The sequence below is a fragment of the Acomys russatus genome, chromosome 5 (genome assembly GCF_903995435.1).
Source record: "Acomys russatus chromosome 5, mAcoRus1.1, whole genome shotgun sequence".
NCBI classification, from domain to species: domain Eukaryota; kingdom Metazoa; phylum Chordata; class Mammalia; order Rodentia; family Muridae; genus Acomys; species Acomys russatus.
In genome coordinates, this window is record NC_067141.1 from 19340318 (window position 1) to 19482098 (window position 141781).

The window sequence follows — 141781 nt, forward strand, 5'->3', positions numbered from 1 at the left end:
ACACACACACACACACACACACACACACACACAAATAGAATTTGGGACCCATATGTAAGTCCATGCAATCTCAGTTACATGATTTTTTTTATGACGATGCCTAAAGAAACACTCTGCAATTGTTTTAACAGGCTCAAGGGACTGAGCAGCAGACAGCTAGTGCAGGAAGCAGAATTTATCCCAAATATAACAGGAAGAGAAAAGAGGCTAAGGTTTCACAGGCAATGCTGCCCATGTGGTGAGTATGCGCAAATTCAAGGGGTATGGAGCAATGAATACACGGATGCATTCACCAAGACCACAGGCAAGGGAATGAATGCCAGCTGGTGTGTGTGTGTGTGTGTGTGTGCAAGTGCCACCCCGTAGCTCAGAGACCCGTGGAGGCAGTTCACGTGCTTCCTTACCCAGTTTTCACAGTGAGCAAGAGGGGCCTTCCCCCTAACTGGAGGAGACCAACGAGGAGATAGCTCCAAGCAGAAAGATCCTCTGGCAGAACAGCTGAGGATCTGCAATCTCCTAGGGACCCCCAGCCTGCCCTTCTGCAGCTCTGCCCTTGGGAGTTTCCCATAAGGAGGAGCCATCAAGGCTGGATTTGCCACTCTCTCTGCTTGGCTGATGACCCCGGGGTCAGCATACAGATTGTTCCGCCCCATCAATTTCCAACAGGAGATCCAAGCCAAACATCTAAGGCCTTACCTTTCCAGAAGCTTGAATTATATATGATTTGGGAGCGGCCAGATCATACATATAGTATTGATGCAATTATTTTAAAACAAACAAAATGCAGGCCAAGTGGTACCTGGGAAAGGTTACCAGTTGTGCAGACAGAGCCCTGAGGATATAGTTCTGCCTTGACTACAATTAAAAATGACCAGTGTAGGGTGGGGAATTGCTCAGTGGGTAAGAACACTTGCTATGTAAGCAAAATGGCCTGAATTCAAATCTCTATCACCAGCGAAGGACAATGTACCTGTAATCCCAGCAATATAGGATAAACATAGGGATCCAAGAAGCCCACTGTTCAGCCAGACCGTGGTGGCTCATGCCTTTAATCCCAGCACTTGAGACACAGATGCAGGTGGATCTTGGAGTTTGAGGCCAGCCTGGTCTACAGAACAAGTTCCAGGACAGGACAGGGCTACGCAGAAAAACCTAGTCTTAAAAAAAAAAAAAAAAAAAAAAAAAAAAAAAAAAAAACCTCACAGAAGATGGAAATGTCCTGCAGCTCGCTAACCTGCCAGATCTATACAAAGTCTTCGAGAGGTGCTAAGTATAATCATAGTCACCTTAGAGACTGGCCGCCGTCTGGGTGAAGCCTGGGGAACTGATGAGGAAGCCACAGCGTGCTCAAGGGCTTCCAGTGCTCACTGTTCTTGCTGTGTGTCCCAGCATTGTTGTACAACTCAGTGCACTTCACCTGTGGACCAGCTGCAAATTCACGTGTCTGGATGTGAATTTTATATAATGCCACATAAAGAAGTGCTGTCAAATACCAAACAAAAACAAAAACCAAGAGGAGGAAGAGAAGAAAGAGAAGGAGGAGGAGGAGAAAGAGGAAGAGGAGGAGGAGGAAGTTGACTGTTCAGCCAGCCTAGCTGAAATGGTGGGCTTCCTGTCTTAAATAAGGTAAAGGGACAGCTCAGTAGTTAAGATTACTTGCTACTCTTGCAAAGTACCAGTGTTTGGCTCCCACCAACCACACCAACCACATGGCAGCTTACCATTGTCCACTCCAGTTCTAGAGGATCTCCCACCGTCCTGTGACCACTGTGGCCACCAACCACACACATGCTGCATATACATACATGCAAGCAAAACACTCATGCACATAAAATAAAAACTTAAAAATATTTTTAAAGTAAATTGAAAGTAACAAAGGAAGACACCTGATATCCTCCTTTGGCCTCCAATTACTTCCTAAAGAGCACACAGAGATATGTGAATATACTACACACACACACACACACACACACACACACACACACACACACACTTGTGTGCATAGATTTTATTTACAAAACCACATTGACTTACATCGGCTTTGCATCCTCAAAGCAGTAGAAGAACCCATGACCACATTCTTTCCCAGCTTGGCTCCACCTACTGAGCAGCTAACCCTCTATGGTGCGCTAGTCAGAGGCAGTGGGGGAGGGGAGGGCTTCTCAGGCCACACAGGAGAACAGCACCAGGAGGCTCAGCCCACTAAGGCTCCTCTCAGATACAAGAACTGGGATGGTCATCTCTGTCCCAAGGCTCAGGCCATAGAGGTCATCACAGCATGTGTGTCTGTGACCTTACGGTCCCCAGCCCTGACTGGTGAATCCCTACTACACAAAAAGTCCAAACAGTGCCATGTGGACCACGGCTGCTAAGCATTAATTAGCAAGCCTAGCTTGCACTGTGTTCTCTCAACAGGATTCAGGTGAATCTCTTCACTCATAGCTCCAGGCAAGTTCTATTTAAGCCTCTCTTAAGCATGCTGCAGCTCTGAGCTGGACTGTCCCCTGTTCCACACAGAGGGGTCACATTGTTTGCTTTTTGCAGGGGGGCCCTTCGGCAGCATTGGGGCCTCAGCCGACCCATAGGCCATCCGGGGCTCCCTGAAGAGGCAGGACATGTTGCATTGCTTACTGGCAGAAAGGCCACTTCAGAAGGGATGATCGCCCACTCTGGAACCCCTTCCAGTTTCCAAGAACGATGAAGATGCAATGTATCCTTTCAGAGCTCGCAGCCCAAGGAAGGGTATCAGTGCCAGACAGAAACCCAGGCTTGACCTTGGAGACTGGGGCTTTTCCTTGCGGCTCTGAGAACCTGCCTTCTTTTTTCCTGGCTGTTGTACCCTCCATGGATAGAAGGAAGATCCTAGAACTCTATAGGGAACACAGCACCAGGGCCAGGTGGGCCTCAGGCTCATGTCCAGAGGCTGTCCAAATCCTGCTGCTGGCCACTCGGGACCTGTTGAAATCCAGGGAGTTCAAGCTGTTCAGTGCACTGTTCTGTCAGGTGTCCCGTGTCCAACAACACAACAAGACATGGGCTAACTCCACAATACCCCAAGCCTTACTTTTGATGGACCTTTCATCTGACCTACTGGGCCACTCTCACCTGTTCCCTAGAGTTCAGCCTTTTCTGCAGAATAGTGGAGTCAGCCAGTGTACAGTCTCAAGTCTACCCTGCCTCTGAGCTATTCACTCCACCACACACAACAGGGATTCTCTCCTCTAGTGCAGAGGCAGGGAGAGATAGCTAAGGTCAAGCCTGGGTCACTTGTCCTGGATGCTTTGAGATGTCTTTCAGGTGTTCCTTCCTCTCAGTGGCTGTTGGGGCTGTTCCAATGTGGGTGGGGTGGTTTGAATGAGAGTGGCCCCCAGAGGCTCGTATGTTTCAATGCTTGGTCCCCAGCTAGTGGAACTATTTTGAAACTGTTTGGGAAGGGGTACCCTTGTTGCGTCACTGGAGGTGGGCTTTAAGGTTTCAAAAGCCCATGCCAGGCCCAACGCCTCACCCTTTGCCTGCTGACGGCTGATCAGGATATAAAGCTCTCAGCCTCTGCTCCAGCACCATGCCTATCAGCTCCCTGTCCTGAGATCATCATGAACAAACTCTCTGAACTGTAAGACAGGCCCCCAGTTAGATGCCTTGGTCATTGTATCTCTTCACAGCAACAGGACAGTGACTAAGACAGTGGGAAATTACCAAAAAGGCTGCTGTAAGCATCTACACAATACATCCCTTTTGGTAGGTGCCAAGGGTGAGCATGTTCAGCTGAGAAGGGGCCTCCTTATGATTCCCAAAACAGCCCAAGGCTCTGTTTTACATCCCCGCCTTTCCCAGCCATAAGGCAGATGCTCCAATTGCCCTGCATTCTTGTCAGGAATTGGCACTGGCACTGTCCAGTGTTAATGAGTTGAATGTAAAATGTCCCCCACAGTTTCACGTGTTTGAGTACTCAGCCCCCATCTGGTGGTGCTGTTCTGGGAGGCTGTGGCTGCTTACGGAGGGGGGCTGGAAGAAGTGGATCACCAGAAAGAGGGACTTTGGGCTATAGCCCTGCTCACTCCAAGGATTGCTCTACTCCTGGTTGCTGATGGGACATGAAGCTGGCTGGTCCCAGTATCATGCTTTCCCCACCATGACAGACAGACAACCCCCCCAAAAAGTGGACAGTGACCCTTAAGCTGACTACTGTTGGGTATTTATTTGGTCACACAGATGAGAGAAGTAACTCACATCTCATCTTCAGTTTTAATAATTTGAGCAAGTATGATGTGACATTGACTATAGCTTGTGTGGTTTTCCTAACACATGTTTTGTCTTATTTGACTTGTACACATTATTTGGTGGTGGTGGTGGTGGTGGTGGTGGTGGTGGTGGTGTGTGTGTGTGTGTGTGTGTGTGTGTGTGTGTTTTCAAAATTCTCATCAATTTGGTTTCACCTCGACTTTGGTTTTGTTTGCCTTATAAAGGAAAATGATGTGTTTAGCTCACAATTTTGAAAGCTAGAAGTCTACATGGTGCCCTCCCTCCCTCCCCTCTTCCTCCTTCCCCCTCCCTCTTCCCTCTTCCCTCCCCTCCCCTCCCCTTCCCTCTCCCTCTTCTCCCCCTCCTCTCCACCATGATTTTGCACTGAGTCTTTGTTTCTTACTTATGTTTTACTGTGCTTTATAAGCTATGGTTACAAGCCCTTTGTGATAGTCGATCTTGAGTGTCAATTTGATGGGATCTAAATGCCACTTAGAGACATGCCTCCAGGTGCATCTCTGAGGGCACTTCCAGCAATGGCTAACTAAAGGGGAAAGACATCCCCCAGACTGAGCCACCTTCCGAAGGCAGCCCAGATATAAAGAGGTCTGAGGAAAGAGCCAGTGCTGTCTGCCTTTGTTTCTTGCTGGTAAGTACATATGTCCTGTTTCTACTGCTGCTGCTGCTGCTGCTAATAATGATGATGATGATGTCCTTTAATGGTGTCAGAATCCAGCTTCTTGAGCTTCTCCCTGCAGTATATGGGAATTAACACAGAGATTCACAACTGGATAATGTGCAGAGACGGAGAGAGACTTTGAAGTACTCGGTGCTAAATGTGATGTCTCCATCAAAGCCCTCCCCCTCCCCCACAAGTCTCAGGGTATAAGAAGAGGAAGCAGAAAGAGTGTTAAGATCCAGAGGTGATAGACAACTCCAAGGAAACAGTGTCTTACAGACACAGCGAGACCGACGCACACATGAACTCACAGAGTCTGCGGCAGCACGCACATGACCTGCACAGGACTGATGCACACATGAACTCACAGAGACTGCGGCAACATGCACATGACCTGCACAGGTTCAAGCCAGACAGTGTCCCAGTGCTGAGAAGATATCTGCAATTGATACCCACTGGAGAAGAGAAAAGTCACGGGGTGTATCAGCCACATTTCAGGACAGGCTCATTCTCAGGAGTAGTTGGCCAACACAAAACTCTGTGTGTGTGTGTGTGTGTGTGTGTGTGTGTGTGTGTGTGTGTGTGTGTGTTCGGTCTTTTGCTTGTTCATTCTGCATTCTGATTTTCATTTTTGTGTTTTTGTGGACGGGGTTGAAAGAGAGGAGAGAGGATAAAGTTGGGTAGGTAGGACAGTAGAGAGCGTCTGAGAGGAGTTGGGGGAATGGAAAAACATGATTAAAATTTTTTAATTTGTTTTTCAAAAATCCATCTTCCTGGCCTTATAACATGGGCTGAAGTCTCACCAGGAATCTTCCAGGATGTCTGCACCAGGTTGGGACTGCAGAGACACCAGTCTCATGAAATGACCAGCTGTCAGGTTCTCAGACTCTCCCATGTACAGCCAGCCAGTGTTGGACTACCCAGCTTCTACTGGCTGTAAGTCCGTCTAGTAAATCCCCCTTTCTAATAATATACATTCTATCCATTCTAGCCTCCAAAGAACCATGACTAATACACCCTGCAACAGAGAGATGATTGAAATTTATCATTTCATGCTCTTAAGCAATGGATTTTGATGAACAAAGTTTATAATTCTAATGAAATTCTATTTATTAACTTTTATAGATCTGTATGCATTTTACAGTGTTGCAGCTAGAAACTTAGCTATCTCAAGTCTACAGAATTTCTTTCCTAGGTTCTTCCAGAAGTTTTATAGTGTCAGGTTATGCATTTAGATTTATGATGTGCCATGCAAGGTCTGAGTTGTGTGTGTTTTTTTTCCCCCTCACATATAGATAGCCAATTACTCAGCACATTTGTACAAGGGCATTCCTCTTAATGTTAACACTGAGTAGTTTTGCAGCTAAAGAGATTGTGACAGCTAGACTATATATTGTGTGTGAGTAGGACTCTCAAAATTGTCTATAAATAGCTTTAAAATCACACATTCCCAGAGGAGATGGCTCACTTGGTAAAGTGCCCACCACTAAAGCATAAAAGACAGGCCCAGCACACACGTCTGTAACCCCAGTGCTTGGGGGCATGCAGAGACAGGCAGATCCCTGAAACTCATCTGCCAGTCTAGCTGATTCAGTGAGTTTTCGGCTTGGTGAGAGACTGCCTCAAAAGATAAATGTGATGAGCACTTAAGAAAAGAGACTTGATATCCACCTCTGATCTCAATTTGCATATGCACCCTTAGACACTCACCCACATACACATGTGCACACATCCACACTAACAAGTAACACACACACACACACACACACACACACACACACACACACACACAGTAAAATAAAACCCACATCCCACCCCCCAGAAGTTTGGGAGCCCAGAAGAGCAGAACTCACCCTAGGCATGCTCTGATGGCCTCGTGGGATGAATCGCCGAACATGAGCAGAAGGTGCCCTTCCCCCTGTTCTCAATGGTGTCCAAGAGAAACTCAGAGAAGCTCAGAGACATGAGTCACCTCTACAGCTGTGGCATTTGATATAGACACAACTGTGAAAGCCCCTAGGTTGTGACTGAGAGTCTGGTACTAGGTACCACCCAAAGTCTTCAGATGAACTCAAGGCCCTATTGTGGGCACACAGGAGTCATCCTCTTTGCTCAGAGGTATTTATTCATAATTGATAGGGTGATTATCCTGCATTTTGTCCATACAGGCATTGTTTGCCTTGTGTAGAATATAGCTGGTCTTGTAAACAGGGTTCACTTAAACATAGTGTAACAGTGGTGCTTTTTAGTCTTCTTGGAATCACCATGGAAACACATCTCTGGGTGTGTCTTTGAGGTCATTTCTAGAAAGATTTAACTAGGCAGGACATGGGAAGGTGAATGTCCACTCTGAATGTGAGACTAAGTGAGAAGATTCAGGCTAAGTACCGGTATTCCTCCCCCCACCCCCCACCTACCTACAGGTCACTGAGCCAAGACTTGGAGAAGGCAAGACCTGACATCAAATGCTCAGAAGTGCTACACCACCTTCCCTTCATCCTCAGAGCCTGTTGACCACACCCTCAGGCACCAGGCCCCAAGAAGGGTCATTCCCACTGCACAATGGGAATCTTGTAGAGGGCCCTTCTCACCAAACTGCCTCTAGCTATTCATTTATCCATAGTGGCTGCTGCTATAGCAGCAACTTTCACCCAGCACCCCCTCATCTCCTCTAGGGGGTCCAGGCTGTATCATCTCCTGCCTGGGCACCTGCTCCCACAGCCAAGCCACCTCATGGTCCACTGACTCCACTCATGGTGGGTCTCACCTAAAGTTCCCTTTGCAACATCACCCCCCCCCCCAGTACCACACTGCATTGATTCCTCTAGTTCTGAGAGCATCGAAGGACCTTCCTACACCCAAGGCCTAGTCCTTGGGCATCTCAAATATCTCTTCCAGAAGTCTTCCCACCTCCTGTTCCATGGAAGAAGACACATTCCTCTGGCCCCATCTCTAGCTTATCTCATCCCTTATCAAGTTCAGGAATTTGCCTGCTATATCTTCTACTTATTGCCTATATGCCCATGAGGGCAGGAACCTGGTAAGTCATCACATTGTGGGCATTCCAAGCTAGCATTCAGTGAATAAGTGGGGTGGATGGATGCCGTCTCTCATTGGGAGTCTGAGCAGGGATGGTGATATGTGTTGGTTCCTCTTAGAACCCATGTCAGATTCTGTCGCTCACTGACCTTTTATTACTAGTGACCTCCTCCTCATCTCCTGCAAAGGGCAGCAAAGCCCTAAGTATAACCTTGCAACAAAGACATATTTTGCAGTGGGCCCTGTGGTAACCCTTGGCACGCTCTATGAGGCCAATAGCTAACCCTGAGGCCAAGATCTATGTTCCTAAAAGATTAAGAAAACACACATGGCTCTGCCAGAGGAGAGAGCTGTAGCTGGGGAGAGTAATGGCTTGATGGCTCACTCCTAGATTTTTTTTCTGGAAAGTACATCAAGACATTGCAGGTCAAAGGTGACTGGTTGGTCACTGAAGCACACTAAGCCAGTGTGAGCAACATTAAGATGCAGGTGATAGGAAGAACTCACGCCCAGGATGTACACCAAATCTCCCAAGGCTCCATCAGACACTCGGGTAAACAGTGAGCTAAAGCTGTGCTTGGCTAGTTGGCATCTGCTCCATCTTCAAACACTCTGGGCCAACAAGCTTCACAATGCATTCTTTGAAGAAGCAAAGCTGTCATCCACGTCATCAGTATCCACATAAAGGCAACCACATCTCCATGGTGACCCAGGCCCCTGGTCCCTCCATCTGGTAGCTAGAGGAGCTGGTATCCACTGTAGGGGTCATAGGGAAGATGGACAAATTTGCAAAGGTCAGGCATCTATGACTGTGAGCCCCATTCCTGACACCTGGGACAGTGGACATTGCCGGACCTCTTGCCCTTCAGACACTTTCATGGCCATCCATCTGCCTAGTGGCCTCCACAACCCCAGGGGTTTAGTGAAGTGATTGACACTTCTGGCAGAAATGTGTTTGAAGTAAACAGGTGTGGGAACTCTCATCAGCCCTTTTAAGAAATTTAAATTAGATTCAGGAAGAAACAATGATGAGTTTGACCCAAATATGAAGAAAATGAAACTGTCTCATCACAACCAGAACATCTCTTCATTATCTTAATTACTAATTCATGTTCAGTGTACAAATTAACGGGTTTCACAGTGACATTTCTACACACCCACATATTGTGTTTTGATTGTTCTCACCCACCTTCCAGTTCTCGTTCCCTCCGTCTTCCCCCCATCCCCTTCCTTAATAAGCCATCTCTTATTTTCCAATCATTTGTTTTTGCTTGTTTCTTTCTCTGTATGACCAAACAAACAGACAAAACAAAAACCACGTGATCCTTAGTCTTTCTGAGTCTGCCTTAGTTCACTTAACATAAATGCTCTTCACTTCTGTTTTCCCCGAAAACATGATTCCGCTGTTCATGGCTGAATAGTACTCCATACCGTATACGTACCACATTTTCTCTCTCCGCTCACTGTGATGTGAAGCTGGGGCAGTTCCGTAGCATGTCTCTTGTTAATAGAATTTTGGTAAACATGTGAGTGCAGGTTATCTGTTTGGCACGCTGACTCCACTTCCTTCACATAAATATCCAGGAGCAGAACTGGATTACATGGCAGTTCTGTTTCCAGTGTTTTGAGGAACTTCGCACTAATTTCCATGGTGGCTGAATTGATTACATTACATTACAACAGTGTATAAGAGTTGCTTTTCCCCCCAACATCCTCATCAGCATTTGGTGTGATTTGCTTTCTTGGGGGTAGCCATTCTGAGTAAAGTGAGATGGATTCTTAATATAATTTTGATTTGCTTTCACCTGATAGCTAAGAATGTTAAGTATTTTTCATATACTCATTGGCCATTTGTACTTCTTTTTTAAATCCTCGTGAGTGTGTGTGTGTGTGTGTGTGTGTGTGTATACAAGTTATGTGCACATTTGTGCATAAGAGCACAGGTGTGGGAGTTGAAGGACTACTTCAGTGTTCTGCCCTCCTTTCCACCTTTTGTAAAAACAGAGCTTATTTTATTTATTTATTTATTTATTTATTTACTTATTTATTTATTGTCCCTGCTGCATATATCAGGCTAACAACAAAAACCCTCTCTCTGTCTCCTACCTCCATGAAGGATCACTGGCAATAGAAGTACATGCTCTACTGCATCCAGCATAATGTGAGTTCTGAATGTTTGAACTCAGGACTCATGTCTGCACACCAAGTGCTTTTTGAGCTGTCTCTGAGCCATCTCCGCTGTCTTGCTTGAATTTCTTCCTTTGACTGGTGTCTGTTTAGATCATTTGCTCATTTGTTGATTAGAGTTATTATTTTTAGTCATTATTTTTCTGGGTTCTTGGTCTGTTTTGGATATTAATCCCCTGTCAGATAGCAGACGACTGTTTGCCTCAATATCTAAGATGTTTCTTCACTCTGTTGGCTTTTTCCTTTTATGTTCAGAAGCTTTTAAATTTCATGGAATTCTGTTTGACAGTTCTTTAGCTGGAATCCATGGGCCTTGAACTTTCAGCAGTCCTCCTATTTTTTGCCTCTGGGACATTAGAATTGCAACTTTGTTCCACCTTGTCATTCATTAACTTCTTACCAATCTCCAATATCTTACCCAGCAATTTTTTATATCTCACCATCTAATGTATGACTCAGCAATTTGGTTCTAACTGACCTACCAAACAGAAAGTCAAATATGCACACACACACACACACACACACACGCGCACACACAACGCCTTGTGTGCAAAAGGTTACAGCAGTTTTATCTATAAGAGCTCAAGCTCTGACACCATCAAAACACCTATCAAGTAGTAATCAATAGTAGCTGCAGTTCTCTGAATGGAGGACTGGTTAGGATGTAAAGCAATGAGCTGCAGGCAAATCAGCAGCAGAAAGAAATCTCCCAGCTGTGCAGATAAAAATGCCATATGCAAAGGAGCAGCACAGACACCAGGCTGCAGGCTCCATGGTGGCTAGTGGCGTAGGAAAAGCAAGAGTACAGTAACAAAACGAAGACTGTGCTCACCAAGAGTCAGGGATCATAAGTTGAGAAAACCCAGTGAGGCAACAGAGATCGTGCGACAGGTGGAAGGCTCACAGAGCTGGGCATCTGTTAGATAATGAATTCGAAGGGGATTATCGCCCTGCTAAGTCACTAGAGGTAACTTTGTAATGATCAAAATAGTCTGGGCATGGTAACACGCACCTTTAATCTCAGCGTTCCAGAGGCAGGGGCAGGCTGATTGTTGTGAATTCAAAGGCAGCGTGGCTTCCATAGTGAGTTCCAGGACAGGCAGGGTCACATAGAGAGACCCTGTCTCAAAAAACTGATGACGGTGGTGGTGGTGGTGGTGGTGGTGACGACATTAATTTAGGGAGGTAGGCAGAGAAATGGTTCAGTAGGTAAAAGCACTTGGCACAGAGGACTACAAATTGAGTTCAGTCTACCAAACCCATGTAAAAAGCTAGATGTGATCGCCTGCATCTGTAATTCCGGCCCTGCTACTTCGAGACAGCGGGTGGAGACTGAAAGACCAGCTGGAGGCTCCATGCCAGCTAGCCTGGAATATCTGCTCAGTGGAAGAAACAAGAGAAACCAAGCGTCAGCAAGGTGGGAGGCAAGGATTGACCCTTGACGTTTGTCCTCTGACCTCTGTGTGCACCATGGCATGCATGTAACTGTACTCATGCACACACACACCAAATGTAACTAATTTGATTGACAGATTAATTTTTTAAGTGTTTAACAATATGAAATCAGTCTGGGGAGCTGCCTCTGTAGGTAGAGCACCTATTGCGCAAGCTTGAAGACCTGGGTTCAAATTTCCATAACCTAAGTAAAATACCCAGGTGTGGTGGCATGTGCTTGAGATCCCAGCACCACCAGAGGAATAACACTCAAAGTTGACTCTGGTCTGCATACATAGGTACATAACACACACGTGCACCTATACACACAGAACATGGGTGCCTACAAATAAATACACATACACACATAAAAAAATAATGGAAAATAAATTACTTTAAAAGTGATTGGGGTCCCGGGCATGTTTTAGCTTACATGGCTTAGGTCCATCAATAAATGTTAGGTCATAAGTTAAAGCTAGAACGTTCCAGCTATTTATTGGTTCACTTATTGATTCACTTAAAAATATAATTTAAAGGCCGGGCGTGGTGGCGCACGCCTTTAATCCCAGCACTCGGGAGGCAGAGGCAGGCGGATCGCTGTGAGTTCGAGGCCAGCCTGGTCTACAAAGTGAGTCCAGGACAGTCAAGGCTACACAGAGAAACCTGTCTCGAAAAACCAAAAAAAAAAAAAAAAAAAAAAAAAAACATATATATATATATATATATATATATATATATATATATATATATATATATATATATATTTTAAAACTCCCCAAAAATAATAATTTAAAACCCATTTTAAGGTAGTATTTTTGTGACAAATAATTTTCCAAGTTAAAAATACTATGAACAACATCTCTTTTTGCAAACACACATATGCAAGTCTCTTCCACTGGGACTAAAGGCCTGGACCACCATGCCCAGTTTGACTGGATTTCTTTTATAAGATGACTTCCACCAAGCATTATAGGCAGAGAACATGCACCCTTGTCCAGTGTTATTACCCATGTCTCTTTGCCTCCAGCTTCCTCTGAACTTGCAGTCAGATGCAGTGGGCTTAGCAGTTAAGAGCACTGACTGCTCTTCCAGAGGACCCAAGTTCAATTCCCAGCGCATACATGGCAGCTCGCAACTGTCTATAACTCCAGTTCCAGGGGATCAGACACTCTCACACAGACATACAGACATACAAGCAAAGCACCAGTGTAAATAAAATAAAAATAAAATCCTGATTTTAAAATAATGAAACTGAATGTGTGCCTAGGAACTAGACAGTAAACTGCATTCCGTGCTCCTGTCACAGCTTCTCCCATTTTTTAAGCATGGCAGCACTATGAAAACACATGCTTAGGGAAGGAAGGGTGTTAGAGAGCCCTAGGACAGCTGTGGGTGTTCTCTGATGCAGCCTACACTTCCCTGCAGGCTAACTTATGAGAATTCATTGTAGACTGCACCATAGTACTAATGGACTGTGCCTGCCCTGTCTGATTTGCACTTGCCTTAGGCCCTTTGCAGTGAGGACTGGGGCTTTGTGTTGACACTCCATGTTAGTTTTGAACTTGCTTTATTTTGCTTAATGTTTGTCAGCTCACCACCGATTTGGCCAGGAGAGTCACTGAGCACTGAGCAGACACCAGTTATCCACGAGTCAAATTTCTTCCTGAAAGCCCGAAATTCATCATTGGCAACAAAAGCTGTTGGCTCTTTTCCTCAAAGTAACAAGTCCTGTTGCTCATTTGAAGAAAACATCTGACCAACAGAAAGCCTGAATTACGGCTTTCTCTGCCAATCCCTCATTCAGATACAGATCATTAAAAAGAAAAACAGGGGACTAGAGAGATGGCTCAGCTAGTAAGGGCACTGGCTATGCTTACAAAGCACCTGGTTTCAATTCCCAGCACCCACATGACAGCTCACAAACAATTGTAACTCCAGTCCCAGGGGATCTGACACCCTCTTCTGGCCTCCACTGGCACCAGGACACATGTGGTATACAGACATACATTCAGGCAAAACATTCACGCGTAAAATAATGGTCAAAAAAGTCTGTGCAGCCCAACATGCAAGGATTGCTGCTACCATCTTTGTTTTGTTTGGTTTGGTGTTTGGGGACAGGGTTTCTCTGTGTAGCTTTGGCTGTCCAGAACTTGCTTTGTAGACCAAACTGGCCTCGAACTCAAAGATCCGCCTGCCTCTGCCTTCCAAGTGCTGGATTAAAGGTGTGCGCCACCACACCCAGCACCTGCTACCATCTTTCCAGCACTGCTCCATCCACTGCAGTGCTGGTTTATGGCTAGCCGTTCTCAAAGCAGCCATTTTGTCCGCTTGTACCAAACTGGGCTCCTGGCTCTGCCTCTCTTGCTTTCGGTGGAGCTCCGAGTGAGCCTTCATTGACTCAAAGAAGCAACCACCCACTAGCCCAGGCCTGGCCTTCATTACTGCCTCCATCAGATTTCGGAGCCCTGAGCTCCTTTGGCCCTGTGCTTCACCATTTTCCACCCCCAAAGATTGCACTTCCAGTTGGTGCTTGATGAGGTCAAGTTTCCCGGCAGAGTACCCAACAAAGCTCAGGCTCCCACTGGGCGCTGAACAATATCCCAGGACAAGAGATTGGAAATATCTATTCCAATGACACCATATAAAGCTACCAGCTTTAAAACTACACTGCCACACCCATCGGATGTCCCTCTAGTAGGAACCTGGGTGGCCACAGGAGCCAACTTCTCTAACACAGCACTGGGGGGAGAAGGCGTGCCACCCCATCTGCTCACAAGACAGACGCTGCGCACGCGCTCCTTAAGCTCCGCCCTCTCTTCCATGGTCCCTAGCCCCATGAATGCCTTGGCACCAATGTCAGGGTGGGGAACAGAATTTGTGGACCAGAGTGGACCTTATCTTTACCCTCCTGCTGGAGCAAGTGGAAACCTCTGAGTCCAGGGAACGCTGCCTTCCAAATTTAAATGGCCCATAAGCTACTAGAAGTGTTCCTTTGACCAGCCCCAAAGTAGTACTATTGTTTTGCCTGCCAATCAAGGCTGCAGAGGATGATCAGATGCCTTGGCCACCTGGCCTGCTCCCATTCTGAGCATCTCCCTGACTGCCCAGGCTGGGCATCTTCCATACAAAGAAGGTATTCTTGAGGCAGACATTGTAGGCAGCTAGCAATCTAACTAGAATCCAGAGTCTGTGATCATTCTGTGCCTCAGTTACCCCTTCCGTTAAAGGGGACAACAGTGGGACCCTCATCAGAGGATGTATTTGGCATTTTCCCACAACTCTAGCAGCCATGTCCAGTGAACTTCCACATCAGAGGAGTTCTTTCTCCTGAGTAGGGAGATGTTTGCGAGCTTCCTGTCCAAAGATATGTTCTCATTCTGGGACAGCAGCAGCTCCCGAGTCCCAAAGCCTCCTGTCTTTTCTTCAAGCCGCAGTAGGAAAATCATGAGAAGCCAGAGAAATAAGAAAGAAAAAAGAAAGCCGGATGTGCTTTAATCCCAGGGCTGAGGGGCCAGCAGCAGGTATAGAGTCTCTGTGAGTTTGAGGCCACCAGGGTCACATAGTCCGTTCCAGGACACAGCCATGGCGGCTACATAGTGAGATCCTATCTCGTGAAAAAACAAAAAAAGAAAGACAGACAGCGAAGAGTCTATAATGGAGAAAGGAACTGAGCCAGCCGAGATTTGGGATTCAAAGCCAAGCTGCCAGGCTGCTCTACAAAGGCAGCTCTGATACTGGTTGCCCATCCCCCCAACCCCCTCCCCCCACCCACCAGGCGCACACCAAAGCAGAGAGAGCTATGTGGGGACTGCAGTGCAAGGCCATGTGCAAGTGCCCAGAGGTCTGTAGATGCACCCGAAGCCCTGACTAGAGGAAGATCCTCGGCCCAACCAACCTCCCCCCCCCCCCCCACCCACCTCCGCCTAAAGCCAAGGCCCTAAAGTTCCAGGAACTTAGCTATTTGTACAGCTCCTGGGGGTTGTAGAAGAAAAAGCAACTGACCCTGCCCCCAGACAGCCTAGAGTTACAAAAACAAACACACAACCAAAGCAGACAACAGACCAATTAGCTAACACACACTTGCGCACACACATACACACATGCATGCACGCATGGTGTGTGTGTGTTTGTGTGTTGTGTGTGTGTGTGTTTTGCACTCTCTCACACTCTGGGTCTTGCATCCAGTCATAGTGTAGCCAGACTACAGGAAGCCCCTGTCTGGAAAAGTAAATTCTGTTCTTGCTGTAGAGGTCGGTCTGAACTTTCATTTCTTAGTCCCTCCTATAAACTTAATTCCTTACACCCACAATCCCGAGACACAATCCCTTCAAGACCCAGGTTCAAGTTCAGTTCAGCCAACTACTGGGAACACAGAGGGAATCTAGAGACCATGGCCTCAGAGGACAGCAGTGGAGATGTTTCCTGCAGAAGAGAGCAGAGGCTGGCCTGAGTCCCCGCCCCCTTCATTCCACATGCCACCTGCTGCCTCCTAACTGTCATTCCTCAGTGACACCCAGACTTTCATTCCAAACAGAGCCTCAGGAGCGTGCTCCTCAGTCCACAGTGATGTACAGACCTCAACATATATAGCCTCTCATGAGATGACTCCCCAGCAGGAGGCCAGGAAAAATGACCCCAAAGTCCACAGAGCACCTACTAGCGGGCTGATCCTAGACACCCAGGATCCCCAATCCTTCTGGGCCCGGGACAGTGTCACGCTTGGACAGACAGATGGAGCATCCTTCTGAGAAGATGCGGATGAGGGGAGAAGGTAAAGGACAAGTGGAAAGTGAAGGGAGCAAATCCCAGGAGGATACTGGGGGATAGTAGAGCAGGGAGTAGGGAGACAGTCTCCATCTGCGGTGCTCCCAACTGAAAACCAAGTCACAATCAGCACAGCTCACTGTCTACAAACCTCCAGCTCAGAGACCAAGACAAGAGGGCAAGCACCCATGAACCATCTGAGTTCAGAGAGCCGGAGTCACCAGCAGGGTGAGGAATGAGATCAAAGACAGAAATGCCACATAAAACACACTCCACCCTGGTCCCATGGGAAGATGTTTAAACTATCGATGTGCTTTGCGGAGTGATCTCAGTACGGCTGCCTACTAACTTACCGTTAATTTTGTTATGGAGAGTAACAGCATTCAGATTCCCTGGAAGACGTTTGTCATTTTCAGGAGAAACAGACAAAGGTGTATCTAGGAGGGAATCGTGCTGTGAGCCACTTTCAAGCAACTGGACAGCAAGAAAAAGCATATACTCGGACAAAGAAAGCCAAGTTGGCAAAAGATAGCTTAGATGGGATCTCCAGTCTGTGTCTGCCTTGCTTGGGAGTCTGGTGTTCCTCCTAAAGAAGAGCTGGCATTTGTTTTTATTAATTTGTTTATTCACTTTACATCCTAATTGTAGCCCCTCCCTCCTCTCCCCCCAGTCCACCCTTCCTCCCTCTTCCTCATCTCCCCTCCCCTATTCCTCAGAAAAGGAAAGCCTCCCCCAACCCCAGCTCATCAAGTCACATCAGAACTGAGCATGCCCTCTTCTCCTGTAACCTGGTGAGGCAGCCCCTCCAACAGGGAGTGATCAAAAAGCAGGCAACAAAGTCCGTGTCTGAGACAAGCCCCCCCTCCCCACTCCCCTTATTGGGGATCCCCATTGTGTGTAGAGAAGCTAGGTCCAGTGCATGCATGGTCCTTGGTTGGTACTTCAGTCTCCACAAGCCCTTCTGGGCCCAGGACAGTTAGCTCTGTTGGTCTTCTTGTGGAGCTCCTGTCCCCTCCAGGTCCTTCTATCCCTTCCTCCCCCCCCCCCCCCCCCCCCCCCCGCCCACTTTCCCACAAGACACCCTTACCCTTCACCCAATGTTTGGCTATGAGTCTCCACATCTGTTTTGAGCTGGCTTCTTAAACTTTGATTCTCCTCCTGAAACCACAGGCCAGGCCAAAGGTCCATGCCCGTCTCAACAGCGAAGAGTGGGATTCAAACTACGCCATGAAATAATTACAGGGCAGGCCTCCAGAGTATCTCATCATAGCAGGAGACTTCTGAGAAATCTGAACTCCCAGCAGCTACTCTGAGACACTTGCTGCCCAGCCTCCTCTCAGCCAGCAGTGACACACAGCAGGGTCACCATTCCCAGAGGACATCTCAGGACAGCCTGAGTGCTCACCAAAGGCAGGAAGCTGGAAGCACTCCATACTTCAGGCCAGGGATGGAGACCAGCCTCCTTCCACCTAAGATGATGAGGGATAGGCACACGGGGCTATAGAGCATAGGCAAAGAAAGGAGGTCAAAGGTCAGAGACACGCCTCTAAATGGCGGGAGAGGAGAGGACAGTCATCCAGGGAAGGGTGTGAGAGAGCTCTGCCTTCATTGGAGCCCTGCTGCGTTACAACAAGAGGAGCCAGGACAGATCTGTATGCCAGTGCTCCCCACATGTCTCAGTCATTGTTCTATTGTTGTGACCAGACAGCATGGCCAAAGCAACTCTTATAGAAGAAAGCCTCTAACTGGGGCCTTCCATACAGATGTTAGTCCATCAGCATTATGGTGGAGGCATCCTGGCAGGAGCATGGTGGCATTCATAGCCCTGCAGCAATACCTAGCAGTTTCATCCTGTTCTGGGCGGGGGGGGGGGGGGGGGGGGGGGGAGAGACAGAAACAGAGAGGGAGAATAGGCCAGGTGTGAGCTTTTGAAACCTCAAAGTGCCCCTCCCCCAGTGACATACTTCCTCCAATAAGGTCACACCTCCTGATCTTTCACAAGTAGTGCCACTCCCTAATATTTAAGCATTCAAATGTGTGAGCCTCTGGAGGCCATTCTTATTCAAACCACCCCACCACAGATGGCTCTGATTGTGACTCCTGTCTTTTCAAACCTGGACCAACTGCCTAGGCTGTCTGTGACATTCTCTCAGAGGAATGCAGTATTCCCCAGATCAAAGCTGCGTCTTCAGTGTCTTAGCTGGAACCTGGTCCTCAGCAGGCAGTCAGAAATTACTCAAGGGGCAAGGACAGAATTCAGATGATGGCAGTGTAAGTACCTGATAAGCATTCACTGCGTTCTGGGGTCTTGACTGATGGCTCCAGAGTTCCCCCAGCCCAGATCCAGGATGCAAGGCCCTAAGGAGCCTCCTGGATCCTGCTGCTGGTTCTAAGGCACATCCTCCAAGGCTGAGGGAGGAGAAGAAAAAGACTGAAGGACACAGACATACCCACTTCAGATGTTATGCCGAGATGACCCAGATTGCGAGACCCCCAAAAGAAGACCACCAGGACTCGACACCGATGCAACAAACACAGGGTCCAAGAGTATCGGCTCAGAGCTTCGGATCACAATCCTTCCTGAGGCAGCAGGATAGGAGAGTGATACCAGAGTTTCAGAGTAATGGGTTTATAAGGAAAAAACTATAATTAGGGGTTGGGGTCACAGGGAAGTAAGGAAAAAACCATAAGCGGGGGTCGTGAGTCTCAGGAATGCAGTTCTTCGGGCAGGTTGGGTGGAGGCTGGGTCTCCAGGGAAGGTTGTGGGTCTCAGGAATGCAGACCTTCCAGCAGGTTCTGTCCAGGAGGCTGAATCTCCAAGCAAGTTGTTTTATCTCAGAGGACCATTGGGCGTTAATTCTATCTAACTGTTCCGTGCAGTTTCTGGAGAGTGTTGGCAGGTGTCATTCCCAGAACACAGGAAGAAGAGCACCTTTAGGACAAGTTCTCAGACAGACCATCATTAATTGCAGAATATAAATTACATATAAGATACGGCATTAATTTTGCCCCTACACAGCTACTTCATGAGGTCTTCCACAAGACTCGGAAGCTGGGCAGCATCAGCTGGATGGCCTGTAGGCTCTGCCCTCCATCAGCTAGTCTCTGGAGAGCCCCTTTACCAGCCTTTCCCACCACTCTGAGGGACTCCCAAGGCAGCCCCACCCAGTGTTCAGATTCTCCTAATGAAAGCTGTTCCATTTCCAGGCATTGATGGCACTGCTGAGAGAGAATAGGAAATGACACTTGGTAATTGAGTCTCTTGGGGCCTTGGTTCTGAATTCTTTTCTTCACAGGCTCATTCTGCTCCTATTAGAAGTTGAAGAAGCATCCTCTGCCATTCACAAGGCCAACACCCTCATCTCTTCAGGTCCACACCTCAGTTCAGAAGAAGCCATTAGCACAACAACCCTAGCCTTTCAATTCGCATTGTTAGAAAAGAAACATGAAAGGGAGAAAGAAGTTCAAGAACAAGGTGTGTTGAAACCATGGTGACAGACAAGTCAGAGGCTGGAAAAGCAACAAGCTTGGACTGCAGAGCATCACACAGGTATCCTGTCTCATAGCCATGCATCTCTAGTGCAGGAGCATCCTGGACCACAAACCTGCTGAGCCCATGGGGGGCTGGGCTGTGGATGCTCCTGGGCTGTGGATCCTCCTGGGCTATGGATGCTCCTGGGCTGTGGATGCTCCTGGGCTATGGATGCTCCTGGGCTGTGGATCCTCCTGGGCTGTGGATGCTCCTGGGCTATGGATGCTCCTGGGCTGTGGATGCTCCTGGGCTGTGGATGCTCCTGGGCTATGGATGCTCCTGGGCTGTGGATCCTCCTGGGCTGTGGATGCTCCTGGGCTATGGATGCTCCTGGGATGTGGATGTTCCAGGAAAAGGCCACTGCATCTGACTGCAAGTTCAGAGGAAGCTGGAGGCAAAGAGACATGGGTAATGATGCTGGTCAGGGATGCATGTTCTCTGCCTATAACGCTTGGTGGAAATCATCTTATAAAAGGAATTCAGTCAAGCTTAGTATGGTGGTCCAGGCCTTCAGTTCTTAGGAGATAGAAATGGAAAGGTCATGAGTTTGAGGTTAACCTGGGCTACATAACAAGATCTGACTCAAAAATACACAAAGGGAGCAAGGCATGGTGGCTCACACCTTTAATCCCAGCATTTGGGAGGCAGAGGCAGGAGGATCACTGTGAGTTCAAGGGCAGCCTGGTCTACAAAATGAATCTAGGACAGCCAGGGCTACACAGAGAACCCCTGTCTTGAAAAACAAAACAGAACAACAACCAAAAACTGCACAAAGGAAAGGTGATAGTTAGCAGCCAATTCGGCCATAAACCTGACAGTTCTTTACAGTGATGAAGCTTCCACTTCCTGTCAGGGAGGAGCCAAGGACACCATTTGTCCCAGTGACCACAGCTAAACCCTCAGTACAGCTGGCAGAACAGCAGCCCAAACGCCAGTGAACACAGGAACCCTGGAGTTGACGACAGAGATGAAATATGAAGCAGGCCACACGGCAGTGACCGTCCCACCATATTTCCTCCTCTCTCCCAAGTTAGCCTGACAGTAGCCCAAATCCCCAGCTACACAGCAAGTTCAGCCCATAGAGACTCACAGCCAGAGGCCAGATGGCCAAGGCTGCCATCCCTCTGCCATCACAGAAATGCCAATCCCACGGGATGGCATAGGTCAGAGTTCCCACACTGTCTGAGGCACACTTAGAGCGTATTCAATTTCTCAACGAGGTGGAAATGCTGATTTTCTGGCCAGAGACCAGGTGGAAGGGCCGGAGAGAAAGTACTATATCTCAAGAAAATGAAATAGGTCAGCATAAATCTAGCAAAATAAATAAAAGATCTATACGCCAAGAACTATAAAATTCTTGTGAAAGAAATCAGAAAAGACCAAAATAAATGGAATAGTATGCCAGAGCCCTGGCTTGGAACACCAAATTTACTTAAGATGCCAACTCTCCCCAAAGTGACCTGTAAATTTAACACATCCCCAGATAAATTCCCAGCACTGCTTCTTATAGACTTACAGATCTTACAGGCATACTGAATGATGCTTTACAAAAATATGTATTATGGTAACGTCGGCAGACATGTGTTACCAGACTCTGACTTGCCACAAAGCCATACTGATTAAAATGATGTCATGTCATGAAAGACACAGATCACTCCAGAAACAGACCAGCATAGAAATGTTCAATTAATCTATGACAAAGGTTCAAAGGTGATATAGTGGGAAAAGATAATCTTTTCAGCAGATGTTTCTGGAAGAATTAGATCATCAACATACACACACACACACACACACACACACACACACACACACACACAAGAAAAAATGTAGGACCCAACCTACTTTACTTTACATTTTATACAAAACCAAGGGCAGAAAAGGTGGTTCAGAAGATTAAGGTGCCTATTATCAAGACTGGGGACTGGAGCTCAACCCTCAACCTTCATAGATGCTCACATAAGCATGCATTTACAGACACATAATATCTCTCTCTCTCTCTCTCTCTCTCTCTCTCTCTCTCTCTCTCTCTCTCTATCTATCTATCTATCTCTATTTCTATCTCTATCTCTATCTCTCTCTCTAAATTAAATGTAAAAAATAAATAAGTAAACCAACTGAAAATTAGACCATAGGCTTAAATTAGAAACTATGAAAATTTTTAGCCAGGCATAGTGGCACCTGCCTTTAACCCCAGCACTCTGGAGGCAAAAGCAGGTGGACATCTGTGAGTTTGAGGCCAGACTGATCTACAAAGCAAGTTCCAGGACATCCAGAACTACACAGAGAAACCCTGTCTTGAAAAACAAAGATAAAACAATCAAAAAAAAAAAATGTTCAAAAGAACACAAGGGAAAAAGACACTCTTTAAGTTAGCAAACAGTTCTTAAATGCAACCCCAAACTCCTAATCCCAAAGAAGTTGATGGACAGTACAAAATAAAATTAGGAGTCTCTAATTTTTAAAGGGCACATAAAAGAGACTGCAGAGATGGTTGCTCTTCCAGAGGACCCAGGAACAAGTCTCAGTCCCCACATGGCAGCAAATGAGGTTACAACCATTTGTAGCTCCAGCTCCATGGGATCCAATGCCCACTTCTGGCCTTTGTGGGCACCAGGTACACATATGACACACATATATGTATAAACATGCAGCAAAACAGTCATACACATAAAATACTAAAACAGTAATTTAAAGGCAATAAGAGGAGAAAAAGACAAGGCATAGACTGCAAGGAAATGATCACACATAGCACATCTAACAAAGGAACTGTATCCAGAATATATTCATAACTAACTTAATATAATAAAAATCTACCCACCCATGGGGCCTCACAGAGCCCACTAACCAAATAGCATGCACAGGCTGGACCTAGACCCCTAACATATATGTAGCAGATATGCAGCTTGGTCATCTTGTGGGTCCCCTAACAATGGGAATAAAGGCTGTCTGTGACTCTGTTGCCTGCCTTTGGATCCCTTTGCCCCATCTGGGCTGCCTTGATTGACCTTAGTGGGAGAGGATGCACTTAGTCCTGCTGTAACTTGAGGTGCCAGGGTGGGTTGGCATCCCTTGGGGGCATCCCCTTCTCTGAGAAGAAGGAGAGGGTGGAACTGGGCGGGGGGGGGGGGGGCGCTGGGAGGAAAGGTGAGAGTGGCCTGGAATCAGGCTGTAACATGATTAAATAAATAAATAAATGGGAAAAAAATTAAAAATTTTAAAAATCCACCCAGCTTCTTTTCTCTGGTGTGTGTGTGTGTGTGTGTGTGTGTTTGTGTTTGCTAGTGTAGATGTGTTCATATGTAGGTGTGTGTAGAGGTCAGACATAGATATATGTCTTTTCTCGATCCCTTTCCACCTTTATGTTTTGAGTCAGAGTCTCTCACTGAACCTCTCTCACTGAGACCCATTAACTTGGCAAGGCTGTCTGGCCATTGACTTTCAGGAAATCTGCCTGTCTTCTCCCCTATCAAGTATTGGGGCTACAGGCACACAGCAACATGCCTAATTTTTTACATAGGTTCTAGGGATCCGAACTCAGGCCCTCATGCTTAGGCAGCTCCAACTGAGCCATCTCCCTAGAGCACCACCTACCTTTTCTTTAATGACAGAAGAATCCCATAGGCGCTTTCCCAAAGAAGATGCACAGATGACACACAAAGGCATGGCAGACCCTGCTCTTTCCCTGGAACCTGCTTGAGCCATACAGGCAGCACCCGCCATGGGGTGGCTGCTTTGTCCCAGTGTTTCCCAGATCTGACCCTGCTGGGAAACTCTTACCAGCTGTCATGAGGGTCAGAGTCACAGTGAGTCAGGATCATGGTAGTAAGCTGAGCACGACTTAGCAAGCTCTCCGGTGCCTATGGCAGCATTTTCCTCCTTGGCCTTTTCTCTGTGGATTTATGGGCTTTGGTAAAGTGAGTTAGCATGAAGGCCAAACTTATAAAGAGCAGTTCATCTGCTGGAGGACATGAGCTTCCCAAACCTGTACCTCTCCCTGTCACACACTGGCCTTCTTGAGCTCACACATAAAGGAAAGGCAACCTGGTGACAGCTCCTGTCACAGCGATGCTTTGCAGCAGGCTAGGGGAACGCAATCGTGGTAAGATTTAGTTTGTTTTCTGTGCAGCCAACTGATGGGAAGAAGTCAGGGTCTGGCCAGTCTTTCCCGTATTTGGTAAGCCTCCAGCATCAACACACACACACACACACACACACACACACACACACACACACACACACACACACACACACACTGTGCTACAGCAGGGACTGACCCTCCTGCTAAGAGAAGCCAGTACTTCTCCAGTCCTGACCCTCTCTCACTTCTTCTAACCTGACATCTAGTATCCGCTCCTGGCAAAGTCTACAGCTAGGTGCATACAAGTAGCAGCGCTATTATTGTCATGAAGGTCTAGAAATGGCCAGACTGTGGTCTCACAAGAATAGTGAATCCTGGCCTGAGCTGAGCTCCTGAGCTCTCAACGTACTCACAGACCAGGAGTCCATGAGGTGAGGACAGGGTCTGGAGGGGCAGCATGTTCTCCGTGTGCTGTCCTTTCACAGTGGCATGGCCTTATGGCACATCCTGGGTGTTTAACATTCCCCTGGCTGTGAATGGAACACATGCTCATCTTGGGGACCCTCCTGTCATCCCACTCCTGGCCTGGCACTATCTTGGCATCAACACTCAGTGTACATTTTTAAATTATCTTTCAATGCTCTCTCTCTCTCTCTCTCTCTCTCTCTCTCTCTCTCTCTCTCTCTCTCTCTCTCTCTCTCTCTCTCTCTCTGTTCTTGCCAACAAAGGCATAGGGCATAGGGGCCTTATGATCTTGCCATTAGGCACAGAGCTCAGCCATAGACTCAACACAGTCTCAACACTGTAGCTGACCAGAACAGACATCAACTCAGGCTATGAGCTAACACAATCTTGCCTTCATGTTTCTCACCCTCACAACCTGCCCCGTCTCAAGTCTAGAACATGATGGACTTGGCATGGTGTAACACTAGATCCCAGCCAGCCATGGATGCTCACAGACAGACAAAATGATGACTGACTGACTGCCCATGAGGCAAGAGAGTGTCTGGACACACTTGCACAGGTGCTTTACCCCTGTACTTGTGTGGTACCCTGAGGCTCACTCGGCTATTTGAAAAGTTGGTGTTGGCTGGGACACACCATACCACATCTGTTTTGATTGTCAGGCAGCCCCTGGCAAGGACAAAGCCCAATGACGTTGACTATGACCTCTGTGCTATGTGTGTGCCTATTCTCTCACATGTGGAACGATCCTAAGATCACCTAAGTGAGAGAACCCATCAGGCAGGGACAGTTGGCACAGCTCTGTCACGTCCAGCTTTCCATGCTATGCTCTGATACTTCTCCCATATCAGTCTCAGCCGGCATAGTCACATCCTTCCTGGAGTCCCCTTGAGATACTTAAACCACACATTAATCAAGTTCAACACTCTGTAATATGAGCGGACCTCCATTTATGAAGCTATCTATGGGGGAGAGGTAAGCAAAGGTTTCATGTAGTATCTCACTTAAACCACCAAAAGCCTATTCTCCACTATTCCACCAATGCCTTCACTGGAGCCGCCAGATCCAGTAAAGTTCTTATTAGAGGTTGATCCTGGGGTCCCCTAACACTACCTCCCACAACAGTGGAAGAGACCCTGAGAACTGGCTTCTAGGTCCCTGGTGCTGTCTGTGAAAGCTACAGCTGTATTTACTGAGCTGCCTTCCAGTCTAAGGATAGGCTGGTGTGGTCCGTTACAGAAGGGAGAGGTGACACAGGGTAACTTCTGATCCTGTGTCTCCTGCGATGATATTTCTTCTGTCTTCTTCACGGGACCGGGCACACCTGAGACACTAAGAGTGTCAGTCCTATGACAGAACCACGTGTGGCCTTTTATCAGGCTTCAAGTCTTCCCAGCACAGGCACCAATCATGCTGCAGTGGAGACCTCCCATCCCCACTGGTCCTGGTGCACATCTCCGCCATTGTGAACCAGAAAGCATCAGACAATAATGGCTGCGGGGGGGGGGGGTTTGTTGTACAGCAGTTGCTACACAGAACCATTGCTATTGCTGTTGTGAAGCTCCTTCCCTCCTCACTGCAAAAAAGGAAGGCAGCAGAGGCCAGCAGGGAGAGCTAGCCACCCTCTCACAGTGGCCCTGTTGTGCTGTGGCCCCTGACGATGGCCAGTTCTCAGGGTGTGGGTGGTGAACTGCGTTCTCAGTGGGTTTCCTGGGATTCTCTCTCCTCTTTTCCCTGCTTCCCCGTGGCAGCCTCAGGCAGCTTCATACTGACAAGCTAAGTTGGTTCCTGAAAGTTAGGCATGGGGAAGAGGGCACACAAAGCATTTAACACAACGGCTTCAGCTGGCGCTCCGTTTAGAGAACGCTTATTGCAATAACATGGAGATGTTTCTTCAAGGGTGTTTTTGACAGGCAATCTCTAGTGGCCATCTTCCCACGTCAGTTTTTTCCTCCCCGCAGGAAAAAAAAAAATGATACATGGTAGTTATGTCTTTACTGTAGCGGAGGAAGATTTACTTTCTTAATAATGGAGGCCCTGATGCAGCTAGGCCTTACAGCATGCTGCAGTTAACGTCCGCGTTTGTGGTGCTGTTCCATCGTGGGGGTTTAATTGACAACTTGAGAGTTGCCATTGCACAGCCATGAAACATCTGGGAAGCTTGAGAGACACGTGTTTTTACAGCCTTAAGGCCACTCACAATTTGATAGGCATAATAAGATACGGATGATCTAAACGCTTAAGCATTTAATTACTAGGAAATGGAAGATGTTTTTGTTTTTGCGTTTTGCAGCTTCTCCTTTCATAAGTTTTCATTTAAGCACTGGGGGAACAGAAGCCAACTTTCTGTCTTTGCCTGGTTCCACTGTCACCCTCTCCTTAAAAAGCAGTGCACGACGCGCTCCAGGAAAAATAGGATTCTGCCCTATGCTTCCAAAGCCTTGAACAAAACTCATGAGCCCTGGGGCAGCCCCGACTCTCGCCACAGCCTCTGGAAGCATCCGTGTCCGTAACATGCCCACCCTCACTCTGGTTCTCCTCCCCGTTCCCCACTCTCCTCTGGTCCCCCTCGAGTGGGGAGCCTCTCATACCAGCTCCTTAACCCCCAGAGCAGCAACAACGTGACATGGCTAGTCAAAGGCCTCAACATGGTGGAAACAAGGCTGCAGCCACAGCCAGGAGATGCATGATGCGGGGAAACCGGGTACTCTCTGGGCCCAGAGAGAAATAGTCGATCTTCTCCCAGCCAAGCACAAGCCTTGGCTTTACCCTCAGCTAAGTCAGGATATAAAATCCAACAGCAATGTAAGTTTTTAAATGTCTACATATATCCACCCACAGATGTATCATCTGGCAAAAGTGCATGAGTGTCTGAGTGATACAGACTTTAAGCCAAGCTTTCTCTTCCTTACTGTCTTACATGCCCCCTTCTCCCCCGCCCCCCCCCCCCACCATTGCTTTCCCTCCATCCCTCATCCGGCCTCTCGCCTCCCCCAGGGAGCCCTTGGTAGAAGTGACATATAAATGACATATAAACATGAATGCGTGATCATTTGGGCAAATGCACATTTAGAGGAGCTTTTCCCTTATTGATTCTAGGAAATAAGAACCTGATCAGTACATTTTTCTGAAACTTTTATTCCCCCTAACAACCAATGTAGTACTCCATTCTCAGTGTTAGGGGAATCTCTCTGTGCCAATTTGTGCCCAAGATCCTGAGACAGGTACCTGCTGCGAGCCCAGGTTTCTGCCCTATAATGCAGATTCCCAGCAGTTACCTTCATCAGAGAGTGTGTGCTGTTAATATTGACAGGTGTCACAAGGTAAAGCCATAGCACAAAGTGACTCTAGTCAGTCAGGCCAACACATGAACCCCATCACTGTCAGAGATGGTAACATCTGCCACCTGCAGAGCCATTCTCAGCTCTTGGCAGGGCTGACATGAACTCTGGCACAAATGTCCAAGTGTCACATTCCTCCTTTATCCCAGAGCCTGGGACTCACAAGCTACACCAAGCCTTCAGGAAGCTTCCAGCTCTGCCTGGGGTAATCTGCTGATGGTTCAGTAGCTTCTCCACTTGGAGCTGGTGCCTCTGGAAGTCTTCTGTGGCTTCCACATGGGGCCTCCCTCCCAGGCAAGCCTGCTCTGACACTTGACCACATGACTATATTGTTACTACCTGATGTTTCCCCAGGTGGAAGGAAAAGGGATGTTCCAGAATCTCTCTAGCTGCCAGTCGCAGTGGCATCCACTCCACTACCCACTTGTCAGGTGACTTTGGGCCAACAGTCAGCAGTGAGAGCTACTGTGTGAGCAAACCAAGTGTTGAGAACCAGGAAGGTGAGCCCCCAGAAATTGTGATGGCCCATGGAGTTTGGGACAAGGGCTGTCAGTCAGAGCAGGCTGAACGGAGAGTAGAAAGAAGAGACGTGGCCCAGCTGTGACATTCTGACCTCCAGGCACAGCTGCTCTGACTCAAAGGGTATCACAACATGGCTGCTCTGCCATTGCCCACCCCTGAACAGCAGGTAAAGGAGCCATGAGTCCTCCAGACACAGCCAGGACTTCAGATCTGTGACCGCAACACTACCCAGTCACCCTGACCCATTCCAAGGAAGGTTTTACATGTATGACTCTGAAATCTCCACCCTTAGTTACATTTATATATGCTTATTTTCCCCCTCCCTATAAAGTTGCTGGGCAGTAGTGGGGGGTGGGGGTAGTCTCCACAAAGCCCAATATGGGAGCAGGGATAATCACACAGACATTGGTGTGGCTTAAACAAAAACCTAGGGAAGCCACTCAGCAACATGGAGTCATCAGAGCTCAAAATTCAGAGGAGAACCTAGTCCTCCTGCAGACCCACAGAGCCTGGAGCTGGATACTTGCTCAACATCAGTTCAAAGCATAGGTGGAAAAGCTGCTATTGGGATGTCATCCAGTCAGCTCTTGGTGCATATGAATGCATCCAAGCCACAGACAGGCCAGATGGGGTGTCTAGCCTGTCCCTAACATAGCAAGAGGCCCCAAGGCTTCTTCTCGTGTACCCTGAATACACAGCCCAACCCAGGCAGGAAAAAAGGGCTGCATCACCAGAACTTCTGGATTTTATGACAGGTGAGGTAATTCATCTCCCACTCAGACAGCACAGTACGGAGCTCCTGGCAGGGTGTGGATGGGCATCATAGCTTCAGGGCCTCCTGCTGCTATTCAGCCCCATAGAGCTCTCAGTACAGCTCCACTGTCACCTAGTCACCAGAGTGAGCTGTCTTGAGTCCTCTGCTTGGGTTAAAAATAATGCTGTGTGGTTTTTAAATAGCTGGCATTGGCGTACAGCACCAAACCCCATCAGAAACCAACTTCTCCTTGGGTCCTGTGTGCACCTCAAAATAGGATGAGGAACTTGAGAGATGGCTTAGCAGTTAAGAACACTTGTTTTGCCGGGTGGTGGTGGCACACACCTTTAATCCCAGCACTCGGGAGGCAGAGGCAGGCAGATTGCTCTGAGTTCAAGACCAGCCTGGTCTACAAAGTGGCTCCAGGACATCCAATGCTAACACAGAGAGATCCTGTCTCAAACCTCCCCGCCCCCCAAAAAAGAATACTTGTTTTGAGATGGGCAGTGGTGGCTCCCGCCTTTAATCCCTGCACTCAGAAAGCAGAGGCAGGCAGATCTCTGTGAGTTCAAGGCCAGCCTAGTCTACAAAGTGATTCCAGAATAGCCAAGGCTGCAAAGAGAAACCTTGTCTAGGGGAAAACAGAAAACAAAAAACAAAAACACTTGTTCTTCTTGCAGAGAATTTAAACTCAGTTTCCAGCAGCCACATGGTGGCTCACAAACAGCAGAGATGAGAGCAGAGCCCTTTTCTCTCTCTCTGGTCAGAGAGAAAGGCCAAAGGACAGGCACATAAAAACTTCCACAGACCGGGACAGAAAGTGACCCCTGAGCACAGCCGAGTGCATCAGCCCCTCTCTCCTTCCAGCCATGCTCTGGCTGGTCCTGTATTGGCCAGAGACTTCAGCTCTATGCATTCCCTGACGCTTCCAAGGATCTAGTGCTGGAAATACCCTCAGGAGGCCTGTGCCTTTCTAGGGAAGCAGGGATAAAAGTCAAGTGCTTTCCAAATGAATACTCTAACAACGGGCTCAAGGGTCGGGCGTGGTGGTGCAGACCTGTCATCCCAGCCCTGGGGAAGCTGAAACAATAACACCTTGAGTTTGAGGTCAGTCTGAGCTACATAGCAAAACCATGACTACAATAAAGTTTAAAAATAAATAAAACAAAATACAAATAACACCTGGATTTGAGCAGACAGATCTGCTGCCCCAGCACCGTCTTTCAGTAGTGGGGTGTGCTCCAGAAACCTGGATGCCACACTGGATTCCATGGAATGCCAAGTGCAAAATCATGGACGGGGAGGGGCTGTCTTAACAAGGTGGGTCTGGGATGAGCTGAGGTAACCAAGCTACCCCTCCTCAGGCTCTGAGGAGAGCAGGGGACTTCACAGCCAGCTCCTTCCAGCAGGGCCTGTCCTGGGCAAGGGTAATATTACCCTCTTGATGCTTAGAGCCACACTTCCCTACCCATCTGGGTGCAGCAGGCTGCCCTCGCCTTCCTTGCCCATCTGGCACCTGGAGGCGTGGCAGGCTCAGGGGATGTTTTGGAAGACAAGCCTATTTACCACAGAAAGCACAGGCAGGCTTTCAGACATGCACATTGCACACAAATGCTCAAACCACAGGGGAGGATCAATTAGGAACGTGTCTTGTACCTGCGAAAATGAGGGGGCGGAGGCAGCTGTCAGTCTTGTTTTAGAACAACAATGAAAAAAAATGCCTAGAGCAGAATCATGGTAAATGCCACCCCAGTGTGGGACAGGAGGGAAGGGAGTGAAGCTCAATGGTCATCTTTCTCCATACTGTGAGGTCAGGTTGCTTGGCTCCAAGTACACCCCAAGAGTTATACACAGCCCAAGTTATTACACCCCAAAGCAAACACACAGGGATCTTCTGGCCACACTCACAACCCCAGTGTCTGTATGGATTGCTCCAGTAGATGCAGGCATCTCAAAACACACCAGCTTGGGCCGGAGAGATAGATCAGTCACCACGCCCTGAGTTCAGTCCCAAAAACCCACGTAAAAATCCCAGTGCTACTCCATGCCTGTAATTCCAGCCCTGGAGAGGCAGAGGCAGGAGCCCAAGGGATTTCTGGTCAGCAATTTAGCCAGTCTAGTAAGCGGCAGGTCCAGGGAGAGACCCTGTTTCAAATAACAAGGTGGAAAACAATTGAAGATACCTAATGTCAACCTCTGACCTCCACATGCCTGCACGCACACACACACATACAAACACATGCACACACACATGTGTGCATACTTATGCACACAAGACACATGCCTGAAGAAGCAGATCCTGTCCCAGCTCTTTGCCCATCTTGGTGAGCCACCAAGAAGACAGCCACCTCAGCCTGCCCCAGTGGAGAACCATCCTTGCTAAAAAGGATGGCCAGGTTCTGGGCTGAGCACCCACAGCCATGGATAGCTTCAGCACCCTCATTTCAGGGCCAGGCCACCTCAGTCTCCCTCTTTATAAGTTGCCCTTTCTCTCAAATGGCCTCTGGTTCTAGGGCTTTCCCTGTGAGCTTTGCCATGGTTCTGGGCAGGGTTCTTCACACCAGCACTCTGGGCCAATACACAGGGCTTTTGTTGTAATAATTTTTCTATTATTGTGATAGAACACCATGACATGGGGTGGAAAGGGTTTAATTTCATGATGGCTTACAATCCATCCTGAAGGGAAGTCAGGGCAGAATCTCAACAGAGGCCACAGAAGAATGCTGCTTCCTGACCTGCTCTCCATGGCTTACTTGATTTGGACCACTTTCCAAGGGGCAGCACTGCCCACAGTGCACTAGGCTCTCCCACATCAAACATCAATCGGGAAAAGGTCCATATCCAGTTGTGGTGGCACACACCTCTAAACCCAGCTCTCAAGGAGACAGAAGCAGGCGGATCGCTTTGAGTTGGAGGTCAGCCTGGTCTACAAAAATAGAGTCCAGGACAGCCAAGAATACACAGAGAAATCCTGTCTCCAAACCCTCACTCTCCCCGCAAAAAAAAAAAAAACAAAAGTTAAAAAAGAAAGAAAGGAAGGAAGGAAGGAAGGAAGGAAGGAAATGGTCCATAGATTTACCTACAGGCCAGTCTATGGAGACATATCCTCACTTAAAGTTGCTTCTTCCCAAATGACTCTAACTTGTGTCAAGTTGACAGAAAAAGAATGAAAGAAAGAAAGAAAAAAACTAACCAACACAAGCTTTCCATCTCTCTTAAGTCAAAGCTGCAAGAGTAGAAGCCACAGATGACTGGTGGTTTATAATGAGGCGGCAGAGGACACCCATCATGGCCGGCCCATGCCAAGGTGTACCCCTGAGGAAGTACACGCCGTGAAACTGATCTGGTATAAGGAAGTTTATTGTGGGAAAGGGGGGAGGGCTGAGGAAGGGATAGAGACAGTTAGTGAGCCATGAGCAGAAATAGAGACAGACAGACAGACAAGAGGCAGGGAGGGAGAGGAAGGGGGTGCCCTGGACAGAGAGAGAAAAAGGGAACAAGGGGACAAAAGAAAGCTGTAACACACACATATGCACACACATACACACACATATGCACACATACATACACACACAGAGACAGAGACTAAAAGAGACAGAGAGCACACTGGGGGGTCCTTTTATCTCTGCACACACCTCGTGCACCTGGCAGTGGTGGCAAGTGATGACATTGCTAGGACCCTGAAGACAGGCCAGCTAAATCGCCTGTACACTGACAACTGGACTAGCCACCTTCTACCGTATATCCCCACCATATCTGTGACCAACAGGCAGGCCCCTGGCACGGCTGCTACCCCCTGCAGAAGAAGCATAAAGAGAATTTTCCTGAGAAAAAGTGAGGCTTGCCACCTCCATGCATCTATCAGTCAAGCTATCTGTACATCGGCCACTGAAAACAAACGAAACCAGCTCTACTTTCCAGCCTTACATTACTGTCCATCTGGGCTGTTTGATCTAAACTGATCAAGTGTGCCTCCCTAAAACAGCTGCTCTGGACAAGCAGCGGGTGTCAAGACAAACTGGAATTGCCCACGAGGTACTTGGGGACCATGGAGGCAGCTTCCACTCATCCACTGCTCTGAAGGACTGCCCTCTTATGAACCCCGAAAAGCTAGGCATGGAAAAATGAAAATAAGCAACGGGCCTCTTGCGCTCACCCGTGCCACATTAGAAACAACTGCTTCCCTTGAAGGCAGTGAGTGGTGCAGAGGCAGCAAGCAGCACAGAGCAGACCTCAGGAGGGGCTTTCCTCTGCAGACACCCTCCCCACAGCCCTCCCCTTAAAGGGGATTCCAGTCTATCATTCCACACCTGGATGAACTCCAGTCACGGTGGGTGATGATGAAGAAGCCACACACAGAAGGAGCCACCCAGCTTGCCTGCTGTACGTGTGTATTTAGGAAGTTCTAGAAGATGCGGTCTATCGAATTGAGGAAGGAAGTCAGAGCGAGAACGAGCGTGAGGGTGAGAGGAGTCAGAAGATGAGAGGCTAGACACAGGAAAGAGGCAAAAGAACATTCCAGAAAGGTGGAAGTGGGGAACATCCCCCAGATAACACTTATGTATCAAAGAACAGGAGCCTGACTGGAGCAGGAGGCTGAAGAACTCAGAAGAGAAGCCAGAAGCAACTAAAACAGACCCAGGCCTCACAGACACTACAGGGAGACTCCAAAGAGCTTGGGTCTCCTGGACGGCCACTGCCTGGGCAATGTTCTGGGACACTGTTGCCTTAGAATATGGTGCAATTTTTCTAAACACACTTTGATTAAAAATTAAGGCTATATTTAAGTAGAATGGACTCAGGTCAAAATAACAGGCAAGCAGCCTTGCTGTTTGCAGCGTCAAGCCAGTGGCTGGATGGAATTTGAAAATGCTACTATGGTGCTTCAGGACTCAATAAACTGGGCTTCGTGTCAGGCAATACAGTGTATGAGGATAAAGACGTGAAAGAGGTTGTAAGAATCTCTCTGAGAGCTTTATAATGACAGAATGTTCTACATTAAGAGAGCCCTGGACCTAGCTACAAGGCATCAGATCCTGTCAAAGGAACAGTGGACAAAATACAAGGAGAATCAACTCTGCCTTGAGTCACACCTGAAAGACATTATTCAGGAAAGAAAGGGTAAGAGTGGGCAAAGGGACCTCAAGTGGAGATCTATGGATGCACCTGGTCTCAGGTTAGTCTCGTGAACTAGGTTCAGCCTGAGTTCCAGTTTCACGATCCTTTGTTCTGAAGGTGTATCGTTTTAAATCTATGTCAGCGTCCCCTAGGGGTGCATCTAGTATGAAAGTGTCCCTGACACAGGGACCAGCCTCATTTAGGGAAACTCTGGAGCTTGTGAGGTCCTAGGGAACTGGGTCTGGTCTTGGGGAAGTGGAGAAAATGATGGGAAACCATGGCCTTGGGGTGACCACCACCACCTCAGAGTGACCACCACCTTGAGCTGACCCCCACCACCTCGGGGTGATCACCACCACCTGGGACTGGCCACCACCACCTCGGACTGACCACCACCACCTCGGACTGACCACCACCACCTCAGACTGACCACTACAACCTCGGAGTGACCACCACCTCGGAGTGACCACCACCTCGGGCTGAAGATGCCGCTTAGTTGGTAGAGTGCTTGCTTAGCATGTGTGAGGTCCCAGACTGCATCCTCTGAACCACTTAAACAGGGTGGTTGTTGGTGCCTGTAAGCACAGGGCTCATGTGGAACAAGGCAGGAGGATCAGAAATTCAAGGTCATCCTGGGCTACGAAAGACCTGTCTTAAAAAATCAAAAATTACAAAAGCATTACTGTCCCTCCCCACTGAGGGCAGAAGGCACAGGGCTTTGCCCAGCATTCAAGGTGTCCTGAAACAGGCCTGAAGTTCACTGTTCCCAATACCCAAGGACTACATGGGACACTGACCCACCTCAGACTTTCATAGACACGCAGGACAGCCACAAGGCCCTTCTCAGGCAACACGGGGACAGGCGGTCTTTGATCTCCAGTGGATAACAAATTGACACTGTGGGTTTCAGCCTAAGGCACTCAGGAGAGTCTCAGAGCAGCCTGTGATTTGCATTGGGACACTGCCCCCTGTTGCCACAAAAGCAAACTTCCTCAATGGAGCTGGCTAGCCCCTGGGGGTGCCCTTCTCAAAGAGAGTCCCATATGCCCCACATGTCCCACAGGTGCCAGGACAGGCCAGTCTCCTTGCCCATGAGGGATTCTTAGAAATCCCCAGAAGCTTGAGCACCATGCTTTACATGCAGGACTGAGGGACATGGATAGGGAGATGTTGGATTGGTGCAGCCTCTCCCAGCTTTTCACCTAAACATGCAAGCAAGCAAGTGCTCTCTCTCTCTCCTCTCCTCCTCTCATCGCTCTCCTCTCCTCTCCTCTCTCTCTCTCTCTCTCTCTCTCTCTCTCTCTCTCTCTCTCTCTCTCTCTCTCTCTCTCTCTCTCTCTCTCTCTCTCTCTCTCTCTCTCGCTCTCTCTCTCTCTCTCTCTCTCTCCCTCTCTCTCTCTCTCTCACCTTGCCTCCCCATAAACAGTCAATGGATGGAAGTAGAGTATAGAGTGAATTTGTCGATTGAGTAGTTAGTGGATTCCCACCCACAGGCACAATCACCATAGTCATAGAAGGAAGTTTCCTTGCTGATCAGCCTGAGAGCCCCCTTTCTCCCCTATTTTCCCAAGTCTCTGACTGATCCCACCTTCCCTGTCACCTGACAGTAAAGTATTAAGTTCAAAACTGACAAGCAAGTTTTAAGTGCAAAAATGACTTAAGAATCCTTGGCAACACCATCCAAGGGCACACAGTTCCGGCACTTCTGGGAATGAAATAACTACACAACAGCAAAGTGACCCAGGTCACAGGTCACGGTGAAGCTCATGACCTGGAGAGTCAGGTACGGGTTATCTGGGATTTAAAAAGAAGGGCTTAGTCACTTTTCTCTGGGCAATGCAGACCTATGCTCTAGAATTAGCAAAAAGCCACCCTTGCTTGATTGTCACTTTAAAATGTCAAATGTCAGACAGGTCACTCTGAATCCCAGGTGGGTGCCTGCTAAATGCTGGACAATCAAAACAAATAGCCATTGTCCAAGCTGGATGTGCACAGCCCCACAGTGGCAGACATCTTAACGCAGGCTGGAGAAAGGCTCCTTCAGAGAGCTTGCCTGTATCTGGCATCTTGAGGTCCCTGCCTGCCATTCCGGGGCCCTCTGGGCTGGTGCCTTCCTGCCAGCCATGAGTGTGAGCCTTCCGACGTTCCTGTGCAGACACACACTCCAGCTGAAGTGATGCAACACAACACTGAGCTCACGGGGATGCTTGGTATTCAGGGCAGACTGCAGCACCTAACTACTACACAACCAATTGTGCCCAACAAAAGGAGAGACTGCTGCCCCACCCTCACCTGTCTGGAGGCTCCGTGGCCAGCTGAGTCTATCCAATTGCCAGATCCTACTGATATCTGAAAGAGACAACTAGACACTGCCAGTGGGAGTCTAACCAGTTACCCTTAAGGCACTCAGAGGGTGGGGGTGGGGAGTGGGAAGAGGCCATGGCTCTCGCTCTCACTCTCACTCTTCAGGCAGCCTAGAGTAAGCTCAACTCATCTCATTTGTGACAGTGTGAGGCTCAGCAAGGCAGAGGGGCTGGACGCAGTATGCTGCAGAGTCACCAAGGTCTGTCCAGACTCCAGGCTCCAGGCCAAAGGTCCCCACACAGGTTTGGCCAGGAACCAAAGACTGTGTGCAAAGGCTTTGTCAGTTGTCAAGAACTAAACGAATGCTGGGGTTGTTATTTCTTGCCAGGTTGCCCACCTGTGTTCTCTAATTGCCAAGTACTCCTGAGCAGAGCAGATCTGGACACCAGGCCTCATTAGAAATTCCAGGCGATTCCAACTCTTTTGCTGACCTCTGCATTAATTCTTGCCCTTTTCTCCCCTCATTAAATCCTTTTCGTAGTGCTGTATTAGCTCCCTAGCCTCTCCCCTGATTAAATAATGACCAGGGAACACTCATTTTAGGTGTTCCCCACCTTCATGACACCAGCAACCTGAGGCACCCCATCTTTGGATGTGTCGGCGGCTGCCGTCGGTGCTGGCTGACCCAGCATGTATCACCAAGTCACCTTTGGTCTGTCTTCAGGCAGATGCCGCTCCTGCCAATTTTTAAAAGCTTGCAGTTTTCCTGGGGAAGGAAACTGCACTTATATAAATAATTAGGTTGGATTTTGATCCTCCCTGAGTTTAAGGACGCCAATGAACCAGTTCCATCAGCAGGGTTCTCATCTTGGCGTTTGGGACAGTGTGAGATGCATGCTGCTGACAGCCACGGAGGCCGGCTCCGTCCGGTGTCTGCCTGTGGGCCTAGCACCACCTCAGCCCTCAGCTGGTTATCCAAGCTAGTCTTTAATGAGTCACTCTTCACAGTCCCTGGCCTGGCTTCTTCGAGTGTTTCCTGGCCTGGATTAAAAATTCCTGCCCTAACTTCTTGCAGATAAAAAAAAAAAAAAAAAAAAAAAACCACAGTATTTGCAAATTATCAACGACCCAATTCAAATACAGGCAAAGAACTTAAACATAGCCTCCGTCAAAGGAGGTGCACAAATGGCTAGTGGGTACATGGAAGGCATTCTAGAGCACCAACCTCCAGAGAAATGACAATCAAAACCACAGTGAGGTGCTGTTCCCCCACCCCCACCCCCACCCCCCTGTCAGACAGTCAGTGCCAAAGGTGGGGATGGGGAGAATGGTGAGGATGCAGAGAAAGCGAACTCTTGTGCACTGCTGGGAAAGGACAGTAGTATGGCCAGTGTGGGAACAACACAACCCTTCAGAAAATTCAAAACAGGGCTCAGCAAGTGGCTCAGTGCGTAAAGTGTTTGCTGTGCAAACATTAAGAGCCTACGTTCATGGGGGCTGGAGAGATGGCTCAGCAGGTTAAGAGCACTGACTGCTCTTCCAAAGGTCCCTGGTTCAATTCCCAGCACCCACATGGCAGCTCACAACTGTCTGTAATTCCAAGATCTGATACCCTCACACAGACATACATGTACGCAAAACATCAATGCACATTAAAATGAAAATAAATAAATAATATTTTAAAAAGAAAGAAAGAAAGTCAGTCATGGTGGTGCTCATCTGTGACACCGGTTCAGGGACTGGAGATAGAAGGATCCCTGAGGAACCAAGGGCCTGCCAGTCTAGCCAATCAGTGAGAGGCCTTGTCTCAAAAATAAGACAGAGTGCATTAGAGGAGGAGACCTAATGTCAGGCCCTGGCCTCTATACAAGCACAGGTGAGCACATACACATAGGAATATGCAAGCACATGCACACACATACACACACACTGAAAACACAATGACTGTATAATCCAGAAATTCCATTTCTGATTAGACAACCCCAAAGAATTGAAAGTATGGACAAGGGTGTTGCTCAGTGATTAAAGCACTTGCTTCGTTCGAATTTCCAATTCTGGGGGTGGGGGGGGTGCGGGAGGGGAAGGATTGAAAGCAGAGAGTGACACACATATGTGTAAACCTTGCTTGCAGCACTGTCATTCACAGCCCAAGTACCCATCAGTGACAGGCAAAGATACAGAACCTGTCGCTTTCATCTGTTCAGGCTGCTCTATATGCCATAAACTCAGTAGCTTATAAAACAGGTCTGGAGGCCGAGAAGTGCAAAGTCAAGTCACCCACAGCATCAGTGGTCCTGCTGTCCTCTTCACAGATGGCCCTTTCTCCTTCTTGTCTTCATGTGGTGGGAGACACAAATGAGTTTCAAAGGCACAAACCACATTCATGAGGCCTTGGTCCTTGGCGAAGGCTCAGTCTCTCAATACTCGTGCACTGGTGATCACATGTCAGAGTGACACAAACACTCAGGCCTGTGTTTGGGTTTTTTGCTGTTCTTGTTTTTGTTTCTTTGCTTTGGGGAGGGGGGGGGTGTTTGTTGTTTTTTTGTTTTGGTTTTTTTGAGACAGGGTTTCTCTGTGTAGCCTTGGCTGTCCTGGACTCACTCTGTGGACCATGCTGGCCTTGAATTCACAGCGATCCACCTGCCTCTGTCTCCTGAGTGCTGGGATTAAAGGCGTGCGGCACCACGCCCAGCTTTCAGGCCTGTGTTAGACTGTATATACCCTGCTCTACTCATGCAACGTAACACTATGCAGCCTTAGAAAGGAACGGAATTCTGCTGTGCCAATGAACCTGCAAGATGAAATGCTGAGTGACATGTGCCAGAGAAAGGGATTCATTCTGTTCGCACGGGAAAACTATGGACTCCTCAGCTACAGCCTTTGTTATTAAAAAATCACCCAATACCACTTAAGGCCTTGGAGTTCTAAAACTGCCCTGCCCTGTTAGGAGAGCACGGCACAAAGGTTCTTGTACCTATAGATCTCCAGAGAAACCAGGAATGTTAAGCAGACAGGATTGCAAAACCTGTCCTTCCACCCAGAAAGCTGAGAATTAGAGGTGGTTAACAGCCTGGTGATAAGTTTTCTGTTGGTCCAGGCCGTTTCAAGCCCCCACAAGGAAAACCAAGGGTGGCTAGTAGCCTAAATGACCTCTGTGCTATCTGTATAACCAAGACCAGGCCAGACCCTTAGGCCCTTAAGCTAGTACAGGTAGCCTATCTCTAAAACCCATCTTCTTGGGAGAAATGACATAGGACCTTGAGTTGAGTTTCAGCGTAGCTATGCCTCCTTCTGCACCAGGGACTGTATTACACCAGGAACCTTTTAGCCAGATTATACTGGGCTTAAATACATTGAGAACAAACTGCCTGTTACTGGACTTCTCAAAGTCAGTCTGCACTAGGTTTTCATCCTTCTTTCTTCATGATTCACCTTCCTGCCTGACACCTACAGGGAGCCCTTCACTGCCATGTTGATGCAAGAGCCTGGGAAGAGAAGGCTCCAGGCTTCTAAAGACGCTAAGAATAAATGGGGGTCATGAGTCACCAGAGACTGGTGTATTCGTTGAGCTTTTGTCACTGTGACAAAATACCTTAAATAAACAACTTGAAGAGAGAAAGGTTTGATTGGACTCAACAGTTTCAAAGGGCTCAGTCCATGGTCACTTGGCTCCACCATTTGTGGGCTGTTAGATGGATCCTCACAGTGGGCCACACCAGGGTGAGGATTGCGGCTTACCTCATGATGGCCAGTAAACAGAGAGACAGACCACAAAAGGGACCAAGGACAAGGTACACCTTACTTTAAAGGCAATCCTCAGAAAAATTTCTTCCTCCAGCCAGGCCCCACCTCCTAATCACTATTAGGACCAAAAGCATCCAGTTTTGAGCAGTGTTCATCCCTGATGAAATCAGCATCCGCTTGAGGCAATCGCCTCTCAACAGCGCCACCTTCTGGCCAGAAGCCTCAGCACAGGCACTTGGGAAGTGGCTTCGACCTGTAACATTAGTTCATAATTATCAAACCACATATGATATAAAATGTACATCAGTGGACATAACAGAAATCTGGCTTGTTAAAAAAAATCAAAGGTCAAGAGTGGACTTGCCACTACAGAGATGATTGTCGTTCAAATGGTAGCCTCTCCATGGTCCTTCAGGGCATCCAATTTTTCAACAAGCACAGTGACAGCCTGGGTCTTCCTTAAAAGGAGAAACCAGGCAAGATGCCCTAAAGATTTCTTGCACTTCTAAAAAGAGAGGTCTACTTCAAGCCTCCCACTAGAACTGCACATTCCAGTAGTGACCCCTTGTAACATATGGCCACTACATTTAGATTCAAATTAATTACTGCTAAATAAAATGCAGTGCTTAACTTGGTCTCAGGAGTCACGTTTCAACTCCTCAACAGCGGTGTGCAGCTAGTAGCACACACTGGACTGCACAAAGAACTCTCCCAGCATGGAGTTCCGTCATGGGGTCCTCCGGCTCCTTGAGACCACGTGCTCCCAGCCTGTGGTTCAAGGTCATCTGCAGAACACATGGATTTGAGTCTCCTCAGCAGCTGAGGAGTCCCAGTGACAGGAAGTGGCACAGAAGGGTCACCCTCCTGCCTAGGGGCAGGCTCCCAGGGGTGTACCCACATGGAAGCAGCAAATTGGGTCTCTATCATACTGGTCTCCCAAGGAAGTGAAGGCAAGCTCATAAGGCTGGCTAGAGAGAACAGCCTTGTTTGTTCCCCTGCTGAGTAGTCTCAGGTGACATAAATCCACGTTCCCTGATTAAACCTCCAGTCAGGCCTCCAGTTAGGCCTAGCATTGACCTTTCGCCTCCTAAAGCCTTCTTAATTGCTTTTATTAGTATGCCGGAATTTTATCTCAGTTGAAAGTTTCTTTTCTTTTTTTTTTTTTTTGCACCCTATTAAAAGTGTTAATAAGCTGCATTTAAAGCCTTACCTCACAATTATGTTGAATAGGCTGTATAAATCAACGCTGGCTCTAAGTCCATTTACAGGGGGAAAATTGAACTGCTGTGAACTTAAATATTTTAAAAGTCAGAGCTGATGAACATGTTAATGCTGTCCAAAATTAGCACGCTTAATTTATGGTGACAAACAGGAGGCCATTCCCTGCAGAGCCCTGGGAGGAAGGAGCACAAGGCAGGAGAAGCTAACAAAAAGACATTTGGCGGCAGGCTTCTGGAAGCTTCCTGGTTCCCAGATCTCTTTTTTTTTTTTATTTACAATCACAACTTCAGGTGAGAAACTGGTGTGTGTGTGTGTGTGTGTGTGTAGGGTGAGAAGGGGCGCCTCATGTAGCCCAGGCTAGTCCTGAATTTGATCTGTAGCCAAGGAATACTGTGAATTCCTGTTCCTCTTGTGCCTGCTTCCAGAGCGCTGGAATGACAGTCATGTGCCACCTCACCTAACCTGAGAAGTAGTATTTTTAAAGCCCTGGCAAGGTCTGGTGAAATGGCTCAGCAGGTAAGAAAGCTTGCCGGACAAACACGAAGACATGAGTTTAGATCTGGGAGTGCAGTGCTCTTTTTTAAAAACTGTACTTTATTTGGGTGTTTAGGCCTCAACCTCCCTTCCGTCCTCCCAACCCTATGTAGGAGAGAGAAGGTCGGTGGGGAGAAGATGTTTAGGGTCGAAGGGTCTTTCAGTCTATACCAATCTCGTCAACAGAAGATGCAGCCAGCAGTCTCCTCCGAGCCGCTGTGCCCTGAAGCGTTTCTCTCTCCCCATCTGTCTGTTCCAAGCCACGACGCCATCCATCTCTGGTCTCTTCAAACTGCTATATACCACATACCAACACCGCATGCCAAGCCCTCCCCCCACACCCCCGTGCCTCTCTCTCTCTCTCTCTCTCTCTCTCTCTCTCTCTCTCTCTCTCTCTCTCTCTCTCTCTCTCTCTCTCTCTCTCTCTCTCTCTCTCTCTCTCTCTCTCTCTCTCTCTGCTCTCATTTATATCCTGAGAGCTGCACGAGGAAGGCCTTAGCAGCTGGCAAAAGCCACGCCCCTCATGACACAAATAACAGCTGTGGACAAACTAAAGCTCAAACTGAAATCCCACACTCGGGGATTTCATATTTACATAACACAACCGAGTTTACAAAGAAAACGAGACTTCCATTACACGGGTGACCATGCAGAAGACTGAGCATGGCCAGCTGTGCAGCCTATAACCCCAGCACCTGGGTGAGAGTGGGGACAGAGACAGTAGCTTACATTGACAGCCAGCCTGGTATTCAGTCAAAGGAAGAAGGCAGAGAAGGAGAAAGCAGGACACTTGACATCCTTCTCTGGCCTCTGCACAAGTGTGCACACAGGTTCAGGGCACACTCATGCATACACATAACAATACACACACACAAATATATATATATATATATATATATATATATATATTATATATATATATATATATATATATATATGCCACAGTATGTATGTGTGTGTATATATATATGCACCACAGTAACAACAATAATAAATAAAAGCCCCTGGCAGGTGCTTGTATGGATAAGCTCTGTGGAAGCCATACAGCTCTGGACACATCTTGCCAGGACGTTGCAAAAGCTCAACTCGCTCTCAACCATTTTGTCCCTCCCTTCCCCCTAATATAGTAGAAATGTGCCTTGAGAGTACAACCCAAATGGACTCCCAGACTAAAGGCCCAACAAGCTTGGCCTGCCACACCGCTAATGCAGAGAGCAAAAGGTGGGAGGCTGGGGAGATTTCTTAATAGGTAAAGTGCTGTGTACAAGCATGAGGACCTGAGTTCATATCCCCAGCACCCATGTCAAAGCCGGGGATGGTGATGAACATTCAGAACCCCAGAGACAGGAGGATGCTTGGAGCTTGCTGGCTAATGCAGCTAAAACGGTGAGCTCTGGGCTCTGGGAGCAACACTACCTTAAAAAATAAGGTAAGGAGTAATAGAGGAAGACACTCAACATGAACCTCTGGCCTCTCTATGTGCACATACCAATGGGCAGGCACTCATGCACGGGTGCATACACAGGCTTACATCAAGCTCTCACATCCACACAGAAAGAGAGAGTAGGGGAGGGAGAAACACCATCGTTGGAGACTGGGTGAGTAGCCCAGTGGTAGAGAGCTTGCCTGGTGTGGGAGTTAATCTTCATTGCCCACTTGACTGGATTTGGAATTACCTAGGAAACACAACACAAGCCATAAATGTAAAGGTTTAACTGAATGGCAAAACCCACTCTAAATGTAAGTGGTACCACTCCATCACATCCCCTGGGCTGGGATCCCAGGCTGAATAAAATAGAAAGCTAGTGTAGGTGTGATGGTGCACACCTTTAATCTGAGCACATGGGAGGCAGAGGCAAGAGGACCTCTGTGAGTTTGAGACCAGCCTGATCTACAGAGCAAGCTCCAGGCTAGCCAGAGTTACTTCCTGACACCCTATCCCAAAAAGAGGAGCAGGAGAGGGCTCCACAGGCCAACTAGCTCAATGCCTGATGGCCTAGAGCATTGGCAGGCAGACCAGGTCACCTGTCCTCCCTGGAAACCCCTTAGCAGCCTCGATGTGGGATGGCTGAGTCAGGTTCGTGCACTGATTCGTCCAGCTAGAGGCTGCGGAAAGCCAGCAGGGGTGAGATGGCCTCCATCTTGCCAAGTCCTCAGGCTCTCCAGCTCACACTAGCCCTGATCAAACCTGATGCAGTTGCCCACCCTCTGATTCTGGAGGCTGTGCATCAGCCGACTCTGAGCATTGTACAAGAGAGAGGACTATAGTGGAAAAAGGAAGACTGCCAGAGGTTTTACCGAGAGCATGAAGGGTGTTTCTTCTATCAGCGGCTGGTGGAGCTCATGGCCAGTGGGCCAATCCGAACCTACATCTTTGCCCACAAAGATGCCATCCAGCTTTGGAGGACACTGAGGGGACCCACCAGAGTATTTTGAGCACACCACATGGCCCAAGATGCAATTAGTGGGAGTTTGGGCCTCGCTAACACCCAAAATATTACCCACGGCTCAGACTCCATGGTTTCCTCCAGCAGAGAGATTACAACTTTCTTCCCTGACTTCAGTGAACAGCGCTGGTATGGAGAGGAGGAATCCGAGCTGAGCTGTGGTCTTGTGCACTACAGTCCAGAGGAAGGCATCCACTGTGCAGCTGAAACAGGATGCCCCAAACCAGCCCAGTAAAGCCCTGTCAGTCCCTAAGGGCAGGTCACAATGTTCATCTTTTTCTCTTAGGGTCAGGGAAGGTGTGTGCTGAAGACCCCATCACCTGCCAGGAGATCTAGCATACCACTGCTCAGCTCCTATTGTCTACCTATACCTACCTCTTCTACAGAGTAGTCATGGGTATTCAGGAAGGACAGAGACTCCTCTGTTTGCAAAATATTGTCATCCTTCCTCAAGAAAGAGCCTGCCTGTTGACCAGAAAAATGCAGTGCCTGTCTAACCTGGCTTCCTTAATAAATTATGTGCTACCAAAAAAATTAAAAAAAAACAAAAAACAAAAGGAGGAGCAGAAAGGGGAGCAGGAGCAGGAAGTCAGGAAGAGCAAGAGGATGGGGGAGCAGGAGGAACAGGAGCAAGAAGAACAGGAGGAGCAGGAGGGAGAGCAGGAAGAGGAACAGTAAAGGAAGCAGGAAGAGCAGGAGGAGCAGGAGCAGGAAGGCAGGAGGAGGAACAGGAAGGGGAGCAGGAGAAGCAGGAAGGGGAACAGGAGGGAGGGCAGGAGGAGCAGGAAGAGGAATAGGAGGGGGGCAGGAGGAGCAGGAAGAGGGACAGGAGGGGGCAGAAGGAGCAGGAAGAGGAACAGGAGGGGGGCAGGAGGAGCAGGAAGAGGAACAGGAAGGGGAGCAGGAGGAGCAGGAGGAGGAGAAAGAAAAGAATCTGCCACTGGTTGATAAGGTTTTTGCTTAGTTTTGTTTAGTTTGAGACAGTCTCAATACATAGCACAGGCTGGTCAGGAAGTCACCATCCTCCTGCCTCAGCCTCCTGAATGCTGGGATAACGGCGTGAGCCATCATTCTGGCCCCCTTCTCTTTAGTACATAAAACAGTACGGGGGCAAGTTCTCGCGGATTGAATCAGTGTTCTGAGAACGCCGTCATTTTCCTCCAGGACATTATACATTTCTGATACAATAGAGCAGAGGAGAACGTCTCCTCTGAGAGGTGCGACTGAGCTCTGCTAAGCAGAGGGAGTTAAAACCAGGCAGAAAATTTCTCCTGGCAACTTTTCCTTCACAGCAACCCTAGAGGTGCCATTAATGAGGCCCAGGAAGTGTCCACACCTACACTAGATTGCTCATCCCTCCCTGAAGTCGGAGGCAAACACCACTGCCATAAACTACAATGGGCCAAGAGCTAGAAGGGAGAGGAGGGGAAACATGGCGACTCTCGAAGTCCTCTACCTCCAGCATAGGTCAGCATGGGTCTTGTGTTGTCTACTAACAATGACAACACACACAGCGCTAGGTTGACAGTCCACCTCAGTATTCTATAAATGTACTCAAACTGTTATTTATTTGATTTATGGAGTCTCGGTTTTCCAAGTAAAATTTTCTCCCCTGACTCTGATATATTAGTTTGAAATGACAACATTCAAGACAAAATGAGCTCTGAATTAAAGAGATGTGGCTCTTCAGATGTGGAAGTAACAGGTCCAGAACCCCATTTGAAGTCTGCGTATTTAAAACATCAAATCATCGAGAAGGTTAGGGGAATTTAATGAGTTACATGGTTTAATGAGTTACGGCCTCATATTCCTTAAAATGGTCTATGTCACAGGAAGGCTGCTCAGACTGTCAAGCGCCCAGGGAGGAGAGGGCCTCGCGTGCCTATACCAGGAACACTGCTTATTTTTAGCTACAGGCTTTTCAACTTTTCACTAGCCACATCAAACCAGGGGTAACTTAGGTGGCCTGGCCAGTCACTCAGAAAGGGACTTGCTCCGTTCCCAGGATTCCCCAAAGGGTCTGTTGCTATGTTCTGCTGACATCGAAAATATGGGGACTTCAGATTCCCTGCTGGGCAGTAGGATAAAGGCACACTCAGGGACAACAGGCCAGCCTGGGGGTTGCAGAGGGTTCCCGGAAGCATGCTGGAAAGGAGTCTAAACAAAGTCAATCCGTTCTCAACCAGAAGAGGAGGAAACCCACACGGGAGGGCGAGGATGCACAAATGGCCAGGTGTTGAAGGGCTGGAAGAAGAGGTGGCCTGGAGCTCTTTGGTTCCAGGCTTAAGAACAGGGCATTTGTCCTTCAACTCAACACATGTGACACTAACCCAAGTTGTTCCTGCTGCCCTGAGGAACAGAGAGCATCTGTGGCCCTTTCAAACAGCCGGGGCCCACTGACCAGTCTTGGGGAGGCCAGGGTCCCCACGAATCCTCACGTCTCAGGCATCCAAGGCTCCCTCACACAGGCTGTCTCAAATTCCTGAGCAAATGATGGCACTAAACATGGTGGGCAGGCTGTAGGAGACTGGTGGTGTAGGAGCCTGGGGCAGTGGCTTTGCTCCTACTTGTTCCAAGCACCACCCAGCCCTGAGCAGCACTGCACGGAGACCTAAAGGCCTGGCACTCATTCTGAACCAACAACCAACATACTCTGCGGCAGCTAGGCCATGTCCTCGTCTATATGTACCCCACAGACACTCCCCAATACCGTCTTTGAAGTAGGAGGTTGCTCCAGGCTTGGAAACCCTCAGCCTGAGGCCCCACAGCCAAGAAGCCAGAAGCATGGGGAAATCCAGGAAACAAAAAAAACAAAAACAACAACAACAAAAAAAACAAGTTAAAGCTAAGAGCCAGGTGCCTGTGCTAGGCTCAGCGTTGGGGTGGGGGGCAGGGGGCAGGGCACAGTCCAACCCTGCAGGTGAGGGCAGAGGGTCTCCACCACTCCACCGAATAGGAAAGTGGTCCTTGCTCTGGATCCTCTCATGTCTTCAGTGTCTCTATTGGGGGCTACAATCTAGATAGAGCTCGTCCTCTGCAGCCCTGACCTGGAATTAGTCATCAGGAACTACCTCAGGCTGCAAGATGTCCCAGGACCTTAGAACTTCCTCATACCCATAGTTTTGGTCATTGTGTAGCTCTGTGCAGTGGTGAGGCCCTGAGAACTATGGGGGTGCTCAAAAGACCTGCGCATCAATTACGTCTGCTTCATGTGTCTGAGACACAGTCTTATGTAGCCCAAGGGCCTCAAACTCTTGATGCAGCTGAGGATTACCTTGAACTCCTGATCCTCCTGTTTCCACCTGAGTGCTGGGATTGCAGATGTGCAATCATGCCTGGTTTGTGTGACTGGTGATCAGACTCAGAGCCTCATGTGTGTTAAGCAAATCCTCTATTAATTGAGCCACAGCCCTAGCCTATAGCTAGCTCTTTTTAATTTTTTTTTTTTACAATTTGTAGTCATGTGTATTTATCCAAGCCCAGATGCCCATGGGAGCCAGAGGCATTGGCCCCACTGGGGCTGGAGTTACAAGGCGCCGAGAGCTGTCCAAGACCCCTCCCCATAGCTTCTTCCCTCTTAGCAGATAGATTCTCCAGCACCAATGTGAAAGAAAACTTCTAAACCTGTTGCCACAAGGCCTTTTGGAAAACTCACTAATGGCAAATTTCCATCTAAGAACTCTAGGGAAAACCAGATTCCTGTTAACAAATGGAAGCTGGATGGAACATTTGAACAGTGTTTCCTTAGAGACCCCAGCAGCAGGGACTGTCAATGTAGCTCAGTGCTCACAGTCCCCAGCTCAATTCCCAATGCACAATTTTGAGCCCTTGCCCAGCTCAGCAGAAAGTCTCAGCACCCAACCCCTGAAGAGTGGGAGTCCAATTTTCTTTTTTCTTTCTTTCTTTCTTTTTTTTTTTTTTTTTAGGGGACAGCCAAATGACTCAGCCCTAAAACAAAGGAAGTTAAAGATGGTGCAAGAAAGGAAAAGGAAAATAAAGACAAGCCCCAGAGTCCCAAGGAATCCCAGCAGCACTGTATCTCACTTCCAGTCTCCTCCTGTGTGTGTGTGTGTGTGTGTGTGTGTGTGTGTGTGTGTGTGTGTGTGTGTGTGATTTTTTTTAAGAGTACAAAAATTGTTACCTTGGGAAAAAATTCCTTTAAACTGAGATGCAAGAGCACCACCCAGTGGTGAGTCTCTTTCACCATCTCTGGTGATAGCAATTTCCTGACATGTTCTGTGTGAACACCTGAGGCCACCAGCACATGCAACCCAGAAAGTGCATGTGGCATCTGAAGAAGGGAGCCTCCCTGAGGCACCTCTGGCTAGGCCAGGGCACTCCAAAACCCTGCCACTCCAACCAAGGAAACTTGATGACGGTAGAGGAGTGTCTATAAAGGTCCTGGGTGAGGGGGTCTCAGAGAGGCTAATCGCCCGACACCTCACAAGAGGCAAGTGCCAAGCCCTTCAGGGAAAGCTTCGTTCCTGGTGTGTCACAATGCTCAGTGGTTTAGGCCTGATCTTCACCAGCACCCCTGAAAGTGTTGTGGCCCTGACCACTCATCTCTAATGATGGAGGCTGATCCTAATAGGGAACTAAAGCTACTGTCAAGCCTTTAGCTGTTACTGCTCCTGTGTCTTCTGCAACTACAGCAGGCCAGAACTTGATGCTGGTTGGAATATTGGAGAAATTTGAGGATCTAGCTGTCTCTTGAAGGTAACCCACAAATAACCAAGCCCACAAAGTTGGACAAAGCTCAGAACATAAATGTTGACAGGTGAATTTGCTTGGTTTTTTTTCTTTGTTTTTCTTTTTTGGCAAAACAACATCAATATACTGTTCTTTACAGGTGTGCCTTTTACCCTTCCCCCCTCTTTAAAAAGTCATTTGAATTCTACGTTTTCACGCTGAGAATTAACATGTAATATCGTCATTAAGCATAACAGCATCATTTTGGGGTCAGTAGTGTTGTACCCTTGTTGTTTCCCCAAAGTCTCAGCTTCATGAGTTAAAGTCTTGATGTCTCCCCAAGTTACTGGCTTACTCCTCTTCTTGGAACGTCTCCTCTTGATGGGTTTGTTGTCTATCTTCAGGTGCTTTGTTTGTCCAGTGGTCTCCGGGGTGCTCTCCTGGTTCGATGCATCTGAACGGTAGCCACCTGGGATGTCATTCATCTGATGGGGGCCATCAGGCATTGGTGAAACATCAGAAGGTCCTGAAGACTCTTGGCAAGGATTATTCAGAGTAAGATGGAGTCCTGGGGGGGGATATGGTTCTAGAGGGGCAGGATTTGGTGCTGGTGGTCCCCAGGCTCTGGGTGACACTGTGCCCCATGGAACAGGTGGTGCTCCTGACACTGGAGGAGGAGGAGGAAGAGGAGGAGGAAGAGAAGGGGGAAGAGGAGGAGGAAGGGGAGGGGGAGCAGTAGGAGTAGGATATGGCCCTGGAGATAGATATGGCATATTAGGGTGCTGCCCTCCCATTCCTGGTGCCCAAGGTCCAGAAGACATGGATCCCCGTGTACCTAACGTACCAGGTACAGCTGGATCTATGGGTGCACTGTTTGGCCTAGGTAGGTCTGGAAAGGGCATATTTGGTGTAACGTATGGCCCTCTGGGGCCAGGGCCTCGTATAGCAGGGACTGGATAAGGACCACTAGGTTGGGGACATGATGGTCTGGAAGGAAGAAAGGGTGCTGGAGATCCTGGTAGTAGTCCAGGTAGAGGGATGGAGGGAAACATTCCTGTTGGTGCTGGTCACAGTAGAGGATGCTGCCCTTGGTAGGAGTCCAGAAAGCACAGCAGATGGAACACTTGGGTTACTCTGAGAGCTGAAGCCTGGCCAGCCTTGAGAAGATTAGCCAGTTTTTGTATTGCTTACAGCAGAGGTTTTGGCAGGGGACTATTCAGGTAGCACATCTGCTAACGAAAATTCATGTGATTTTTTTTTTCCAAGCAGGATCTGAGCCTGAGGCGCATAGAATAGCGGTGATGAGTCTGAAGAGGCAGGCAATGGAGAACAGGCCCAACCAAGTTGACTGCTTAAATCTGCTTCTTAAAGGAAAATTTGCCCTAAACAAAACAAAACAATTGGTTGATAATATCCCATTTTGAACCTTCAGTAGTCTGACCACTTTTCCACAATGAAGAAAAGGTCTAGGAAAAACTCAAGTGGTGGAGACTGGATGGTTGATGATAGAGAAGAGAGGGGCTAGCATGTAGGGCATGGAGGCAAGAATAGCAGCTATAGAGCAGCTATGAGGAAAGAGATAGTTCTAGAAATGTCTCCACTGCTGATTCTAGAAAACAGTCTTGTAAACTCACTTTAAAAGAAGGGATAGTTAGCCAGATGTAACTGTGCATGTCTGTAATCCCAGCACTCAGGGAGACAGAGGCAGGCAGATCTCTGTGAGTTCAAGGCCACCCTGGTCTACAAAGCAAGTCCAGTCAAGGCTACACAGGAAAAAGAGAGGGAGGCTGGGCGAAGAATGTTATAACTTAGTAAAATTCTAGCAGAGTGGAATGCCTCCAAATTAAGAAAGAATATTTAAAACAAACAAACAAAACGACTAAAGTTGCCTTCTTCCTTAATAGTGAGAAAATAGATTATTTTCACTTGAGATCAGGAAGGCCCAGGCTAGGATGCCCAAATCACCACTTCTACCCTGCATCATAAAGGAAGTCCCAGCCAATGAGAGAAAAAAAAAAAAAAAAAAAAAAAAAAAAAAAAAAAAAAAAAAAGAAAAAAAAAGAAAAGAAAGGGAAATAAAATATGTGTAGATCAGAAAAGGAAACAGAAGTCTTTATTCCAAGTATCTGATTGTATATGTGGAAAATTCCAGTAAGTGGATGACAACAAAAATACCTCCTGGAAGACAGAAGCTATCGCAGCAAGGTTGTAGGACAGAGTCACCACAAAAAACCAATTTCTTACCTGTGTACCAGCACTACAACAGTGGTAAGCATCTAAAGAATTAACATCAGAATATTAGAGTCATCATGGCAGAGCAAAGTCAGAGGATCAACACTAACTTCAAGTAAGTTCATACAGTGACAAAAGGCAGAACAGCATTAAACTTGAAAGAGTAAATAAATAAAAGCAACAGATTAGACTAGCTAGTGTAGAAATAGACCTATACAAGAATCAGCAGCTCTGACAAAGGAGCTAAGGCATAGCAATGGCACAAAGAAAGTAGATTCCACAAAAGTTGCTGAAATCCACAATGTCGATAAGCTGAAAGCAAGCAACTTAGACACAGTGAGACTCTTCTCAAAAGGTAGCTCAAATGGATTATAACCCTTAAGGAAGGCATAATAAACACACAGGATTTCTTAAAAACAAAACAAAACAAATAAACATATGAGAAACCTTTGTGACCTCAGGTTTGGCAATGAGTTTTTAGAAACAATACCAAAACCACAACTTGAGGAAGAAAAACAAAGCTGGATTTCTCTAAAACATAAAGCTTCTACTGTGTGAAGACCTCTGTCACAAACCGAAGGAACTGATCTCAACATATCCCTGGTAGAGCTGTCCACGAGACTCCCAAAACACATAGCATATAGCTGTTGTCCTTGGTTACCACCACCCCTCAGGAGGGCAAGTCCTGACTGCTGAAGATAACTGTGCACCAAAGATACCTGTTAGAAACTGGGCCCAGAGACTCCTGAGCTAGAGCTGAGCTAAATGCGCTCTGAGGGCTAGCTTTCATGGTACAAGAAGACACCATGCAAGCTTCCAAAAGAGGGAGGTAACCAACTGTCCTACCCAACCACGACACTTATGAACCACATGACCAGCATGCCACAATAACCCTAAGGGTGCAATATGCAACATACTTAGGCAGTAACCAGCAGCCCTCTAATTGAACGTAAGACCCATTCAAAAACAAAGAAATGGTACCTGGTACTGGAAGCCTAGCTAACTACTCAGTGCTAGTGAAGTCACAGGTACTGGAGAATCTACAACCACAAATTTCCTAAACCACCATAATCCCTAACAGCAATCTAACCCTGTGCCTGTCCTTATGTCCACAGGTAAATGTAGTCTCCACCCATCCTCAAGGAAACCTCTCCTGCAACAGATGAAGACTACTACAGAAAACTGCAGCCAATCAAAATGCAGATCTGTGGAGCCCAGTCCGACTAGAAACATGTTCAAAACATTCCTGTACCTAAGGCCCAGAGAACATTGTGGAAGAGGTGACACAAAGAGCCTGATGATCAGGAAGTTAGTTTGATGTGAGATTGGGTCTCCTGGTAACATCAGAAGCTACAGTCATAAAGTCTCACCAACTTGACTGAAAAAGGACAGCATCAATGCATATGCCAAAGCAGACAGTGAAAAGTCCACAGGCCTCAACCCTACACAAAGAACTATAGACAACCAAGGAAATCTGGGAGTGGGAGAGGTGGTATTCCCTGGGGAAGAGCACGTCAATTGGTTGTCCAGTGCCAAACCATCAGCCCTGAAAAGACACATACAGGTAGCATTATACAAACTGAATAGGTTAATATTTAGGAAGATAGATAGATAGATAGATAGATAGATAGATAGATAGATAGATAACTTATAGGTATATACATGCATGCATGCAATAGCAGTTCAAAGGGAAGCCATAAATCTGAGGGAGAGCTGGAGGGCACATGGAAAGGAGGGTTTAGGAAAAGGAAGGGATAAATGTTGTAATTTATTATAATCTAAAAAATTAAATAAAATAATATCTTTGGTAAAGAGCAAGTATCGAAAACACTGGGAGCCCAGAGAAAGGGGGCTGGTTCATCTAGATACTGTAACAAATTGCCACAGAGCTCATGACTTTCAGCAACAGAAATGTACTCTCCCTCAGCTCAGGGTAACAGACTTTCATGACCAGCCTCACTTGAGCTGGACTCCATCCAGAAGCTCCAAGGTCCTTCCTTCTGCCTTCTAGCCACAGGGACAACTGGAGTACATCACTGAGGGGCCCGCCAGTTTTCATCTCACCTGCTCCTGTTTTTCTTCCTTTACACAGTCTTTGGGGCTCCAGACTACCATGTCATCATCTTTAAATCCTCAACTTGGGGCTGAAGAGATGGCTCAGCAGATAAAAGCACTGGCTGCCCTTCCAGAGGACTAGGGTTCACTTCCTAGCATGGTAGCTCACCATAGTATTTCAAGTCCCAGGGAATCCAATGCTGTCTTCTGGTCTCTACAAGCACTAGGCACATATGTGATGCACAGACATAATGTAAGCAACACACACACACACACACACACACACACACACACACACACACACATAAAATTTGTTAAAAGCATCTCAGTTTGATCATAACCAAATCCCCATGTCCCAGTGAGGCCTCACTCACTCACTCACTGTTCAGGGAATGTAACAGTCAACAGTCAGCACAGGAAGAGATCTGTCACATCAGATCACAAGGGGGTATAACAGGGCCTGAGGACCCCTGGCTGGCTGCAGCATCTAGCTAAGATTTAAATGGGGGTGTGTTTTCCTCTCTCTCTCTCTCTCTCTCTCTCTCTCTCTCTCTCTCTCTCTCTCTCATCAGATCACAAGGAGGTATACCAGGGCCTGAGGACCCCTGGCTGGCTGCAGCATCTAGGTACGGTTTAAAGGGGTGTGTGTTCCCCCCCTCTGTTTTTTTGTTTGTTTTTGTTGTTGTTGTTTTGGGTTTTTTTTGTTCTTTTGAGACAGGGTTTCTTTTGTAGTCCTGGCTGTCCTGGACTTGAGCTCACCTGCCTCTGCCTTCCAAGTGCTAGGGTAAAAGGCATGCACCACCACGCCTGGCCCATGGGGTCTCATATTTCATGAAGAACCACTGGAAGTTTCACTAATAGTAGGATCAGACAGATCCTGGTTTTTTTTTTTTTAATATTTATTTTTATGTATATGAGTGCTCTATTTGCATGTATACCTGCATGCCAGAAGAGGGTATCAGATCAAATTATAGATGGTTGTGAGCCACCATGTGGTTGATGGGAATTGAACTCAGGACCTCTGGAAGAGCAGACAAAGCTCTTAACCACTAAGCCATCTCTCCAGCCCCCCATGTGACTCCTGCAGGTGGCTAACAGAAGGGCTGAGGGGAGACAGGGATCACTAACAAAGAGTCAGCCAGACATTCCCGCTGAGAGAGAAGCAGCCTGATTGGCTGTGTCTCCCAAACCAGGGCACCTCTGACCTGAGAACAGGCATAGCCATGGATTCAGATCAAGAGCCTTGGTCAGTCTGTTTCCTGCGTTACACGGTACAGGGGACATTGTGTCTTCTCTAAGTTGAGACTCGATTTCTACATCAAAATAGTAACAAACCACAAGGAGTACATGGGACATGTTTTTCCAGGACATGGGTCATGTTTACCAAAACCTCAGTCACAAACAAGATACATGATGAAGCTGGGTCTCCTGAGCACAAAAGTCTCATCCTTCAACCAGACACAGAACACTTGGCCATGCCTCAGAAGCAGCCACGGCATTTTCCCCAGAACCCCAAAGGGCAGAGGCCTGTTGTGCTTTGTGAGGATGACTGGATCAGGTCATCTGGCAAGAAATGTAAACTTGTATACACACACACACACACACACACACACACACACACACACACACACACTCACTCACCTGCTTCCACTCTCTTTCCTGCTCTTCCTCTCCTGACTCCATCTCTGGCAGGAGGTTGAGAGCTAGGGCCAAGGGCCAGGGCATGTCTATGATTCAGATTCATCCTAATGACCTCACCCCCACTCAAAAAACTGAGATAAAAGGTTTCTGTCCAGGGTCTACAGTGGGTGTGTTAGTGAGTAAACCTTCTGCCAGCTTGTACAGGCAGAGCTCAGCCTCTGATCCCAGGATGCTTTTGTGACCACAGAATTCCAACCACCTCCCCATCCATCCACCTTGGTCTCTTCCAGGATTTCCAAAGTGGGCACTGAGATGCTTCCCCTATCTCAGCCAGCAGAGGGCAGCAGCTCCCTAGTAAGAAAAGCACAAGCTGCCAATTTTGTTAGGGCTGGACCAGACATCTTCTATAGAAACAGAGACAGAGAGAGATTGAGAGAAAGACTCGGGGGGGGAGAAAACACGCACATACACGGATGGATGGATGTACTGGAGTCCATAAAATGATTCCCACCTCTCTGAAACTCAGTAACAAATATCTCTCATGGAGACCACAAATAAGGTTTGTGTAGAATTTTAGTTTTCTTCCTGGTGCCCTCCTAACTCTTTATGTTAGGCTGGGAACTGTTACTCCTAACTACTAGTGAAACTAGTTCAGAAAAGCTAGAAAGGCGTGGGTGGCACACACGTGTGTCAGCATATGCCCGTGTGGTGGTATGCACCTGGAATCCCAGCATTGGGAAGGCAGAGGCAGGCAGGGTCAGGAGTTCAACATCATCCTGGACTACACAGAGTCCAAGGTCAGACTGGCCCACATGGGACTCTAACAAATAAGGGGAGGGGAAGGCAGGAGAGAGGTGAATCTTCCAATCTGTTGGATCAGAAGCTTCAATTCCTGGCTTAGTTGGGCTCCGGGCCTTGGCCACTAGAGTGACACCGTCTATAATCACCCACTTCCTGCACGCGAGTGTGGTGGTGGGGAGTGCTGGGCTAGCTGGACACCCATGTTAGGGTAAGTCCCAGGTGCTACTGTCAAGTTCACAAGACCATGCTCCTGCACAGCCACTGTGTTAATTCTAAGGGCTTAGAAGACAGGACACGTGGCCACCCTGGGGTTAAGTTTTGAAGAACACATTCTTGCATGCTTGTCCCTTCCTCAGCTGTATCAAGCCACTGGGCTTGGTGTGGCTTCTGCTCCTGAGGTGGCATGTTTCTAACCACGACTTCTGCTCCTGAGGGTGGCATGTTTCTAACCACAACTTCTGCTCCTGAGGGTGGCATGTTTCTAACCGTGATGTGTGGGTAGATGACAGGTGCTAATATAAAAGGACTTTCCACAGAGCAAGCAATCAGCTGAGGCAGAAGGGGGAAGCCTGTGCACTGAGGCTCTCCTCAGAGCAGCCCTCACTCCCCAGATGACATCGATCAAGCTGACATTTCCTCCCACGAGAAGATGAGACAACTTGCATTGTTAAGGAGCTCTGATATACAAAGAGCTTTCCCCAATATACAGGATCCCTAAGTTACTAAGATAAATGGGGAAAGATTTGACATTTATTGTGCATAATTTAAGTTCAAATAGGTTCCCAGTGAAGAAAAATTGCAAGTTGCTGAACTGGGTCTGTGCCTTCAGTCCCATGCCTTCTGCTGCCATTTCAATTCTACGATGCTCTCAAGCTGCCTTGATTTTATAATTTAGAGAACAAAGCCATATTGTGGAATACTGGAAAGCTGTATTTTTATTTTTGAAATGAAGTTATCTCCATCTGTGAATTATTTCTTTTTCAGAAAAATACTTAAAATGAGCAAATGTTTTCTTTCTCTCACTTTAAAATATGATTCAAAAGCATCGAATAGCTGACAATGTTTAAAAAAAAATAGAAAATGCAGTTATTTATCAAATTTAGAGAGGGGAAGTTTTCCTAAGCCTCTAGGCCAACTTCTCAGAGACCTGCTGTGCGCAGATGTGTGTGGTGTGTGTTCTGCTCCTAACCTAGAGCCTGCTGTGTTGCTCCAAAATGTGCAACAGAGAAGTGCCTGACTAGCCATGCATCAGCTCAGGGTGAACAAGACAAGCTGCACCCATTATGTCAGCAAGGACAACAGTCTCAGCCCTCTGCTTCTACCTCTGCCTCCCCTTCAGAAATGAGAAGAGCAGCACCATGGAAGCCAGGGGGCAGCAGAAGGGCTGATGCACTCCCAAAGGTTAACACCATGACCTGGGGAATTCCTGAGCTACTGATGCAGGTAAGTGGTAAGGTGAGTGCTTTCTCCTGCCGCCAGGACTTGTGGATCCTGAAAGTTAAGAACTTTATGCTGAGTCTCCACTCCTAGACAGGATGCAATGGTCTAGGGTGTGGGGAGAAGTTAGCAGTAGGTACCTGACTCATACTCCAAGCTCTTCAGTGGTTTCTGACTTACCAACAACATATATGCACAGCTACCAGGAGTAGCTACCAGACCCAATGGGTACATATTAGGTAATGCATCTGCTTCTGATACATTAGGTGACACCCTAGAGATTGCAGAAGTGTTGCTGGAATCTGGCCAAAAGCAAGCTCAGGGATTCCAGGCAAGGAGGCTGGCAACTGGGCTAGCAACTCCAGCAAGGCATATAATTGTCCCAGGATCCCTGCCCCTCAGTCCCAACAGCTCCTCTATGCTCACCTGCTCTCTCCCCCAGGTTCTTGTCCAGCCCCAAGGGGCCCTAAGGTCTGAATCAGGATGGGAGCTTAGACTGTAATGCTGGTATATAGCTTCATGAATCAATCAAGTTTGTATAGCCACTACCTGGGATCAGGCCATGATTGACTACTCCTCTCACAGAATTCCTGCTAAGAGGGTTATCAAAGAACTTTGGGAACAGAACCCTTCAAGGAACTGGATCCTCTGGGCTGACCTGCACTGGCTACCTGACTGTCTAGTATATGGGCTCCCGCACTGTGTCACAGCCAAAGGTACCAGCAGCCCTGGTGCTTCACCCTTTATAATCCAGGTGTGTTGTACAGTGGTCTAGACTGTCTCTCCTGGATTCAGGGTTCCCAGGCTCCTTGCACCTATTGTACAGGAACGCTTAAGGAGGAACAGGGTGAGGACCACCAGAACCAAATATAGCTTCTCCTAAGGTTCCACTTCCTGCAGGCAAAGCCTCTTGGAGGATGCTCATGTGTGGGTGGAGGGAGCTCATGTGTGAGTGGAGGGTGTTCATGTGTGGGTGGAGGGTACTCATGTGTGGTGCTCATGTATGGGTGGAGGATGCTCATGTGTGGATGGAGCCAGTTCCTTATGTCTCTATGTTGTTCCCCAAGGGAAGTAGTCTCATCTGAATGACACCTACTCCACTCCCATTCAAAGCCAATGATGACCTTTCCATGCCTAAGGTTAGATGCATGCACCATCTCTATCCTCTCATTCCCTTCTCAACCCCTATCACCCATCATGCTCACTGATGCTCCCCCAACAACCTCAGCACCCACCTTCCTGGGTGAAGCCCAGAACCCCACCCCGTGCTGAGCTCTCATGGACTCCCTCCTGTCCCCCTGCTTACACAGCAGACAGAGATGGCTCAAAGATGACCTGCTCCCGATGGACTCTAAGCGCCTATGCACAAAGACTGGATCAGTCCCACTCGGAAGACACACAGTATTTGTCTCATTAATTACTAACAGTTGCTATGGAGACCGTAAAGCCACCTAGAGCGTACAAAGTAACTTAAGATCTCTAAGAAATGGCCCAAAGGGGTCCTCCTTATGAGGACAGAACCAAACACTTAGGAGGACAATGAGACAAGAGAAAGAAGTGGGGACAGAGTGGAGGTAGGGAACAAAGGCAGGTACCATCCTACTCCACATTAAAGTAAGCAGTAGAAAATGATGGGGCTGAACATGGCTCAGTGGCTAAGAGCACCTGCTGCTCTTCCATAGGTCCTCAGCTTGGTTCCTAGCACCCACATCACGCAGGACACAACTGCCTATAACTCCAACACTAGAGGATATAACACTCTCTTCTGGTCTTACCATAGATGTGCATAAATTTTAAAAAAAATGAATTTGGCTTATGCTAGCTCGTTTCATGTCAACTTGACACAAGGCAGAGTCATCTGAGAGGAGGGAACCTCCATAAATCTGGCTGTAAGTAAGGCTGCTGGGCATTTTTTTTTTTTTTAAATTAATGATTGATGGGAAGGGTCCAGACTATTGTGGTTGGGGCCACCTCTAGCCTGGTGGTTCTGGGTTCTATAAGAAAACAGGTTGAGCAAGCCATGAGGAGAAAGCCAGCAAGCAGAGCTCCTCCATGTCCTCTGCATCAGCTCCTGACTCCAGGCTCCTGACCTGCTCGAGTTCCTGCCATGGCTTCCTTCAATGATCGACTCTAATGTTGAAGTGTAAGCCAGATAGATACACTGCCTGTCACTAAATATTAGGGAAGCCACTTACAATTCTGTCCATTCAGTCTGTCCCTCCTCATAGAGATGCATCCCGGTGCACATGGACACACATCTGTGACAGTGGGAGGGCTTTAATCACTGTCGACTCTCCACATGTTTTAAACACGCAGCTACAATTTGGCAGAATGGACTATTTAACAACCCTGGTGTCACCGAAGAGAGCTATGCCAACATGGAGTCTGAATACACTTAACTTGGAGACCCCAGTTCTGTAAGCAGGCTCAGAATGCTCCTCCCAAGGCTTGGAATTCCTTCCTGAAGTCCCTTTGGCTGTCCAGGGTCGAGCTCTTCCCAGCACGCCCTCCTAGCACTATACACATGCTGCTAATCCTCCTGATGCTCTCTGAGCATCACCTGGCACGACTCCCACGCCTTCACAACCCCATGTCTCCCTCTAGCCTTCTCCAGTCGTCTCTCACGCCCAGACATCACACACTGTAGCTCATTTTATCCTCCTACTTAACGCAGAGACAGTTTCAGAAACACCCTCGAAAACAGCTTTCTGCTCTGCCCCCTACAACCTTGCCTCCACAACAATGACTGGCCTTCCTCCGCCACTCTGTTCTCCCTACAGCTTCCTGCTGCCCCTTAGACACATCAGGAAGCTAGGCGTGGCAGCGCACGCTTGTAAACCCAGCACTAGCAAGGTGGAAGCACACAACTGTTTTGATTTAGAGGTTACAGGGTAAGACCCTGATCAAAGTGCGTGTGCGATGGCGTAGGAATGAATTAAAAGAATGAAAAGAGCCGGGCGCAGTGGCACACACCTGTAATCCCAGCACTCGGAGAGACAGAGGCAGGCGGATCTCGGTGAGTCCGAGGCCAGCCTGAACTACAAAGCGAATCTAAGACAGCCAAGGCTACACAAGAAAAACCCTGTCTCGAAAAACAAAAACAAACAAACAAAAAATGAATGAATGAAAAGGTCACGTGGACCTGCGTGTGCACTGGCTACTCCCATTTCTAGCAGCTGCCCAAGACTTCCGCAGAAGACTCTTGTCTCCTCCGTTGCTCCCCTTAAGATGTCAACTGCCCTGCTCCTTTCCCTCCTTCTCTGCTGTATTTCTCTCTGCTCCACTGAAAAGTAAGCTCCACCAGGACACATGCATCAACTCTACGCAAGCAGCATCCCAGCCAAGACTGACAACATGACAAGCACCTGCTAAAAGGCAGAACAGCATTTGTGGATAATGCGCTGGTTTGGAACAACTGCCCTCTAGCGGTTCGATACGATGACTACCAATTTCACAGCATCTATGAAAGCTGATTTCGGATACGTCAAACACACAAGCGAATAATTCCTCTTTATGCTAGAAAAACACACCTACGGATAAAGCAAACGTCGGCAACGGCTCCCTAGGGCTATATGCAGAGCTCAAGGCCCCCCTGAAGTAGCACTCTGATGCGAAAGGTGCGCAGACGCTAAGGTCAATGATTCTGGGGCAAGCAAGCCTGGGTGATGGGCAAAATTACGCACTCAGGTGCTGGGCTCCGGGTGCTCCCGGGCTCAGAGGCCCCGCCTGCCCACGGCCAAGCGATCTCTATTGGCAGATCCACAGAGACTCCGCGTTCCCGTTGGCTCTGCTGTGGGAAGAGTCCGGGCCTACGAGCAGCGAGTCCAGCCAGCTGCAGAAGCAAGTCTGAAGGCCTTAAAGACGCAGAGGAAGCCGCATCCTAACCCTTACAAGATTCAAGCAAGGCCGCCTACATCTGCCGGCAGACTACCCCAAGACACTCTTTCCCATGGCGGGCAGCAGCTACTCTGGTCCAACCTCGAGATGCCTCGCGCAGACGCAGTCGGAGCACTGGTGCGCCCCCGGCAGCCCCCGCGGCACTGACCGTCGGAGGAGGCGGAGGGGGATGACGTCATCCGGCGGGGCGACAGGCATTGGGCGCCATTTTGAAAAGGGAAAAAAATTCCCTCCCCGGCGGCGGCGGTGGCGGCAGCGGTGGCGGCGGCGGCGGCCGGGGCTGAGCGCTTGGAGCGCCTCAGTCGGCCGCGCTCAGCTGGGCGCGTCCCGCCCGCGCCATGGCAGGTGAGGGCCGTGCGCGAGCGGGCGGACGGACGGACGGTGGTGGGGCGGGGCGGGGCCGGCCTGACGGCGCGCTCTGTTGCAGGAGCCGGAGGCGGCGGCGGCTGCCCGGCGGGCGGCAACGACTTCCAGTGGTGCTTCTCGCAGGTGAAGGGCGCTGTCGACGAGGACGTGGCGGAAGGTGAGGTCCTCTACTGACCCCCGAGTCCTGGGCGCAAGGTCACGCTCAGCCGCCGGCCCGGACGCGGCCGCCTTAGCTCGCCTGGCCGGTGCTGTCCTGTGCGACCCTCGGCCGGCCGGCGGCTGTAGGGAGGGATGGGCGGCCTTTGGGAGACGGCTGTGGACGCTAGCCTTGGGATGCTGGGGGAAGATGGCCATGGACGCCGGCCTCGGAGGGGTCAGTGGGAAGATGGCTGTGGAGGCCAGCCTTGGGAGACGACCGTGGACGCTGGCCTCGGGGATCTGTGCGGAGGTAAGGCCGGCGGCACGGGAATCAAGCTATGTAGGGAAGATAGGCCTGTGGGAGACAGGTCTCTGGCGTCTAGGGTGTACAGCCGTCTTGAATGCCATCTCCAGAGTCAGTAGGGAGGGAAACAGGGCTGTAGGCACTGGTCTCTGGCAGTGGCTCTGGGATTGGGCTAGGAGTTTGTACCACTGGGTGAGATGAGGCTCGTTTGTTGTGAGAGGGGGGCCATGGCAGTTGGTCTTGAGGCCCTGTGGGGTAAATCGGGTCTCTGGACACTGATGAAGGGGACCATGGAGCCTGGACTCTCTGTACAGGGGGAAAGAAGATCCATGCAGGGTTATCAGTTTCTGGGGGCCCATGCTGTGTGAGACTGGATTCTCAAGAGAATGGGAGGGAGCTCTCGGTGCCCTCCCTCGTGGCCCTAGGTGTGCCAGTCTGCCCAGGTAGACGTTGGCTAGCCTTGGGCCTTCACATAGTGTTGAGCAAGAGGGACTGACTTTGTCATTGGTTCTCTGCTCTCTTAAAGTCACTTCTCCAGACTTCATAGTTTTTTGGGGTTTTTTGGGTGTGTTGTTTGGTTTAGAACGGTTCTTGGTGTTGTAGCCCAGGCCTTGAACTCTGTCTGCCTTGCCCTGCCTAAGTGCTGGGATTTCAAGCACACACGTATTTTTCCTACATTTTTGTTTATTTGAGGCAGGGGCGTGGGGGGCGTTGCATGATCCTGCACATGTGAAGGTTAAAGGACAACTTGGGACTTGATTCTTTCTTACCTTGTGAGTCTCAGGGAGAGAGCTCAGGTCATCAGGCTTGTCAACAGGTGACTTTGCCTGCCAAGCCATCTCACCAGCCCCAGTACTTCTTAAAATGTATTTGTTTATTTATTTATTTATTTTTTTGGGTTGTTTTGTTTGAGATAGTTTCATTTAGTCCAGATTGGTCTCAAACTCCCTGTGAGCTGAGGCTGGCCTTGAATTCCTTTGGGTTTGTGTGTGTGTGTGTGTTTGTGTTGTTGTTGTTTCTCCCAGACAGGATTTCTCTGTGTAAAAGCCTTGGCTTTGTAAACCAGGCTAGCCTCAGAGATCCATCTGCTTCTGCCTCCCGAGTGCAGGGATTAAAGGCGTGGGCTACCACACCCAACTTTGGCCTTGAATTCTTGATCCTAGTGCTTTCCACTTCATGGATTCTGAGATTATTGGCATGCACTGCAACACTCAGCTTTCCTTAAGACTTTATTCCTGAACTCCCAGGCATCTGTCTGTTGCCGTGTCTTTCCTCTAATCACAGCTTTAAGTGTGTCGTGGTTGTAGGTAGTAGACGGGAACTAGGAGAGCTAAAAGAAATTAGTTCACTTCACCCACCTTCCTTGCCACCCACAGCGTCTCCTCAGATGTCCTGTCCTGCTTCCTGTTCCCTCCTCACCCTGTCTCCTCCTTGCAGTGTCTGGTTGACTCTTGATCCATGAGAACATCTGGAGGTCTGTGGCACCAGGCTAGACCAGGTCATCTTGGCCCATGAAACTTCTCTCCAAAAGTTGGAGAGGTGCATGCTTTGAGATTGAAGTCAAGTGACTTTTATGTGAAGTAGTTTATTGATTTTGTTTCTTCTGTATTGGCATAAAATGTATTACTCTGTTTCATTTTGCACGTGCCAAGTAGGTGACAGGTCAGCCTTACTTCTGTGATTTGTTGTACCTGTGGTGATGATAGTGGTAGGAGGTTCAGCCTGCCTTAATTTCTGCTCTGTGTGTTATTTGGTTTTTATTGATAAATGAATTTAAACTGACTTTATACCTTGGAAAATGGCATTCTTTCCCTAAAAATCCTAATGGAAATATTTTGTTGCTTTCCTTAAACTGATTAGAACTTTTTGTGGTTTTGTTTGTTTGTTTTGATTTGGGTTTTTTTTTTTTTTTTAGTTTTTCCAGATAGGGTTTCTCTGTGAAACCCAGTCTCTGTAGACCAGGCTAGCCTTGAACACAGAGATCCACCAGCCTCTGCTTGCCAAGTGCTGAGATTAAAGGCATGCTCACTACCATCTAGCCTTTTTGTGGCTTTTAAAACCCTATTTTAAGTAAAACTTTGAGTACATTTAAATTTTTAGTTTGCAAATCTGTGTGTGCGCAATATTTAATTGCCTGTATTTTTCTTTTTAATTGTATATGTTCACAGCTTTCTGTTTTAACCCACATACTTCTTAATCCATCATTTATTGTTTCATCATTTTGTCAGATAGACTGGGATATTGTTTGATTTATTGGTAGTGGTTCAAAAGACAAAGTTAGTCATTTGCGACTAGGGCTTGTAGCAACAGGAATCACTCTTCCAGTCTCATCCAAACTCGAGCATGAAGAAGAAATGTTGGTGAGAGATAATTAGGAGGTGGCATTTCAAGGGGCTTATTTTGTGTGCTGATGCTTGGGTTTGAGAACTTAAGGTATGGCAAAATTTATCTGTTGAAACTTGTAGCTTGTGAGGCCTTTTGTTCAACTCTGCATAATTCCATGTAGCCCTGCTCCCAGCTTGTCTTTCTGCTGTCCTGGCCATAGGAGTCAGATGTGTCCTAGAAATTAAGTCTAAGGTCCTCTGACCTGGCAGGCAATACTCAGGGAGCATGGGGGACACAGAGGGCTGGGTGTAAATAGGCTGGCCAGGCAGGGCAAAATGAAAATGGCTTTTGTTTCTGTTTGAGTTTCATGTTTTTAACCTAATAATTCTGATACAGTATTAAACTGTGCACAATTTAATACATTTTTTATGTGTATAAGAATTAGATTTTGCTGTGAGTCAGCTCGCCTCTTCTGCTCAGATATGGTTTCATTGTGTGGTCAGAGTCCTGTATACCTGCAAATGGGAGCAAGCTGGGCTTACAGGGAAACTGCTGATGGCCAGATGTGAGAGTGGCAGTAGTTTGTTCTCCTTTCCCCTGTTGGAGAGTAGACTAAAAAGCAAGAGTCAAAATGGCAAAGCCAAGGGACTTGCAAGTACTAGGCTTGAGACTGTTCAGTCACTGTTCTTTGGGGCAGATTTTATGATGTGCAGTGACCTACAACCAGTCCCTGCTCTCTATCCCTGAACATGCTTTCTCCTAGTGAATATTGCATGACACTACAACCTTTTGCATGTTTGTATTTGGTAGACTGAGTCCTCAAGCCTGGAGGCTGCCTGTCACCTCCCATGTCCTAGGTCTTGCACAGGACTCAGCCAAAAAGCAGCGGTAGCTAACATTATTGAGCACTTAGTGTGCCAGAAATTGTGCCAGGGTTACTCACTACCTGTGCCAGTTCATTCTTTAACCATCTGAAAGGCTGCTCTACCTAGTTTCAGGTGCACAAACAAGGCACAAAGAGTGGTCAGCTCAGCTCCATAGCCACAGTCAATCAGAGCAAGGGTGTGGAATTATGATGCCTGTCTCCAAAGCCTGTGTGCTTTGCTGCTCTAGTAACCACTTTTAGCCTACCCTGGGGAAGCCCCTTGTGGAATCTACCTGTCTGATAACAGAGATTGTACCACTAGCAGTTGGACATAACCCTTTGAAAACATAGGAAAATGGCATGCCTTAAGAAGGAATGCTTATCAGATAAAACGAGGTCAGCAATAAGAGTTCAAGGATAATGTCATTTCTCAATCTTAACACAAAAAACTAGTCATCACAGGAGAGTAGTAACTGGAGCCCTGCAAGGCAGCCGCCTACCACTTTATAGTCAGGCTAGCAGTCAGCTCATTCACAGGGAACCTAGGGGCCTCTCACTCTTTGTGTTTATTGATTTTCCAGAAGAAATAGGAGAACTGGTGAAGGAGCATCTTATAGTGAGCTTGATGTTTTTGATCAAGCTTGGTATCTCAAGATCAACCAGCAGGATAGCACCTGGTCCCTTCATTTCAGAACTTGACATTTTAAATATCTTGACTTTTTGTGTAATTATTTTGTTGTAGTAATTTCTTTTTCTTCATTCCGTCACTCCCACACCTTCCTCAGCCACTTCCAATTCCAACCCCCACTACTCTGAGATTCATGACACTTTTTATTATTGTTATGAATACACATACACAAGTATAAATGCAATCAGTCGAGTCTATTTGGTGCTCAAGTGTGTGTGTTTAGGACTGACTGACTGGGATTGGGTAACCTCTTTTTTGCTTGTATTGGAGGCAGGCAACAGAAGACAATTTAGGGGAGTGAGCCATGTGGGTTCATCAGGTTTGACCTCTCCACTGAACCACCTTGCCAGCCCTGACATGATTTTTTTTTTTTTTAATCCTTGAGATAGTTTATTGCTTTAAATTCAACTTTAACCTTTTAATCCTCCGCCCCCCAAGGAAATAATACAAAGTCAATCTGAAGTCTATATGCTTAACTCCAGAGTGAACCTTGGGGGTTATATAAGTGACCTGGCAAGCTGGCTGATCTGACGTAAATAAAAAGATAAACCCTCTTGAGGGTCTCTTGGTGTTTTGAAAGACACAAATCCCAGATGGTAAAAGATTAAGGGAAGATGGGCTGAAGTCAGAAGGCAACTATGTTTCATTGAATATAAGATACATTGCATTTCACAGCTAGTAAGATGTGGGGAATGTAGTATCAGGGATGTGACACTTAGTTAAACACTTTGTGTGTTGGGATTGACCCCACATAGAAAAAATAGACATTGGTGCTTAATATGGTTCTTTCTTCTTTTTCTTGAAGTCTCTGTGGCACAAGGTGTTTGGTTAGTTGGATTACTTCCAGACAGTTCTGCACTCTGCTGCAGCATTTTCTTTTTTTGTTTGTTTGTTTTGTTGTTTTCCGAAACAGGGTTTCTCTGTATAACAGCCCTGGACTTTGTAGACCAGGCTGGCCTTGAACTCACAGAGCTACACCTGCCTCTGCCTCCCTAGTGCTGGGATTAAAGGTGTGCACCACCACACCCTGCTAGCTTTTTCTTTAATAAAAAGCCTCTGGGAAAGTATCTCAGGGAGAGCATCAATGAAGCAAGTGATCCAGTAGTGAGTTTGCAGTGGGACTCTGCTTGGAAGGAGAGATTGTGTGCAGCTTCTCACAAGATCCCTGCAGCTTTTCATCCTTACTGAGTCAGCCACATGTATCTTTGAAATTGGGTCTATGATCAGGGAGTTGACCTAATCACAGTTACATAATCAGGTGTAGTTTGCAAGCTTGCCAGTAGCATTAAATGAGCACTGTGGTTTTAGTCCTTGATGTGAAGAATTCTTGTTTGAAGGAAGATCGTGGATTCAGAGTGTGTCCAGAAGTTACCTGTTGTAAAGGCCCCTTCTGAGCCTTAGTTGTCTAGAAATACACGATTTGTGATCAAAAAAGGTGCACTGCTCTTGTTTAACTCTTACCAGTTAAACTCCTGATCTGGATGTTTAACCAACTTAATATGTTTGTCTTTTAGCTATGTTTAAGCATAGGTTGCTTTTTACCTCTGCAGTCTTTTGAATCCTGTCTTCTGGGTCTGACATCTTGATTATTTTTCCCCCACTCTTAACTTGCGACTGTTGCCATCTTTACATCATTGCTCCTGTTTCTTAATTGTTCTAGACTACTCTTTTTGCTTCCTCTCTATTCTCAACACTCCACTGATCATACTCCTTCCATCAAATTGCACCTTGTTGCTAGATCCCTGGTTTAGCTGCTCTTCATACCTGGCCTTGGACTGAATTTTTACTGTGACTTGTTGGGCAGTGTCCTACCTATGTCATGCATTAGGCTTGTTTCTTCGGCTTGATGCCAGCCAGAGTATGCGGGACACATGAAAAGACATTGTGCAAAAGGCATGTGGGTACAAACCCTGTTTTCACCCTCTTACTAGCTTTGTGTCAACTTAGCAGAATACTTACATTTCTCCATCCAAAAAATGGGGACTTGACCTATAACCATTACAGAGTTGATGAAATTTCAGAGAAACTGCAATGCTCTGGCAAGCAAGGGAAACAGAGCTAGTACCTAAAGCGCAGTGTAGTAGAGCTGACCCTGTGCTGCTGTGGTAGGAGTGAAAAAGGAGTAGAGATCTGGTGCTAAAGAAGTCAGCACACATGTAATCCCAGCACTCGGGAGGCAGAGGCAGGCAGATAGCTGTGAGTTCGAGCCCAGCCTGGTCTACAAAGTGAGTCCAGGACAGCCAAGACTACACAGAAAAAAACCCTGTCTCAAAAACCAAAGAAAGAAAGAAAGAAAGAAAAGAAGTCAGCACAGTGCACTGAAGGGCTGCCCATGCTTGGCCTAGGAAGTGCGAAATGAAATTCTGTCAGTGGATAGGGCATTGCTTCCCTGCTAGGTCTAGGATATGTAGAGAACCACAGAGGAGTGACCACTGCACAGAGGGCGGGGATGGAAGGAAGTCAGGGCCTGACAAGAGGAAGGGAAGGAAGAACATACAAGGCAGAGTGCTTTGAGGAGAGGTATAAGCAGCATGGCTTTCTAAGAAGTAAGAGAACCCGACTTTAATCCTTTAGCGGTAGGAATGGGCTGAGAAGCAGGAGGCCAGCCCACCTAGTAAAAGTGCTGTGGGCCTTGATTCCCATACCAAAGGCTTTGGGTTGTGCTGTGAGTAATCATGAGCCTTAGAGACACTGTCACTGTATGAAGGTCGTCCTGGCCTTGGGAGAATGGCTGTGGGTGAAGGAGCACAGGTTCTGGGGAGAGAGTCAAACTCTCAGGAGTTTGTACACTTTTCAACAAAGTGCCAAATGATGAATAACTCAGGCTTTGCACTCTGGGCTGTCTTTTCACTTGGTGTGAGATTGTTTGGCAGTGTCCTATGTCATGCTTGTCTCTAGTTTAATGCCAGTCAGAGTACAGAAAGGCTGGATACATGGAAAGGCATTGTGCACAGATGTGAGTACAAACCTATACCTGCTAACCTCAAACCTACTTCGTAAAGGGATAATAGCTGCAGCTCATCGAAATTCTGCTCCTGCCAGAATTGCCTTTAGGTGTATATTGCTGACCTCACTATAAATCCTGACTCCTACTTTATACTGAGGACCTAGAAAAACTTCTGCTTGTGTGACTTAGACCCGTCAATACTTAGTATATTTGAAATTAGTACACTTTAATTTGTAAAAAAAAATAAAATAAAACACTTTAAAATAAATCTACATGTTACTCTTTTTCATGAAAAACTTTTTTTTCTGAAACAGATTTGATGGAAAGAGTGCTATTGCCTTACACTCAGCAATTCCTTTAAAGACTTACGATATAGCTGATCCTCAGATTTGTTCCCAGATTGGGTCTCACAGTTGCTTTGTTGAAGTTCATAAAGCAAATCTGTCCTGCCTCTGCTTCCTGGGTGCTAAGATTAAAAGCATATGCTGCCACCACTGCCCTCCTGTCAGGGAATTTTTATGCCCTGTGGGGGCAGGCTCAGTAGTTCTTGCTCTTGTAAGATCTGTGTTTGGAGCTATTCTGATTTATTTTATTTTATTTTATTTATTTATTTATTTATTTATTTTTGGTTTTTCAGGACAAGGTTTCTCTGTGTAGCCTTGGCTGTCCTGGACTCGCTTTATAGACCAGGCTGGCCTCAAACTCACAGCAATCCGCCTGCCTCTGCCTCCCAAGTGCTGGGATTAAAGGTGTGCGCCACCACACCCAGCTGCTATTCTGATTTTTAAAGATGATTATGTTTGACTCAAGAAAATTGTGTTTGTTAATGCCATCATTGATATCAGAAACCTTTAACAGGGATAATTAGTCAACAGCAGCAATAAATAAAATAATAGGTTCTCCAATGTCTAGTGGTTTTTGAAAACCTGAATTTTATTGAGACCAGATTTTATTCATGATTTTCTCAGAGGTAAGAGGCTCATTTTTCTCATTTTCACAAACAAATAAAAAATAAAAATAAATCCAAAGTCAAAGTCTGAATGACCAGCATTGGTAGCCATTATGAAAGAAGATAATATTCTGTAAAAACAGTGGCAGTGAGGTGCTTTTCCTGGAGACAGCTGTGCACCAAGAAGCAGCAGGCGGGCTTTGTGAGAACACAGAACAGCTTGGCCACAGGATGGGGGAGCAGGCCAAGTCCCATTATTTCAGTGTTTGTCAGGGACAGTCCTAAGGAGAACTGGCTCTTTGCCTTTTCTTTTGCCACGTGGATGTTGTACAGGACTTGAGAAGTGCTGGGCTGCCTGTGGCCTCTGCAGATCTGCACAGAGGACACCACTGATACAACAAATCATGTATCTGTGACATTATCAACACAGCTTTGACCCTTGGGTCCTCTGAGGGTTCCTGAAGAGTCCACAGACTAAGCTTTGAGGACCACTGCTGTGCAGGAAGCTGTTAACAGTGGAGTGACCAGGACAAGGCAGATATAAAGAACAGCCACATCCTTTTGTCTAGCTAGATTTTATTGGATTTGACCCAGAACACAAAAATACACTGTTATTTATGGAAAACCAAATGGTAGAGCTGCAGTGAGACTAAAAAAATGAAGCCTCTCTTGGTCCTCCCACCTGGAAGCCCTCCTAGGTCCCCATCTATAATTAAAAGTGTGTGTGTTCTCAGCCCCTCTTTATATTCATCTGCCTGTTTATATTTTATTATTTCATGTTTTCATAAGCAGAAGCTCCTCTTGTGGACTCCTAAATTCTGTTTGGGGCTTGCTTATCAGTGTATGATTTGAGGTCCCTTGCCAAGAAGCTTTGTGTGTGGCTCCTTAGAGCTTGGCCACAGCCCTTCAGCTATAACTGCTATGTTAATGTCATTTCCCATATGAGGAACTTGATTCCCAGGAAGAATGAGTGGGTCACCATGGACGCTGCATAGCTGCAGGTGCTCCAGTCAGGTCTGTCCAGGTGTGTTGTACCCATCTGGTCCATGCTCAGAAGTACCAGGTCACCTTTATCTGTGGTTCCTGTCCTACGTTCATGGTAGCTGCATAGTATTCTGTATATAGGTGACTTCATCCATCAAACTGACTGTACTTGGAACTACAAGTGATGCCACAGTACAATCCTGTCCATCCATCTGCCCACCTTTTGACATCATCCACCGAGAAGTAGGCACATATCTATAGCTATGCAAAATGGTAGGAATTCATTTCACTTAGTATTCTAGAGTCTCTCTTCATTTATGCTTTGGAGAGCAGTTTGACATCTATCTGAAGAGATGAGACCCCAGCCAGACATGGTAGCACATGCCTTTAATCCCAGCACTTTGGGGAAGCAGAGGCAGGCAGAGTTCACTGAGTCCAAGGTCAGCCTGATCTACAGAGACTTCCAAATCAATGAAGACTATGAGACCTTGTCAATCATAGATAAGTAAATAAATAAAATAAAAGATGTGAGACCCGTGATTCCATGTCTAAAAACTCTACAGAAATGTGCTGGCATTTCACTAAGATTTGCTTTGCAGTTAGAGAGCAAGGAAACCTGGTTGCCTAAGGACAGTGAGGCAGTGAGCTGGGGCATGCTGCACACCTGCTTAGAGGGGTCTGCGCCTGCCTAAGCGGCATGACATGCTGAGTGGCAGCACCTGCCAAGCAGTGCGCCTGTATAAACGGTGCTAAGTGTCTTGGTCAGGACACTACTTGGCAGTTAACACTTGTCACCCGTGGGAATGAAGATGCGGTTGCCAGTGAAGACGTCTTTTGCTTTTATCTTTATTTCACTTTGTTGCACACCGAGGTGCCTTTTATTTTACAATGATAAGGAGGAAAGGGCCAGCCAGAGATTGTTGGTAATAGCCAGGAGGTGGCAGATATCCCGAAAATGCCTAGTGAAGATCTTTGTGGGTTGACAGTCTACTTTTTCAAGGCATGCTGGCTTTTGTAAACTCTTTTAGGCTGCTACTTTGTCATGTTTTAAATTACTTAAGTTTTTGTTTTTTCTTTTTAATGTACTTACTCTGGGTATCTAGAACAGCCAGCTGTTTATAAAAAAGCTCATTTAGTATAGAAGTCTAGATTTAAGACCCTAGCTAACAATCATTATTGAAGCAAGGGGATGCACACCTTCCGTAAGCGCACATATAAACAACCGCTCAGTTCTGTTGCTCTTGTATGTAGGAACCTGTACTTAAGTCCTAGTCACTTGTCACATCTTGATGCACCCTATGGATTTGACAGTTGAAATACTAGTAGCAATGTAGTGGTGGGAATAGTGCAGGCACCAACATTCTCAGTACCGAATTACCTCAACATTTGGTCTTGTTTGGATTTCTTTAAGAAATTAAAGCTACAGTTAGAGTTGAAGTCTGTGTGTGTAGTTTCTCAATTGCACACCTGTACCTTCTGGTCCACTGCAACAGTGTCTGCCATATCCATGCTGCTTCTGAGTTGATCAGTTGGTACACAGATAGTTTCTGCTTGAGCTGACTGACTAGGATCACAGTCTCTGCCTTTTCCTACATTTTTCATTATCCCCACCCAGAGCCCTGTACCACGAGCACTCTCCTCCTCCCCCTTGTTGCACTGCTGCCAGGCATGCTTTACTCCTTCTCTAGGGGTTCTGTGCATAAAGTAGAAGCACACCATTCATCCAGCTGCCTCTGCCTACTGCTGTATGCTTAAGGCCCCTCATAGTGCTGAGGCATCAGCATGTGCTTCAGACTCTTCCATTTTATAAAGTTTTCTTTATAAATGTATTTCTTAAAAGCAGCTTGGGGTTAAGATGTTTATGTGTTGAATGAACTAATCAAAGGCAACTTGGTTTTTTGTTTTGTTTTTTAAGGTAAAAGATAACATGATCGGTAATTTTTTTACCTGAAGTTTGATAAAAACTGACATGTTTTGCCTAATTGATTTTAGTTGGCAAACTTACTTACCTGTTTTATAATCTCTTCAATTTAGAGAGAGCTCTGATTTCTTCACATATGTTTAAACATACTTCAGTATATAATATAAAGAGTCTTTCAGGATTGAGTATATTCCTAGTGAATGTTAATAAAGATGACTAAAAACAAGCAGTTGGGAAAGATTAGCAGCCTTGTGTTGCTAATATAATCAGTTAGGTTTAAAGTCTATCCAGAAATTTGGAGATGTTTCTTCTTTTGGTACAGTTCTCAAAACGATTACTTTATTATAAAGATGAATAAATCTCAGGGTCATTATGGTAATCAGTCTCTAAAGTCCAACAAAGAAGACAGGGTGAAGAGGACTTTAATTTTTAATTTCATGGTGCTTAAGATCCTCTTGCCCCACCTACTTGGTGCTAGGATTACAGACCTGAGGTCCTAACCCAGCACCTGCAGAAAGGCTTTCCTGAGGAAAGTAAGTGGTTTGTATGCCTCCTCACTGCAGTAGCCCTACATATATGTGGTCCTAAGATGTGAGCAGTTAAGTACTAGCTAGCTAACTGGGTACCAAGTGGAGAAGGACTTGCAAGGGGTCAGTCATGAGGCTTCCTAGACCCTGTTATTTGAGTGTGGGTGACATGGCAGAGTTTATGTGTAAGAGTAAGGAAAGGTAGAAAATATAGGAATGTTTATAATAGGACTATTTGATTGCAGCCCAGGTAGTAGGTCAGATAAAGCAAATGGGAGAATAAAATGAAGGTATAGGTCAGTACAAGAACAGTGAGGCTGGGCATGGTGGCACATGCCTGTAATCCCACCATTCAGGGAGGCAGAGGCAGGCAGATCTCTGTGAGGTCCAGGACAGCCAAGGCTACACAGAGAAACCCTGTCTTGGGGGGGAAAAAAAAACAGAGTTCAAAATTGGATAGTCAAACATACTTAAAAAATAAAGCTGCTAACCTGCATTCCTGGCATACTCAGATAATAAAGTTTACTCCTTCTCAAGTCTCTGAGGGAGTTGAAGACCAGGTAGCTTAGTTTTACAATGAAGCTTAATTGTTTTGGGGTTAAGATGTTTTTAGGTCTAGATAGGTGTTCTAAGTTGATAATGACAATATGTGATGGAGATGGATTTACATTCAGAAATTTAGATGCACCAAGATTGGGAAGATGTCTTCTTCAAGGCTGTCAAATATACAAATAGCCAAAACCACTAAGAATGTAGCATTTACATAATTCTTGATTGTGTCACCGTTCTTTTTGCCATGGGTAATCTATTGTATAGATGTGTAATAATATAAATGTATGTATACAAAAATAAAATAATTTAAAAAATAAAAAAGTAAAGATCACTCTGGCTGAAATGTTCCCACATGGGATGGATTCTGCTTTGGTAGAATGTTACATACAATGTGGAAAATTATTCTTAAAGTTTAAGAGTGAAGTGCAAATGTTGATGTCATTACAGACACTGGACTCGGTGATGGTTCCAAAGTACTTTGGCATCTGATGAGCTAGCTGGTAACTACTCACATCTTAGGATGATATGTACTATAGGACAATGCCACTGCTGCCTTGCTGGCTAACAAAGTAGATAGATAGTGTGTTTCAAACTTACTGAACGAGCTTCTAAGGAGATAGCAAGATATTTCAGTGGGTAAGAGCGTTTGCCACCAGGCCTTGATACCTAGTTCAATCTCTTATGTCCCACATGGTGGAAAGAGAGAAGTGATTCAAACAAGTTGTCCTCTGACCTTCACATGAGTACCATGTACACACACTTTTTAAAAAAAGAATTTCTACAAATGAAATTAAGCATAAAATGACACAGCAAACTTTTTATAGTATGGTATAGTATGGTATGAGTAATTTGATTCATTTGTTTTATGATATATTTTGTTTATGATAGCTTCATTGAGACATACATACATTAAAAAAATCTCTGTCCCTTTATATATTTATAGCCATCTGTTTGTTTGTTTGTTTGAAATGGGTTTTCTCTGTGTAGCCCTGGCTATGCTGGAACTCTCTTTGCAGACCAGGCTCGCCTAGAACTAAGAGTACTGGGATTAAAGATGTGCACAACCACACCTAGATGAAACTAATGATACTTTGAGGGGAGAGGGAGGGCTCCCTATGTAGACCAGGCTGGACTTGAACTCACAGTGATCCACTTGACTTGTGTCTTGAGGGTGCTAGGCATATTTTTTCATAATTTGGAAAGATCATTATTTGTTGTTCCCTCTTTTCTCTCCATCCCAACTATCTAGTTTATTATATATTTTATGCTTAGAAATTGTTATTTGTGTAGATTTTCCTGTTCTTTAATATATAAAGTAATATGAGGGGTAGCTTTTCATATATGGCTTCTTTTGCTTAGCAGTATTCACAAGGTTCATCCATGTTCTTGGCTACATTAACACTTCATTCCCTTTTCCTCTATACAATAGTCAGTAGTACTGAAATACATACTATTTGTTAATCCATTCATTGCCTGAAGGGTTTCCCCACTCCAACTTATAGGAATAATGCAGTTTTAGGAATATTCTACAGGTATTCGTGTAGATGTGTGTTTTTTAACTTGATAAATACCTCAGTGTGGACTTGTTTAGTCATTGTCTCTATGTTCAACATTTATTATCTGCCCAGCTGTTTTCTAAAGAGGTTGTGGTTGACATTCTCACCGTCAGTATACAGTGCTCCAGTTTCCTGACAGTTCATCTCTCTTTGTTGTCTAATTTTGACTATTCTGATGCTTGTAAGGTACTTGATAGTTTTGATTTGCCGCTCCGTAGTGATTATTTATTGAGCACTGTTTCCTGTGCTTATAAAACACTGACATAATTTTGAAAATTTATCTGTTCAAATATTTTGCCTAGTTTTGTTTTGTTGTTGTTGTTGTGCTTTGTTGTTGTTGTTTGGTTGCTTTTGGTTTTTCGAGACAGGGTCTCTCTGTGTAGCCTTGACTGTGCAGGACTCACTTTGTAGACCAGGCTGGCCTCGAACTCACGGCGGTTTGTTTTGTTTTGTTTCATTGTTTTTGTTTTAGTTTGGTTTGGTTTTGGGTTTGGTTTTTCAAGACAGGATTTCTTTGTGTAGCGTTGGCTGTCCTGGGCTCTCTTTATAGACCAAGCTGGTCTGAACCACCTGCCTCTGCCTCCCATAGCCATCACATCACAGTGTTAGGTGCATATCTCTGTATATAGATTACACTTGAGGGAGCTGTACCTTTTCCCCAGTCTGGACATATCAGGCTTGGCTTTCCTGAATAACTTTAATATGCTTTTGTGCTCCTGTAATCTTCATTTACTTTAATTTTACAGGATGGCACCCTTTTCTACTTTGAGGAATAAGTGTTTTTCAGTCTAGTTTGCATCTGTAGGTGGTGTCAGGCAGATGGTGTTTGTTTACAGTGCCCATCTAAATGCAAGGTCATCCTCCATTCTCACATTGGAATCAACTGCTGCTGAAAAAATGGACTCTCTTGGGACAAGGCACAGTTTGATCCCATCATACAACTCTTGAGAAATGCTTCTAGTCGTTGGGAGTTCCTTTCCGTAGTTTTAACCTTTGGTTCTATTACTGGTGGAGAGGGTGTGTATACCTATGGGCTTATTTCAGCTTACAGGTTATATATAGTCTATCATTGAGAGAAACCAGAGTAGGAACATGGAGGGCTGGAAATGAAGCAGAGACCTTGGGAGGAAGCTGCTTACTTACCTGTTTACTCCCTCTAGCTGGCTCAGCTAGCTTTCTTTTACAGCCAAGCCCAACAGTGGGCTGTACACTCGTATATCAAATACCAATTAAGAAAATGCTTTACCAGGTAGTGGCACACTCCTTTAATCCCAGCACTTGGGAGCCAGAGGCAGCCTGGTCCGCATGAAGAGACCTTGTCAAACTGCCACCCCATCTCCCACTCCACATTGCCAAAAAAGAACAAAAGAGAAAATGTTTCAAAGACATGGCCACGGGCCAGTCTGATTGAAGCAATTCTTAGTTGAAGTCCCTTCTTGTCAGGTAATTGTAGTTTTGTGTCAAATTGACAGCTGATGTTGACCTAAAATGCTGTACAGTGTTTATCTCTGCAAACTAACTACTTTAGTAGTTCATATGGAAAGCACAGAGATCCATCTACATACAACATGACTGTCTTAAGGCAACTGACCTTACTGCCACATGAACTGCAGAGCCCAGTCCATAGGACATGCCCAGTACTGCCTCATAGTGTGTTCTCATTCAGGCAACAGCGACCCAGGTGGAATATGTAAGACTGTCCTCCAGAATTTTTCCCAGATCCTTTTCTGGAAAATATGACTGCTTTTCCCACTCGTGGGGATGAGGCATATTTCATGAGCCCGTTGTCACCGCCCTGGGGTTGGGAGTACACACCATTTATTTGTTGCAGAGGTTCTTCCCACACCTTGGGGCTGGGAAGAGCTCCCAGCCTTCCAGTTTGTCAGTCCGGACCAGGGTGGTGGTGATCTGTAGTGTTGTACAGAGGCTAGCAAAAGTTTCCTATAGATATCAAAACATTCCTATGATAACTGTTGGAGAATCAAATGTAGGGAGATGGAGAGGTGATTCAGTGATAAAAGAGCACTGACTTCTCTTGCAGAGGATCTGGGCTCAGTTTCCAGCACCCACATGAAGGCTCACAATCTCTATTACTTTGGGGTCCCAGGGCATATGCCACCCTTTCCTGCTGTCTGAGGGTACTACATACATGGGCATACATACACACCTACAGACAAACATTCCTTTTTGTTTTTAGGGGGTTTTGTTTGTTTGTTTTAGTTTTTTGAGACAAGATTTCTCTGTATAGCCTTGGCTGTCCTAGACTTGATTTGTAGACCAGGCTGGCCTCAAATTCACAGTGAACCTCTTGCCTCTGCCTCCCGTGTGCTGGGATTAAAGGCATGTGCCACCACACCCAGCTGGACGAACATTCTTATCCATTAGAAAATATCATTTATTTTAAAAGTTGGAGTCAAATATACATTTTAAAATTAGGAATTAGGCACCATTCTTCTAAGACCAGCCAGGGTGGGGTTTTTGTTTGTTTGGGGTGTTTTGTTTTGTTTTGTTTTTGGTATTATTTATTTATTAATTTATGTATATTGCTTTTTTGATTGTACAGATGTCTGTATGAGTGTGTCAGATCACCTGGAACAGGAGTTACAGACAGTTGTGAACTGCCATGTGGGTGCTGGGAATTGAACCCAGATCCCCTGGAGGAGCAGCCAGTGCTCTTAGCTGCTGAACCATCTCTCCAGCCCCAACCAGGGTGTTTTATGTTGTTTTCCTTTAAGAATTATTTTTTCTAAGTTTTTACCCTACTTTGCAAATAAAAGCAGCCCAGTCTAGGTAAGTTGCTATATGACAGGGACACCTAGATTGGATCAGTGAAATTAGACTCTCAGAATTCACATGGACTGGTGAATTCTATCATGGACCCATAAAGAAGCCAAGAAGTATAATATTTGCCAAGGAATGTTTGTTTTATTTGGGGAGGTTTGTATGCGTTCATCTTTTGATCCTCACAAAAACATCAGTTGTGATTGACTCTGTCTTCTATTGCCAGCTGACATCATCTCCACCGTTGAGTTTAACTACTCTGGAGACCTTCTTGCAACAGGAGACAAAGGTGGCAGAGTTGTTATTTTCCAACGGGAACAAGAGGTCAGTGTTTTACCGTCACCAATCAAATGGCATCACTACTTGCTGCACATGCTGTGCCAGAAAGGAAGAATAGCTTTCACTATCCACTTTTCTTTAACACTCAATTCTGTTGTAGTAATTATGTAGAACAGTTTTAAACACTACCCTGGTAGCTGAGGAAGAAATCTAGCTCCTCACTGTGAGTACTCAGCTGACAATGCCTTCATCCTATTGCAATAGGCACTTAGAAAATATTTTGCTAAAAAAGCATTTCTGTCTTACGTGGGTCCATAAGGCAGTTAGAAAGAGTATGAAAATGTGGCATCTCTGCATCACTTGTATTTGACTACTTTCCTTTGGGTTCTCTGCATCCCTGTGTATATAGCACATTAAAGCATAATAATGATAAGTCATTGTCTTTATCCTTGGATTCGGGAACAGCAGAGCTACCCCAGATGTGAGCAATCAGCCACAGGGCAAGGCTGCACCATGGAGCAGGAACCAACATCTTCTGAGAGCCAGTCCATCTCCTCAGGCAGTAGGAACCAGAACGGAAACAACTAGATAAAAACACCCTGGCTAAGACTACAGGCTACACATACCTCTTGTGATTTGATTGCTTTCTTCTCCCCCTGCTCCTCCTCCCTCTCCTCTGCTTCTTCTGCTCTCCGACGCTCCTCTTCCTCTTCTTTCTCCTCCCCTCCTCTTCCTCCTCCACCTTCCTTTGTAAACCTAAAACTCGTGTCTATACCAAAAATAAATGGCTAACCATTAGACCCCTCTGTTTGCCCTGATGTGGCCACATTAAATCGCTGTGTCTTACCTTACTTTCCTTAATAGTGGCACACTAGAACTGGTAGGGTAACTGCTAGGTGCTACCACAGGTAGGACTTGGGCACTCAAACTTTGGTTACACTGTGAATGTAAAGGACTTAGGGCCAATTTAGCAATTATAAGCAAAAAGAAAGGAGGAGGAGAGGAGCATGTGCACAGACAAGCCTGATCATGTCCTACAGAACTCCTTGCCCACTGCAGAGAAGACCTGAATGTGCAGGGGAACCTGCAGCGCTCGCTATTATTCTGAGTGCATTAATGTGAACTTTGTCCAGAGTGTTTGAACCAAGACCTTTTTATTTAAAAATGTGTGCTCATTAATGCTCTTGTTGATAGTAGTAGAAATTAATCTGCCTTCTGCTCTGTTCATTGAAGAAGCTGTCGTGTTTCCTTGCAGAATAAAGCCCGCGCTCACTCTAGGGGAGAGTACAATGTTTACAGTACCTTTCAGAGTCATGAGCCAGAGTTTGACTATTTGAAAAGTCTAGAAATTGAAGAAAAAATTAATAAAATCAGGTGGTTACCACAACAGAATGCTGCTCATTTTCTACTCTCTACAAATGGTGAGAATTATAAATAGCTATTTGACTTATTTTTAATTTTAGTGTGGATGGATTCATGTTTTAAGTAATTCTAGAGGTTGTCTCTGCTTTAAACCTTGGAGAGGGTCAGTTGTCAGCTAGGGTAAAAACAATAGCTAAAAAATTCAAACTCTACAAAGAAAGCCAGTGTTACTTTGTATATTTGTCTACATCTTTAGTTAGTTTTTGTATGTGTGTGATGTGTATGTACATATGTGGTGAATGTTTAAGTATGCATGCTTCTGGAGGCCAGAGGCCGCCATTGGATGTCCTGCACTATCACTCTCTCTCTCTCTCTCATTCTTTTCAGTAGCCTCAAACAGTGTGGGGTTATAGGGACATGACTTGGAATTTGAAATTGGAGTCTTATGCTTGCTAAGCAACTGCTCTTACCCAGTAAGCCACTTACCCAGCCTCCCAAGTTTAGACATCAACTTAGGCAGGTGATAGTTTCCTAGAACAGTTAAATAATAGTGGTACGTGTTATTGTGGTTTTTCTTTTAATATGAAGAATAAGGTTTTTATTTTCAGATAAAACTATTAAATTATGGAAAATAAGTGAACGGGATAAAAGAGCAGAAGGTTATAACTTGAAAGATGAAGATGGACGACTTCGAGACCCATTTAGAATTACGGCACTACGGGTATATGCTGCATTTTCTTTCACCTTTCCAGAACTTTTCAGAAATAATACAAAACAGTTAGTTATATTAGCTGCTGAGAATACTGTTTCAAGTGTAACAGGCTTTACCTTCCTGGCTCATGATGGTAGTGGCCCTCCTCGCTATGTACTTGTTAAAATGGGATTCCTTGGTGTCACCAACATTACAAGATGGTGCTGAGGTTAAAAAAAAAGCTCTTTGGACAAGCATGGTGGTGCACGCCTTTAATTCCAGCACTCGGGAGGCAGAGGCAGGTGCATCTCTGAGTTCAAGGCCAGCCTGGTCTGCAAAGTGAGTCTAGGACAGCCAGGGCTATTACACAGAGAAACCCTGTCTTGAAAAAAGCAAAAAACAAAAGTTGAAGTGCTCTGGAGCTTCTGTGGTAGGATCCGGAGCGCTTGCTGATGGAGTGACACAGTATAGGTAGGGTGGCTGGTAAGCAGCAAGACGTTAGCAATGGAGCTGTTGAAATTTCCTCTGAATGAACAATGTAGCACACTGGTGGTTTTTTAATTCTTCTCCTGATGGATCTGATCATCAATACTTTCAGTGGTGGGCTCAGTGCAAACAATGGCACCTGGGCAGGAACAGAGCATAGCTATGTTTAAAATATGTGGCTAGCAGGTTTTTTCAGTTACACTGTGAACCAAGTGAAGGTGTGTTAGTGTTAGTTGAAAATAGGCATTTCTGGTGTTGCTGATACGTGGCAATCTTTTTTAACATGCTTTCTAATAGAATTGTCTCAGGCCCAGCAGTTGGAATGTGTGTAGTGCCTGGTGTCTCATTTGCTTGAGAAAGTTAGAGAGCGGTGATAACCCATTAGGGTTGTCCCTGCACAGAGACAGTGGGCAGGGCTGGGACAACCATCCAAAGAGTTTTCCTCCTCCACCACTTAGCCTGATAACCAGGCCAAGAAAAGAGATGCTCTTTGTTCAGGTCTAAGTCATAGGAACTCAGATGCTCTCTTCCTTATCATTAGTCAGTTCTGGCAGAGTGGCTGTGTTTGCATTTCTGACTTAGTGTGGGCACATTTTAAATCTCTCATGGTGTTAGGTGTTGTTGCCAAGTGCTCTAAAACCTTCTGCTCTGGTCTTATCTCTCCAGCCACCAACTTCACCCCACTGCACCCCTTCCCAGACACTTGAGAGCCTCACATTCAGACCTTTGCTTATCCCATTAGCTCAGGTGCTTATTTGGAAAAACTCAGGGGCTACCAGGCCCAGTGTTGATTTTATTCCAGGCCTCTTTGACAGAATTAATGGAATAAAACCTGTCTGATTGGTGGCCAAAGTGAAGCATATGAAAGGAGTGATTATTGTTTTAGCAGAGTGAGAACAGAATCATTGGCCTGCAATTCTGTGATATTCTTAGGTCCGTATTGGAGTTTCTGCTTCTCTTAAGGAGTTTTTTTCCCCCTGTTGGTTTAATTCTAAGAAAAGGAATGTAATTAAAAGGTGTCTTTTAGTTAGTAGTATTGCAGATGCTGCTGCTTTGGTTAGCTGGAAATAGTAGAGGGTAATGGCCCATGTGTGTCTTAGACCTGCATATTGTGGAGCCGGCATTTCTGTTCAGGAAACCCCAGCACTGTCCTAGGCTGAATTGAGAACAGCGTCACTACACTTTATCCAGGTTCATTTTTACAGAATTTGGCCAGGGAAGACTCAATTGAGAGATTCTTCAAAGCCTTTGAGTTCTTGGTGTCTAGTTACAGTAATGAAAATGACTCTAGTATTTGGCTTTTCCTGGAACCTTAGGCTTTCCTTCCCTGGATAATGGAGAGACGGGAGATTTTTCCTCTTTTTCTCTCCTGTTACTGCTCCTTTAGACTGACGCTTAGGCTTGTTTCAAGCACAAGTGCTCTGTCCAGGCCATCCTCCTGTCTCTTCCTTTGCACCCAGCTGATGATAACCCAGAAGCTTCTGGGACTGTGGCCCTAAGACCTTTACATGAAGCATAGTATGCATACCCATCCAGGTGACGAGCTGCACTTAAGTTCAGACTATAGGCAGCTCTATATCAGGAGGTAGAGTCTTAGCCCCAAAGGACCTCCTGCATGCTGTCTGTTTATTGATCCCTACATATGTATGCACTCCACCACTGTGGCCCATGAGCTGACGCATGAAGCAGACCACCAGTGCTATGAAAGCAGAGGTTTATGCACTCAGCTACAAAGACAAGGAGTTGCTGGGGCCATCAGAGAACACCCAAGAGAATGATGCCTTGGTGACCTGGAGAACATTGCTTGGGGCAGTTTACCTTCCTGTTTCCAACAAGATAATATTACCTCTGTAGTGGGAACAAGGAGGAATAGCTGGGAACAGACAGATCTCCACTCTGTATTCTGTAGCAGCTCTCCTAGTTAGAGGTGTTGCACAGCTATAGAAAACCTCTGTTCCTTTTCTTGTCTAAATACCGTATGCTTATGCTATTGTGGCTTTTGTTTTGAATTCCTTTCTCCATTCCGTTTTTAGGTTCCAATATTGAAGCCCATGGACCTTATGGTAGAAGCAAGTCCTCGACGAATTTTTGCAAATGCTCATACATATCACATAAATTCCATTTCAGTAAATAGTGATCATGAAACATATCTCTCTGCAGATGATCTGAGAATTAACCTATGGCATTTAGAAATCACAGATAGAAGCTTCAGTATCCTTTACCAAGTGCTGCCTCTGCTTGTTTCTATGATTATTGTGCAGTTCTCATGGGCAGCTCATCCCAGTCCCTCAGACACTCACCTTTTGAATGTAGTCTTTTCTAGACTAATGGCAACATAAGGTCTTTGTGATTAAGTGTTCATAAAGATACAAACCTCTGCCTGAAAGTTCATGTGAGAAACCTTCAGTCTCCTTGGATCAGCCACTGCCTAACCGCTGGCTCCTAATGCCTCCCACCTCTTGCCCTCCAGTGAGCCATTCATGTCCTGCCTGACTGCTGGGCCATTGGAGTTTGTGGGAGCTCTAGGTACTGTATAGTTCTTATCACCATAAAGATCACAGTACTTGTTCTTGCCCAGGCTGCCTTGCTGTATTCGTGCTCAGTTGTTACCTACCTTCTGTGAAGTCTGAGCTTTGGCTCCCAGCTATTTACCCTGTAATCCCAGCAGCTTTCCATCTTTTTACCTTAAGGATATCAGACTTATACAGTCTGGCACCTACTGGGCAGCTTGAGGCTCATGCTGTTTCTAGTCCTTATGGGGTCTTGTCTCTTAATTGTGGCAGCCAGCAGTGAGGTATAGACTCATACATTGTATGTTTCCCCTAGAAGATAAACCTGTCCATCAATGTTCCACACTGGCCCAGAGAAGAATTGTAGCCTTTGTTTCCATTGGCTGACCTCTGTGGTTGACTTCCTGCTGTGTTTGTATTGCTCTGGCAACCCCAAGCAAGCTCTTAAAGTCAAATAATTAGGAAAGCAAAATCATTTGTAATTTGATGTTTATGTTAATTAGTTATAGATAGAAATGGGTGGGTGGGTGGCACTGCTGCCTTCATTGTAGATGTCATTCATTGTGCTCTGTCTTAGTTGGGCACTGTCCTGCATCCACCTGAGGCCCCTTGCTATGCACTCCTGTGGCAGTGTATATGATCAGTCCTGCAGCTCCTCCCTTAAGCCTCACTGCACAGTTGGCTATCAAGTTTCCCTTGGACAGCTAAGCACTATGCCTTAACATTGCACTCCAGACATTGTGGACATCAAGCCAGCTAACATGGAGGAATTGACAGAAGTCATCACTGCCGCTGAGTTCCACCCACACCAGTGCAATGTGTTCGTCTACAGCAGCAGCAAGGGGACCATCAGGCTGTGTGACATGCGTTCCTCTGCCCTGTGTGACCGGCATGCCAAGTGTAAGTCTTCTTAAGGAGTACCCTTGATTTCCAAAAACTAGCTGGTTGCACTGATAGAAGTCCTCCATGTCCTCTGCAGGCCTGGAGTAGAGGGAGAGACTCCCCATGGGTTATGCTAATAAAGTGGTGCTACGGCAGTATTCCTCTACCCTGACCCAGCTTACCATCTACCCTGAGCTCTCTGTGACCTGGGCCATAGCCATCAGAGTGCATTCCACTTGTGTTGTCTGTAGCCAACAGATACAATGCTGTGTGCCTGGAGTCACAGGTACACAGGAAACTGAGGTGGGATCACTTGAGGGCCAGGAGGAGACTTCATCTTAAACGGAGGGTGGGGATAAGGAATTGGAAAGATGGCTCACCTGTTACATGTGTACTGATCTTGCAGGTGACCTGAGTTTGGTTTCCACTGCCTATTTAAAGTGGCTCATAACTGCCTGTAACTTCAGCTTTATGGCAAAAACAAAACCATGCCCTTAGTCCTAACACCCTAGAGGCAAAGGCAGCAGATTTCCAGGCAAACTGTCTATATAATGAGTTTAGCCAGGGATATATTGTGAGAGCCTGTCTCAACAATAATGAAAAGCCTCCAATTCCAAGGGATTCCCCCTTCCACATACACATATACACGCACACACCTAAAATTTTTAAAATGAAAATTTTAGGGCCAGTGAGATGACTCAACAGGTAGTACTTTCTGCCAAGTCTGATGACCTTATTTTAATCCCTAGGACCTACATGGAAGAAAACTGACTACTGAAAATTCTTCTCTGACTTCCACGTGCAAGCTCCCTTCCTAAACTAAATAAATGAATGCATTTAATCTAAAAGGAGGGGGCCAATTTTAAAGCATACCACGATCTATGTTGTTCTGGTACACCATCTTAGAAAGTCCCCATGTGCAACTGTGCAGGAGAGCTTCCTGCTCTCATACTGGTGCATTCATGCAAATAGGGAAGCAACTCTTGCTCAGCCACTCTAGAAAATGTGTGTCCATCAGAAAATGACTCCCAAAGTGTGTCATAGAATGTTGTTCCTGTTACAGTCCCAGCAAAGAAGTGTTGTCAGTGTATGTAGCCTAGGTCTTCTAGATGCTGTTTCTCAGTGAACAACTTTAGGTTCCAAGAAGAGCTGTCCTTGCCAGCACGAGGCTAATTGAGTAAATGCTTAGTGTCAGCACTAGCTGGCTTCCAGTCTGTGTCCTATGCAGAGCTAGCAAACATCACAAGCTCCTGCACAGAAAAGGATGCTGGAAACTGTGGAGAAGCTTCAAGTAAAGGAAATGTATCTCCTAGCCTGAAGCATGATACTGCATGGGCATGGCTTTGTGCTGGGGGATCAAGTCTAGCCTTGGGTGGAAGGCTTCCTTCTGCTATGGGCCCCAGGTAAAGGGAACTGTTGAGCTTCTGCACACAAAGCTAGTTCTGCAGAGGAAGCAATGATACTCCTTCATTCGAGTCACAGTGGATCATACTCACTCGTTATAAAAGACTTAAACTCCTTTGTTATGTGATCTTGTCCAGTAGTCCCATTGTGTAGCTAGCCAATGTAATGTTGGATTAAGGTAGGGCTCAGTCCAGCAGTCCTGCAAGCCCTGCCCTCCAGTGAGGGACCCAGAGCACTTATGCTTCTCTACTACATTATACTCCTGCAGTGTGGGCAAATAGGTAGCGCATCATGTCCCCAGCCCAGTGTCTTGTGGGTACAAGTAGCTGCAGTTATATTCCCATGCATACTAAGGATCCTCCAGGACGATGGTCTGGGACTGTCTGGATTTGAAGGCCTGCGCCTTGTGGGTAAGCTGACAATCAGAAAGCTAGGGAGGTGAGGATGCCGATGAGCCCTCCAGCATCTCTGAGAAGCCTCTGCTGACTTTAGAATGATAGTCTCTGATTTACACAGGAGCTCAAAGTGTTCACTTTGTTTTTCAGTTTTTGAGGAGCCAGAAGACCCCAGCAGTAGATCCTTTTTCTCAGAAATAATCTCATCTATATCTGATGTCAAGTTCAGCCACAGTGGTCGGTACATGATGACCAGAGACTATCTGTCGGTGAAGGTATGGGACCTCAACATGGAGGGCAGGCCTGTCGAGACCCACCAGGTACATGAGTACCTACGAAGCAAGCTCTGCTCCTTGTATGAAAATGACTGCATCTTTGACAAGTTCGAGTGCTGCTGGAATGGTTCAGACAGGTGAGGCTGCCAGCATCGTGCCATGCTGGCATCCAGAAGTGCTGTTTCTTTCAGGATCTCTAGCAAGCCTCTCAGACTGAGTGCTACCAGGAAGGGGATCTCGATCAGATGCAGGATGCTGACAGGATTGTGCTTTCCAGGCCTTTTATTTGTCCTATGATATATTCCAGGGAAAACCAGGCATCTGAGGAGACATCACTTCACTCACAGTGCACCATGAATGTGATTACACAGATAGTGAAAGAAAGGAAGCAGGAAGTCATTTACTAGTCAAAAAGCCACCATTTAGTTGGCCTCTTTGTTTAGAGAGGTTTAAGAAACAGCCTTCAGGGCACAGCTCCCTACACTGCTCTAGAATGGTGGCTCGGTGCAGGGTAGCCTCAGGCTGCATCATATAGCTCATGCACATTCTGTACAGACCACACTGTTTTCAGGGCTACTGCAAGGTCTTTGAAATCATCCCAAAAGAAGTCATATTTCAGATGATGTTATCAGACTCTCTTAGGTCATCTTTTTGTTGTATTTCTGTTGAGAATTTAAGTAACTAGACTCCATAAAACCCTTCATAAATGGCTGGCGATGTGGTAGCAGTCTTTTTCTTCTTCCTCCTCCTCTTCTTCTACCACTCCTCCTCCTCCTCCTCCAGAGGCCAAGCACTGCAGTCCTCAGGCTTCAGCAAGCAGCATGAGCTTCATGCTAGCACCAGCTCCCAAAGTGACTTGTGAGCCCACCATAGGCCTTGAGGGACTAAGTCTGGCAGTGCAGCCAACTTATCCTGAGCCTGGGGATCCTCTGCTTTTACAGTAAGCAGCCTGTATTTTATACCTCCTTCTTCTAGGTTCCCAGAAAGCATTCATTTATCTTTTAAAACTCCATGAGAAACATGCAAGGCTGCCTCAACCACCCTTCTCACTCCACAGCTCTCAGGACTCTTCCTTAACAGGAGGCATTTATTAAGTATATTCAAGAAAATGTTATCACAGACAACAGAAACAACTGGATTTCTAAGAATCTCTTTTTGTTGTTTGTTTTTACTTGGGTTGGCAGGTCTGATGTATCTATCCTAGGCTGGCCTCACCTCAAGATTTAGTTGAGGATGTCTTTGAACTCCTGATCCTACTGCCTACACCTCCAGTGTGCTGGAATTACAGATGTGTTGCCTCACCCAACTTGTATGGTACTGGGAATCCACCCAGGGTTTCATGTATTCTAGGCAAACACTCGACCAACAAAGTAATATCCCTTCCTCCTCAGCTCTTTTTATTTTTGGCAGAAGTTCTTATTTTGTAGTTTAGAAGGCCTTGAACTAAATCCTTTTACCTCAGCCCCTGAGTGCTGGGTTTAGTGGTGTATACTACAACACCTGGCATAATGTGTAAGGATTAAATGATTAGTAAGAGATTAGTCCAGTACAGTAATAGATTAGTACAGAAAGTAGCAGATTATAAAATAAGAATATTTGAAATAGTTACAGAGTAAAGGACAGAACATAAAAGCTGAACAATGATCTAGGAATTCTAGCACAAACAGCTTTTAAAAATGAAAGATACAGCCAGGCATGATGGCGCACACCTTTAATCCCAGCACTCGGGAGGCAGAGGCAGGTGGATCACTGTGAATTCGAGCCCCAAAATACAAAGAGCCGGGGAACGTGAAAGTTAAGCAATACGGAGACAGCCAGGCGTGGTGGCACATGCCTGTAATCCCAGCATTCAAGGAGGCAGAGTCAGGCGGATCTATGTGAGTTTGAGGCTTGGTCTACAAAGTGAGCCCAAGGCTACACAGAGAGACCTTGTCTCAAAAAAAAAAAAAAAAGAAAAAGAAAGAAAGAAAGAAAAGAAAAAGAAGGAGGAGGAGGAAAAGAAAAGAAATGGAGGCATCATAGCGTGCGCTTGTAACATCAACACTGGGAAGCTGAGGCCCTGTGCTACATACCAAGACCCTGCCCTGTCTCTAAAATGACAGCAGTGTACTGAGGCTGCAGTGATGGCTCAGTGGTTAAGAGCACTGTCTGCTCTTCCAGAGGACCCCAATTCAGTTGCCAGGCAGCTCACAGACATCTGCAACTCTAGCTCCAGGAGAGTGACGACCATTTTCTGGCCTTCTTGGGCCATAGGCACACACATGGTGCGTATGCATACATGCAAGTAAAACATCCCTAGCACATAATTTTTTAAATTAAAAAAAATGTATATACACACACACACAAAGAGAGAGAAGATATGATATGCCATACACCAAGTGCGAGGAGTCTCAAACTCTTCAACTATGGAAAGGCAGTGCTAAAATTTTTCTCTGGGGGATAGAGAGATTGCTCAGCGGTTAGGAACATTAGCTGCTCTTCCAGAGGTCCTGAGTTCAATTCCCAGCAACCACATGGTGGTTCACAACCATCTGTAATGTAATCTGATTCTCTCTTCTGGTGTGCATGAAAACAGCGCTCATATTTATAAATAAATAAATAAATAAATCTTTCTCTGTATTGTTAGTACATCTAATTCAAATGTGATGTCCAGAAGTTTTCAGCAGCTCATCCAGGAACCACAAAACTCCAGCAAAATGAGTGCAGAGATAGCCTGTCCACATCATAGATGAATTACAGGATACCAGAAGTAAGGACCTTTAAAAGCGGTCTATAAAAGAAGGCATACTCTACATAAAGAACAGGCTGATGCTGAGAACATACTTCTCCACAGAACTGTCCTGTGTGACACCAGAATCTGAGACGCTCATGGTTTCATAAAAGGGTTTGTGTGCCAGGCGGTGGTGGCGCACGCCTTTAATCCCAGCACTCAGGAAGCAGAGGCAGGTGGATCACTGTGAGTTCGAGGCCAGCCTGGTCTACAAAGCTAGTCCAGGACAGCCAAGGCTACACAGAGAAACTCTGTCTTGAAAAACCAAAAAAGAAAAAAGAAAGGGTTTTGTTTCTGGTTTGGCTCACAAATTTAGCAACTGAGAGTCGTAGATGAGGTAGCCTCATGTGTTCGGCCTCTAATGACTACCACATATCAGGTGTCAAGAGAGCTCTCATAGCAAAAGAAAGAAAAGAACAAGTGAAGCCACACTCGCTTTCTGCTCCCACAGTACTAACTCATTTCAAGGGTTAGAAAACCCTCTACTTCTAGCAAAAGCTCTGGAGTAAGAGTTGAAGGTCACCACAGGATGTCTTTCAGCAGGACAGAGATCCGGGTGAGCAGCATGGCTGCCAGTTGAAACTACAACTGATGCCTTGTGACCTCATGGAAGAAACTGTATTAACTTGTCCCAGGCAGGCAAAAATCAAGACCCTCCCCACACTGTAATAAATAAGGCCTGAGTGTTTAAAAGCTGGAAGAAAATCCAGGGAGCACCTTTGCAAGGAGAAGGGAGAGCTTCTGAAACAAGGCCTCAGAATCCCAAGTCTAGAGGGAAAACATTACAGAATCTGACTACATTAAAAATAATAGCATGAGCTAGGTGTGGTGGCACATGCCTTTAATCCCAGTACTCAGGCAGAGGTCGGCAGATCTCTGTGAGTTCAAGGACAACCTGATCTACAAAGCAAGTCCAGGACAGCCAAGGCTACACAGAAAAACCCTGTCTCAGAAAAAAATTTTGAAAACAATAGCATGAGGCTGGACAGATAGTTCAGTGCCTTAGAGTGCTGACTGCTCTTGCAAGAGTCTAGTTCACTTCCCAGCACCCACTTGGCAGTTTAAAACTACTTGGAACTCAACTACCTGGGAATCAATGCTCTTTCCACAGGCTCCTGCATACATATGATGTGTGCACACATACATAAAATAATAATAAAATACTTTAAAATTAAAGAATAGGCAGCAAGAATTAGTGGTGTGCATTTTCAGTCCCAGCACTGAGGAGGCAGAGGCAGATTTCTATCAAAGACAACCAAGTCCAGATGTACAAACCCTGTCTCAAAAAACAGGGCTGGAGAGATGGTTCAGTGGTTAAGAGCACTGTCTGTTCTAGGGTACTTTCCATGCAAGCATGAGGACATGAGTTTGCAGCTCCAGATCCACCTAAAAGCCACACATGTCAGTGCACAGCTGTAATAGCTAAATCAGTGAGTCCAGGTTTAGTGAGAGACTGCCTAAAAACCTTAAGGTAGAGGGTGGGAAAGTGACACAGCAGTTAAAAACACTTTCTTAGCCAGGCATGGTGGTACACACCTTTAATCCCACAGGAGGCAGAGGCAGGCGGATCTCTGAGTTCAAGGCCAGCCTGGCCTACAGAGTGAGTCTAGGACAGCCGGGGCTGTTACACAGAGAAACCCTGTCTTGAAAAAACAAATTTACTTTCTTTTTTCCAGAGGAACCATGTCCAGTTCTAGGGAGGTCTGAAGTCCCCTCTGGCCCCTAGGTAACAGTTGATGCACAGATTGACTTACTCACAGGCAAAACACCCACACACATGAACTTAAGAAAAGAAAAGAAGCCAGGCATGGTTGTGCAAGCCTTTAATCCCAGCACTTGGGAGGCAAAGGCAGGCGGATTGCTGTGAGTTTGAGGCCAGCCTGGTCTACAAAGCGAGTTCAGGACAGCCACGGCTACACAGAGATACCCTGTCTCAAAAAAAAAAACCAAGAAAAGAAAAGAAATGGAGTGATTGAGAAAAAGACATGAGATCAACCAGTGGCCTCCAAGTACACATATACAGACAAAAAACAAGAACTGTGGAGATAAATGTCCATAGTATATGAAAAACTACAAGTTTAAAAGAGAGTGGCTACCAGGTATGGTGTGCATACCTTTAAGCTTAGCACTCAAGAGACAAAGGCGGGTGGCTTTCTGAGTTGAAGGTCACCCTGCTCTGTATGGTGAGTTCCAGGCCAGTAGAGCAAATAAGACCTGCCTCAGAATCAAAGAAAAATTAATAATGATGATGATGGTGACTGCTAGTTCAATTTTGGGGGAGGAAAGGAAACAAAAAACAAAGACACAGTAGGAATGAACAGAATGGAACATAAAGTGCCAAAGAAGAATGAGGGCCAGTGGCATTACCTCCTGTGGTACTCTGGTAACATCAAGTACTGAGAAGATCTTGCACACAAAGACAAGAAAGCCTAGAAACTTCAGTATCCACCAGCCTGCTTATTGGCCACTGGGGAGCACACAGCTAAGTTGTCCTTGTGTGGAATAGTAAAAGGTACTAGGCATCAGTGAAATAGACTGCCTGGATCACAGAATTAGTAGCAGGGCTGAAGATATAGCTAAGTGGTACAACATCTGCTGAATATGTAGAGGTCCTGAAATTGGAATCCTAGCAACACAAAAAGTATGTAACTCTTCAAAGTAGAGCTGCACAGAAGTTACACCCATTTATTTGAAGAGAGATTGGCTTTCTGGAAATTGTGGTAGGTTTCCTTCTAGAGGGTACTTTGTAGAATTTAACCATCTCAGATGACTTCAGCTAACAGTCTTTATTGTGTGAAATACTGCCAACACATCACCAAAAATATGCAAAGTTCCAAGTAATGTTTGCTCAGTCCAATCATTTCCTACAGTCTTTCCTCCATTTTCTCGATCAGATCTTCTCCCATGGGTCCCAATGAAGTGGAGTAGTCTTTGGTATAGTCTCTGTCAATGGCCTTGGGTAGAGGCAAACTTGACCCATGCTACTATGATTCTCTTGCTGTACCCAGGTGCCAGGTAGGCCAGGAGATGGCCACTTGAGTGCAGGCACTATCCATCCTAATAAATGATACCTGCTGTTTATTGTTACAGCGCACCAGCAGCTCACACCCATGCTCATAAGATCCTTCCTTCTCCTGAGAGACATTTTTGGTTGCTCTGTGCTCTCAATGTTTGTTGCAGGTGTTGTTGCCTCTACACCCTGTGCTTTCATAAGCATTTCACTCCATGTGGAAATAAACTGGAGAGGAGAGTGGCGCCTGTCCTACAAACACGGTCCTGCACACTCACTTCATGTGCTATCTCCAGCCCCTCTGGTACCACTTATTCCTGTGTTTAAACAGTACATTGGAATGGACAAGTATAGCAGTGTACAAGGTTTTTCTCTGTTTGGGGTTAGGCTAACCAGATGCTAAAATATTTACAGGCAGGTAGGAAGAGCCCTGCGTAGTACAGTTACTTGAAGGACTTAGGCATTGTAAAGAGCACTAGCCATGCTGCTATAAGACAGCAATATAGGTTAGAATAGGAGCCAGAGAACTCAAGGGTTTCTGAGGAGAAGACAAAGGTTGGTTGGTCTTCACTTGCTGCAGAAGTTAGAGGGTAGCGGGAGAAGCGTTTTGTTTTTGAACCGGTATTATGTATTGTACAGCCCGGCCTGGCCTCTAACTGCCGTATGGGTAGACATGTTGGCACATATCTGTATGCCCTGCACTTACAGGAAAATCAAGAGTTTGGGATCATACTCTGCTACATAGCAAGGTTAAGACCAGCCTCTGCTACATGAAATCTTGTCTCTAAACACAAAACAAAATAGGGGAGACATCCTCACTGTATGACAGCTGCCTGTAATCCAACACCAGGATGGCAGACCGAGATCTCTGGGGCAAACTGGACAGCTAGACTATTAAAGTCAGGGCACTCCGATTCAGTGAGAAATCCTGCCTCAGTAAAGTGGAACTTAATTAAGGAAGAAGCTGTCAGCCTCAGGCCTAAATGCACACATGCACTTAAACAACTTGCAAACCACATACACATTCCAAAACATAAAAAATAGGAATGCCCCCTTCCAAAGTTATAGATCAAATTATGACAGCCTCCCGCCTCAGCTGTCTGGGTGCTAGAATTACAGATAGGTACCATCCACTGTACCTGGTTTTGAAAGAAACTTAGAAATTAGCAGACAAGGTGGCTCACACTTGTAATCCCAGCATTTGGGGAGGCAGAGGCAGGTGAATCTCTGTGAGTTTGAGGCCAGCCTGGTCTACAAAGTGAGTCCAGGACAGCCAGGGCTGTTACACAGAGAAACCCTGTCTCAAAAAACCAGAAAGGAAAAAAAGGGGGGGGGGGGGCGGTGGGGACAAGTTTGCAGGGGATCTGACATTCTCTTCTAGCCTTTGGGAGCATGTATTTAAAATTATGGATCCATTCCTTTTTTTAACTTGGACATCAAATGTGAAAGTCACTGAAGAATCTGCACTACATTTCTTTCCTGATAATGTAGACATTGGGGCCTATGGAGGGTCCGTGGTTCATGCTATTGCCCTGGGTGCTTCCTCTTACTCTGCTGGGTGCTCAGTGTTCCCTTTTCTCTCTTGAACAGTGCCATAATGACGGGGTCCTACAACAACTTCTTTAGAATGTTTGATAGAAACACTCGGAGGGATGTTACACTGGAAGCCTCAAGAGAGAACAGCAAACCCCGAGCCAGCCTGAAGCCCCGGAAAGTATGTACAGGGGGGAAGAGAAAGAAAGACGAAATTAGCGTGGACAGTTTGGACTTCAATAAGAAGATCCTTCACACAGCCTGGCACCCCATGGAGAGCATTATCGCTGTAGCAGCCACCAATAACTTGTATATATTCCAGGACAAAATTAATTAAGGGAACTGACTGGAGGACCAAGTGTTGTCTTACATAGTTAAGCCGGTTGTTTTCCTGTCAGAGAAAAGGCATTGTCCTCTCCATTGAGAATAGTGATGCGCTTCTACTTCCCGCCTAGACACAGGAGAAGAAGGGGTCTCAGCTGGAGGCTTGGGAGAGAGGAGTGCCGCTGCTGAAGGGAAAACCTACTCGAAGCTGAATTGGTGGACTTTGCTCAAATAAAGGCCATTACTCAAATGTATTTATTTAAGTCTGAGCGTTCCTTTCCAATTTATAGACCAAAAAACTAACATCTGAGAGGAAAAAAAAATCTCATCCCATCTCTGTCCAGCTCTTCCCTCTGTCTCTACCATCCATCCCTGGGCCTTAAGCTGCACATGGTGTGGCCACTACCCACGTTCCTCTGGCCCAGGAGCCCAGTGGGCTGTGTCACTGCTGGTGTGTAGACACGGCCGAGCAGGCTCAGGCAGCTCTGCTCACCCACTGTTCCTGCCATCACATCTTCTGTGGAGCTACTTAATAAACACAACACACTGTGAAGTGTTTTTAACCCAAAGCCAGTGTTGTCTTTTTATTTGTTTCAGTTGCACATAATGAAATTATTCAGGATATTATACTTTGGAACAAATTGAGGACTTTTTTTCTTGTGGCAGAACGGTTGAGTTAGTTGATTCTAAATGTAACCATCCCAGATTGCCACTTGGTTTCTGTAGAAACGCCATCTGGGAAAGCCATAATTGAGTTCACCTCTGAAAAAGAAAATTACGTGAAAGAGCAACAGAATTGCTGCTGTCAGATTAACACCTGGTTTAAAGTAGGCCCCAGAGTCACCACAATTAACGTGTATGTACTTTTTTTAAAGTACTTTGAAGAAAACATTTTTAAAATAGTGCTAAATTATGTGCATACCAGATTTTATACAGTACCTCGATCAGCAGAACTCAAGAACTGCAGTTGGTATGATTCCACCAGTACCTGTGGTTCATCTTAAAACATCTTGGATGTCGGGTGAAGATTTTCTGACAAGTAATATAAAAGTTTAAAAAAGAAAGGAATGGAAAATATAAAAGTATCAAGCCGGGCGTGGTGGCGTACGCCTTTAATCCCAGCACTCGGGAGGCAGAGGCAGGTGGATCGCTGTGAGTTCAGGCCAGCCTGGTCTACAAAGTGAATCCAGAACAGCCAAGGCTACACAGAGAAATCGTGTCTCGAAAAAACAAACAAAAAAGAAATATAAAAGTACCAACACTTGGTCAAGACTTAGCAGGCAGATGGATCTTTGAGATCGAAGCCAGCCTGTTCTACACAGAGAAACCCTGTCTCAGAAGGAAAAAGAAGTACCAACACTTAGTGTTTCCATGGGATTCAAGCAATGAGCTACTGCAGGACAAGGAGCAGGGCCTGAGCCTGCCAAGATAGGAAGGCGTGCTGGTGACTTCTGTTCTGCCACTTCTGTTCACACTGAGTTAGAAGCTAAGAACTTACAGGTACTTCTATTTAAGTATTCGCTGTAGGCCGGGCGGTGGTGACACACGCCTTTAATCCCAGCATTCGGGAGGCAAAGGCAGGTGGGTCGCTGTGAGTTTGAGGCCAGCCTGGTCTACAAAGCGAGTCCAGGACAGTCAAAGCTAAACAGAGAGACCCTGTCTCAGGGAGGGGGGGTGGTATTCACTGTACTCTGTACAAAGCAGGGTAGCACATGCCCCTAATCCCTGCAACCAGGAGGTGGGAACAGACATAACCTGGTTTCCAGGCCAACCTAGTCTACATACTGAATGTTGGGAGCCAGGTATGGTGGTGCACACCTGTAATCCTAGCATTATGGGAGACAGAAACAAGCAGATCTCTTGAGTTTGAGGCCAGCCTGGTCTACAAAGTGAGTCCAGGAGAGCCAAGGCTACACAGAGAAACCTTGTCTTGAAAGGGAAAAAAAAAAAAATGGGTGTAGTAGTGCACATCTTTAACCCCAAGCACTCAGGAAGCTAAGGCAGGCAGATCTCAGAGATTAAGGCCAGCCTGGTCTACATAGTTCCAGGACTGTTACAAAGAAATAATGTCCTGGATGTTTTGTTCTTGTTCTTTGGTTTTTCGAGACAGGGTTTCTCTGTGTAGCCTTGGTGGCACACACCTTTAATCCCAGCACACAGGAGGCAGAGAATGGTGGATCTCATGAGTTCCAGCCAGCCAGGACTACATACTGAGACGCTGTCTCAAATTTTTTCAGTTAATTAAGAGAGGCTGAAGAAATGACTCAGCACTTAACAGGGTGCTACTCTTGCAGAAGACCTTGATTCATTTCCCAGAACTTACATGTGGCTCACAACCTGCTGTAATTCCCAGTTCCAGGGATTCAGTGCCCTGGATATACCTAGTATCCATATGCATATACATAAACTCAAGTTAATCTCTTATACAAAGAAAATAAAAGATCTTTTAAATTTTTTAATTAAATTTTTTCTGCTGGGTGGTGATGTCACACACCTTTTTTTATTTGTTTGTTTGCCGAGACAGGGTTTCTCTGTGTATTCTTGGCTGTCCTGGACTCACAGAGATCCACCTGCCTCTGCCTCCTGAGTACGGGGATTAAAGGTATGCACCACCACACCCAGCCTGGTGTCACACACCGTTAATCCCAGCACTCTTGGCAGATCTCTAAATTTGAGGCCAGCCTAGTCTACAAAATAAGTTCTAGATTAGCTAGGGCTATACAGAGAAACCCTGTCTCAAAAAACCAAACAATTAAAATTATTTTTTTCTAAAGTTTTATTTCTATGATCCAGTTGTACATCAGTCATGCCGTGTGACAAGGCATTGATAGTTGCACCCATCAGCTGCCGTAAAACAGATTCCAAGTGGAAACTATATGCCTTTGGTCCTGGGACAGTTTTCCAGCTGTTCAAAGTGGAGAAATGCTGGATGCCTGCCTGACACTGTTCTGTGCTGTTAGTCTTGGGTTCTGGCCCAGCTGCTATACCTGGAAAATCTTCCTGTGCTGAGCTTAGGGTGGCAGCTGGCTTCTAGCCAGACATCACACAGTTTTCCTTAGCTGAGGGCCTACCATGGGAGCCCCACTCATAGTGAGACCTACTGCTGTGTGCCTGACACCTGCTCTGGGCCAGTGCTGATAGACCCCGTCTCAGCTGCCATGCTTTTTAAAAGTCTGAAGAGCCAAGGTTCCTGTGCGGATTAACGCAGCAGCTAGCTGCTAGTCCTTGGATGCCTTCACACTAATGCACATAAAATAAAAGTAAATTAATTATTTTTTTTAAATGGAAACTACCTAAATTACCCATAGCAGACAGGAGCCTACACTGTCATAACAACAGAAGTCCTAAAAGAGGTGTCGTGAAATAAAGTGTTATGTTGAGAAGTATCGTGCAGGAGGCTTTTTATTCTGATTTTCTGACTGTTTTGTGATGATGAACAAGTAAAGTGATACTTTGGCGGCAATCCTGAGCTGATGTGTGACAGAAGACAGTACGCTCAGTTTGCAGTTGCTTGAAAATGCTTGTTTCTCCAGGCAGGGGTGATGCCTGCACAGGCAGAGTCTGGGGCTGGGCTGGTCTACAGAGTGAGTTCCTGGACAGCCAGGGCTACACAGAGAAACCCTGTCTTGGTGGGGGGGGGGGGGGGGGGGGGGAGGAAAAAAAAAGAAAGAAAGAAATTGCAAGGTTTTGATTTTGCAAAGCTTGTGGTATTTGAGTCTTGGACATTTCAAGCGCAAAGCGTCAACTGCCCCACCACTCAGACCTCAGGCCACGCAGCACGGCTTGAGCAGCATGGCTTCTGGCTCTTACGGCAGGAGGGCATATACAATGGCCCAACACCAAATGCTACCCTGGGAGGGCACAGCTAAGAATGGGAGGTAGGAGCATCCACAGACCAGAGGATCGGTGACTTGTCTCGGCTCAATTCCACCATCACAGTGATGCTCATTTTCAGGTTTTGGGGTAAATTGGGTGTTGTAGTGAATGCCCGTACTTGGCTGAGGCAAACGCATCTCAGCGAGTTTGATGCCAGCAGGATATACAATGAAATTTTGTCTTTAAAGGGGGGGATGGGGCCAGGCATGGTGGCGCACGCCTTTAATCCCAGCACTCGGGAGGCAGAGGCAGGCGGATCTCTGTGAGTTCGAGGCCAGCCTGGTCTACAAAGTGAGTCTAGGACAGCCAAGGCTACACAGAGAAACCGTGTCTCGAAAAACCAAAAAAAGGGGGGGGGAGGGGTGAGTGGGGGATAGGAAGGTTGAAAGTGGCACAAGCCTTTAAGCTCAGTGCTCTGGGATGCAGAGGCAAGCAGATGTCTAAATTTCAGGTCTGCCTCATCAACATAGTGAGTTCCCAGCCAGCCAGGATTACATAGAGAGACCATGTCTCAAAGCAAACCCTTTTAGAGTCTCTTTATCCCAGGCCAGCCTCAAACTCACTATGTAAACAAAGGATGGCTCTGAACCACCACCCCTGGTTCATGTGATGCTGGGCCAGGGCTTCATGCGTGCCAGGTGAGCACTGCCAACTGAGCTACATGCCCCAGACCTTCTGTTTCATCTTGCTGTTTCCCACAGCTGGCTTGAACCTTCCACTTCCACACGCCAAGAATCGGGACTACAGGCAGGTAAACGTCTTGTCCTACTTCTGACCCTTGCAATTGTTTCTTGAATGTGCTTTGAGTTTTCAGACAACCTATTTTTATGCAGAGGGTGGTTCCACCCATCCCTTCACAGAACTTCTCCAGTCTCTCTCCACAGCAGCTCAAGGGCACAGTTCTGACCGGATGGCATGTGCTCAGAATCTACATTCCAGAAATGTCCCTGGCAATTCTGCTGCTGCTGGCCCAGGACCACCATTTCTTTTGCTTTCCTGTGGAACAACTGGACAGGAGTCACAGCACATTCAGCTTCCGTGGTGTCAGCGTAACATTGTCTCAGTCTAAACATAAAGCTTTGGTTTTCCTGGTTCTTAAATGCCCTTTGTCTAGGAGCACAGTGCATTATTTCTTCTTGTCTGCCAGTCTTTTGTCTCTCATGATCTTGACTATTTTGAGGAGTACAGACAGTTGTTTCATAGAATCTCCTTCAATTTAGCTCTGTCTAGTTTTGTCTAATGATTAAATTACAATTATGCATTTGGGTAAAAACATAAAAACAAAACAACAAAAAACCTGATGTGGCCTCAGCATCAAACCAGCAGTTGACATACCTACCAAGTTTCTTTAGCATACAGCTACTATTTCCGACTAAGCATTTCACAGGGAAAAGATGAGAACATCTTTTTAAAAATAATAATAATAATAAATTTAAAAAATAGGCCCAGGGATAGATAGAACTCATCAGGCTTATCCACAAAACCATCCTGCTGGCCCCAGAATATCTCTTCTTGCTCCAGGCTATCAATGATTTCCATCGGTAAATTAGCAGATAATCCCCTCCTTCTGTATTAACCTTTATTCTGTTAGGAAGAATGCTCTTATCTAGCCACATGTGTGGATTGAAGGGTACCTGCTTTATGCTGTGGGCAAAAAAGCATTATACAGTCATGAGCTCACAACTCACATGGTCCACACGCTCAGTTTGGCCAGCAAGGAGCCATTCAGGATGGGCACACAGGGGTCTCTATCTTCCCTTTCTGGCAAGTTCTAGACTCATCTTCCCCCAATCAGTGACCTCCCCAGTGAGCCAGGCTTTTTCATTAGAGTGTTAACACTAAGTGTAGGATCTGCTATTTAGTGTGTCCCACCATAGGCTTCAAGCAGCCTACTCCAACCTGATTTCTTCGTAAATCAGATAAAACCCTGGGCTTTTATTACCCTTTACTTTCTTGCTCAGTATTAATATATACAGCCTAATTTCATAGTGCAGTCTCTTATTTAAAAAAAAAAAAAACAACAACAACACTTTACCAAAAGCAAGAAACACCTGGTTTTTACTATCCCATCCTTGTAGGATCTAGTCCAGGTATTGCTTGCCAGATACTGGGCTCCTGTTGTCTCCCAACCCCTACAGCATGCTTGTAACTCAGGTAAGTACCCTTCTTGTGTACCTGAATGACAGTGACACACCACTGTCAGTTCTAACAGTCTGCCCTAACCCCTCCCATCCACCCTTCCTATGCCCATCACATCGCATTCGTTTCTGACTTTTTCACCTCAGATTTTGGCACACAAAAAGGAAATGTATGACATTGTCTTCAGCTCTTCTCCTAAGGATGAATACTTTTGGTTTGAGCAGTACTGCGGGCTCAGCTTCAGGTGGCATCAGCTGGATCTGGAAGACTATGAGGATGGGTCAGAAGGGTGAGCTGACCAGCATGCTTCCCGGCCACTGACTTGCCGGTGGGCTCCTCTACTGGACAGTTGGCTTCTTCCCAGCATGAAGTCTGGGGTCTAAGAGAAAGTGTTCCAACAGAAAAGTAGCAGCTGTCATTAAATCTGGATGGACCCAAGAACTGGGCCTCCTCACTTCTTCCTTGTCTTCATTAACTTGTCCAGAGTTCCCATGGAGGGAGCACACCCCATCAGAAACCATAGGGAGTGAACCTGTTTTAGAACAATCAGATTTCTGTCTCTGTCTCCTTTCACTCAGCTTCATCATTCTTTTGGCAGTCATATTTTGCTTGCATTTTTTTAATGTGTTATTTGCTATATCCTGGGAATCAATCAGGTCCCTGGTTTTTTGTTTGGTTGGTCCTGGACTCTTTGTAGACCAGACTGGCCTTGAACTCACAGCGATCCACCTGCCTCTGCCTCCTGAGTGCTGGGATTACAGGTGTGCGCCACCACGCCTGGCTGGTCCTTGTATATTAGTACTGTATTGAATCAATACAGTACCTTGTATTCCTTTGTCTGTGCCATGGCTTCATGAACCAGCCTTTCTCTAACACACTACCTTAAAGGCTTAAATATCTTCATATTCTTGTGCTTGCTTATTTTGAATCTGTGTTGTTTAAGATAGCACTTTACTGGGGCTGGAGATTGCTCAACAGTTAAGAGCACTGGCTGCTCTTCCAGAGGACCCAGGTTCAATTTCCAATACCCACACGGCAGTTTACAACTGTAACTACAGTTCCAGAGGATCTGACACATAGGCAGGCAAAACACCAATGCACATAAAATAACAAAAAAAATTTTAAGATAGTACTTCCCTATTTGGCCTAGACTGGCCTCAGTGTTGTGGTCCCCCTGCCTCAGCTCTCAAGTGCTGGAATGGGGACACGAGCCACTACACCTGGCTAATTTTGTAACTCTTGAGGTCTTCAGGGGAAAGTTCTGGCATTTCCAAAAAAAAGTACTTAGGCTGGTTTTTTGTTTTGTTTTCTTAGATTTTTTTGTTGTTGTTATGTTTTGTTTTCGAGACAGGGCCACTCTGTTGTTAGCTTTGGCTGTCCTAGACTCACTTAGTAGACCAGGCTGGCCTTAAACACACAGTGATCCACCTGCCTCCCGAATGCTGGGATTAAAGGTATGTACCACCATGCTCGGCTGTTTTCTTAGATCTTTGTTTTGGTTTTTTGTTTGTTTTGTTTTTGTTTTTTTTGAGACAGGGTTTCTCTATGTTATCTTGGCTGTTGTGGACTCACTTTGTAGACCAGGCTGGCCTCAAACTTACAATGATCCGCCTGCCTCTGCCTCCCAAGTGCTGGGATTAAAGTGAAAAACAAAGGTTTTTCACTAAAGTTATTTGGAAATATATTTCTGTTGTTCAAAAATATATGAAGACTAAAGCATGAGAAAACTGATCTTTTGCAATTATGGGTTGGGAAAAAAAAAGATGAGTGGTGGAAGGGTGCTACAGGAGAGATGGTTTGTTTTCCAGCACCCGTGCAGGGTGGCTCTCAACTAACTCCAGCTCCAGAGGAACCGATGTCCCCTTTGGCCTCAAAGGAAACTACACTTATGTGCTAATGTACTCTTTAAACTCAAATTAAATGCAATATTCTGGGGGCCAGGTGTGGTGCTGCATGCCTTTAATCCCATGCAGGAACATCCCACCATCTTTCTCCAAATGAAAGGGATATAAGCTATTTCTAATAATCATGTAAATATGAACAAAGTGTTAAAATATTACTTTTATTTTAATATTCCTGATTGTAAAATGTGAGACAATGAAACAAACACAACAGGAAATATACAGCATGGCAAGGGGGCAGGCTGTAAAAACATGCATGCTGTAGAGAAGAGTCAGACTGGGGGGGATGCTGATGAGGCAGAAGCTGCAGTTACTGATTAACATATGCAAATCCAGTAATCTCCAAAGGATTTGGCAAAGATTTATTTTTATTTTTTTCATTTCCAGTCTTTTAAAGTAGACAGATTTCCTTACAATACAGCTGATTTTAAGAGCACACAAAAGTTAAGTACAAACAAAGGATTAAATCCAGCAGAGATGAAGGTGCCTGCAACAAAACTGAGCACCCCAGGAAATGGCGGACAGCAAGGCTGGAATCCGCATCCTGCAAAGCAAGGAGGGAGGAGGACTGCAGAGTGTGGCCGTGGGTAACCTTAGCTCCTACTTGCTACTTTAATTCATATAGTAAGAGGCCTTTACAGATAACCCACACCCTTTAATTAACCATGTAGCATTTTCTACTATGTAATAGGATTATAAGGCCACAATATTCCTTTGGGACAAACCCTTTAATGATTTTAATATCACTCATTCTTTTGAAGTATAAAGTATCTTAACAGAATTACAATTATAGATCTTCTCCCCCCACAGATCATTTTTAAATACATCATTACTACTATATTAAAATTATTTATACTATTTATATCTAATATTCAAAGAAATTTACTAATAAATGCTACAATAGGCATCAGTCTGACATGCTTATTAATTGATCCCTTAGGTATAATTATAGGTCATGATATTAGTCTATTCTGTCTCACTAAATAGGGAACACAGCATTTACAGAACAAATAAACACACATAGTGCAGACACCCAAGGATCATGCTAGCTCCTCAGTTAGCTATCACAGCTCAGGCATGAGTCCTCACTGTGAACAGAAGTCAGATCCATTTCTTCATCAAAAGGTGCTAGTGGAAGTTGTCAGACGCCTTCCAATATAGATCCTAGACAGAAAAGGAACGGCAGCCAATCAGGTCTCACAGTTCTCAGGTGACTCCACACAGTTCAAACAGGACAGGCCACTGTGGTCACAGCTTTTGGCAGGGAACTAACCACCTTATACTTGATAAAGTATGGCTGTTATCTTTATCAAGTGTTTTATTCATCGAATATGTATTTCATATTGGTCTAATTTTTCTTAATTTCAATTAAAATTTAATCTTAGTTGGTTCAATTATTCAAATGGTACAAGAGATTGAACCATTAGGAGGAACTGAAATTCAATGACAGAGCACCTGTCTACCATGCACAAGGGCCCAGATTCAAACCCAAGGACTCCCCGCAAAAAGTATAAACCAACCCCAAATGCTATCACTATACATCTTTGCATTCCCTTCACTGTGCCAAATGAGCCACACAGCTGCTGCGCAGGCTGGCTTCAGATCCAGTTAGCTCATTACCACTCACCCCACCAAGGAATACCCGATGCCTCCCTTCTCTACAATCAAGTAGAGTGGGGAGTGACTGTCTCTAAGAAAGGAGACAAGAAAGAACTCCACCTGGCCAGGTCTGTGTGCAGTGGGGAGAAGACTGTGTGGGGTTAGTGAGCTATCTGAACTGAACTAAGAAGGGTAGCTTCATCTAGAAAGACTGGGGGCAGGTGTGGTGCTGCCTGCCTTTAATCCCAGGCAGGAACATCTGAGTTCCAGGCCAGCCAGGGCTCACAGTAAGACTGTTTCAGAAAAGATAAAAACGTGGTATCATCCCACCATCTTTCTCCAAATGAAAGGGGTATAAGCTATTTCTAATAATCATGTAAATATGAACAAAAGTGTTAAAATATTACTTTTATTTTAATACTCCTGAGTAAAGTGTGAGACAATGAAACAAACACAACAGGAAATATACAGCATGGCAAGGGGGCAGGCTGTAAACACCTGTCTAGACCTTGGGTGGGGTGGCACCATCAAGCTCTGAGACTGGAAAGGATGAAGGACAGAGACCAAAAGTAGGCGTTGGATGCAGAAATGATTTCCTGAAGGGAAAACTCAGCTTGGGTACTCAACACGTAGTTTCCTAGGCCCCATCCGCGGGTCCTCCCCTTGCTGGCTCTGTTCTGTTTATTTTTTGAGATCTCGATAAGTAGCCCTGACTGGCCTGGAATTCTGAGATCCCCTGCCTCTGCTTTCCAAGTGCCACTGAACCCTACTGCTTGCTAGTTCTGAGGGGGAAAAAAGGTTCCAGGTGATCGGATGTACCTGACATGAGACCAAGCACCAGGAGAGAACTATACGTGAACAGGAGGCTCCAGCCTCGGCACTCAGGAAGCCATCTCTACAGGCAGGTCTGTAAGTCTACTAGGGCCCCACCGTGCAGGTAGTTAAGGGCAGGGAAGACTGGGATTGGATATACCTATGAGACCCATAAAACCCCAAGGGATCAAACATGAAACAGACCAGTCATCAGTCACATGAACAGCTTCTGGGGAAAAGAATAAGCAGACGAGAGCCTTCTGCCCCAAACATATCCCCAACTACCTTAGGCCAGAAGCCCACCGTGGCATCCCAGCCATTCCAATAAACTTGAGGCACACAACACGGTCTTCATATGGAGAGTGTTGTGAGATTACCTCCACATGGACAGAGGGGGTAGGGATAGGCCTAAAGAAAGAGTAAGGAAGGCCTGGGGATATAGCTCACCTGGTAAGAGTGCTACTAGACCACAATGTAGGAAGCCCTGGGTCCAATCCCAGGGCCATATAAACTGGGTGTGGTGACACAGCTGTGATCCCAGCACTCAGGAGGTAGACACAGAAGATCTGAAACTCAATCTCATCCCTGTGAGCCTAAAACACACCAGTCCCAGTCCCTAGTGTTCCTTTGGCTATCTGCTCTGTTTAGCACTGGTCCCATCTAGAGAAACCACAGCTATTCCCTGGTCTCTTTTAGTCTAAACTTGATATGAAAGAAGAAACCCAGAGGCCTTATTTAGTCCATCACTGCCAAGAGTTCAACACGACCATCCACCCACTGTAGAGATGGCACAAGAAAGAGGCTGGGCATGAAAACACCTGGGCAAGAAAGACATGGTGGACAAAGGGGCAAGAGCTTTCCACAGCACAGGATCTTTACTTCCTGATGTAACAGTGACCTGGGAATAAGTCTGTGAAAATGCACACAGCTATAATGATCTCTCTCAATAAACAATGTAAAATTAAATCGATAGGGCCTAGACTCCCCAAGGCCCACCCTGCCGGTACTCACATGAAAACTCACTTACCCCAATCCAATGGCCAGCAGATGAGACAGCAACAGAGATGGAAGAAAAACCTTCAGAAAGTCTGCTGAGAAAATGCCCCCTTTCTTCATAACGCTTGTGTTTCTCATGCTGAGAGTAGCTGTGCGCTTTGGGTGTTTAAAAAGGAACTCCCTGGGATGGGAAGAAACTGCCAATTAGTGTCCTCTCATCAAGGGAAGAGCCCTGACAAGAACGCTGAAAGGGACTTACTTGGGGGGGATATTTTCTGGCCGACTTGACCAATCCCATATCCAATCTGAGTTTTTCTTCAAGATACTTTCAACTTCTCTTCTTCTCTCGATATAATCTTCCTCAGACTAAGGAAAAGTAAGTATTAAATAAATCAGGTAAGCTTTCCACATTCACAGCAGAGATAAGATCAGTAAGGTCAACAGAGAACCCCACAGACTCTTGGGCCATGGTTCAAGGGCCATCCCAGCAGACATATTATATAGGCTGCCACTAGCAGGTATGGACCAGATAAAAAGTGGATCTTCCCATCTCTTCCTTCCTTAGCTTGTTCGTTTTAGGGCATAAGAAACTGAGCTTCCAGTTCAATGAAATGTTGGTTGTGCCTCCTGAAGAAGTCACCCTTCCCCACAAAAAAATAAACAAACAAACAAAAGTAAACTTCTAGGCCAACAGACCTTAAGGTCAAAGGAATAGGAAGCAAAAAAATGTCCTAGTGGGCCACTAGGGGTGATGGTAGTGCAACTATTCCCTTTTCCACCCTTTGATTCTCAGACCCATGGATCCTGGTTATTGGAAAAACTGTACCATATATTGGGTGCTGATTTAAAAAATATAACACCTTTGGAGAACCTTGTACCAGCCCCTCCAGGCTACTGTTGCATAACTGGCACTGGTCTTCAACAGTTTATTACATCTTTTTCTCAAGCCAGCTGCTTCAGGATGGTTGGGAACATGGTAATGCCAGTAGATTCCATGATCATGGCCTGTTGTCACACATGTCTGGCTGTGAAGTGAATTTCTTGCTATGTGAATACAGTGGATGAGAAGTCTGTAAGTCCATGGATGCTTCTGTGAGAAGTATTCATTATGTGCAGGAAAGGCAAATCCATAACCAGAATTAAACATCGACTCCAGTAAGGACAAAACATTTTCCTTTCCATGGAGAGAGTGGTTCAATGTAGTCAGCCTACCACTAGGTCACTGGCTGGCCACCCCAGGAACAGTGCCATACCTGGGGCTCAGTGTTGGTCTCTGCTGTTAGCGGATTTGTCACTCAGCAGCAGTGGGTACAGTTCATGGTGCTGAACCCATGCATAACCCCCATCTCTGCTGCCATGGCCATTTTGTTCATGGGTCCATTAGGCAGTCACAGGAATGGCTGGGGAGAGAGGCTGACTCTGCACAGAGTGGGTCAGTCTATCTGCTTGATTACTAAACTCCTCGGCTGAAATCATCTTTGATCAGCATTTACATGGGATGCAAGTAACATTGTATCTTTTGTCCATTTGGAGAGATCGATCCATAGTTCCTCCCAAAATGTCTTTCTCACCTATTTTAAAGTAATGCTCTTTCCAAGTCCCTGACCATACAGCCAATCCACTGGCTACAGCCAATGAACCAGTGAACAATCCACACCTGGCCATTTCTCCTTCCAAACAAAATGTATGACTATGTGTACTGCCTGAAGTTCTGCCCACTGTGAAGGTTTTTCTTCATTCGTGTGTCTTTCAGGGTTGTCTCAGAAAGGGTTTATAATGCTGCAGCTGTCCACTTCTGGGTAGTGCCTGGATAATGTGCAGAACTATCAGTAAACCAGGCTCTAGTCTCCTCTTCCTCAGCCAACAGATCATAAGGCACACCACATGAGGCGCATGCTTGGCAGCAGATAACATGTTATAATGGGAGTAGAAACAATGGACATTTGGGTAACTTCTTCATCTAACTTTCTTGTGCCTTCAGGATGAACCTGATAATGTACATACCATTTTGACTTGAAATGGATAGTTGATGTGCACATCCTACTTATGTCTTGGTGGGTCATATAACACTCAGCTCATGATGGGCAGCTCAGGTTGCACAGTAACTTGGCCCCACTGTCGAATGTTCAATTTCCACTAAGGCCCACAGTAGGCCAAGTGCTATCTCTCAAAGGGAAATAAACTGTCTGCAGATGATGGTAGAGTCTTGTTCCACAATCCCAAAGGTCTCTTTTGTGATTTACCAATAGTTAAATATATTTACAGTACTTCATTGAGCTTGACAGTCAACAGTCATTCTCCACAATCCATCTCTTTTCTGCACCAGTCAAACAGTTACAGGAAGATGTGGTGGGAAGCACCACCACTGCATCTTTGAAGTCCTTGATGGTAGCACTAATTTCTGCAGTTCCTCCAGTGATGAGATACTGGTTTAATTCACTATTTTCCCTGGCAGAGGCAATTTGGAAGGCTTTCATTTAGCCTTTCCAACCATAATAGCCCTCACTCCACAGTTCAGGGAAGCAATGTGAGAATTCTGCCAACTTCTAAGTATATTTATCCCAGGAAAATAACTGGGACTGGGGAAATAACCACAGGATGAGTTCAGGGACCACTGGACACACTGTGAGTCAGACTTCAGCCAAAACTCCACTCATCACCTGATCTTCACAAACTCCTACTTTAACTGAAACAATTGAGGTTTCCTGAAATCAGCATCATTTCACATCCAGTATCCAACAGACCCTGGAATGTCTGGTTGTTTCCTTTCCCCCAGTGTAGAGTTACCTAGTCATGTCGCACACAGCCTTGGCACGAGCTTTACGGACATGCCCATTTTGTCCAAGTTCTGGTCAGTCTGTTAATAGCGTAGGCTTAGGGACTGAAGACACAGCTGAGCTCACACAGCACCTGCCTAGCATATACAAAGAATCCCGCGTGTTGCATTCCCAGCTCCACATCAACAAGATTCAGTGGCCCAGCCTTACTATATGCAGCACCTGGGAGGCTAGGGCAGGGCTGTAAGTGAAGTACAACCTGAACCACTACAAACTGGGGAAGACATCATCCCAAAATACCAAAAACACTATTCTACTAATGTCATAAGCACCTAGATGACAGCAGAACTTATTGTAGAAGAAAAAACTGACAACATTCTAAAATGATTCAACCAGGTATAGCTAAGCAAATGGAACATTGTAACAAGCTAGTTTAAAAGACGCTTTTGAATCTGGGAGGTTGGGCTTGGTGATGCACACCTTTAATCCCAGCACTTGGGAGGCAGAAGCAGACGGATTGCTGTGAGTTCAGGGCCAGCCTGGTCTACAAAGCCAGTCCTGGACAGCCAAGGCTAAATTGGTTTCTGGTGATGGGACACTGAAAAAAATTTATATAGGAAGAAGCAAGACTTTGCTTCCTAAGACAACTGCTGAACAATTACACAAGATGTCACTAGGTATAACACTACTAGAGACAACTGCCTCGACCTACTATACAGAAATGGTATGGATAAGAACAGTCAGTCGGCTTAAGCAATAAACTATTTACCCATCTCACCCTTAGGCTCTGTGATGGTCTGATTTAGAATGGCCCCCATGTATGTTTGGAAGCTTAGTCATCAAGGAATGCTACTACTTGGGAGGGATTAGGAGGTATAGCCTTGTTGAAGTAGGTGTGGTCTTCTTGGAGGAAGTATGTCACTGGGTGTGGTCTTGGAGGTTTCAAAAGTCAGAGCCAGGTTCCCTCTTCCTGCTGCCTACAAATCCAGATGTAAAGCTTTCGGCTACTTCTCCAGCACTGTCTGCCATGCTTCCTGCCAAGATCAGAATGGACTAAACCTCTGAAACTGTAAGCAAGCCCCAATTAAATGTTTTCTTTTATAAGAGTTACCATGGTCATGGTGTCTCTTCACAGCAACAGAACACTAAGGCTCTGGTTTCACAACAATGCTAAGGACGTTGTAAATAAATCTCTTTAACTTCTGTTGAGTTAATATTAGAAAGATGAGCTCATGGATTGGGCTGCAGCTCAGTCTGAATGCTTGCCGAGCATGCCCAAGGTCTCGGACTCTAGCCACATACCCACTATATAAGCCAGGTGTAGCTGCACACACGTATAACCACCTCAGCACTAGCAAAATGGAATTCCCAATAAATTTACTAAGCTCTAAATGATGGTTTTTAAAAATAAGCTGCCAGCCAGGCATGGTGGCTCACGCCTTTAATCCCAGCATCGGGAGGCAGAGGCAGGTGGATCACTGTGAGTTCGAGGCCAGCCTGGTCTACAAAGTGAGTCCAGGACAGCCAAGGCTACACAAAGAAATCCTGTCTCAAAAAACAAAAACAAACAAACAAACAAACAAAAAAGCTGCCACCTGGGCATTGTGGCACACACTTGTAATCCTAGCACTCTGGGAGGCAGAGGCAGGCAGATCTCTGTGAGTTCAAGGCTAGCCTGGGCTACAAAGTGAGTCCAGGACAGCCACGGCTGCGCAGAGAAACCTTGTCTCGGAAAAAAAAAAAAACAACAAAAAACAAAAAAAGAAGCTATCTAGTGCTGGAGCGGGTTAAGAGTGCTTGCGCTCTTCCAGGGAACCCAAGTTCAGTACCCAGAACCCGAACCAAGTGGCTGCTACCCATAATTTTAGTTTCAGGGGATCTAATACCTTTGGCTTCTGGACACCTAGACTCATGTGTGTACACACACACACACACACACACACATTTTAAATATATTTTTAGGAACCCTATTTAAAAGGAGGAGTGGTAGGTGGAAAGATGGCTCAGTAAATAAAATGCTTGCTGCACAAGTATCAGGAACCTCAGTTTAAATCCCCAACACCAGTGGGCATATGGTTCACACCTTTAATTGCGGCATTCAGGGGGCAGAGGCAGGTGTGGTGTTCTGTGAGTTCAAGACCAGCCTGATCTATACAGCAAGTTCCAGGCTAGATAAGGTGAACAGGAATACCCTGTCTAAATGAAAACAAAAAGATGCAGTTAAAAATGCTTGCTGTTGAATGGGGGGTGGTGGTGCACACCTTTAATCCCAGCACCCAGGAGAGACCCTCTTGCTGTCCACACAGAGGTCCTGGGTTTGGTTCCTACCATCCGCAACAGACAACTTATAGGTGCCAATAACTCCAGCTGCAAAGGATCCAATGTCCTCTTCTGGACTCCTTGGACACCAGCATACATGTGGCATTCTCTCACAAAGACTAACACCTATACATAAATAAAAACTTAAAAAACAGAGCCCCGGGCTGGAGAGATGGCTCAGAGGTTAAGCGCACTGACTGCTCTTCCTGAGGTCCTGAGTTCAATTCCCAGCAACCACATGGTGGCTCACAACCATCTATAATGTGATCTGATGCCCTCTTCTGACTTGCAGGTATACATGAAAACAGCATTGTATACATATAATAAATAAATAAATCTTAAAAAAAAAAAAAAAACAGAGCCCCAATACTCATGTGTTGGGTGATGTTTTTGTGTACTGTGTATTCAAATGTTGATTTCAGTACCCAGAGATCTGTTTACAATTCAGACTTCGGCACTGTCATTATGAAGCACCTCCTGTCTAGGTATGTTATAAACATTGTTTTCCTATCACCTTCTGTTTAGGGTGAGGAGGGAGAGAGAGAAAGACTGACTGACTGACTCAGGTAAGGATCAGTGAATTGCCATGTAATGGGTCACAAGGTGGGAAGTAGGCCGGCCAGTGTTAGAACAGCTTAGTTATCTGGCCACTAGCAGTACCTGAATTATTTAATAAATATATAGGTCCTTGTCATTTATTCAGAAGGTAGGACAGGCATAGAAAAAAAACTTGCATTCTATACTCATACAAAATACCAGACACAATGGAACACTTCTGTCATCTCAGGCCTGGGAGGCAAAGGTAGGAAGATCCTTGGGCTCACGAGCCAGCTGATTTATCCAAATGGCTGAGCTCTACATTCAATGAGCTACCCTTTCTCACAGAGCAAAGACTGTGTGCTGTGTGTGAGTGACCTCATGCAGGAACCACCAGCCTGATGATGGGCTTACCAGAGTGCTGTTCTTCTCTCCAAAGCTGTGGGTGTCTACTTCAGCTCTGCTGGTATCTTGTGGTGTCTGGGAGCGAGGTGGGCTTGATTAGGAAATTGACAAAACAGAGCAGCATGTTAATTCTGTCATAGGAAGCACAAATCCCAGGCAGGGGCTACTGCCTCAGTAAGGGGGGTGCGTGGTGGACTCCATGTAGCATGCCTCTTCCCTTTTGCCTAACACCAGACCTGGGCCAAACACTTTCTCAGTCTTTTCAGCTGAGCAGCTCCCTAGGGAAGCCCCGCCCTCCTGCGTGGTCTGTGGCATAGCCCTTGGAAGCACCTGACCTTCGATCACTGACTCTCAGCCGCACACACACCTTGGATTCACTCCTTATTAGTGCTGCCTAGGAACACAAGCCAGCTGGGGCCTTGAACAAAACTACTCAGACTTGGTGTTGACAGTTAACAGTTTCCAAAAGGGGGCAGTATATTAAGGGACTTTGTTGTTTGTCCCTAGGCTTAATATGGTCCCTCCAGATCGAGCCCCAGATCACTTCCTCCCAACAGACTCCAGGGTTCTTTGTATAAGAAGTGCTTCAGGAGTCACTCCCAAGTGTGGCTTGAGACCTGGAAGCCCTCCCACAAAAGCATGCACACCTGGGATTCTCCGTCTGCTAGGATCATCTACACTGTAAACTACACCCAGCAAACCTACCTATCACAGTGAGAACTCTTGGAGCTACTTCGTCCAGATTCATGCTGGGCATCCAGCAGTATTTTTTCCATGTCACCATTATAAATAGAGACGGAGGCTGGAACACTGCTCCCATTCCCATTGCTGAAGTGCAGTTCTACCCAGGAGCCTGAGGAGAACAGAAAGGGCAATCAGAAATCTGCCCGCTCATGGGGCTTCATTACCCTTAGTCCCAGTTGTCTGGATTCAGGACCAGACAGTGAGACCTTGTCTCACAAAATAAACAAGCACCTTTAATTCCCACCCTTTCCTGCCTAGTCTCCCTGTAGATGAAGTGGAGAGACATTCACTAACCTATACTTGTTGTGACAAATAAAATGTCAAAAATGACTTGCCAGGAGGCAGACCCGCCGGGTATGGTGGTGCACACCTTTAGTCCCAGCACTCGGGAGGCAGAAGCGCAGGTGGATCTCTGTGAGTTCAAAGCCAGCCCCTGGCCTACAAAGTGAGTCCAGGATAGCCAAGGCTACAAAGAGAAACCCTGCCTCGAAGAAAAAAAGAAAAAGAAAAAAAAAGCAATCAAATAAAGGTGGATGGATGGACAGATACCAACAGACAGATAGATAAACACACGGATGGATGGAGGGATGAATGGATGGATGGAGGGAGGGAGGGAGGGATGGATGGATGGAGGGAGGGAGGGATGGATGGATGGAGAGATGGAGGGAGGGATAGATGGATGACAGATCCGCCCACTCACACTCCCAGGTAATAACAAAGATGGCACATGTGAGCCATCACTCTAGGCCCACTTTAATGACACTTCAGACATCTGCATTTCTGCTGGCCTCTCTTTAGGTCTAGCAGGCAAGGTTCCGAGGGCTGAGACACTGTACCCATTCCTTTATTCCATGCAGGTATTCTACAAACCTGTGGATTTACTAGAGGCCAAGATGGGGGTCTTGTTTGAGCTGGCAGAGAACTGTAGGTTATGCCCCTGCCTCAGCCTGCTGGGAGCTAGGATTACAGTAATGGACCAACATGCCTAGTTAAAGGCTTTTTTGTTTGGTTGGGTTTTTTTATTTTGTTTTGTTGTTTGTTTTTGGTTCTTCAAGACAGGGTTTCTCTGTGTAGCCTTGACTGTCCTGGACTCGCTTTGTAGACCAGGATGGCCTCAGACTCACAACGATCCACCTGCCTCTGCCTCCCGAGTGCTGGAATTAAAGGCATGCACCACCACCGCCTGGCCTGCATTGAATACTTTTAAATAGAAGTACTTGCAAGTTCTTAGCTTCTAACTCAGTGTGAACAGAAGTGGCAGAACAGAAGTCACCAGCACGCCAGCCAGGCATGGTGGTGCATGCCTTTAATCCCAGCTCTCAGGATGCAGAGGCGGGTGGATCACTGTGAGTTTGAGGCCAGCCTGTTTTACAAAGCGAGTACAGAACAGCCAAGATAACATAGAGAAATCCTGTCTCAGGAAATTTAAAAAAAAAAAATCTGTGGCTTGCTTCCAGTTTGGGCTGCTGAATACATCTAAAAACATATTTTCAAGAACTAGTGCTATAACTCAGTGGCAGTACGCTTGCCTTAAAATCAAAAGGTTCTGGGTTCAATGCCCAGTACTACCCAATGTTTGTGTGTATACATGTGTAGACTTTTGAGCAGAACATGGTAGTACACACCTACAATCCCAGCATTTAGCAGGAAGACTGCCAAGCTTGAGGGTCAGTTCATGCTACAAAGTAGGATCCATTCAAACAGACTGCTTCCTGACACAGTTGAGGCAGGATACAATCCCAATATGAGTTTCTGCTACTTCACACTGTGCCAACACTCAATTGCTAGTCTGACTCTCCCTCTCCTGGATTTCATTTGAATGCTATGTTCTAGAGCAGGGGCATCTCTTACTATAGACCGCCTCTGCTTGCCACCTTGGGGTGCTGGCTTGCTTCCTCTTTACTCACTGTGTGAAGGTGGGTGGGCACTTGTGTACACAGTATACAAATGGAGGTCAGAGACCAACCTACAACAGTTGTGTTCTCTCTTTCCATCATTTGGCCCCTGGGGACTGAACTCAAGTTGTCAAGTTTGGCAGCAAGTCTCTTTCATCTTGCTGGCCCCTGGTGCTTTCTTTGGCAGAATGAGTATATGTTTAAGCGCAGGCCTCATTCTGGGCCCAAGATTACTTCTCTATTTTGACTCATAGATCCATTTGTCTATAGAAAATCAGTTTGTTGAGCTAGCCTGGTCTACACATTCTTTAGAAGCAAAAGCAGCCATACGGCTTCCCAGAACACCCCAAATATGTGTTTTAACCCTCAGAAGCCGGCCTCAACTGTGTTCAACTGTGTACTTGTTGCAGAACTGTCACATTAATGGGGGGGGGGGGGAAATCAATGGCCCAGAAATAAATTGTGGATTTACAGTTTATATCACCAACAGCCTCTCAGTAAGCTAACAAGTTATTATACAACACAAACTTTGAAAGCAACATGATTTTCCATTAGCCTCTCGGACTGACTCATGGAGAAGTAGGCTTAGCCCCACATGAGGCACAACACAAGCCCCTCTGCTGCTGCGCACAGGCCCCAGTGCCCTGTAGGACCTGTGAACCCACGCCCACTCCAGTTCCACGCTGATTCTTTGCTGGCCCTCCTCCCTTTGCTGGCCGATGATGCCCAGAAGCCAGGGATGGTGGTTCACACCTAGAATTCCTGCAGTTCTGATTCAGTAAGACAGGAACGTTGCTGTGAGTTCAAGGCCAGTGTGCTGCTCAACAGTGTGCACTCCTAAACCTAACCTACTAAACGGTATAGAGCCTCAACTATGGCAAGTTCCTTTTATCTAGGCCAAACTAGTATTCAGGACCTGAGCCTGTCCCAATGTATGTGATGAAGCTTAACGTCTAACCTGGTGTCTAAGCTGAGTCTGAGGCGCCACTGTCTTCTTCCCAGTACCCAGTCCTGATACCAAATGTAGAGTTTTTCCTACACCAACTCCCGATTTTCCACAATCAATCAGGGGAGACCAAGGATTCAATAATACTCTGACAGTATCCCCTAAGATCAGTACCAAATCTCATAAATTAAAGGCTGAAATCCACAAGGATACCACATACCAACTGCCTGCCACAAGCAGAGTACACAGGCTATCCACACTTCTGCTCAGCCAACTACAAATTTAAAACAAAAACAAAAAAGACAAGCTCAGGTCTCCACAGCCCCTCAGACTTAATACTTTTGTTTGTTTGTTTGGTTTGGTTTGGTTTGGTTTTTCGAGACAGGGTTTCTCTGTGTAGCCTTGGCTGTCGTGGACTTGCTTTGTAGACCAGGCTGGCCTCGAACTAACAGCGATCTGCCTGCCTCTGCCTCCCGGGTGCTGGGATTAAAGGCGCCACCACTCCTGGCCAGACTTAATATTTTTGAGAGAGCTCAGAACTCAAGAATATGTGTTGCTTAGCTTGTGATGGAGCTCAGAGGCAGCCAGATAGGAGCACATACACAGGGCAGGGGGTTGCCAACTCCAAAGCTCCATGAACATTCTGGTCAAAGCTGGACCGTGGTGGCAATTTCTTATATTTTTAAAAGCCCCACCTTCAGCTCCCTCCCTTCTCTGGTGACCCTAAGTTTCCACCCTCTGACAATTTATTAGTGACTAAACTCTAGCCTGAGGCTATCTATCTATTCTGAGTCCTCAATAAGTCATCTCATTCTTAGGGGGTGCCTTACAAAACAGACCAGAATAACAGGATAAAAATCCTCCTAGCTAAGACATTTCCCCACTGTCAATCCAGCACTTGAGAGTACCAGGAATTTAGGGCAGGCTGGTGTATAAAGTAAGCCTATCTCAAAAAAAAAAAAAAAAAAAAAAAAACACTCAGGAAACCCCACAAGTTTAGGAGCTTGTGTAAGGAGCCAACAGCCAGATGTTGTATACTGCACAAGGGACAATTAAAAATGCAGGGAACCCACTGTGTGCTGATCTATACTCCTCTAACAGTAAGCCATGGGCTGGATGATTTACACAGTTGTTTCTCACAGTTGTAGAAGCTGGCACACTCAAGCTCTGGTCCTATGCTGTCTATGAGGAAACCAGTTCCCCTTCCCAGATCCTTCACATAGGCTTTTCAGTGCACGAGTCCAGGTCCTCCTATTCTCACATCAGCAACACTGCATTGTTGAGGAGACATATTCATGTCATAGCAGTGCTTTCAAAAATCATCATGAAAGCCGGGCAGTGGTGGTTTAGTCCCAGCACTCAGGAGGCAGAGGCAGGTGGATCACTGTGAGTAGGAGGCCAGCCTGATCTACAAAGCAAGTCCAGGATAGCCAAGACTATCCCAGAGAAACCCTGTCTCAAAAAACCAAAAATAAATAAATTTTTAAAAAATCATCACAAGAGCCTGGTGGTGGTAATGCACACTTGGGATGCAGAAGCAAGCATATGGGCATCTCTGATTCCGAGGCCAGCCTGATCTACTGAATAAGTTCCAGGACAGCCAAGGCTATATAGAGAAACCATGGAGGGAGGGGGCGGGGCGGGGCGAGAAATATCATGAAAAGGCCTGAGGACCTTTGAGGCGGGGGAAATCCCATTTGGAGTGATCTGTCGCAAAAACCTTGAGTACAAAAGCTCCTTCTCCAGAAATGATTTACTAAGGAACAAGTTTTATCATTAACCTGTGACTGGACAGGAAGTCTAAGTCCCGGAAAGTGGAGAAGACACTATTCATGTGCATGCACCCTGCAGTTACTCATCAGGATCCTCCCTCTTTTTAAACAAGAAAGGTGGGGGTGTGCACCTATAACCCTAATATAGCACACTTGGAAGTAGAAGGCAAGTTTAAGGCCAGCCTGGGCTACATGAGCAAGATCTTGTCTCAAAAAAATTAATTAAAAAAAAATTTTTTTAATGTTTTTAAAAGGAAAAAAAAATTGCTTAACGTCAAAGAATTTCCTCAGTCAGCACACAACTCACTTCATGTAATTTAATACATTTAGGCCTCAAACAGCAAGTAGTGCCGATGGCCCCCAAAGCCCTCATTTCTGTTTCCCACCCATTCTCCTACTTCTGAATTACACCAAGACACAAATCAAGTCCGACTTATATCTCCCTGCGTCTCAGAGTGTCTGGGAACTGAGCTCAGGTTCCCTAAGAAGCAGGCTATGCTATTTTATGTGCATGAGTGCACCATGCATGTGAGTGGTGCCCATGGAAGCCAGAGGAGTATCAGATCCCCTCAAACTGAAGTTACAGACAATTGTGAACAAGTGCTCTTAACTGCTGAGCCATCTCTCTCATCCCTCATTTGGTTTTGGAGACAGAATCTCACTATATAAGCTGGGTTGGCCATTGTGCTAGTTGTTTTTTGGTTTTGGTTATTTGATTTTTCGAGACAGGGTTTCTCTGTGTAGCCTTGGCTGTGCTAGTTGTTTTAATTTGTCAACTTAACACAATTTAGAACTTGCAGAATTTGGTTCTCTCCTACCATGTGGGTTTCTAGGAACCAAACCCTTATCAACAGGTTTGGCATCAAACACCTTTACCTGCTGAGCTATCTTGCCAACTCCACAGGAAATGAGTCTTACTGAGGAATTATTAGGTCAGGTTGCCTATGAGTTTGCCCATAGGAGCACTGTCTATTTTTTTTTAATAATTTATTTTTATTTTATGTTCATTGGTGTTTTGACTACATGTATGTTTATGTGAGGGTGTCCCCTGGTACAGGAGTGACAGTTGTGAGCTGCCCCAGTCCTCTGGAAAAGCAGTCAATGCTCTTAACCGCTGAGCATCTCTCCAGCCCATGAGCACTGTCTTCATTGTTAACTGATATAGGAAGATCCAGCCCCTTGTAGGCAATACCATTCCCTAGTCAAGGGGTCCTCAATAGTTAAAAAGCCAGAGAAAGCTAACAAAAAACTAGTAAGCCCAGTATGTCCCTATTCAAAAGGCGACCCCGCTTCTTAGGGATAGTAAGACTCAATCATGCTATAAAAAGAGAATCACCTTTGTTTTGTTTTGTTTTTTCCAGAAGCTGAACCCAACTTGAAAACACAGAATTGGCGGTTCAAGAAAATATGCTGAGAAGACAGCATCCAACAGGGACAGCATCCAGCCAGGGACAGCATCCAGCCAGGGCTAGAGGTCCTAGCGAGGAGCAGGCACACACACAAACTCAAAACAGGGACATACTACAAACACCAGAGGAAAATAATGCACTATTTCCAATAAAGCCAAGCAAGGGAACACTAAGTCTGGAGGAGATGATGTCCCAAATCACACGCAAAATCACACACACAACAAGGCTTCTCCAAAAGTGGCCGCTGTAGCCTCAACACTTATAAGGCTCCTTGGGCTAATTTAGGAGAACAAGAGACTTGGTTGGCAAATGATTCTGAATAGAATCTGCCTGGTACATAACCCAGGCTACTGGCTTCCTTTCTCTCTCTCTCTCTCTCTCTCTCTCTCTCTCTCTCTCTCTCTCTCTCTCTCTCTCTCACACACACACACACACACACACACACACACACACACACATACACCTCATGTAGCCAGGCTGGCTTTAAACTCCTGGTCTTCCAGCCTCCATCTACCAAATGCTGGGATTACAGGCTTGCATCACATGAGTGGATGTCTCTCTGCCTATTGCCAGGCTGTGCTGTCTAATGCATCCTGAGTCAGGTGGTTCCAGGTATATCTCTGGCATGTCGTTGACCTAAGTGGCCATGCTTATTTCCACTTAACCTCTAGATCTCACTGTTACTATTTGCAGAGGTTCAGCTAGAGCCTAGGAGAAACCCCTTCAGTCTAACAATGTTTTTCTCTTCAGGTGAGCCGGACCCTGACAGCTTGCCTGTAAGCACAGACCCATTTATCAGAACCAGTTACAGACAGGGCAGCAGCAGAGTGAAGACTACTGAGTCTACACAGTGGACCTTGCAGGCAATGGCCTCAACTCACAAAGCCACAACTCCTGCATGCCAGAAGTCATACAAAGAAAAAAAGGCCAGGCTGGGCATGGTGACACAGATCTTTAATCCTAGCACTCGGGAGGCAGAGGCAGGCAGATCGCTGTGAGTTCGAGGCCAACCAGGTCTACAAAGCAAGTCCAGGACAGCCAAGGCTACACAGAGAGACCCTGTCTTGAAAAAAAAAAAAGAAAATGCTGGGCGTGGTGGTGCACGTCTTTAATCCCAGCACTCGGGAGGCAGAGGCAGGCAGATCTCTGAATTCAAGGCCATCCTGGTCTACAAAATGAGTCCAAGCCAGCCAAGGCTACACACAGAAATCGTCTGGGGGGGGGGGGGAACCAAACAAACAAACAAAAAAAAAAACAAAAAAAGGAAAGAAAGAAAAGGCCAGCCCTTCCCCTAAACACCTTATAGTAAGAGGGATCAGAGGCAAAAGGGGGATAGAACCAATCAGTTTTGTGGGTAACACCTTAAGGAAAACTGGTCCCAGAGGTTGCTAGGGGGAATATTTGCTGTCCCACCTATCAGCAAGGCTTCCACAGCCCTCAGCCTCAGAAGTAAACAAGAAGCATGTCAGGATCAGGCAAACGGAGGAGCAGGCTGCCTCAGCTCAGACTCCAAGCTGGGATTCACATTTCATAGGGCAGCTGAGATACCCCATGTGACTCAAGTGACCCCTCCTACCCTGGGCTAAACGGGAGCCAGTGCCGAGCTGCACGTACACCCCAAACAATGGCCCAAATCCTTAGCACGAGTTTCCACACTGTAACCATCTTTTTATAGAATAAGCAAAACGGGAAAACAAAAATCTTCTTAACCCTTGAAATGACAAATGACAGCCTCACTTTGCCAATGACTCAGCAGTCTGACCTTCATGTCAAGGAATTAGGTGGTAACCGAGCCCTCTTTCAGGAGTAGTCAGAAACTTCCAGAGATGAAATCTAACTAACATACTGTGTTAGACAAAAAGCTTCCCAATCTATCAAAGAAGAAACTGCAACTGTTTGACACGTAGGAGTAAAACCTGAATTTACAAGAGTCCTTTTAATGTGGCTATAGTTTCAAAATACAGATTCTGTAATGTTAGGCTGGTTAACTTCTGCCAACTAAATCCTGTTTAGACTAATAAGTAAATGCAGCTCACTAAATGGATCTAAGCTTAAAAACAAAACAAACAACCAAACAAGCAAAAAGCCTCTTTTTAACACAGCCCAGCTCAGTGTTGCAGGATTTTGATTCCAGCACTCCAGGACAGAGGCAGGTGAATCTCTGAGTTCAGAAATAGTGAGACCCTGCCTCAGAAAAAAAAGTTAACACTAAAGCATATGCTTTAAAGGTGAGAAAGCCCTGTTTATTTACACTCATTTTACTTGGTGAACTCTTGCTTCAGAGAATACAAAGGTCAACAGGCTCCTCCTCCAGTTCTTAGGGCCCTAGAAATAAGGCTCAGCTCTTAGCTCAGACCCACCGGGTGGCTCTCAGAACTGTCTGACAGCAAGCAGCACTCGGGGTGGTCCTGCAAAAGTAGCAGCTGTCTGCTAGGTGCTAACAGTCTGTAAGGGCTGGGTGCCTGACTGGAGAGCTTTGTTTGTTTGTGAGGCAGGATCTGGCTACATAACCAGGTATTGCTGTGTAGTCCAGGCTAACCCGGCCTAAACTTGTCACGACTCAGCTTCACCCTCTTAGGATGAGACTTTACGTGTGTGTCAGGACACCCTGCCTGGCTTCCATTTTAATCTACAAATCACCTCACTGCTTACAGTGAACCTACTGAGTTTAATTATAAGCACTTTACCCTCCTTTTGTGCTGCTGTAGCTCTTTTCCACATTGAATTGCACCCCCCCCCCAACCACACCCTCTCTTTGTAGCCTTGACTAACTGTCCAGCCACCAACTCAGAGATCTGCCTGCCTCTGCCTCCTGAGTGCTGGGATTAAAGGCTTGGCCAAGCCGGGCGTGCGGCTGAGGCAGGAGGATCCCAAGTTCAAAGCCAGTATACCTTAAAGAATAAAAGGAGAACTGGCAGTGTAGCTCGGTGGCTGAGCACTTACCTAGCACTTTCAGACCTGGTTCAGTCCCCAGGACCAAGTGGGAGAAGCGAGAGGCACTACGGTCATAAATACTAATGACTTCAATCAAAGCCCTGAAAACACAACCTGCAACCTGTGCTGAACCAGGCGTGGGGAGAGTAGAAGGCCTGTAATCTCAGCTACTGGGGAAACCGAGGAAGGAGGATTGCGGGGAGTTCGAGGCTTTCCTGACCTACAGTTGACTGTGAAAATACACAACTATGACAGTCAGTGTTAACCGACCATGAAAGAAAAGCTCGGCCTGCCGGTGAAGGGACTGTCTGTAAGATGCACCGAGGCTCACCGCCCAGCCCCGGCCACATCGAACTGCATCGCCGCCTCCACGCACCGCTACCGCACCCCAGCCCGCGACCATGCCACTCCCGTGGCCCCTCAGCCTCACCCTGCAGGTTTTCTTCCCCGCTCTGCGACATGGTGGCTCAGCAAAGGAGCCCGAGCTCAACTGCGACAGGCCTCAGCAGCGGTCAGCGAGAGACACCCGGGCAGCCAGCCGCCCGCACTGCTCTAAGGCCTGGCGACGCGGGGCTAAGGGACAAGGGGCGGGGCGGGGCGGGACGCACGCGGCGGCGGTGCCCATTGGCTCAGGGGCGGGGCCTGCAGGTGGCGGAGGAGGAACGTGGAGCGCGTGTGGCACGTGCGGCGCGTGCGCGGGGCGGGCCCTGGGTGGGGCAGGGGGCGGGGCCTGAAGCTGGAGTAACTGGGATCAGGACTTGCAGCGGTAGGGGAAAAGTTGCGGGCGGGGTCGGACGCGGGAGCTTTGGGACTTGGAAGTCCACGCAATAGCAGAGGCCCTAGGGGCGGTTCTTGAAGCCTGCTAGGGTGGACGTGACAAGGGAGGGTTCTGAGGTAGGCGTGGCGTGGAGGATGTGCCGCCTGCCTCTGGGGCGGCTGGTGTTGGTTGTGGAACCTGCCCCTGCTACCCGCGGTTGGTCCCCTCTGTACACCTACCTCCGGAACCTGCGGGCGCCGTGACGTGATTCTATGCACGCTTACAGATAGAGAGGGTTTTTTTTTGTTTTGTTTTTTTGTGTTTTTTTGGCTAAATTTTTAAGAAAAACCCAATCCGGGAGCGGTTATACATGCTTATAGTCCCCAGCCTTGATTCGAGGCCAGGCTGGGCTGCATGGTGTGAGGCTGTCTAAAACAAAGCCAACACAAAACAAAAATTTTGTCAGCATTCTGCTGCAGCGCCGATAGCAAATTGGGGAAGTGCTGTGGCAGGCAGCAGGCAAGGAAGAACAAGGCATTTCTGGAAAGATCTTTGGAGGGCCAGTTTTGAGGAGGATTTTTCCATTGTCCCTGCGCCGATCGGGTCACAAGAAGCAACTTCATTTGGGGTTGTGTATTTTTGTTGTTGTTTTGTTTTGTTTTGTTTTGTTTTTTCCCTTTTCCTGTGTGTCGTACTGAGGCTGGCCTTGAAATGACTGTGTATCAAAAGCTAGCCTTGAAATTCTGGCCCTACTAATACCTCCCAAGTGCTGGGGTTACAGCTGTGCACCCCTGACTTCTTTTTTGTTTTGTTTGGAGGACCTTGCCCATGCTGGACAAATATACTGCCACTGAGCTTTGCCATCAGACAGAGTCACTGTGTAACCCTAAGCTGGTGTTGAACTTTCCATCCTCCTGCTTCCCAGAGGTTACAGACAACTCTACCACTCTCAACTGAAACCTCTTTGTCTCAATCTCCTAAACGCAGCTTGGTGAGAGATTCCATGTCTAGCATATCCAAGGTCCTGGGTTCAGTCCCCAGCTTGCATAGATATGTGTGCCTGAATGCCAAAGGGAAAGAGAGAATGACCCGGAAACCATCTACACCGGTCTACTAAGAGTAGGAAATAGGAAAATGTGGGTTTGAAGGAGTTCGGAATGTTATAGGTAGACAGTTTTATGTATCCTTTTTAATTTTCTATGTATGTGTCTATCTATTGGTTGATTGAGACAGAGTCTCTCTATGAAGCTCTGGCTGTCACGAACTCACTATGTAGAGGAGGCTGGCCTCAAACTCAGAGATCTGCCTCACAAATGCTGTAGACATTTGTTTTTCAAGGGAAAGGGGTTTTCCACCTCTTCAGTCCCTTCAGTAAAAATGGTCAAAGGAACCAGTTGTTTAGTCTCAGAACTCTGGAGGCAGTCAGGTGGATCTCTGTGAGTTAGAAACCAACCTGGTCATCATAGTGAGTTCTAGGCCAGCTGAGTTACAAGGTAAAAGCCTGTCCAAAAATTAAAGGAATGGAAGGTCTCCTGCAGGCCTTTAATCTCAGCACTGCAGCGGCAGAGGCAGGTAGACATCTGAGTCCAGGCTAGCCTGGTCTGCAATGAGTTCCAGAGCAGCCAGAGCTATACAAAGAAACCTTGTCTCAAAAAAAAAAAAAAAAAAAAAAAAAAAAAAAAAAAAGAGGAAAAAAAAAAGTTTGAGGCCAGCCTGGTCACAAAGAGAGTTCCAGAACAGCCAGGGCATCTAGAAAAACAAAACAAGCCAGGCTTGGTAGCATATACCTTTAATCCTAGTACTCAGGAGGCAAAGGCAGGTGGATCTCTGTGAGTTCAAGGCCAGCGTGGTCTACAGAGTGATTCTAGGACAGCCAGGGCTGTTACACAGAGAAACCCTGTCTAGAAAAAACTAAAAAAAAAAAAAAGCAGTCTGGGAAAAATTTCAAGTTCCTGAGTGACAGTCCCAATTTATCCTCTTACCCACTGAAAGTTTCAACGAATCCCTTCCTTCAACTGCCCCAATGCCTCAGGCACACTCACCTCCATTTGTGACTAAGCAAATAATGTCAGTAGTGTGGCTCAGAAGCCTGGTACATATTCACTAACGACTTGTAGCTAGTGTGGCACACTTACAATCCCAGCACTTGGGAAGTGGGGCCACAAGGATCAGGAGTTCTAGCCTGAGACTTACCCAAATAGTGAGTTTGAGGCCAGCCTGGGCTACATGAGACCCTGTCTCAATAAATCAATAAATTACATAAATAAAACATGGGCCTTGGAGATAGCTCAGCAGGTAAAGAAAGGTGCTTGCCACTGAGTCTGACAACCTGAGTTCAGTCCTTAGACTTCACATGGTGGAAGGAAAGAACTTGCACCCTTGGGTTATCTTCTGAACTTTATACCAAGGGCATTCACACATACACTTTAATAAATAATAAATGTAAAATATGTTTTTTTTTTTCAGACGGGGTTTCTCTGTGTAGCCTTGGCTGTCCTAAACTTTCTTTGTAGACCAGGCTGGCCTCGAATTCAGAGATCAGCCTGCCTCTGCCTCCTAGTGATTAATTCTTTAAAAAAATAATTAATTGGATGTGGCAACTCACACCTAGAATCCTAACACTCTAAAGGCCAAGACAGGATCATAAACTCATTAAGATTTGTTTGTTTGTTTATTCCTGCCATGCTCATGTATTGAGATCAGAGGATGTTTTGAAGGCGTTGGTCCTCTCCTCTCACAGTATAGACAAGTTGGTGAGGCTCTGTCTCAAAAAGTAGAAGGGCTCAAAAGCCCTGGATTTGATCCTCAGTGTCACATAAAACCAAATGAGGCCACCCTGACATGTACCTGAAGCATGTGAGAGGCAGAGGCAGGTGGATCGCTGTGAGTTCAAGGCCAGGCTGGTCTACAGAGAGAGTCCAGGACAGCCAAGGCTAAACAGAGAAACCCTGTCTCAAAAAACAAAACAAACAAAAACAACAACAACAAAAAACCCCATGGGTGGCCTTCATGGCACTGGGATTACAACACTGGCTCTACCGTGCCCAGCTGAGGACAGTCACCAAAAAGGAAGCCAAAAAACCCAATGTGTTTACAAAATGCATAGGTGGAGGGTCACAGGTGATGGGTAGGCAGGAGGGCAGGGCAATCTCTGCAATTAGAGGCTGTCTTTATCAACTTTTAAGCCTGAGGGTAGGGAGGTTAGGCAGTCAAGAGGAACTATTAATTCTAAGAGTTTTATCCTTAATTGGGAAGGTGTTAGAGCAGGTACTGGGGTAGGTAGTAAATACTTGTTAGAAGGAACCAAAGATAGCTCAGGATCATTGCGGCTCTTTATTGTTTTCCATCTCTGCATCGACAAGTTCTCAGCCAAGGTCAGTCACTGCCAGGATCTTCAATATAGGGTCTGCTCGGGACCTCGGCTCACAAAGCATTATCCTAAAAGGAACACATACCCTGTGACCCTTTAATACGTTAATGCCGTTCCTCCTCATGTTGTGGTGACCCCCACTATAATATTATTTTCTTTTGTTTTTTTTTTAATTTATTTGTTATTTATAGAGTATTCTGCCTGAATGTGTGCCTGCAGGCCAGAAGAGGGCATCAGATCTCATTGTAGATGGTTGTGAGCCACCATGTGGTTTGCTGGGAATTGAACTCAGGACCTTTGGGAGAGCAGCCAGTGTTCTTAATCTCTGAGCCATCTCCCCAGCCCTATAATATTATTTTCATTTCTACCTCATAACTGTGGTTTTGCTGCTGCTGTGAATTATAATGTAAGTATCTCTGATATGCGACTCCTGTGAAATAGTCATTCAGGCCCCTAAAGGAGTCATGACCCACAAGTTGAGAATCACCGATATAGATGCTCCTAAGGTGACTCCAGTTTCAGGGGACCCAACACCCTCTTCTCGCCCCCCTAAGCACCAGGCAAGCATGGGATGCACAGACATACATACTGGCAAAACCAAATCCAGCAAGTTAAAAACAAGGGGCCTAACTTGTTTTGTATCGATTTTGTAGTAATAGTACCTAGGGGTCGGGGGGGGGGGGGGGGGGTGGCCAGTACTGAGGATGGAATATGGAGGTAGGAAGACAATTTTGTGGAGTTTATTCTGTTCTTCCACTGTTTGTGGGTTCTAGGGAGTCAAACTCAGGTCATGATTTTTTTTTTTTTTTAAACCAGCTGGCTCCTAGGGACCTCTTTCTTCTCTACATTACAGGAAAGTAACTGACAAGATCGGCTTTGTTTCTTCTGCTTCCTTCAGACCTGTTTAAAAGTCAACTCCTCTGCCCCACTCAAAGCCAGTAAAGACCTAGAAACTAGCTAGGAGGTGGTGGTGCATGTCTTTAATCCCAACACTATTGAAGCAGAGGCAGGCAGACCTGAATTGGCCAGCCTGGTCTACCGAGAAAATTCCAGGACAGCCAAGCCTACACAGAGAATCCCTGTGTTGAAAAACAAACAAAAACCAACTTTGGCAGAAATGGTTTATTTTAGCTCACAGTTCCACGTTATGGTCCATCATTGCCAGGAATTTGGACTCACTTTGTAGACCAGGCTGGCCTTGAACTCACAGTGATCCGCCTGTCTCTGCCTCCTGACTGCTGGAATTAAAGGCGTGCGCTACCACGCTGGGCTAAAAATAAATCTTTTTAAGGGAGGGGGTTCTGGGAAGCGGCTCAGCAGTTCAGAGCACTTCCAAAGGACCCAGTTTGGTTCCCAGCACCACATCAGGTAGATCACAAACACCTGCAACTCTAATCCAAGGGGATCCCATATTCTCTTCTGGCTTTCAAAGGTAACTGCCCACACGGCAGACTCTCAGACAGACAGACAGACACCCACACACACACACACTTTAAAAAAAAAAAAAAAAGATTTATTTATTTATTTATTTATTTTATATAGATGAGTGCTTTATCTGTGTGTACACCTGCAGGCCAGAAGAGGACACCAGATCTCATTATAGATGGTTGTGAGCCACCATGTGGTTGCTGGGAACTGAACTCAGGACGTCTGAAAAAGGAGACAGTGCTCTTAGCCTCTGAGCCATCTCTCCAGCCCCACACACACTTTTTAAAAATAAATCTGACCATCACAGCTGGATGTGGTGGCACACACCTTTAATCGCAGCACTCGGGTGGCAGAGGCAGACAGATCTCAGTGAGTTTGAGTCCAGCCTGGTCTACAAAGAAAGTTGCCGGACAGGCTGGGCTACACAGAGAAACCCTGTCTCCAAAAAACAAAAACAAACAAACAAACAAAAAAAAAAAAACTGACTATCACAGCAGCCTCCTCTGGTAAACACTGCAGTTTTCTCGAGCACGGAATCAGAAGAGTCCAAAGCAAAAGGAATATATGGTGCGTGTGCCAAAGGTGGCAGAAGTGACAGACGTTACTTTCACCAAGCTGGGAAAAGTCACAGGGCACTGGGGGAAAGAGATTATAAGGAGGATGTGTTTCTCCATAGTATAAAATCAGAAGTGGGTGACTGAAATGAATACAGCCCCTGCTGCCCGTTACCAGGAGGCGTGCCTCTGACGTGGAAGATGGGAAGGCCACTTCAGCTCTAAGAAGCGCTCTGAAGGGTTTCTGCATTTCTGGCAGGACCCTCCTGCATCAGGCTGTACTGACCACTTTGTTCTGGCTCCTTCCCTCCTCCAGGAAAACGCCCACTTTTCCAGGAATTCACAGTAGTGCCTATGCCACACAGAGTTATTTTTAGAAACTGATGTGATGAAATATTCAGAATTGTAAACAACATGCACACGCTTTAGGTCCCAAGTTTGTGCTCGTGCAGCGTCCCAGCTGGCTGCAGAGTGAGATCCCTGGGGAAGGAAAGGGTGTTCTTTGATAAAAGCCTGGGCTTTACTTGCCAGAAAATGTTCAAAACAGGAAGCAGCTCGGGCTCTGAGAGCCAGGCACAGCCATGCTGAGGCTGGATAGTATCCCCAAGGACCCATCAGGGTGTGCTGGGCTGTGGCCGCTGCTGTTTATTTGTCCTTGGTTGGTGAGGCAATAGCTCCAGGCCCTGCTGCACAGAGATTGCAGAAGTGGAGTAACTGGTCAGGTGGCCTGAGACCAACACGTCAACAACTGTCTCAGGGTGAAACGTGCCCAACAGCATATCTGTCGTGGAGTCTCTCAAAGCAGGCGTCCATTGCTGTATGGCCACATGGTAGCAATAGAGTGGGGAGGTGCGAGGAGACTATCTTAAGAAAGAAATGGCTTGTATGGGGAGGGAAGTAGGTGCAAAGCGGCTGTGAGCTGGAAGATGGCACTAGGCAGTCTCCAGCGCTCAGTCAAAGTGTCTCTTTTTCCTCTCTGCCTGGAACATTTCAGTACACTTTGGTCTCTTTAGGCAAATTCGTGTCATTCTTTTTTTTACATTTGTTTGTTTGCTTGCTTGCTTGATTTCTGGCTTTGCTTTTTTTTGTTTGCTTGTGACAGTATTAATATGTAACCCAGTTGGCCTCGAACTTGCAATCAATCCTCTTGCTTCATCTTCCAGAGTGCCAGGATCACAGGCGTGTCCCAGCACACCTCAGTAATAACCTGCCTGTTTTTAATAACTTGCTGTTTTTAGCTCAGCGGGATCTCTGGTATCCCAAACTGGCCTCAAAGGCACAATCCTGTGGGTTTCTGATGCTCTTATGTCATCTACCTCTTGAGCACTGGGATTAGAGGGGTCACCAACTCAGCTATATGGTGCTAGGAATCAAATCTAGGGCTGTGTTGGTGATTGGTTACCAACACTACTACAGGCCTCGCCTAATCCTTTGCTAATTTTACAAAAACAAACCTTTTCAGTTGCACAGAAAGACTGAGCATCAAGTATAGAAATTTCCCAAATGCTCTTGACCTCCAACACACACACACACACACACACACACACACACACACACACACTTGCACAGGGTTCCTCTATCAGGATCCTCACTAGAGTGGTGTCTTTTTGTTAAACTGCAAACCTACGGCATCACCATTGGCACCCATTGCCCACAGCCCATACCACTTTTGGTACATGTTCACTGGGTCTGACAAGTGCAGAATGCCATGAGTAACCATTTTAAGTCCCCATCCTCCATTTCAATAGCTCATCCCCTGGCAGACCCACTTTTTTGTTTTTTTCTTCTGTCTTACAGACTTGTCTTTTCCAGAATACCATGGGTTGGAGTCTACAGCATAGCATTCTTGGACTGGCTTCTCTCATTAATATATATTGTTTGTTTATTTTAGAAAGCAGCTCACTATGTAGTCCTGCCTGACTTGGAACACACTAAGACCAGGTTGGTCTATCTCTGCTTTCTCAGTGCTTGCTGGGATTAAAGGTCTGTGCCACATGCCCAACCCAGAAGCATGCTTTTTTTTTTTTTTTTAAAGAAATTTTAAAAAATGTGTATGGGTAGGTTCTTTGCCTGTATGTGTCTATCTGTGCCCCATATGCATGAAGCACCCGAGGAAGCCAGAATAAGGCATCAAGTCCCCTGAAACTGAAGTTACGGACAGCTGTGAGCCACCATGTGGGGCTGGGAATTCTGGTGCTCTCCAGACCCCCAATAATTTATCTTTAAAGGTCCTCTGTGTCTTTCTCTGGCTCAGTAGCTCATTACTGAAAACCCTTCCACTGGGGGCTGGAGAGGTGGCATAGCAGTTAAGAGCATTGGCAGCTCTTCCAGAAGTCCTGGGTTCATTCTCAGCAGCCACATGGTGGCTCACAACCATCTGTAATAAAATCTGATTCCCATGTCTGGTGTGCATAAAAATAGAGCACTCATATACCTAAAATAAATACGAACATCTTAAAAAGAAGAAAGGAGCCAGGCATGGTGGCACACATCTTTAATCCCAGAGGCAGGCAGATCTCTGGGAGTTCAAGGCCGGCCTGGTCTACAAAGAGAGTTCCAGGACAGCCAGGGCTACACAGAAAAACCCTGTCACAGAAAAAAAGAAAAAAGAAAAGAAAACCTGCATTGTCTGGGTGAAACAGTGTAAACCCCTCACCTACTGAAGGGTGCTTCAATGCTTCTAAGAAGCTTCGGCTGGTACCAGCACAGCATTTATGAGTGGTGAGGACTCAGCCTCTGCAGTGCTTCATCCAGCCCTCCTCTCCTCTGAGCTCTCCCACATCTGTCCTGCTGTTAGCCCTCAGTCTTGACCCCAGGCCCCTGACAGGACTCTCCATGCCCACGCCACAGGGTGGCCCTTTGCTCCAGGCGCGGCAGCAAGCATTTTCTCCTGACTGCTTGGCACTGTTCCCTTGCTAACTGCATTTCAGAGCATGTGCTGTCTCAAGAGGGTGCAGTCTCCTGTTACAGTAGGATTTTGTTGTTGTCTTGAGACAGGGTTTCTCTGTGTAGCCCTGGCACTCACTCTGTAGATCAGGCTAGCCTTGAACTCAGAGACTTGCCTCTGCCTCTCCAGTGCTGGGATTAAAATCGTACACCATCATGCCCCCCCTTTTTTTATTTGTTTCTTTTTTCTTTCTTTTTTTATTTCACAAAAGCAGCTGTGGCTGATGGTGAAAATATTTGAAAACACCACATGGTTCCCCCAACTCATGCCATTACACATTCTCTCACCTTGGCCATTAGGGTTACTGTCCAGCAGAGAAAAAGGAGCTGCCAAGGCTGGTGTTTCAGCTAGATTTAGCGTGGGTAGGGAGCCTGCAGTGCAGAAATGTGCTAGTTCTCAAATGGAGGCCACAGCATAGCTCTGCTCATAGGTGGAGACAGCATGGAAAGAAGACAGTCACCACGCCACGATGTGTGACAGAAGGTACATAGGGGGATGTCAGAACAAGGGGCAGCTGTGTCCCCAACTCCAACATTTAGCCTCTGTTCTCCTCATTCATCAGTTCCCCAAGATCACTTCTTGGCTTAGACTCACCTCCCCAAAAACAGGAGCCAGAACTCTCCTCACTAGTTGGATGGGAACCACCTGAACCGTTGAGAGCCCCTTAACATGTAGACCAGGCACTCTGAACCCTGAGCCTTGAAGACCCCTTTAGGGAACCCCTCAACACATGGACCAGGCACTCTGGAGGCACAGACAGGTGGATCTCTGTGTTCCAGGGCCACCCTGGGCTATAGAATTTCAGGATGACCAAGGCTGCACAGAGAATGCTTGTCTCAAAAAACTAAAAACAACAACAACAACAAAATGAATAAATTAAGAACATTATTTAAAATCATTATAGTTGTCAAAATTCCTTCATGCTTGTATACTTAATTCTTCCTAAGTTTCAGAACAGAGAAGATGGGTAACAAATGTTGGACCACGGATACTTTGGGATACTTTGTTCCTCCTGGGGCAGTGTGAGCCCTGAGCTTTCCAGGTGGCCGTTTGTTGGCTCACTGACACCCTCTGCTGTTCAAGATGCAGAAACCTGAAAACACACAAGAAAGTGCTCAAGACTGGAAGGTGTGTTCAGATATGTCTGTAGCGTTTTATTCAGGTCAGACACAAACTAGGATGCTTCTCACTGTCTCTCCACAGGAGGATAGGCAAACAATGGTGACTTCACGCCAAAGCATAACATCTAGTACAGTAGAGCTTTCCGTCGCTTCGACAGAATGCCGGAGAAGAAGGACTTATTTTGGCCCCTGGACAGCCTGCTCCGTTGCCTTGGTCTTGAAGAGAGGTACACCATCATAATGTGGGGTGGGCAAAGCCAGTCACCACAAGGGGGTCAGAAAGGAAAGCAAATTGAGAGATCGGGAACAACATAAGCCCTTCAAGGTCCCATGACCTACTTCCTCCCACTGGCCCATCCTGCTTCAGCTTGGTCAGTGGATTGCTAGGCTGGTGAACTTACACCCCTCTTACCACCTGGCACCAAGCTCTTAACACACGAGCCTTGACAGACAGTTTATGTCCAAACTACAACACCCAGCAATAAATAAGGACAAGCCACAGAAGCAGGCAGCAGTTGGATCTGTGCATGACCACACCCCAGCTTTCCACATCTTCTTCTGCATCCATGGGTTCAGTTAGTCCCAGATTGAAGGGTTGGGCCTTGGCTCAATGGTAGAGAGAGACTGCATAGTGAGTGTGAGGCTTGGGTCCAATCCTAGGTCCTAGGTCCAAGGGAATCAATCATAGATTTAAAATTTATGGTCATTTGGTTTTTGAGACAGTGTTTCTTTGTCCTGGACTCACTTTGTAGACCAGGCTAGCCTTGAACTCACAGAGATCCACCTGCCTCTGTCTCCCTAGTGCTGGGATTAAAGGCTTGTGCCACCACCCAAGGCCAAAAATTTATGTTTTTGTTTTGTTTAAGACAGGGTGTGGTGAGCCGGGTGTGGTGATCCCAGCACTCAGGAGGTAGAGGCAGGCGGATCCATTGGCGTTCGAGGCCAGCCTGGTCTACAAAGCAAGTCCAGGACAGCCAAGACTCCACAGGAAACCCTTTCTCCTGGATAAAAAAACAGACAGGGTGTGGTGATTAGCATAGTTAACTGGGCAGGACCTAGAATCACCTAGAAGATAGTGTCTGGGCATGACTGTGATATGGGTTAGTTTAACTGAGACGAGACGATTGCCTGTAACTGTGGACAACATCGTTCCCCAGCCTGGGGTCCTGGCTGACTAGGAGACAGTGAGAGAGCAGGGATTTCCATCAGCCTCTGCTTGCTGATAAGGACACAGTGCAGCCAGCAGCTTCATCCTGCTGTTTCCCTGCCCTCCTCTCTCTCTCTCCTCGTGATGGACTTCCCTTTGAACTCTGAACCAAACCAAGTGTCCTTCCCCTTCCTTACATTGGTTTGGTTAGATTCTCTGTCAAAGCAATGAGGGAAGTAACAATATACAGGATTTTTTTTTTTTTTTTTTTTTTTTTACGGGTGGGGTTTCAAGACAGTGTTTCTCTGTGTAGCCATGTCTTTCCTGGAACTCATTCTGTAGACCAGGCTGGCCTCAAACTCACATAGATCCACCTGCCTCCGCCTCCCAAGTGCTGGGGTTAAATGTGTGTGCCACCACTGCCTAGTCAATATACAGGGTCTTGTTTTAAATCTCTGACTGGCTTGAGACTTGGTATGTAGCTCAGGTAGGCTGTCCTCAAACTCATGGCAATTCTCCTGCCTTAGGTTCTCAAGTGCTAGAATTCCAGGTGTGTGTCACCACTCCTGGTAGACTGAAAAATCTAAAAACAGGGCAAGCCGGGTGGTGGCGGCACACACCTTTAATCCCAGCACTTGGGAGGCAGAGGCAGGCAGATGTCTGTGAGTTCGAGGCCAGCCTGGTCTACAAAATGAATCCAGGACAGCCATGGCTACACAGAGAAACCCTGTCTCAGAAAAAACAAAAACGAAAACAAACAAACATATAAATAAAAACCGGGCAAGAGAGCATGTGCTGCTCTCACAAAAAACTACAGTCTAACCCCCACTACACAGATGAGGTGGCTCACAGCTCCAGCTCCAGAGGAGTCCAAATACTTCTAGTTTACACACACACACACACACACACACACACACACACACACACACACACTTAAAACAAAAAGGGGGGAGTAAATGTATTGGTTGCTCTTCCAGAGGACCCAGGTAATTCTAGCAACCACAGGCTACTCATAGCCACCTGTAACTGCAATCCCAGGGAATCTCTTTCTTATGGCCTCCGCCAGCACCAGGCACACTTGTAGTACACAGACATGCATGTAGTCAAAATACCCATGCACATAAAAAAATTAAAAACAAATCTTTCAGAAGCTGTATGTATTTTTAGGTCTGGGCTGAAGCCAAGGCCTCACACATACTAGAAAGTTCCGGAGCCCTGAGCTACATCCCCAGTGTCTTACTTTATTTTTCTATTGCTGTAATAAAATACCCTGTAAAAGGAACTCGAGGAAAAAGTCATGATAGGAATGGAGGGGATGAAGAGGTGAAGGGGATGAAAGGATGGGGGTATGGAGGGGTGGAGGGATGGGGGATGAAGACATGGAGAGATGGAGGGATGAAGGAATGGGCGACAGTTTTAAGTGCATTCAGTTTCCTAACAAACGTAGGCAGTGTGTGAATTAGGTTGGAGAGAGACACACTGGAAGCCAGAGGAGCAGAAATATTCACAGGAGAAAAGGAAAGAAAATATCTTTCATTGACAGATCACTTGCTTTGCTTGCTCTGTAAAGCAAAAGCAAACCTGGAGGAAGATACTCCTCCAATCAGCTGCCTCAGTTAGCCACACAGGATGATGTGTAGCTAGAACCCGGAGCCTCACAGGATGATGTGTAGCTAGAACCCGGAGCCTCACAGGATGATGTGTAGCTAGAACCTGGAGCCTCACAGGATGATGAGTAGCTAGAACCCAGAGCCTCACAGGATGATGTGTAGCTAGAACCCGGAGCCTCAGCACAGCCATCCAGCTCATAGGTTCACGAACACACAGGGGAGTCAGTGTTAAGGAGCTCAGCTTTGGATGGTACAGGCTGTGTATCCTTCAGTTTCCACATCTGCTCTTGATTGTAGGTGTGGCTAGCTACTCAAGTTCCTGCCTTGACTTCCCAGTAATTGGTGAAGCCGAACTTGGAATTATAAACTGAATAAACCCTTTCTCCCTCAGATTTGTTTTTGTCAGGGTATTTGATACAGAAACAGAAATGAAACTGGGACACAAGGTCTCCGGTAGCCCAGGCTGGCCTCAAACTCTGTGAATAGCTTTTACCTTCTCAACGCTAGAATGACAGCATTCCACACCCAATTTGTGCTCAGGGATTCTTGTATGCTAGGAAAGCACTTTACCAGTTAATGACATGCCCAGCCCGTCTCCATGGCTTTTTATCAGATCTTTGTATCCAATCATGGATGTACTTTAGATAGTCTTTAATATTACCTAATGCTATATATTTATAATTTTATATGCTGTGTGTACCAATATACTTAAAATATTTACTGTTCATGTTATTCTCCCCCACCCCAAGACTGTGTTTCTCTGTGTATCCCTGACTGTTCTGGATCTCACTCTGTGGACCAGGCTAGCATCTAATTCAGAGATCAACTTGCCTCCGTGCTGGAATCACAGGTGTGTGCCACCATGGCCTTGACGCTCACATTATTCTTTGTAGGTTGTTTTGGATTTTTGTTTTTTGTTTTTTGATGATTTGTTTGTTTTGATTTTGGTTAGTTAGGTTATGTCGTTGTTGTTGTTGTTTTCTGTTCTGAGGGAGCATTTATAGCCTCGCCCCAATTTCAGTTTACTTTGTTTTCTATGTGTGATTGAGATGTGATCACTTGGCTAGCTCCCTGCTCGTGTCGCCATGCCTGCCTGTTGCCATGTTTTTCCTAACACTACAGACCTGAGCCCTCAGAAATCAAAAGCCAAAAATCTATCTTTCCTTAAGTTGCTCTTTTGTTAATGGTATTGTATCCCAGCAACAGAAAGGTGACCAATGCAAGGCCCCATGTCATTGTAATGATTTTACACCCACAACCTAGAAAAACACCATCTGTGCCTCATCTCTATGCAGTGTCGATCTGAGCTTACTTCAGGGCGTAGATTCCTTATGAGTGACTGCTTGCTGGTCACACAGATAATGCACGTGTTGAGCTCTGACCTTCAAAGTACCAGTCACATGACTCACATCACCCTAGTCCTTGGCTCAACATTTTTACTATCCACAGAGCCTGGGAGTCCATGATACTTTTGAGATATTGTTGTGTGCTTTGACACTAGTAAGCATTTTGTATTCAATAAGTTTTTGAACTGGATATGATAGCATATGTTCATAATCCTAGCATTTAGGAGGCTGAAGCAATAGAATCTAGGTCAGCCTAAGCTACGTAGAGAGACGCTAGCTCCAAAACATTAAAAAAAAAAAAAAAAAAAAAAAAAAAAAAACCCTAAAACTCAAAAGCTAAACTAAAACTCAAACCCACACAGATTTTTGTCTTCGCCCCTGCACATCAGGTTGGTAGAAGCTGCCAATGAAGCCATCTGTGCTTAGAATTTTATTTGTGGAAAGATTTTTAAAAATCCATTGATTCAGTATCTTTAAAATCTTTTTTTTAAGCTAATTTTGCTGTGTTTCCAGAGCTTTTCACTTTATCTTTAATTTTCAAATTTATTGGCAGAGAATTTATAAAAACTCTCATTTAAAAATATCTGACACATTTTAATAAATGTGTCTGAGATTTGTGAATTGGATGGTTGTGTGTGTGTGTGTGTGTGTGTGTGTGTTACATGCATGAGTTAGAGTGGAGCATTCACTTAGCCATGTGTGTGCTGTGCCCACTCACTTGTTTGCCTGTGTGTAGAGGCCAGAGCTCTAAAGGGGAAGTCCTCCTCTATTGCTTTTTTTTTTTTTTTTTTTTGAGGGGGTGGCAAGGTCTCTTTCGGAACCTGAACCCGGAGCTTGCTGTTTTGCTAGGCTAAATAGCCAAGGAGCCTCCTCTCTGTGTGCTTAGGCACTGGGTCACAGATTTATCTGGCTGTTAGGATTTGAGTTTGGCACAGCGAGCTCTTCTCTGCCTCTGAGCCACCCTTCTAGTGCCTTTATGGGTTTTCAAACTATTTCTTTGTTACTCTTAAAGATTCTTATTTTGGACTGGACTTAGAAGCAGAAGCTCTCAGTGAGGGCAGTCTATGTCCTGGCAATCTGTTCCTCGCAGTTTTCATTTGGCTTCCTTCATTCTCTTGGCCAAAATTTTAGCTACTACACAATAGTTCCCATCTTATTTTCCTTAACAAGTTCTTTCTTTCTTCTTCTTTTTTTTTTTTTTTTTAAGACTTATTTGTGGTTGCTGGGAATTGAACTCAGGACCTTTGGAAGAATAGGCAGAGTTCTTAACCTCTGAGCCATCTCTCCAGCCCCTTAGCAAGTTCTTTCCCCCAAGAAATACTTTGGCATTTGTGTTGCAGGACTCGTAAGTAACAGGACTCAGCCTTGGGTGCTTTGGTCCTGGGCTTCTCACCTTCTTAAAGGACTTTCTGACAACATATTGTATTTAAGACATCATCTGTAGAGAGATTGAAAAGCATTCAGATCCTGCGAGCTTTTTCCAGGCCCAGCTGCCAAGACACAGCAGATATCTACAGTCCAGGAGTGTCCTTCTCCCCTTTACTACATCGAGAATACTTGGACCAGGATCCACAATGTATCCCCGGACAGACTTGCACTTTCTCTCACCAGCTCTCCTTGGTCTATAACTCAACAGCAGGCGCACTCTGCCATGAGTCAAGAAGCCTTGCTTTATAGGAAAACCTTGTTGGTGATTCCCACCACTGACTTGGATCACATAACCCTTACACTCTTCACCCAGAGCATCAGCAGCTGCTTCTGTGGCTGTGTGCTTCTCATAGGATGCACGAAGTTTTCATTCATCATTCACGTCCATGATTTTCTGGTAGCCAAGAAGTATATAGTCAACACCATGGACAGACATACACACATACACACACATACACACACACACACACACACACACACACACACACACACACACACACACACACACACACACACACACACACACACGAAGGAAGAAAGGAAGGAAGGGAAAAAGAAAAGAAACAAAAAAGAGCCTCTATGGATATTTTAGAAGTAGACTCTGGCCACGTGTGGTGATGCACACTTGTAATCCCAGCACTTGGGAGGCAAAGGCAGGTGGATTTCTGTGAGTTCAAGACCAGCCTGGTCTACAGAGCAAGTCCAGGACAGCCAAGGCTATACACAGAAACCCAGTCTCAAAAAACCAAAAAGAAAATAGACTCTGGCTTAGTTTATTTTTCAGTTGTACTTTCCCTCCTGTTCCATGAAATTTTTGTCTTATGATTTATTAACTCTTCTTTTCATTTTATTCGAGCTTGTTTGTTGATTTTCTAAGTTTTAAAAATAGATAGAAAAAATTCTTGGATGTATTGACAGCTCTGCCCCAAAGCCAGAGGACAAACATGGTGGTGCTCACCTTTAACTCCAGCACTTGAGAGGCAGAGGCAGAGGCAAGCAGATCTCTATGAGTTTGAGGCCAGCCTGGGCTACAAAGTGAGTTCCAGGACAGAGCAAGCTATGTAGAGACCTTGTCTCAAGTCTATATTCATGAGCACATGCTCATTGTATTTTGGTTTTATGAGACAGGGTTCCTCTGTGTAACAGCCCTGGCTGTCCTAGACTTACTTTATAGATCAGGCTAGCCTCGAACTCACAGAGATCCATCTGCCTCTGCCTCTGCCTCCCGCCTGACCAGAGTCTACTTTATCCCCCCAGAGTCTACTTTTAAAATACCCATAGAGTCAGGCGGGCAAGCTGGCACACGCCTTTAATCCCAGCACTCACTGTGAGTTCGAGGCCAGCCTGGTCTACAAAGCAAGTCCAGGATAGCCAGGGATAACACAGAGAGACCCTGTCTCAAGACAAAACAAAACAAACAAAACAAAGCAAACCAAATACCCATAGTAGTTTTTGTTGTTGTTTCTCTTCCTTCCTCCCTCCCTTCCTTTCTTTCTTTCTTTCTTTCTTTCTTTCTTTCTTTCTTTCTTTCTTTCTTTCTCATTTTGAGACAGGGTCTCTCTATGTGGCCCTGGCTGTCCTGGACTCTCTTTGTAGTCTTTGTAGACCAGACTGGCCTCTAATGTACAGAGCTCCGTCTGCCTCTGCCTCCTGAGTGCTGGGATTACAGGTGCACACCACTGCACCCGCATGCCGTAATGCCATTCTTTTTTGTTTATTTGTTTTGTTTCTTAAGACAGAGTTTCTCTGTGTGTAGCCCTGGTTGTCCTGGAACTTGTTTGGTAGACCAGGCTGGCTTTGATCTCACAAGAGATCCACCTGCCTCTGCCTCCCAAGTGCTGGGATTAAAGGCATGCTCATAATTCCATTCTTACGACTGAAATTTTTCATTGTGTATATACAGTGTGATTTTCTTGTCCATTCCTCTATTGTTGGACACCTAGATCAGTTTCATAACTTAGCTATTATGAAAAGAATCGCAGCACAATTATAATCCGTGAGGTTCTGACTGATCTGGAGTCCTTCACGGTGAACACCCAAGAGTGGCATAGCTGGACCATAAGGTAGATCCAGTTCTCCAGGCCTTTGAGGAATTTCAATAGTGTGGGGACTGGTTTATAGTCCCACCAACAGTGTGCAAAGATTCCCTTTTGTCCACGTCCTCATCAATATTTGTTGCCATTTTTTGGTCTTTTAAAATTTTTTTTTAAAAAATTAAAACAAAATGTTTTGCCTGCATGTGTGTCTGTACACTGCTTGCATGTCTCGTATTCTTGGAGCCATCTTTCCAGTACTGACATTTGATTATGTTGTTGGTTTTTGTTTTTGAGACAAGGTTTCTCTGTGTAGCCCTGACTGTCCTGGAAGTTGCTCTGTAGACCAGGAGGCTGGTCTCAATCTCACAGCAATTCTCTTGCTTCAGCCTCCTGAGTGCTGAGATTAAAGGTGTGTACCTGTTTGTTTGGTTTTGGTTTTTCAAATCAGAGTTCCTTTGTGTAGCCTTGGCTGTCCTGAACACCCTTTGTAGATCAGGCTGGCCTTGAACTCACAAAGATCCCCCTGCCTCCCTGAGTGCTGGGATCACAGGCGTGCACCATAGCACCTGGCTAATATTTGATTTCTTGATTTTTAAAGATTTATTTATTTTTATGTATACAGTGCTCTGCCTGCATGTACACCTGCTGACCAGAAGAGGGCACCAGATCACATTATAGGTGGTTGTGAGCCACCATGTGGTTGCTGGGAGTTAAACACCTCTGGAAGAGCAGTCAGTGCTTTTAATCTCTGAGCCATCTCTCCAGACCAATATTTTATTTTTGTTTTTGTTTTTGTTTTTGAGACAGGGTTTCTCTGTGTAGCCTTGACTATCCTGGATTCGCTTTGTAGACCAGGCTGGCCTCGAACTCACAGCGATCCACCTGCCTCTGCCTCCCAAGTGCTGGGACTAAAGGTGTGCGCCACTACTGCTGGCACAATATTTGATTTCTTAATCACTGTCATTCTCATAGAGGCTTCTGTAGGTCAGACTAGCCTGAAACCAATGTCACCAAGGATGGCCCAACCTCTGTTCCTTCTTTTTCCCCTCATGAGGTGCTGGGGTAAAAGGCATGTGTCACCACTCCTGGCTAGGCATATGAATTTTAAATGTATGCACATGTAATAGCAACTTTGACCTTGGCTGTGCAGCCCTTTACTTGCTGTTAGGTACTTTAACTTGCTGTATGCATTTAGGGTTATGGAATATGGAGGGTAGCTTTCACAGCATCTCCCCTCGATAACTACTGTTTCCATCGTGGCTTTTTAAAAAGCGTTTTCTAACACATCATGTTTATTCTTTGACCAAAATGTGCTATTCAAAGTGTATTTTTTTTTTTTTTTAAAGCATATGGCTACATTCTGGTTATCTCGTTACTGATTTCTAGCTTAATTGCATTATGGTCAGACAATATGCTCAATGTGATTTTGTGATTTTAATTCTTAGAATTTTTTGAGACTTGTCTAGAACATAGGTGGTATTTAGAATTTCTGTTTGTGTTTAAAAACATTATGTCACTGGCAGCAGCTTTCTAGATGAGTCTATCAGGTCAGGGTTGTTAATTCTGTCCAGAATTTATGTGGGGCTATGGTTCACTTATTTATCCATCTGATTTTTTTTTTCATTTTCACTTTATTTTATTCTATGTGTATGGGTGTTTGGCCTGCACATATATCTGTGCGCCATATGTTTGCTTGGTAGCTGAGGAGTGCATAAGAGGGCTTTGGATGCCCTGGGATTGGAGTTATAAGTGGTTGTGAGCCACAATGTGAATGCTGGAAATGAAACTCAAGTCCTTTGGAAAAGCAACCAGTGTTCTTAACCACTGAGCCATCTCTATAGCTATGTATATATGTAGGATCTGACTATCTTGCCTATGGTTCTCTGGCCTGCCTTAGCCTCCTAAGTTCCACCATGCCTAGCTTCTAATAATTATTGGAATAAAGCATTACTTCTCTTATGATCATTATAGAGTTTTGCATTCCCCCCTTCCTCCTCTTTTGAGACAAGGTTGTTGATGCTACTTTTTATTTTATTTTTAAAGATTTATTTAGAGCCTGCCGCTGTAGTACACGCCTTTAATCCCAGCACTCGAGAGGCAGAGGCAGGCAGATCTCTGTGAGTTCGAGGCCAGCCTGGTCTACAAAAAGTTCCAGGACAGCCAGGGCCATTACACAGAGGAACCCTGTCTGAAAAACAAAACAACAGAAAGAATGATTTGTTATGTAAAGTGTTTCTCTTGCATGTATGCTTGCATGCCAGAAGAGGGCACCAGATCTCAGTATACGTGGCTGTGAGCTACCATGTGATTGCTGGGAATTGAACTCAGGACCTTTGGAAGAGCAGCCAGTGATCTTAACTTCGAGCCTTCTCTCTAGCCTGATGCTACTTTTTGTTTTTATTTTTTTGGTTTTTCAAGACAGGGTTTCTCTGTGTAGCCTTGGCTGTCCTAGACTCGCTTTGTAGGCCATGCTGGCCTTGAACTCACAGCGATCTGCCTGCCTCTGCCTCCTGAGTGCTGGGATTAAAGGCGTGTGCCACCATGCCCAGCCTGATGCTACTTTTTAAACCCTACTTTATTTGGGGTTCATTAAGCCTCTACCTCTTTCCAACACCCCAACCCTAGGTAGGAGAAAAAGAAGGTTAGAAGGGAAACAGGACACAGACCTCTTTTGACTTAGTTTATTGGGTTCTTTGGGAAAATTTCAGTCTTAGTCATCAGCATCAGCAAATGGCAAACACAGCAGGAACCAGAAGCCTTCTTCTTCCTCTGTCAGTCTCCTAGAAGCCCTTGTGCCTTCTCTCTCTTGAAGGAACCTGACCCCAGGGACCCCAAACCCCCCAAAGACCCCAGTTGCTTGACTAGACCAACTCCATGACAGGCTTCAAGTTTTCACTCTGCCTAACTAGGCCAAGTTTCTTTTTTTTTTTTTCTTTTTAAAACATTTTTATTTATATTATTATTATTATTATTATTTTGGGTTTTTTTTGAGAG

At 46.2% G+C, this 141781-nt stretch overlaps 3 protein-coding genes and 1 pseudogene across 4 annotated transcripts; 2 read left to right on the forward strand and 2 right to left on the reverse strand.

The window, feature by feature from the left end:
• The first annotated feature begins 44088 nt into the window (after positions 1–44088).
• On the forward strand, positions 44089–44640 carry LOC127188799 (nucleoside diphosphate kinase 6-like; annotated as a pseudogene).
• A 4604-nt stretch (positions 44641–49244) lies between these two features.
• On the reverse strand, positions 49245–60978 carry LOC127189028 (MAPK-interacting and spindle-stabilizing protein-like). 2 transcript variants are annotated; one of them, XM_051145523.1, is made up of 2 exons: positions 60944–60978; positions 49245–50476 (listed from the first exon to the last, which is right to left on the reverse strand). In XM_051145523.1, exon 2 carries the CDS (start codon positions 50144–50146, stop codon positions 49289–49291), a length of 858 nt encoding a protein of 285 aa, XP_051001480.1. In that variant the 5' UTR covers positions 50147–50476; positions 60944–60978; the 3' UTR covers positions 49245–49288. The 2 variants fall into 2 exon arrangements, with proteins under 2 accessions (XP_051001480.1, XP_051001481.1); XM_051145524.1 differs by lacking the exon at positions 60944–60978 and adding an exon at positions 59620–59803.
• Positions 60979–61449: 471 nt separating this feature from the next.
• Positions 61450–94550, forward strand: Ppp2r2d (protein phosphatase 2 regulatory subunit Bdelta). The gene is made up of 9 exons (XM_051145521.1): positions 61450–61502; positions 61585–61680; positions 78287–78384; positions 79595–79760; positions 80310–80422; positions 82912–83089; positions 84124–84288; positions 86220–86481; positions 93715–94550. The coding sequence occupies exons 1-9, from the start codon at positions 61496–61498 to the stop codon at positions 93992–93994; spliced, it is 1365 nt and encodes a 454-aa protein (XP_051001478.1). The 5' UTR covers positions 61450–61495; the 3' UTR covers positions 93995–94550.
• A 7683-nt stretch (positions 94551–102233) lies between these two features.
• Bnip3 (BCL2 interacting protein 3) lies at positions 102234–121640 on the reverse strand. Its single transcript, XM_051145525.1, has 6 exons — positions 121474–121640; positions 112049–112196; positions 111353–111434; positions 105565–105671; positions 105337–105486; positions 102234–103061 (listed from the first exon to the last, which is right to left on the reverse strand). Exons 1-6 carry the CDS (start codon positions 121502–121504, stop codon positions 103016–103018), a joined length of 564 nt encoding a protein of 187 aa, XP_051001482.1. The 5' UTR covers positions 121505–121640; the 3' UTR covers positions 102234–103015.
• Between the last annotated feature and the right edge of the window lie 20141 nt (positions 121641–141781).

Bases quoted from the DNA above. Each gene is read 5' to 3' on its own strand.
- LOC127189028 (XM_051145523.1), bottom strand. From the start codon at position 50,146: ATGTTTCCCTCCATCCCTCTACCTGGACTACTACCAGGATCTCCAGCA.
- Bnip3 (XM_051145525.1), bottom strand. From the start codon at position 121,504: ATGTCGCAGAGCGGGGAAGAAAACCTGCAGG. The intron at 105,487-105,564 runs GTAAGTCCCTTT...TTCCCATCCCAG, and splicing joins CCAGAAAATATCCCCCCCAA to GGAGTTCCTTTTTAAACACC. The intron at 103,062-105,336 runs GTAAGTGAGTTT...TTTTCTGTCTAG, and splicing joins CTGCTGGCCATTGGATTGGG to GATCTATATTGGAAGGCGTC.
- Ppp2r2d (XM_051145521.1), top strand. The intron at 61,681-78,286 runs GTGAGGTCCTCT...TTCTATTGCCAG, and splicing joins CGACGAGGACGTGGCGGAAG to CTGACATCATCTCCACCGTT. The intron at 79,761-80,309 runs GTGAGAATTATA...TTTTATTTTCAG, and splicing joins TTTTCTACTCTCTACAAATG to ATAAAACTATTAAATTATGG.